The following is a 137,364-nucleotide window of genomic DNA, read 5'->3' as shown; positions in this document are numbered from 1 at the left end:
CTCGCCTGCAGTGACCTGAGACCAGCCTCGGCCTGGGATCTGATCTCAGGGATCTGATCTCAGAGAGACCAGGGTGCCTGGTCCCCTGTCTCTGCTCCATTTCTGGGTCCCCATCCATCCCACCCTGCCCAGAGACACCTTCACTGCCCAGGAAGGGGGCCGGGGCCCTCCGCCCTCCTCACCCAGCTCATCTGGGGACGTGGGCCACTGCTGAGGACTAAGGCCAAACGTGGCTCCCAGGGGAGGCAGCTCCCACCTCCCTCGTCGACTCACCCCGGACGTAACCAGGGCCCAGGGGGAACCAGAAGGGAAGCGGAGCCGGGCAGCAGAGCAGGTCAGCTCCAGCTGTGTCCTGGCTTCCAGGCCTTCGATCAGAGAGTAAGCGGAGCTGGCTGTGTGTTCGGCCCAGCACATGGGAGGGTGTGAGAGAGTGTGAGTGTGAGACAAGGGAGGGAGCGAGTGAACACACGTGGGTGTGACTGAGGCCCTGGCCGAGAAGCCTGGTCACTGGCTCCCAGGCATCTGGCGTCTCCAGGGACGGTGGCCCAGGCTCTCAGCGCAGCCGCACCGTGGGAGCCGGGCTGTTTGCTGTTCCCCTCGCGACACTCAGGGTCTCCCCCTGAGCCTAGTCCTAACTCCTGCCCTACAGGAGGGCCTTCTGACCTCAGTGCTTGGGGTCTTGGTCTCAGGACAGGTTGTCAGGGACAAGAAGGGCCGAGGCTGGGAGGCTGGCCGACCACTGCCTGCAGCAAGCCGGAGCTACTCTCTAGTTGCAGTGGGCAGGCTTCTTATTGTGGTGGCTTCTTTCATTGCAGAGCACGGGCTCTAGGGTACTCAGGTTCAGTAGTTGTACACTGACATTTTTGCCCCACTGCATGTGGAGTCTTCCAAGACTGGGGATCAAACCCATGTCCCTTGCATTGGCAGGCATTTTCTTATCCACTATATCACTAGGGGAGTCCCAATGGGGATTTTTAATTTGGGTGTTTTTTTTAAGGCCTTTGTATTTTTATTTACTTATTTATTTGGCCACGCCTCATGGCATGTGGGTTCTTAATTCCCTGACTGGGGATCAAACCTCTGCCCCCTATAATAGAAGGGCAGAGTCCTAACCACTGAGCTGTCAGGGAATTCTCTAATTTTGTTTTTAACAACTCAGGGTTTTGTTTTTATTTTTTCTTTCTGTTTTATTTCTGCAGCACAATTTTTAAGCTGGAGGGTGGCAGAGTGTAGGGCTGGTCAGATGGAAGGCTGAGGACTGGCCGGTGCTCAGCCACCCAGAGCTAGACCAGTCCTCCTGGAGGCCAGCCCCCCTCTGCCCACTGCCCGCCCCCACCCAGGAAACCAGGGGTTTTCAGAAAATCAGTGTTATGGAATAAAATCAAGTGTAAAGTGCTGTCTGGTGTGTGGGGCGGCTGGGTGCCCCTTAGACCCAGAACGTGGGGCCTGGCCTGGCTCCACCCCTCATGGCTCAGCAGGGGAGGCCACCCTCAGGAATCTCCCATCAGGTCCAGGATGATTCACGGAGCTGGCCGCATGACAGATGGAGTCTAGGGCCTCAGTCTAGCTGATTAGAAACAGAATTAGAATGCCAGACGGCAAGCTCACCCATCACCCTGTGCAGGTGGCTGTGTCCATCCCCATCCCCACTTCCTCTTGGCCTGCTGGCCCCTCATAGCCTCAGGAGGGGGGCCGGGGTCCTGTGACACCCCCACTGCCAAGGCCGGAGCTCTGGGTGACCCTATGCACCTCCTTTAGTGGGATCCAGCTGACTGCTTGGCACCTGCCCGAGCACCCAGTGATCCTTGGGGACCCAGGGACAAAGGTGGGAGGCACCCCAAGGGCTCTCTCTGCAGCTGGTTTGACCTAAACTTGTGCTTCTTGCTTCCTCACCAAACTCAAGAACCCCAGGTTGGCTTCCCCAGGAGTTTTCAGAAACTAGAGTGAAAACCATGGTGACCAAGGCCCCAGTACCACCAGGCTGTTTCCTGGGGTGTGGTGATTAGCGAGTCACTTGATCTGGTTTCAGTGAGTTTTCTTCAAAGAAAAACTCAACATAGCACCTGGCAGGAGGGCCTTGCTGTGACTGGAGCCATGACTGGGCCTGGCTGCCTCGGTCTCGGCCACTGGCTGCCACAGTTCAGGTTCACCCAGCACTGGGCCGGGTATCGGAGGGGACAAAAGACCCACCACTGTCCCTGCCCTCAGTTACCTTCTCTACTCCTCCAACGCCCGGCTGGCTTTCAGTCTGTCCATCCTACCACCCCCATGTCTCCCCAGAAGCCCCTGCTCCCTCTCTGCTCCTGCCCAAAAGCCTTCTAGGCTAAGTGTCTGGAAGGGAAATAGGTGAGGTCTGGTGGTTTGGTGATGGGTGAAAGGGTTTCTGCAGCCTGGGCATTCTGGGAGCCTGAGGGCAAGACATCTCCACCTGCCCCTCACACCCCCACACCATGCCCAGGGGTATCAGCCCCCTCTCCTCCAGCTGTCCCCGAAGGCCACCCACAGAGCCTGGGACCCGAGGGCAGAGGAGAGCCTCCTCACAGGGACACCCTCAGGGCAGAGCTGGGTCAGCATGCTGGGTGGACCCAGGGCAGCATGGCCCCAGGCCGGACACCCTTCCTCACGGGCCCAGAGCCCCAGACCCCAGTGAAGCGTAGCCAGCTTGGTCAGCAGGGAAGGTGTTTGCTGCCTGGACTTGCCGGGGAGGCAGAGGCTGGCCTCGCCCTGATGGGCCCAGAGCCGAGAGACCCATAGCAGCCCCAGCACCTCCTCCCATTTACAGAAGGGGAGCCGCACCCAGAAAGGGGGCAGGTCTCCAGCCAGGCCCAGTGTTTGGCACCTGCCCACCCCACACCCCCGGCCTGAGGGCCCAGAGCAAACGGCCCAGTGCTCTTCACACCTGACTGCAGCCACATCCTTCATCCACATCTGCTCAGATGGCAGGTGTTGTGGATACCATCCGAGTGCTGTACGCTGGGAACACACCCACAGGCTCAGTGAGAGAAACAGCCATTGTGACCTCTCGCATGGGATTAGGGGACTGTGGATAAAGGCGGTGACAAAACACAAAGCTTGTTAAAAAGGAAGCCTCGGTCATTCCTTCAACTGTCCTGGAGCACCTACATGCCTCCTCAAGGAGTCACCTGGAGTTGCCATGGGCAGGGATGCATAGATGCAAATGATGTCACCGCAGGACAAGGTTCTAGCAAAGTTCAGAGGTTAGGGTGTGTGTTCCCAGCCGAGAAGGGGTGGCACTCAGAAGTAGAAAGCGCTGACCCCTGGCCTGCGTGGGTGAAGGAACTGAGGCTCTGAGGTTCCTGACATGAGCCGTGAAGGACAGAGGTCACTAGGGTCAGAACTTGACTCTGTGCTAAAGGCCGTCAGGGCCAGGGGAAGGTCTCATCGGGGCCTTAACGTGATGTGACCTTTGTCCTTCACTCGTTTGTCAACAACCGTGAGAGCCTCCCTGTGCCCGGGTCCTTGGGGACCGTGGAGTCAGGAGGGGAAGTCGAGTTTCTAGAGTGGCAGGTGGAGAGTGCAGTGTGGACGGCGGGGGAGGAAACGCAGTGCTGAGGAGGGGGCACGTGTGGCTGAGATGTCCAGGGACCGCCCACATCCACCTGTAGGCACCCCTTAAGGCAATCTAGTCCCATCACTTCATGGGAAATAGATAGAGAAACAGTGGAAACAGTGTCAGACTTTATTTTGGGGGGCTCCAAAATCACTGCAGATGCTGATTGCAGCCATGAAATTAAAAGACGCTTGCTCCTTGGAAGGAAAGTTATGACCAAACTAGACAGCATATTAAAAAGCAGAGACATTACTTTGCCAACAAAGGTCCATCTTGTCAAAGCTATGGTTTTTCCAGTGGTCATGTATGGATGTGAGAGTTGGACTGTGAAGAAAGCTGATCGCCGAAGAATTGATGCTTTTGAACTGTGGTGTTGGAGAAGACTCTTGAGAGTCCCTTGGACTGCAAGGAGATCCAACCAGTCCATTCTAATGGAGATCAGTCCTGGGTGTTCATTGGAAAGACTGATATTGAAGCTGAAACTCCAATACTTTGGCCACCTCATGCGATGAGTTGAACTCACTGGAAAAGACTCTGATGCTGGGCGGGATTGGGGGCAGGAGGAGAAAGGGACGACAGAGAATGAGATGGCTGGATGGCATCACCGACTCAATGGAGGTGAGTTTGAGTGAACTCCAGGAGTTGGTGATGGACAGGGAGGCCTGGCATGCTGTGATTCATGGGGTTGCAAAGAGTCGGACACGACTGAGCAACTGAACTGAACTGAACTGAAGGCCAGAATGGGCTTGGTCAGTGAAGGGGGTTGAAGGGCAGAGTGCTGGGGTGGAAGGAGCTAGAAAGAGAGCCGGGGGCCAAGGGCAGGCTCACCTTGGAGATGGTGGGAGAGGGCTTTCTTTGCAGGGTTTGAGCAAAAGAGAGGCACAAGCCAGCATCCTGGATAGACCTATGGGCTCTGTGGAGAGGCAGGGTCAGGGGCCAGGCTGGGTGGAGAGGAGTCAGGGGAAGCAGTGGGGCTGATGAGAAGTGGGCAAGTTGGGGACCAGAGTGAAGGGAAAGTGACAGGATTGCTACGGGAGCAGGTGTGGAAATGACCAGAGGGGTCTGAGTGCAGGGAGAGGGGGAACTGAAAGCCTGCGACTGTGAGTTCAATAGGAGAGGGAAGTGGGGGTAGCCAGAGGACTGTCTGAGGTCAGGAATATAGAGCCCAGAAAGAGTAGGGTCCTTGAAAGCAAGTCCCCCTGAAACTGAGTCTCCCTGAAACCGAGTCCCCCTGAAACTGAGTCTCCCTGAAACCGAGTCCCCCTGAAACTGAGTCTCCCTGCCAAGTTTATGATGAGCTCTTCGTCCAGTCTGTCTCCCTTTCCCATCCTGTCCCTGTTCCCCTCAGGAACGAGGAGGATCAAAGGAAAGGGAAACTGAGGCTGAGCGGGACCCTGTGAGGCCTTTCCAGGTGCAAAAGCCCTGCCGTGTCCCCCATTTCTTGTTTCTAGAAAAAGGCTTTTGTCTCCTAGGCCTTCCCTGAGTTCTGAAGAACAGCCTCCTTCCTGAGCCTCTGTCCCACACCCCCCATCCTACCCTCTAGGTCCAACTTGTTTCAATATATACATATTAATGATTCACTCAGTGGTACAGCAGAAACACAACACTGTAAAGCAATTATACACCAATTTTTTAAAAAAACTTTAAAAAATATACAAATATTTTCTAAGACCAAAAAACCCAAGTTGTATACCTTAAATATATACAATGCCTATGCATCAATATTTTGGCTATCTGATGCAAAGAGCTGACTCTTTGGAAAAGACCCTGATGCTGGGAAAGATTGAAGGTGAAGGGGGTGGCAGAGGATGAGATGGTTAGATAGCATCACCAACTCAGTGGACATGAATTTGAGCAGACCCCGGGAGACAGTGAAGGACAGGGGAGCCTGGCGTGCTGCAGTCCATGGGGTTGCAAAGAGTCAGACACAGCTTAGCAATTGAATAACAGCAACAGCAAATGTGTCAATTATACTTCAATAAAAATGCTAAACAAATGAATTGATTACATAGATAAGGAAGGTCTGTCCCACCCTTTGAATCTGAATGGGCTAGTCAGAAATGTGGCACAAGGGACACTCTGGCAGCTACTTCCTGCCTCTTGGAGTCCATGCCATATTGTGAGGAAGCTCAGACAACTCTGTGGAGGAGCTCACATGGATGGAGAGGGATCAGTTTGTCAGCCTTACAATTGAGCCATCTTGAAAGTGGATCTCCTAACTCCTATCCAACCACCCTGGCTAAAGAGTCCCAGAATAAACACAAGGTATTTCCTTCAAACCCTGCCCAAATAGCAAATTTGTGATCAAATAAGCTATTGTTGCTTTTTTATTTTAAAAATTTTTTTTTAATTGGAGGCTAATTATTTTACAATATTGTATTGGTTGGTTTTGCCATACACTGACATGAATCTGCCCCGGGTGTACATGAGTTCCCCTTCCTGAACCCCGCTCCTACCTCCCTCCTCCCCTTATCCTCCCTCTGGGTCATCCCCATGCACCAGCCCCGAGCATCCTGTATTGTGCGTCGAACTTGGACTGGTGATTTGTTTCACATATGATAATATACATGTTTCAATGCCATTCTCCCAAATCATGCCACCCTTGCCCTCTCCCACAGAGTGCAAAAGACTGTTCTATACACCTGTGTCTCTTTTGCTGTCTCATATATGAATCGCAGCATGCCAGGCCTCCCTGTCCATCACCAACTCCCAGAGTTCACTCAAACTCATGTCCACAGAGTCGGTGATGCCATCCAGCCATCTCATTCTTTGTCGTCCCCTTCTCCTCCCACCCCCAACCTTTCCCAGCATCAGAGTCTTTTCCAGTGAGTCAACTCGTCGCATGAGGTGGCCAAAGTATTGCAGTTTCAGCTTTAGCATCAGTCCTTCCAATGAACACCCGGGGTTGATCTCCTTTACAATGGACTGGTTGGATCTCCTTGCAGTACAAGGGGTCGCGGTCGGACACGACTGAGCGACTGAACTGAACTGAACTGATACAGGGTTATCATTACCATCTTTCTAAATTCCATATATATGAGTTAGTATACTGTATTGGTGTTTTTCTTTCTGGCTTACTTCACTCTGTATAATAGGCTCCAGTTTCAAATTTGTGGGGGAGAAAGTGGTCTCGCCGTCCTATTCGTCCACCATCTTGCTCCCTCTCCTATTGTTGCTTCTTAAGACTGCTTTGGGTTGGTTCATTACACTACCATAACCCACAGAATACCAATCGAGTATATCCATAAATGTAGTTTTAAAATTCAAAAATGAAGAAGTATGTGATTTAGAAACAATGGTAAATATCCACATAAAATCCAAAAGAGGGGGAGATGGTTGCCTCAGAAAGCAGTGAGGGGGACAGGAAGCTGTTTTTGTTTTATTGCTTCAAACCTTACAGATCTAGCTGATACTTTAAATCACATTAATGTATAACTTGAATAAAAATTAAAGCTAAAACTAAAACAAAAAAAGTTCCTTTTTTTGTTTCTTTTTCCTTAGCAGGAATGAATATGCAAAGGGTTTAAAAGATTTCTTGTACATTCAGCAACGGATGTATTAAACAGTCCATTATTCCAGTAACCAAGATAAAATTCTTGCTGACAGGAGACCTGGTATTGCCACTTAGCTAAAATGCTGCCTAAGGTCTTTCATTTAAAGATTCAGGTAACAGTCTGGGTGGTGACGAGTCCCGGTTGCCTCAGTGGAGCCCCTAGGTGCCTTGCTTATTCTCTGTCTGAGCCCAGGCCTGGGTGTCCAGGGTGAGGGGCCGGCCAGGCAGGAAGCAGCCGCCTGGCCCGGGGAAGGGCGGTCCCTCAGGTGAGGCTGCTGGCCCAGGGGTGGCGGCTCCACAGAAGAGCTGTGCCTCAGGGGCCCTGGCTGGAGGAGTTGGTGGGTCAGAGTCATGGGCTTCAGGGTTAAATGGAGTGGGGGTCGGGTGGGTGTGGAAGCAGATTGAATGGAAGGAGGAAGGTGCCTTCCACAACAAAGACGGTTCTGGACATGGAGGAGGGTGCTTTCATCACTTGCCCATGACTGAGTGAGTGTGGCAGGATCGTCTCTTTGAACCTTGTCTTTCTATGGGTTTTTATGATTTGAGGGTCTTTGTTGTTTTATATGTAGAAACCCATCTTAAGGAGTGGGGGGAATACATTTAAATACTTTAAGAAGTTATTGTACTCTACCAGATTCATGAGTTGCATTGCTTCTTTAACATTCTTAAACTGTACTTCCTCCGTTCTGGAAAGCCGTCAGCCAAACACTGAAAAAGCAACAGAGACTGAAGTGCAAAATGAAACATGAAACAAAAACTCTCCTTTAGCATAAATTTACCTTAATAGATTTTCAAACTAACCAAGCTTCTATTGGAATAAAATTGTCCTCGTTCTTACGGTGCAAAATCAGAGTGAAATTGGTTTCGGTTCTGAGTTACAAGAGGCTCTTGACTTTCTTAGGCTTTCATTTCCACACGTTATATATATCCATGCCCAAACCACCTTGGAGCACCAGAGCTGACTTTCGTATGAAATAGCCCCCTGCTCACCCAGTGCCCTCCTACCTCCCAGGCGGACACCCAGGAAGCTCAGCGACATCCCACATGGCCCCCCAGGAAAAGAGGACAAAATTAAACTTGTGTTCACTTCCTGCATCACAGCTGCAGTGGGAACATTCATACCACTTCTACGGGGCTGGTGGGAGGTCAAAAGGAGAGGTGGGGAGGAGCGTCCAGGGAGCACTTGCCCTAGAAAGGGAGCCTCCATTTCTGGAAATTTCTGGAGTGTGGGGACTGGGTGTGGGGTATGAGTGATCAAAGCCTTCCTGTTCCCAGCTGTTGCCCTGCTCTCCCCTGAGTGACAGGACTGTCACTACGTCTCAGGGGACATCCTGAGATTGGGTGGGCAGGACACAGGCAGAAGACAGCCCCCCAGGGATCCCCTGGTGCAGCTGTGGGTTCCGCATTGCCCCCTGCTGGCAGTGTCTGCAGTGGGCCGCATGCCGGGGGCTGAGACACAGCCCAGAGAGCCCAGGGTGGTAAATGGGGACAGCGGTAGAAGGTGCTGGGCTCCAGATGAGACCCCACAGGACTAGGCCTTCTTCCCAGAGAACAGAGAGGCCAGGACAACTGTCCCCCACAGAGCAGGCTCCATGGCGCTGGCCATCCTCTGGTCCCAGGCATCTATAACCCTGGAGTGCAGGACTGGAGGTGTTATCTCTTACTGCAGAGCAGAAGCCATGCTGTCTGCTGCCTGGTCATCCCTGGGCCCCAGGGGAGCGAGTGTAACAGCCTCTCATCTTACTCAGGTGACTCGGGCCCAGAAGTGGGGAGTCAGGTGCCCCGGGGGGAATTTGGACAAATATTTTTATTTGCTGCAATGACATGTGGTTTGTGTCTGGTCTCAGGTCCTGCCCAGGCACAGGACAAAATTCACAAGAAATCAAGCAGGAGCATAGATGATGTTCACGTAATGTCATCATAAGAACGTTCAAAGAGACTGTGCACTCCACACCTGCCATTGTGACTAAAATTAAAAACATTGACAATACCTGATGGTGGTGTGGATGCAGAGAAATGGTATCCCTCATGTGCTGCTAATCCAAAGTTGTACGGCCACTCTGCTAACAGTTTGGCAGTTCCTCTGTTTTTTTTTTTTTGGGGGGGGGGTAGTGTGTGGAAATTTCTTAATAAAACAGACAAAAACAAAACAAAACAAAGACCAAACTACACGTGCACAACCATATGACCTAGCAATTCCACTCCTGGGCATGTATCCCCGAGAAATGGAAGGAAATGAAATGTTCACAGAAAAACCTGTCCTTGAAGATTTGTGGCAGCTTGAACTAAAACAGGCAAAACTGGATCAGCCTTGAGGTCCTTGCACACTAGAGTGGTTAAACATGCCCTAAAATCCACTCACTCCCAGACACTGCCCAGTGGCACAAAGGAGCCAATTGGGATCCTTGCTCTGGTGAATCTCCAGGGAATTAGGCTCGGTGCTGCACGATTCCATTCATGTAACTTATCTGAAGTGACAAAATTCTAGGACAAAAGGACAGGTGTTGGGGTCAGAGGTTATAAAGGGGCCCGGGGGCTTGGAGCTGCTCAGTATCTTAACTGTGGCATGTTTACATGAACCCACACGTGTGATAAGATGTACAGAATCTACACACACACAAGTGAGAAGGCATTAAATGGCAGACTCTGAATAGAAGTGTGAAAATCTGTGAATTGTACCATGAGAAAGAATAGGAGAAAGCATACAAGCATACTGTATTATTTCTTGCAACCACATGTGAATCCACAGTTAGATCAAACATCCAAACTAAAAAAAAAGAGGGCCTGGGAACTCAAGACTAATAGGGGAATAACAAACCTTTAACCTATATCGTGGTCAAAAGAATCAATCAATTAATTAAGGGCCTGCCCAGGAATTAGTCTCTCCTGACCTTTAGCCAAGAATTTTCTGAGCACAGGACTATGCAGGGGACAGAGGCAGCTGTGGGGTGGGGGGCAGAGGCAGGAGGGAGCCCCCAGTGGGCAGGTCCTCTGGGAGCTGGAGGGTAACCTGGGTCACTGTGGTGAGCGGGTGTAACAGCCGGTCAAGGAGGAGGAAACTGGAAGCTCTGCCTGAGGGGAGGGCACCTGGCGAAGGGGCTGGGCAGGAAGATGCTGGTGGCCAGTGCAGTGTGGCCCCAGGGTGAGGGGGCCCAAGTTGGGAGGGGGCTACCCAGGTCCACTGGGGTGGGTGAGAGAGGGAGGAACAGTTTTTTTCCTTTGAAAAGAATTTCTTAATTGTGATTTAAAAAAAAGCACAACATAGAAGTTGCCATCTTAACAATTCTTAAGACACAGGTCAGTGGTGCTAAGTCTATTCACACGGTTGGCATCAGACCTCCAGAACTTGGTCATTTTGCAAAACTGAAACTCTGTATCCATTAAACAACTCCTCAGTTCCCTCCTCCTCTCAGCTACTGGCAGCAACCATCCAACTTTTCGTTTCTAATCATTTGACTGCTTGAGATACCTTTATTGTTCAGTCGCTCAGTCCTGTCCAACTCTTTGTGACCCCATGGACTGCAGAACACCAGACTTCCCTGTCATTCACTTTCTTCTGGAGCTTGCTCAAACTAATGTCCACTGAGTTGGTGATGCCATCCAGCCATCTCATCCTCTGTTGTTCCCTTCTCCTCCCGCCTTCAATCTTTCCCAGCATCAGGGTCTAGAAAAGACCCTGAGTCAGCTCTTCAGACTAGGCAGCCAAAGTGTTGGAGTTTCAGCTTCAGCATCAGTCCTAATGAATATTCAGGGTTTATTTCCTTCAGGATTGACTGGTTTGATCTCCTTATAGTCCAAGGGACTCTCCAACACCACAGTTCAAAAGTATCAATTCTTCAGTGCCCAGCCTTCTTTATGGTCCAACTCTCACATCCGCATGTGACTATGGGAAAAACCATAGCTTTGACTATATGGACCTTTGTTAGCAAAGTCATGTCTCTGCCTTTTAATATGCTGCTTAGGTTTCTCTTGGTTTTTCTTTCAAAGAGCTTACTTGGGATGCCTAATGAAGTAAAATCACATGGTATTTGTCTTTTTGTGATTGGCATACTTCATTGAGACTGCCCTGATGATTCAGCAGTGAAGAATCCACCTGCCGATGCAGGAGACATGGGATTGATCCTTGAATCCGAAAGATCCCCTGGAATTTACTAGGGACAGAGGAACCTGGCAGGAAACAGTCCATGGGATGGCAAAAGAGTCAGACACAACTTAGCAACTAAACAACAACAACTGCAACTACATCACTGAGCATCATTTCCTCAAGGTTCATCCATGTAATAGGAGGTATCAAACTTTCCTTCCTTTGAAGGCAGCATAATATTCCATTGGGGCTTCCCTGGTGGCTCAGATGGTAAATAATCCACTTGCAATGTGGGAGTCCTGGGTTTGATCTCTGGGACAAGAAGGTCCCCTGGACGAAGGCAAGACAACCCACTCCAGTATTCTTGCCTGGAGAATCCCCATGGACAGAGGAGTCTGGCAGGCTACACCATTAAGGTAGAAGAGTCAGACACAACTGAGCAGCTAAGCACAATATTCCATTGTATATTTATATCTTGCTTTGCTTATCCATTTGTCTGCTGTGAATGTTGAGTTGCTTGCACCTCTTGGATACTGTGAATAATGCTCCTAAAATATGAGTGTGCAAATACGTCTTTCAGATCTTGCTTTCCATTGCTGGGGATACACACCCAGAAGTCAGATTGTTGGATGGGAGGAATGCTTTTGAACCCAACCTGGGGTTACCGAAACCTTTTAGCTCCTTATCAAAGCTGTTCCTGTGAGTGTGTGTGGCCTGTGGAGACAACAGACTCACCTCTGCCTTCCATTTACCTGTCCAATGAAGCAGAGGTCAACTTCAGTTATGGCGCACTGGGCCCACGCCTGTCGACCCATTTCAGGCACCTTACACACACACACACACACACACACACACAGCAGTGCAGACCCACCACTTCAGTACACACACACACACACACACACACACACACAGCAGTGCAGACCCAACACACACACACACACACACACACACAGCAGTGCAGACCCAACACACACACACACACACACACACACAGCAGCGCAGACCCACCACTTCAGTAACTGAAGACACAGACAAGGCCCCCGCTCTGCTGTCACCTCCAGCCCCACCCTTCTCCACAGCAGAAGCTGGGCCCAGGCTCCCCGGTGCCCCCCTAGCCCAGTGCCCACGCCTCCTGCCCAGGTCGAGTCTGGTGAGGAGCTGAGCAGGGGGCAGGGCAGACAGGCCACCCCATGGATCTCTGCCTCAGGGGACCAGGGAACTAACCCAGGCCCCTGGCCCAGGCTGTGTCCGTCAGCACTGGGAACCAAACCAGGCCAAGGCTGAGTCTCAGAAAACACTGAACACATGAGAAGGAAGGAGAGATGGATCTCCTACAGGACTTGCTGAGAAGAGAGCTGGGAGGGAGCTCACTCAGGACCTTGAAAATGTTCCTCAGGCCTAAGACATCTGCACCCCAATCCCCACCCCACCCTGAGGAGACAGGACAGCTAGGGACCATCCTGTGAGGGAGGGCCCTGCCTCCTCAGGACCCCTGCTGGCTCACCCCACCCACGACCTCCCCCTGGCAACAGGGCTCAAAGTCATAGGGCAGGAGAGGGGCAGGGTGTGGCCACCCGGGGCACTGGGAGGGACACGGAGACTTTAATAGCAGGGATTTAAGCCCGGGCAGCTAGTAATGACCTGGTACCTGGTGTCCCAGCCTTGCCCGAGACCCAGCCTCCCCAGGTCCCATCCTGACCCTCCACCATCACACAGCCATGCTGGGGACCTGCATGCTGCTGCTGCTGGGCCTGCAGCTACAGCTCTCCCTCGGCCTCATCCCAGGTAACCGGGCAGCTCCCGGCATCCTACTCACAGGGGCGGCCCCAGGCTGACCTGACTTCCACTCTCCCCTTGGGCAGTCGAAGAGGAAGATCCTGCCTTCTGGAACCGCCAGGCAGCCCAGGCCCTTGATGTGGCTAAGAAGCTGCAGCCCATCCAGACAGCTGCCAAGAATGTCATCCTCTTCTTGGGGGATGGTGAGTACATGAGGCCAGTCCACCCCCTGTCCCCCCACAACCCTGGAACCCTGGGCTGCCGGCTGACCTAGGCTGGCCCTGGGGACTCAGACCTGAGACACTGTGTACCTTCAGGGATGGGGGTGCCTACGGTGACAGCCACTCGGATCCTAAAGGGGCAGATGAATGGCAAGCTGGGACCTGAGACACCTCTGGCCATGGACCAGTTCCCATACCTGGCTCTGTCCAAGGTAAGGTCAAGTGTCCAAGGTAAGGTCTACACTAGAGGGGTGGGTGCAGGCCTAGGGAGCAGGGTAGGAGGGAAAGTCTCAGGAGGGTTGGGGGCTGAGATAGGGGCCAGGGGCTGTAAGGATGGGCCCAGAGCCTGGGTCAGGAGCTGGGTGTCTGCCCCAGCAGAGCTGAAAGCATCTCTACCCCCAGACATACAACGTGGACAGACAGGTGCCAGACAGTGCAGGCACGGCCACCGCCTACCTGTGTGGGGTCAAGGGCAACTACAGAACTATTGGTGTAAGTGCAGCCGCCCGCTACAACCAGTGCAACACGACACGTGGGAATGAGGTCACATCTGTGATGAACCGGGCCAAGAAAGCAGGTGGGCTTGGGCGTCAGCTTCCTGGGCAGGGACAGGTTCAGAGACCTCGGTGGCCCACCTTAACCTCTGCCACCCTCAGGGAAGTCAGTGGGAGTGGTGACCACCTCCAGGGTGCAACACGCCTCCCCAGCCGGGGCCTATGCGCACACTGTGAACCGTAACTGGTACTCAGACGCCGACCTGCCCGCTGATGCACAGACCAATGGCTGCCAGGACATCGCCACACAGATGGTCTACAACATGGATATTGACGTGCGACACGATGAGCATGGGGCAGGGCTGGGCAGAGAGGGTGGGACACTCTCAACAGAGTCCCAGGCAACCTCTAGCCCTACGGTCTTGCGGGGTCTCCATGGGTTTGTGGGGGCAAGGAGGGGCAACCTGTAGGAGTTACAGGTGGGGACAGACCATCCCATAGACCTGGTGGGGGAGGTAGGGGCTGTGTGAGAGGAGCAATGGGACAGCTAGGCTCCTAACCCACCTGCCCTAATCTCTGGCTCCAGGTGATCCTGGGTGGAGGCCGAATGTACATGTTTCCTGAGGGGACCCCAGACCCTGAATACCCAGATGATGTCAATCAGACCGGAGTCCGGAAGGACAACCGGAACCTGGTGCAGGAGTGGCAGGCCAAGTACCAGGTGATAGGGGCTCATGGGTGCCAGGGGTACAGCGGGGCCGGGCCTGGGGTGTCGGGCCAAAAACTGAAGCCTGGTTCTGCCCTCCCAGGGAGCCCAGTATGTGTGGAACCGCACGGAGCTCCTTCAGGCGTCCACCGACTCCAGTGTAACACACCTCATGGGTAACGACCCCACCCACAGCCACAGTCCTCCCTGGGGTGGGTGCCACGGGCCACCCCCGTCCTTAGCTTGAGGGTCACCACTGCTCCCTTTCCCACAGGCCTCTTTGAGCCGGCAGACATGAAGTATAATGTTCAGCAAGACCACACCAAAGACCCGACCCTGCAGGAGATGACGGAGGCAGCCCTGCGAGTGCTAAGCAGGAACCCCCGGGGCTTCTACCTCTTTGTGGAGGGTGAGTGGCAGCCCCTCGGTGAACAGAGGAGCGATGAGGGCCATCAGGGAAGGTTTGGTATCTTATATGTGACCTTCTTGCAGGAGGCCGCATTGACCACGGTCACCATGAAGGCAAAGCTTACATGGCGTTGACTGATACAGTCATGTTTGACAACGCCATCGCCAAGGCTAATGAGCTCACTAGCGAACTGGACACACTGATCCTTGTCACTGCAGACCACTCCCATGTCTTCTCTTTTGGTGGCTACACACTGCGTGGGACCTCCATTTTCGGTAAGCCCAGGGAGAGTGGCAGCTCCTTGCCCCTAAGTTTCGAGGCACAAAGTGCTCTGAGCCAGTTCCCTCATCTGTCGAGTAGGGTAATAACAGCAACTTCCCTGGATCACTCGGGTGAGGATTAAGTCACTGAACTGACAAGACCTGCCTGGGCTCCGCACACAGGAGGCACCGCAAAGGCTGGGGTCAGTGTGATCACGGGGTCCCCTCTTCCCTGCAGGTCTGGCCCCCAGCAAGGCCTTAGACAGCAAGTCTTACACCTCCATCCTCTATGGCAATGGCCCTGGCTACGCACTTGGCGGGGGTTCCAGGCCCGATGTTAATGACAGCACAAGCGGTAAGTGTAGTGGGTGGGGCGCTGGAAGGTGCCCCTACCCCGACACTGGCCTGGAAATCGAAGGAGGGGAAGGCTGCCTCCCTTGTTACATTAACTCCCCACCTTCTGGCCAGAGGACCCCTCCTACCGGCAGCAGGCAGCCGTGCCCCTGGCTAGTGAGTCCCATGGTGGCGAGGACGTGGCGGTGTTCGCGCGCGGCCCGCAGGCGCACCTGGTGCACGGCGTGCAGGAGGAGACCTTCGTGGCGCACGTCATGGCCTTTGCGGGCTGCTTGGAGCCCTACACCGACTGCAATCTGCCGGCCCCCGCCAGCCTCCCCGACGCCGCTCACCTGGCGGCCATGCCGCCTTCGCTGGCGCTGCTGGCCGGGGCGATGCTGCTGCTGCTGGCGCCCACCTTGTACTGACCCCCACCAGCTCCAGGTCTCGGGATTTCCCGCTCTCCTGTCCAAAATCTCCCAGTGCAGGCCCCACCTGAGCTACCACCTCGAAGTCCCCACCCCGAAGTCCTATCCTAGGGGCCACTCCCGGAGACCCGACCCGGCCCCACCACCAGAGCTTCACCTCCCAGCATTGAAGAAGCCTCAGCTCACAGCCCTTCATGGCCCAGCCCAGCCCGGACGCTGAGGCCCTGATTTCCCTGTGACACCCGTAGACCTACTGCCCGACCCCAACATCGGCGGCTTGGGATTTTGTGTTCTGCCACCCCGGACCCCAGTAAGGGGGCAGACTCTCCTCACTGCCCACAGCCCCACCTGAGGACCAGGCTGGCACGGTCCCAGGAGTCCCAGGCCCCGCTGGAACCCACACCTTGCCTTTCAGGAGACCCTGGGACTCCGGGGTTTCCGGGAGGCGTGGCTTCTTAGGAGGCGTGGTTTCCGAGGAGGCGTGGCTCCCGCGTGCTGTGGTTTCCATTCCTCCTGGAACCCACCCTTTGGGAATCTCGCCGGTCAATGAGGCGTCTGTGGCCAGGAAAGCCGGGGGACCCTGGACAGAGCCTTCAGCAGCCCCTCCTAGGAACCCAGGGTACCATTACGGAAGAAGATGGTGACACAGAGGAGAGGAGATTGTCCCAGGTCCCTCAGTTGCTGTGAGGGTGGCCCCGGTGCCCCTTCCAGGCTGGGGGATCCCAGGAGCAGCGAGGGAGCTGGGGGTGGAGACACAGGCCCCGCACGCCTGGGAGGGAGGAAGCAGCCCTCAAATAAATTGTTCTAAGTGTGATACAGTTGTGATACTTGTGGGAAGAAAAGCCCTTAGGTGGGGGCACAGAGGGTGTTTCTGTGTATGTGGGGGGGGGCGGAGGGGGTGATTCACATCAGGAAGTCAGGGAGGGGCTGATGAGAGGCTGACACTGAGCAAAGACCAAAGGTGGTGAGGGTGGGAATAACACAGGACAGTGGTGCAGGGCCCCGAGGGAGTCAGCAGGGCCAGGTGAGGCCAGCCGCAGGACCTAGTTGGGGCTTTCCCCTCCCCCAAAGCCAGGCTTTCACCTTCCCTGAAAACAGAGGAACATTCCCCAGCCCCAGTGCTCACCCTTCCTACCTCCTGGCCTGATGCCCAGCCGGTCATCTGATGGCTTGTCACCTCCCTGGTCCCGTGAGTTCCACTAGATGTGGCCCTCAAGAAAAAGGGCTTCCCTGGTATCAGTTGGTAAAGAATCCTCCTGCATTGTAGGAGACCTGGGTTCGATCCCTGGGTTGGGAGGATCCCCTGGAGAAGGGAATGGCTACCCACTCCAGTATTCTTGCCTGGATAATCCCCATGGACAGAGGAGCGTGGCAGGCTACAAACCATAAGGTGGAAAACAGTCAGACATGACTGAGCAACTAAGCACAATATTCCACTGTAGAGTTATATCATGCTTTGTTTATCCATTTGTCTGCTGTGGATGGTTGAGTGGCTTGCACCTCTTGGATACTGTGAGTAATGCTACTACAATGTGAGTGTGCAAATACCTCTTCCAGATCTTGATTTCAATTCTTGGGGATACACACCCAAAAGTGGGATTGTTGGATGGAAGAATGCTTTTGAACCCAACCTGGGGTTACCTTTTAGCTTCTTATCAGAAGCTGTTCCTGTGAGTGTGTGTGGCCTGTGGAGAGAACAGACTCACCTCTGCCTTCCATTTACCTGACCAATGGAGCAGAGGTCAACTTCAGTTATGGGGCATTGGGTCCACGCCTGTAGACCCGATTCAGGCACCTTACACACACACACACACAGCAGCGCAGACCCAGCACTTCAGTAATTGAAGACACAAACAAGGCCCCCGCTCTGCTGTCACCTCCAGCCCCACCCTTCTCCACAGCAGAAGCTGGGCCCAGGCTCCCCAGTGCCCCCCTAGCCCAGTGCCCACGCCTCCTGCCCAGGTCAAGTCTGGTGAGGAGCTGAGCAGGGGGCAGGGCAGACAGGCCACCCCATGGATCTCTGCCTCAGGGAACCAGGGAACTAACCCAGGCCCCTGGCCCAGGCTGTGTCCGTCAGCACTGGGAACCAAACCAGGCCAAGGCTGAGTCTCAGAAAACACTGAACACATGAGAAGGAAGGAGAGATGGATCTCCCACAGGACTTGCTGAGAAGAGAGCTGGGAGGAGCCTCAGTCAAGACCTTGAAAATATTCCTCAGGCCTAAGACATCTGCACCCTAATCCCCACCCTGAGGAGACAGCTGGGGACCACCAGTGAGGGAGGGAGCTGAATCCTCAGGACCCCTGCTGGCTCAGTCACACCCACCACATCCCCCTGGCAACAGGGCTCAAAGTCATAGGGCAGGTGAGGGCCAGGGTGTGGCCACCGGGGCACTGGGAGGGACACGGAGACTTTAATAGCAGGGACAAAGTCTATCTAGATTTAAGCCCTGGCAGCCAGTGCTGCAGCTGATACCTGGTGTCCCAGCCTTGCCTGAGACCCAGCCTCCCCAGGTCCCATCCTGACCCTTCACCATCACACAGCCATGCAGGGGGCCTGCGTGCTGCTGCTGCTGGGCCTGCGGCTACAGCTCTCCCTCGGCTTCATCCCAGGTAATCAGGCAGCTCCCAGCAGCCACCACTCACAGGGGACGGCCCATGGCTGACCTGACCTCCACTCTCCCCTTGGACAGTCGAGGAGGAAGACCCTGCCTTCTGGAACCGCCAGGCAGCCCAGGCCCTTGATGTGGCTAAGAAGCTGCAGCCCATCCAGACAGCTGCCAAGAATGTCATCCTCTTCTTGGGGGATGGTGAGTACGCTAGGCCAGTCCAGCCCATCTCCCCACAACCATGGAACCCTGAGCTGGTGGCTGAGCAGGCTGGCCCCAGGAACTCAGACCTGACACAGTGTGTACCTTCAGGGATGGGGGTGCCTACGGTGACAGCCACTCGGATCCTAAAGGGGCAGTTGAATGGCAAGCTGGGACCTGAGACACCCCTGGCCATGGACCAGTTCCCATACCTGGCTCTGTCCAAGGTAAGGGTCAAGTGACCTCAGGTGGTCTATACCAGAGGGGTGGGTGTGAGCCTAGGGAACAGGGTCGGAGGGAAAAATCCCAGGAGGGTTGGGGGCTGAAATAGGGGCTGGGGTCTGTGAGGATGGGCCCAGGGCCTGGGTCAGGAGCTGGGTGTCTGCCCCAGCAGAGCTGAAGGCATCTCTGCCCCCAGACATACAACGTGGACAGACAGGTGCCAGACAGTGCAGGCACGGCCACCGCCTACCTGTGTGGGGTCAAGGGCAACTACAGAACCATTGGTGTAAGTGCAGCCGCCCGCTACAACCAGTGCAGCACGACACGTGGGAATGAGGTCACATCTGTGATGAACCGGGCCAAGAAAGCAGGTGGGCTTGGGCGTCAGCTTCCTGGGCAGGGACAGGCTCAGAGACCTCGGTGGCCCACCTTAACCTCTGCCACCCTCAGGGAAGTCAGTGGGAGTGGTGACCACCACCAGGGTGCAACACGCCTCCCCGGCCGGGGCCTACGCACATGTTGTAAATCGAGACTGGTACTCAGACGCCGACCTGCCCGCCGATGCACAGACCAATGGCTGCCAAGACATCGCCACACAGCTGGTCTACAACATGGATATTGACGTGCGACATGTTGGGCACAGGGCGGGGCTGGGCACAGATGGTGGGGCACATTCTCAACAGAGTCCCAGGCAACCTCTAGCCCTATGGTCTTGCGGGGTCTCCATGGGTTTGTGTGTGTGTATGTGTGGTGGGGTGGCACCATGTGGGAGGTGGGGACAAACCATCCCACATACCTGCTGGGGAAGGTAGGGGCTGTGTGAGATGAGCAAAGGGCCAGCTAGGCCCCTAACCCACCTGCCCTAATCTCTGGCTCCAGGTGATCCTGGGTGGAGGCCGAAAATACATGTTTCCTGAGGGGACCCCAGACCCTGAATACCCAGATGATGCCAGTCAGACCGGAGTCCGGAAGGACAAGCGGAATCTGGTGCAGGAGTGGCAGGCCAAGTACCAGGTGATAGGGGCTCATGGGTGCAAGGGGTACAGCGGGGCCGGGCCTGGGGTGTCGGGCCAAAAACTGAAGCCTGGTTCTGCCCTCCCAGGGAGCCCAGTATGTGTGGAACCGCACGGAGCTCCTTCAGGCGTCCACCGACTCCAGTGTAACACACCTCATGGGTAACGACCCCACCCACAGCCACAGTCCTCCCTGGGGTGGGTGCCACGGGCCACCCCCATCCTTAGCTTGAGGGTCACCACTGCTCCCTTTCCCACAGGCCTCTTTGAGCCGGCAGACATGAAGTATAATGTTCAGCAAGACCACAACAAGGACCCGACCCTGCAGGAGATGACGGAGGTCGCCCTGCGAGTGCTGAGCAGGAACCCCCGGGGCTTCTACCTCTTTGTGGAGGGTGAGTGGCAGCCCCTTGGTGAACAGAGGAGCGATGAGGGCCATCAGGGAAGGTTTGGTATCTTATATGTGACCTTCTTGCAGGAGGCCGCATTGACCACGGTCACCATGACAGCAAAGCTTATATGGCGCTGACCGAGGCAGTCATGTTTGACAATGCCATCGCCAAGGCTAACGAGCTCACTAGCGAACTGGACACGCTGATCCTTGTCACTGCAGACCACTCCCATGTCTTCTCTTTTGGTGGCTACACACTGCGTGGGACCTCCATTTTCGGTAAGCCCAGGGAGAGTGGCAGCTCCTTGCCCCTAAGTTTCGAGGCACAAAGTGCTCTGAGCCAGTTCCCTCATCTATCAAGTGGGTTGGGGTGCCCTACATCGCTCTGGTGAGGATTAAATTAGTGAACAGACAAGACCTGCCTGGTCTCTGAACACAGGAGGCTGGGGTCAGTGAGATCACGGGGTCCCCTCTTCCCTGCAGGTCTGGCCCCCAGCAAGGCCTTAGACAGCAAGTCTTACACCTCCATCCTCTATGGCAATGGCCCTGGCTATGCGCTTGGCGGGGGTTCGAGGCCCGATGTTAATGACAGCACAAGCGGTAAGTGTAGTGGGTGGGGCGCTGGGAGGTGCTCCACCCCCACACTGGCCTGGAACTCTAGGGAGGGGAAGGCTGCCTCCCTTGTTACATTAACTCCCCACCTTCTGGCCAGAGGACCCCTCCTACCGGCAGCAGGCAGCCGTGCCCCTGGCTAGCGAGACCCACGGGGGCGAGGACGTGGCGGTGTTCGCGCGCGGCCCGCAGGCGCACCTGGTGCACGGCGTGCAGGAGGAGACCTTCGTGGCGCACGTCATGGCCTTTGCGGGCTGCTTGGAGCCCTACACCGACTGCAATCTGCCGGCCCCCGCCAGCCTCCCCGACGCCGCTCACCTGGCGGCCATGCCGCCTTCGCTGGCGCTGCTGGCCGGGGCGATGCTGCTGCTGCTGGCGCCCACCTTGTACTGACCCCCACCAGCTCCAGGTCTCGGGATTTCCCGCTCTCCTGTCCAAAATCTCCCAGTGCAGGCCCCACCTGAGCTACCACCTCGAAGTCCCCACCCCGAAGTCCTATCCTAGGGGCCACTCCCGGAGACCCGACCCGGCCCCACCACCAGAGCTTCACCTCCCAGCATTGAAGAAGCCTCAGCTCACAGCCCTTCATGGCCCAGCCCAGCCCGGACGCTGAGGCCCTGATTTCCCTGTGACACCCGTAGACCTACTGCCCGACCCCAACATCGGCGGCTTGGGATTTTGTGTTCTGCCACCCCGGACCCCAGTAAGGGGGCTCGGACCATCCAGATTCCCCCCACTGCCCACAGCCCCACCTGAGGACCAGGCTGGCACGGTCCCAGGGGTCCCAGGCCCCGCTGGAACCCACATCTTGCCTTTCAGGAGACCCTGGGACTCCAGGGTTTCTTGGAGGCGTGGCTCCCTGTCCTGAAACCCACCCTGTGGGCATCTGGGACCCAAGGAGACATCACAGGCCAGGAGCTCCGGGGGACCCTGGACAGAGTCCTCAGCTGCCCCTCCTAGGAGCCCAGCGGTACCATTACAGAGAGGAGACGGTGATACAGAGAAGAGATTGTCCCAGGTCCCTCAGCTGATGTGAGGGTGGCCCCGGTGCCCCTTCCAGGCTGGAGGATCCCAGGAGCAGTGGGGGAGCTGGGGGTGGAGACACAGGCCCCGCCTTCCTGGGAGGGAGGAAGCAGCCCTCAAATAAATTGTTCTAAGTGTGATACAGGAGTGATACGTGTGGGAAGAGACGCCCTTAGCAGGTGGGGGCACAGAGGGTGTGTCTGGGTGAGGGGGGTCCCATCAGGAGGTCAGGGAGGGGCTGATGAAGGGCTGACACTGAGCAAAGACCAAAGGCGACACAGAAGGACAGCGGTGCAGGGCCGGGTCTGGTCAGCAGAGGGACCTAGGTGGGGGAGCCGGGCGGGTAAAGAGGGTCAAACCTGAGGGAATGGGAGGATGAGGGAGGAGCTGGAATTTCATCCGGAGTTCGGAGGGGGGTGGAAGCCTGTGAGCAGGGACTTAACAGGACCGGAAGACTCTAGAAAATACCCTGCTGACTACTGAGGAGAGAAGACTATTTTGTTTCTTTTTCTGTTGTGGGGGTGTAGATGGGAGCTGGGAAACCAGAGAGGAGGGATAGACTCCTAACATTTCTGACCTCTGTCCGAAAACATTCAGGAGCATCCACTCCGATATAAAAACACTGAGTATGTGAAAGTGTTAGTCACTCACTTGTGTCCACCTCTTTTGCGACCCCATGGACTATAGCCGCCAGGCTCCTCTGTCCATGGGATTCACTAGTCAGGAAAACTGGAGTAGTTTTCCATTTCCTGCTCCTGAGTTCTTCCCTACCCAGGGTTTGTACCTGGGTCTCTTGCATTGCAGGCAGATTCTTAACTGAGTCATATAACCCACCCCACAGACACATTCCAAAGAATTTTATAGGATTGAAGACAGCCATATTTTCCAATACATTTTACAAAACTAAATTTCTTTGTACTTTTACAGAGTTGCCGGGAAAGCATTTTGCCCTCACTAGAAATGTTAATATGACTGAATGTGCTGCCTTACTTACTAAAATTTTGATTTCACACTGCAAAACATCAATCTAAAGGCCAGGCTCTTAGGATAGTTTGCTTCAACTCTGGTTTTTAGTGACTGTCACAAACTATGGAGCTGAATGGAAGGAGGGCCTTACTAAATTACTGGACTGGTTTTTACACTCCACCCACCAACTGTGCAAAGGCATTTTGTTACAATGTAGCTTGTGTGGTTCAACCTTCTCTGTTGTCAGTTCAGTTTAGTTCAGTTCAGTCGCTCAGTCGAGTCCGACTCTCCGCGACCCCATGAATCACAGCAAGCCAGGCCTCCCTGTCCATCACCAACTCCCGGAGTTCACTCAAACTCATGCCCACAGAGTCGGTGATGCCATCCAGCCATCTCATTCTCTGTCGTCCCCTTCTCCTCCTTCCCCCAATCCCTCCCAGCATCAGAGTATTTTCCAGTGAGTCAACTTGTCGCATGAGGTGGCCAGAGTATTGGAGATTCAGCTTTAGCATCAGTCCTTCCAATGAACACCCAGGATTGATCTCCTCCAGAATGGACTGGTTGGATCTCCTTGCAGTCCAAGGGACTCTCAAGAGTCTTCTCCAGCACCACAGTTCAAAAGCATCAATTCTTCGGTGCTCAGCTTTCTTCACAGTCCAACTCTCACATCCATACATGACCACGGGAAAAACCATAGCCTTGACTAGAGTTAGCTGGTCCAAAAAACCAAAGGGAAAGAGCTGCTTGTCTCTGTTTCATAAATGGGTTCAGCTCCCAAGGGAACTCTTCATTGTCAAACTGCAGGTTTGAAAAACATTATTCTGGAATTCCTGGTGATGGTCACACAACTTTGAATATTCTAAAAAAAAAAACTACAGAATAGTACACTTGAAAAAGGTGAGTTTTATGGTACATAAATGAAACAGTTTCTGTTTCCAAGCTTTTAAAAAGTGTGTAGGTCCAAGTGTTGGCACAAAATCATGTCCATGGACACATTTCAAACATCAGTTCTAAAATCTTTACCATGAAGGGGCAGATGCAGATTTTTTTTTCAAGCTTTTCTTTAAGTGCTTAAGACTGATAATTGCTGATAAAATAAATTTTTACATACCAGGTATGGGGAACTCATTCTGCCTTATATGAGTTAACTTGATTTTTGGCCTATCAAACATACTTTGTACATTTAATTTAATTCTGAATAAAAGGGCACATTGTATAGGCATAAAGAATGTCTAAGTTTAAAAAAAATTTTTTTTAATTTTTAATTAAAAATTCCTCCCTTTCTGGGACACCAATCCTGGTCCAATCCTGTGACTCCCTTCCCAGCTGCCAAGGCCATACTGACTCTCTTTATGTGTTGATCTGATTTTTTTTTTAAACCTTGAAGGAATGTATCCATGATTTGTTTTATTTCTTTTTTCTGACAATATGTAAAACCATGCTGAAATCCATGCCTCTCCGAAGCAGTTTCTTCCAGTTTCCTCCAGACAGCAGAAAGGATTATAACCTGTCTTCCTCAGTTTGGCTCAAATAAAACTCTTTACAATTCCTATTAACATTATGGATTGTTTACAGATTATTTTCGTCATCATGCTTGTCACCTAGAGAAATATCAGCACATTGACTTTTAAGAAGGAAAGGGAGTCAGAAAGAAAGAGGGCAGAAGGACTCATGCCAGCCCCCTTCAATACCTTGCCATAAAGATGGCTCATTCTGTGGGGTTAATCTGGAACATTCTCAAGGTCACACTCAATCCCATTACCAATAATCTATCATGAAGCTTCTCCCTTACTCGGACAATCTTGGTTTTAGAAAGTGAATACCACAGATGGTTCCTATTGTATTTTATGTGCTCTCAAGGCTTCTAGTTCTTTCCTGCAATGGTTTGACCAGAGATGGCTTTTGCAGGTTCTGCTGCCTCTGCAGCTTTCATCATCCAGAATCTTTTTTTTTTTCTTTAAATCCTTCCCAACTCTTTTCTCCACCATCCTATGTGTTGTTAAATTTGCACCTCACCACATCTTCTCACAGGACTTTCAGTCTCAAGCGATTCCTGGTGAAGACACAAAAGCAGAGTCATCCAATTCTCAATGGATTCAAATGAAAACTGGCAATAAAATCAAGTATACCTCCAAGAGAAGACATTGGAGGAGAACCAAGCTGGGTCTACAAGAAGCCTCACACAGGAGATGCACACATTTATACTGTGTTAAGGCCTGACTCATTTGAGAAGACCCTGATGCTGGGAAAGATTGAGAGCAGGAGAAGGGGACGACAGAGGATGAAGTGGTTGGGTGGCATTACTGACTCAATGGACATGGATTTGGGTGAACTGTGGGAGTTGGTGATGGACAGGGAGGCCTGGCGTGCTGGGGTTCATGGGGTTGCAAAAAGTCGGATACAACTGAGTGGCTGAACTGAACTGAACTGAAGGTCACCTACACATCAACCAACCAAATCACAATAGTGAGACCATCACTGCTGTCTGAACAGCTCATGGGAGAGATGGAATGCTTGGCTCCTGATGTTTGCTGTTTCCTCACTAGCTTTCTATGCGGCTCAGGAATAAATAAGTGAAAGCTTTGCTGGAAAAAATTCCTTCCCACTAGCTGTTCCATCAATGGATGCACTTGCACTGTTTTCCCCACATGACATTGTTTTTTATTAAACAAAGTATGAACTGTTGGAAATATATCTTCCCTGCCACATCTTTCCTTTAGTGGCTCACACACACACACAAAGTGGTTTGTGTATTTCATTATTGGAACAGAATCCAGCAAATACCTTAAGCTGAGATGTGTAGAAACATCTGTACTTTCAGCCAACTGACTGTATAGCAAACCTCCCACACTGGGTGATTTGCTCTAACACTTTTTCTTCAGTCTACAGCGATGTTTTCTCTACATCTTCCAAAGGTATTTGCTGACAAAGAAATGCCTTTCGGTTTTTCGACAGATCATTTTCTGTTCATTGTTTCTGCCATTTTTACTGCAGCAGAAAGAATAAATGTTTGCCTGGTGGTAGGTGTTTTTCGTCTTATGCTATTACGCAAGCAACTTTAAAAGAGCCTTCCAAATATTTATCATTGCTTAGGGAAATATCAAAAAGTACTAGATAGAACAGCACATCACTTTAAACATCACGGGGAAAAAAACTGTGGGGGGTTGTCTTCATGTCCTGAAAGCTAAGGTTTTAAATGCCTTGCAAACCAGAGAGGTTCATGCTATATTAAGACTATCTCAAGGTGCCCCCAGAGCAAACCAATGATGATGGAGGTGGGGGTGCTTCAAGCAGTTTGGTTTTGTTTAATGTTTTATGTTTGGGGCTGACCTCTAATCAGCTCTATACCATGGGTGATGAGCATGTGCCAGGGGGGAGGAAGTAACAACCACTTAACCTGGTATGGATTACAGGTATTATTTGCAGTCTCTTTACAAGAAATTTTTGTAAGTCCACTTGATTGCTTGGGAGGAATCATTTATTTAAAACTACAATAGGTCATATAATCTATAGATCTACTTAGCCAGACACACTCAACTTATTCAGTCTCAATCCACCAGAAGTGAGCAAATGAGAAGGAACACTGCGTCAGCCCCCTGCCTGCAGTGCCCACATTCTCTTCCCCAGGACACCTGACAGCCATGCTGGGGGGTGGGTGCCTGATCAAAACCATTGCAGATAGAGAAGAGATAGAGAACAGCATGTGGGATCTAAGTTCCCCAATCAGGAATCAAACCTGTGCCCCATGTAGTGGAAATGCAGAGTCCTAACCACTGGCCTGCCAGGGAAGTCCCCAAATAGAAAATTTTATTTGAGCCAAGTGGAGATTCTAACCAAGTAGAAAGTCTTTCAGGAAACTCCAAGGACTGCTCCCACACATTTTTGAAATAAAGGATAGTACATTAAGAGGAGACAGCCATATTCTACACAAAGTTCACCTAAAAATACAGAGTCCAGACAAGCACATACATAGTGAGCAACAGGTCCCAGGACCCCTCATGGGATTGGGAAAGAAATGTAATGTACTAAGGAGGTACGCTGTCTATGTCAGAAAAAATAAAAAACAACACTGATCTTCATGATAGAGCAGGCATTTGCAGCTTCAAGAAGGTCAGCTTCATGTATAATGCAGGTGCAGGCTGCACGCTAGGGACGGCCCACTACGGGCAGGCAGTGCGTTATGCTTAGATTGCCTTGTCCTGCCCCAAACATAAATTTTACTCCATCAGGATGAAGGTTCCAGGATGGAGTGAAAGTGAAAGTTGCTCAGTCGTGTCTGACTCTCTGCAACCCTATGGACTATACAGTCCATGGAATTCTCCAGGCCAGAATACTGGAGTGGGTAGCCTTTCCCTTCTCCAGAGTTTCTTCCAAACCCAGGGGATCGAACCTAGGTCTCCTGCATTGCAGGCAGATTCTTTACCAGCTGAACCACCAGGGAAACCAGGGCTGACGGCCCAGGTTTGTGGCAAGGCTGGAATGAGATAAAGCCTGGGAGAGCCGGACACACATTAGGCACTCTGGAAGGCCTGATGTCCCTTCAACCAACAAGTTGAGATCTGAGTGGGAGACCAGTCATCCCTGGACCCTAGAAAGAACTCTCTTAAAAAAAAAAAAATTATTTGGCTGTGTTGGGTTGGCTCTTACAGTATGGGCTCAGTAGTTGCAGGATGTGGGCTTAGTTACTCCTTGGCAGAAAATGGGATCTTAATTCCCCAACCACGGATCAAACCTACATCCCTTGCACTGCAAGGTGATATTTAACCACTGGACCACAAGAAAAGTGCCCCAGACAGGACTCTTAGGACAAACAACTCTCCATGACTACAGGTGCATCACTCCCTGCAGAGTTCAGACTGGCCTCTAGGGGGCGCCCCTGGTTCAGTCCCAGCCAGACCTGTAGCACAGCCCATCCGTGGCTCCTGGAGTCCCTCCTTTCTCCCACCCCTGGTCCCTGCACCAAGCCCAGCGGGGCTCTGGTGACCACGCAGGATGCTTCCTGATGGATAGTCACTGGTGCTGCCTGGAAACCTCGGGAGACCTCGGATGAGATGACCTTCATCCTGACCTTGCAGCTGATGCTCCCATCTGAGGCTGTGACCCCTCCTGCTTCCAGACACAGGTCTCCCCACCTGCTCAGCGTCCTCATGACCAGCCGTTGTCCCTTTCAGGATGCCTCCCCCATCCCTGTCTTCAGTAGGGGTGGGGTTGGGGGTCCAGAGACCTGCAGGAAGCTGAGTCATATTCTTAGTCTCACCCTCTGATCTAAAGTGACCCAGGGCCTGCTTCCTCCAGGTGAACAGAGCTTCAGGGTTGCTCCCGCACACATGCCAGGCCACAGCCCGGAATCGCCTTGACATCCCCTCACCACCAGGGATGCCCAACCTGTGCCAACATGCCTGGCACAGTGCCCGGGAGCCAGTTGTGTGTCTCTGGAGCCGGCCCTCAGGGACGAAACAGTTTCCCCACCATCCAGATGTTGAGGCCACTATCCACCTCAGTAGGGAGCATCCAGCTGTTTGCCGGTTCTAGCCCTTTCCCCCTTTTACGCCCCGAGTAAGAAATGTTTTTACTAGTCACAAACCCACAATGGAACTATTTGAATTAAAGACATGTCACTCTTTTTTTTTTTTTCTGCATGAAAACAGGTTATTTATTGGTGAGATAATTAGAAAAGCTCACCAGATATCCCAGTTCCTGGTCATCAGCAGCAGGACACCTCCTCCACCCCCACCCCAGCCAGGGCTCCTCGAGTGACAGGAAAGTCGTCGCCTTCAGAGCTCTGTCAGGGGTGACCGCCATGGTCTGGTCCCATGGGAAGCTAGGAAGTTTTTTTATTATTATTTACACAAAGTAGACAAGGAGAGATGCAGCTTTGCAGCACCATGGGACTGCGGTTTGGGGATCTGAGCTGCCTGCCGCCCAGTGAATCGGCCTGAGCAGCAGCCAGAGGCTCACAGATCCTGGCCCAGCTGAGGTCAGGGGGCCAGGAGCCATGACCTTTTTCCTCTGACCTGGTGAGCTCATGCTGGCCCGCAGCCCGGCTGCAGGGCTGCTCAGAGGGCTGGATTCGAGGGAGGGGTGGTGTGTGCCCGCAGCCCTTGCAGTGGGCGCCCCCCACCCTGTGCAGGAGGCAGGGAGCATGGGGAGGAGGGAGGCATCCACGGGCCTGGCTGGGCCGGGCCCTTGTTGAGGACAGCGGGCCACAGGGCAGAGAGGGACCGAAGGACACCCCCATACTAGTGTGGGGGGACACAGTCAGTGGAGCCTGAGGGTTGGTGCCTCAAAGGTGGGCTGTAACCAAGTGAGAGCTGAGAACCCCACCAGGGCCAACAAAGGCCCCAAATGAGCCACAGGCCATGTCCCGTGAACACAAAAGTTGGTGTCAGGTCTGCAGGGTTAGGAGCCTGGGGTCCCCTTGACCACACAGGGCTGAGACCCACCAGGGATGGAGGCCTGATCCCATGATAGCTCTGCAGGACAGGACAGGACAGGACAGAACAGCATGCAACTGCTGCTGCTGCTAAGTCACTTCAGTCGTGTCCGACTCTGTGTGACCCCATAGACGGAAGCCCACCAGGCTCACCCGTCCCTGGGATTCTCCAGGCAAAAACACTGGAGTGGGTTGCCATTTCCTTCGCCAATGTGTGAAAGTGAAAAGTGAAAGTGAAGTCGCTCAGTCGTGTCTGACCCTTAGCGACCTCACGGACCGCAGCCTACCAGGCTCCTCCATCCATGGGATTTTCCAGGCAAGAGTACTGGAGTGGCTTGCCATTGCCTTCTCTTTCCCCAAAGGCGAGGGGGCCTAGGGACGTGGTATCCCCGCCTGCAGTGGTTTTCGAGGTGAGGACATCTGCCCTGCCCAGCCTCAGAGTGAAGTCCACGCTGCCAGAGTCCTGCTCAGACACATGCCACGTGCTGTCCAAATTCGGGGTCTCCTTCAAGAAAATGGAGCCTGCAGAGCAAGGACTTCTCGGGGGAGGATGGGCTGAGGGTCATACTGTTCTGAAACCTTCAATAATCCCATGAAGGAATTATAAATAACGTGCTCGGAGGCCTGCATTTTTCTGTAAAATGTTCCCAAGAACTGCCTCACGTGGTCACCTGCTGTGCAGTGACAGGTACCCTGGAGGCTGCCTGGCTCCAAAGCGGAAAATGTCTCTGTTATCCAGGAGCCCTCTGGGACCCCCGCAGGCTGGGGCGGAGACTGAGGTGTCTTGTGACCCCTCGCAAGTCAGCAGGGGAAATGCCATTGACTCTTTGTGACTCCATGGACTGTTATCTGCCAGGTTCCTCCGTTCATGGGATTTTTCAGGCAAGAATACTGAAGTGGGTTGCCATTTCCTTTTCCAGGAGATCTTCCTGACCCAGGAATTGAACCCAGGTCTCCCGCATTGTAGGCAGACGCTTTACCGTCTGAGCCACGAGGGAAGTCCAAGGAGTGGGAGACGGCACAATTCACTCCCTTCTACAGTCTGTCCTCAGACGTGGGGTTGGGGCCTGGAGGATACGACTGCCAGGGTCTTGCTCAGCAATGACCCCTCTAGATTCAAGTCCAAGCTCCTACACAAGTGAACGGGGAGACAGAGGAGGAAGCTGGACTCTGGAGCTCTGTGCTCGGTCCTGTTCTGTCCTGTCCTGTGGCAGGGTGGCCCAGAGGTGGCCTTGGGAGTCCAGCACTCAGCCCCTGGACAGGCCTGGAGCTGGCAGGGGGACCGGGAAATTGCTCTTTTTATTGTACTGAGGGAAAGTGGGTTCCTCAAGCCAGTTTAGGGGAGGGGTGAGGTGCCCTGAGGGCTTCAGAGGTGGCACTAGTGGTAAAGAACCTACCTGCCAATGCAGGAGACATAAGAGACGCAAGTTCGATCCCTAGGTTGGAAAGAGCCCCTGGAGGAGGGCATGGCAACCCACTCCAGTATTCATGCTTGGAGAATCCCATGGACAGAGGAAACTGGTGAGCTATGGTCCATAGGGTTGCAGAGTCGGACACAAATGAAATGACTTAGCAAGCATGCACACAAGGTGCCCTGAAGGTGAGAGGAGGAGGCAGCAAAAGGGGCCCCCCAGCAACCAGCCCTTCCGTGAGGTCTCTGACTCCACCTGCTCCCTGGGGAGGGAAGCATTCAGGGTGCTGCCCAACATGGGATTACAGAGGTGGGGACGTGAGGAGGAACTCAACCTCCCTGAGAACCCTGCAGAGGTATTTGCTCATGGAGGACACTGGGATTCCTGCATATCTGGAACAGGGGCTCTAGCCATTTAAAAATATTGCTTCTAGGGCTCCTCACGGGCTGGGGAGCTTGGGGTCCCTGGGGTGCTGGACATCTGGGTCTGCATACAAGCAACCACACAGGTGGCAGAAACTTGAATATGGGCTCCACTGAACTTGTTGGAAAGGCCTGGGGGGCAGGGCTGCTAGGGGACACCTCGATGGTCCTGAGGACTCAGCTTGGGGCTCTCACTGCTGGGGCCGCAGCTGTGCAGTCTTGGGGTGGTGGAGGGGCCCACGTCCGGCCAGCACAGGTGGGCCCGCCCCTCACCCCCAGCCCTGCGTCCACCGTTGATGCCCCTGGGCCTGGAGAGGGTGAGGCACTGGCCAAGGTCAGGCAGGAGTGACCCCCGGGGCTCAAGTCTGGGCCTCAAAGCTGCGGAGAGCAGAACCACGAGCCTCGACACACGAGGGCACACAGGTGGACGCCTGGAAGCTTCAGCGCAGTTGTAAACTATCCCCTGGCTCCTTTATTTCCCTGCTGTTACATGCTTAGTCGCAGATTGCTTTCTGTCATCCCAATGAGCTCTGCTCAGAGGATCCCTGCTGTGGGCCAAGTCTTCCTCCTCCTCGGGGAGGGGTGGAGCCAGCCTTGCGACAAGCTGCCCTGCGGCTACTTCTAGAATCGTTGCACAACGGGAAGGACCTTCAGCACGGCGTTTGAGCCCCTCAGCCAACACAAGGGAAACAGGCCGAGTGGGCAGCTGTGCTGAGCTGGCTCAGCATCACGGCCAGTGGATCCTCAGCTGGACTGCAGGCACAGGGCCTAGTGGACAGTGAAGTGGCCAGCTCTATGCTGTGTACTTGGTTTCCTAACAGAACTCGTCGAGGGCAGATGCTGAGGGTGGGATGGACATCCGGAGCTCGAGAGGACCCAGCAACCAGACGCGTCCGTCAGCTGACACAAGCAGCATGACTCTGGGCAGGGCACGTGCCTCCTCTCGGTTTCCCTGTCTGTAAAACGGGCTGCCTCTGTCTTCCATCCACTTCACTGGGTTGCAATGAGGGTGCTCTCAAGATCTGTCTGGAAAAGCAGTCTGGGAACCAGTGGGTGACACCCACGTCACCACTGTACCCTGTAGTTCTGAGGTCCTTGGCTGTCTAAGTTTCATGGTCCCTAAGGGCTAGGGTAGGGGTGGGAGTGGGCTTCCCAATGCAGATGTAAGAGCCATGGGTTCAGTCCCTGGGTCAGGAAGATCCTCTGAAGGAAGGCATGGCAACCCACTCCAGTATTCTTGCCTGGAGAATTCCATGGACAGAGGAGCCTGGCGGGCTACAATCCATGGGGTCGCAGAGTTGGACATGACTGAAGCGACTTAGCACAAGGGCCGGGATGCTGTCCTTGGGATGCCCTTGGTTTGTGATCCCTCTGACCACCAGTCTCCCTCCGTCCTCCTGGAAAGGTGCAAGGAGCCTGCAGCCCCAGGTAGCAGTGATGTTGTCACTGTGAGCCCAGCAGGAATCCATCAGGTTGACAGGGTCTCTGGTGGCCTCATGGTCTGTTGTCCACAACCCTGCCAGGAGTATGGGTGGTCCTCCTCAGGTCACAACTGGGCATGAGGGCCCTGGCCAGCAGCTGAGACCCTCAGGCTTCCCAGCTTCCAGCTCAGGACCAGCCTGGAGGCCAGGAACCCCGTAACCTATCCCAGGGGCCCACCTTCCCCTACAAGCCCAACCCCACTGGCCCTCTCAGCTGGGTACAGACAGGAAGGGGAGGAACTTGGCCCCAGCAGTACCTGGGCTTCACGGCACTTCCTGTTGGAGTCTCACCCCACTGGCCCCCTAGCCCCAAAGACCTCCCCTGTGCCGGCTGGGAGACAGGAAGGATCTGTCTTGGGTGGAGCCGGGCCACTCCGGGAGCCAGAGGTGGGGCAAGAGGGGGTGCCTGAGGATCTAGCTTTGAACCAGGATTCCAGGCCAGAGAGAGGGGGTGAGGTATGGGACCAGGAGGTGGGGGGCAGGTCGAGACAGGGAGCTAGACAGTCTCTGCCTTCACTCCCCAAAGGACATGGTAGGTACGTGCCCAGCCCAGGGGGAAAGAGGCTTCCAGAGGAAACCAAGGAAGATCCATAAACACAGCACCTTTAAGGAGCTCTGAATATGAGGGCCCTCTCACCACCACCCCCACCCCCACAGGCAGCTCCCAGCAGGGCTCTGTGCCCTGGACTGATGCCTGCAGCCTCTGTGTGTGAAGAGCCCTGCCCCTCAGGAACTCGGCCACTCCCCCTTATATGGGGTCCCCTCTTCATTCCTGCCCCTCCTTTGCGGACACCCCTGTACCCTCCGCTGTGGCTCAGTCTGTATGGCGGGTGTGCCTTCTGTCTTCCCCTCCCCGAGGCTGGGGTGTCCAAGGCTCAGATAACAGAGACTTTTTGAGAGCCTCTCAAGGCTGAGAGGTGGATGGACATTCTCTGAGCATAAAGACAGGAGATGGACTGGCAAGAGGTTCACCTCTGTGGTGGGAGACAAGTTAGGCCACACACACCAGGCAGGGCCCCAGGAGTGGCTGCCCTCTCTAGGCCACCCCTGATGTAACAGAAACAGGCCCGAAGGAGGAAGGGCAGCCAGCCTCAACACTGCAGACTCCTGGGACCCCTTAGGGGGGCTCCTCCCTCCCCTTTTCCCTCCCCTCACGGCCACACCTGGGCCTCCCCCCGCCATCCCCGATCCCCCACCACTCCCTTCCTTCTGTCTTCCCAGGAGCTCCTGCCCCAGGCTGGAGGGGACGGCTTCAGGTCACGTGTCATGTCCTCTTTCTCCAAGAAGATGAGCCAAAGCCTGGCCTGGGCTCCATGACTGGCTGGGGACACTGCAGAAACTCTTGCAGGGGTGAGCAGGGAACCCCTCTGGACACCCAGGAGAAGTCAGGCCCCAGAGTCATGCTAGGGTGCAGGTCACTGGGCACGGCGTTCTGGCCCCCGAAGGCTAGTCCAGGGACCTCAGCAAGACTTTGAGGTGGGGGAGGGCAGACTGGGTGAAAGTGTAAAAGTGAAAGTGAAAGTTGCTCAGTTGTGCCCGACACTTTGTGACCCCATGGACTATGCAGTCCGTGGAATTCTGCAGGCCAGAATACTGGAGTGGGTAGCCCTTCCCTTCTCCAGGGGACCTTTCCAACCCAGGGATCAAACCCAGTAGCCTGCACTGCAGGCGGATTCTTTACCAGCTGAGCTATCAGGGAAGCCCCAGAGTGGATGGTTGGTGAGAAAGATAAGAGCCACGGAGGTGGGACAGAGTTGGCCCAGCTGAGGCCACCAGGAGGGGACAAGAAGGTCTTCTTTAGGTCCCATTCCGTTAAGGTAAGGAGGTCATCCAACCCCACCTGCTCCGGGGGCCCCTGAGGAGGCCGAGGTGACAGTAGAGCAGCTTTATTGACCAGACTCAGCAGCAAGAACACAGTGAAGGTGGGGGGCCTGGACAGTGCAAACTGGTGGAGGCTCTGGCTCCCAAGAGCCCAGTCTGGGGACCTTAGAGTCTCTGCCCCATGCCCTCCTGGAGCCCAGCCTCAGCCCTGCTCTGGGTCTCTCCTGGAGTGGGAGACAGTGGGGCGGGCGGAGTCCCAGAAGGGCTGGGGAGGGGCCGGGGGGGACGCCAGAGCGTGCCAGAGCCGGGTCCATGCCTGCCCCGGCAGCTGGCGGGAGGCGGTGCGTGCAGGGCGGGAGGGGGCGCAGGTGGGCGGCCAGGCTCACCACACGGAGCACTTGTGGGCAGGGTTCATGGGCGAGTCCTTGGGGCAATGGAAGGCCCGGCCGAACTCCTCGAACTGTGACACGCTGCCCAGCACCCTAAGGACAGACCCACAGAGGGTGGGTTCCAAGGGCCACCCCACCACGCCCCTCACCCCCCCACCCTCCCCACCCCACCCCCGCAACCAACACAAGGAGGTGAAGAGGCCCAGGCAGCCAGGGGGCGGACCTGTAGTGCTCGGGTGCGTGCTTGTCGGTCAGCACCTGCAGGTAGATGGACTGCGACCGCCGCTTGATGCACCAGTTCTGGGGCCAGATGAGGTGGGGTGGAGGGGAGCAGCGGGGACGTGAGGCCAGGAGTCCACGGACCAGCCTGCACAACCACTCTTTCTGCACACTAGGTCCTCATCCCCCATCACAGTCCGCAGGGGTGGGCCTTGCCTCTGAGGAGTGGCCCGTGGGAGACAGGCTGGAAGCTGACCCCAACCCCAACGGCCCCCACCCGACCCACCTGGGCAAAGGCGATGAAGAAGAGCTGGTTGTGCGTATACTTGAGCCGGTGCAGCGGGTGCTCAGGGCCGTGCTCACGCACCCACTTCTGATACGCCTGGGGTCGCAGAGCATGGAGCTGGGGTGCCATGCGGGGTCACCTGGCACCCTCCACCCAGCCAGCCGGTCACCCACCCCAGCTCCACACACTGCCCACCAGGCTGAGCCCTTGGGTCCCTAACTTCTTCCCTCTCCAGAAGGCTAAGCCCAGGCAGGGGCCACCTCCTCCAGGCAGCCCTCTTTGCTTTCCCAGAAGTTGAGGGACTTAGGAGGCCGTCTGCCCAGCCCAGCACCTTCCCCTCCAAGACCAACAGGATGGGGGTTGGGGGGAAGGGGTGACAAGGTCTCTAGCCCAGTCCTCAGGGTCCCCCAGCCCTCCCTGCAGTGGTGGAGGGCGTGGCAGGGGCAGCTCACATAGTAGGCGAGCTTGAGGCCGCCCATGTCCGCAATGTTCTCTCCAAGCGTGTGCTTCCCATTCACCTGGTGAGAAGTGAAGAGGCTGGAGGCTGCCCAGGCCTTCTGGCCTCCTTCAGGTCTGGCCTCCCTGGGCCCTGCCCTCACCCCACCTTCCCTTTCCCAGAAACTCTGGGTAGGGCTCCCCCACCTTGGGCCCCATGTGCGTGTGAGTCTGTGTGAACTCACACACACACCCAAGTCAATGTGCACCCAGACCCTGGAGGGTGTGTAGGGACCGGGGTCCCAGGTTTGTGCAGGGCCAGGAGTGTGCCAAGGGGTGTGCATGTGCCTAGTCTGTGCTGGCCAGGCCCACCTGAGGGGCCCCAGGGACATTGAGGTGGGGCCTCACCCGCTGGTTATAGACGGTGAAGTTGTCGTAGAGGTGGACAATGCACTCGGCCTTGCGCAGGAAGCGGCTGTAGGAGGCCTCGGTCCACCAGTGCAGCAGGTTGCCTGAGCGGTCATAGTGGCCTCCTGTGGGCAGCAGGCGGGGCGGGCTGAGGCTCCCTGTCCATCCACCCACCAGCCGGCAGGCACGGGGCAGCTGCGGGGCCTCCGTTAGCCCTCACCACCCTGCCTGCCCCACCCCCCACCACTGCCTGAACCCCACCCCCTCAGGCCGCCTGCAGGCCTCACCCCAGTCATCGTAGCCGTGGGTCAGCTCGTGCCCGATGATGGTGCCGATGCCCCCGTAGTTCAGAGACCTGGGCCGAGGCAGCAGCATCAGGCCCCAGCCTCTCCCGCCCTCTGAGAGCCCCACTGGGCTGCTGCCCCGGCAGCCTCGGGAGGCCCCGGCCAGGCCCCAAGGTAGCCCAGGAGGGCCAATGTCTCCACTGTCCCAGGACTCTCGTGCCTCAGCTTCCTTGTGGGGTATGTGAAAGGGAACAGTGATACCTGCAAGCTCTTTTAGGAAATAACATCTAACAGATTTTTGCAGTCAAGGGGGTGGGTGGAAACAGGTGGAGGGAAACTGAGGCACCCCATATGGGATCTAGCCTTTTTCCTAGATCTTTTTCTTTTAATCTTTTTCCTGGATTGCTTCACTTTTGAAAAATGCCCAAAGAAGCCTCAACCCAGGTAAAAAGGGATTCCGGACATTTAAAAGAATAATAATAATAATAATAAAATCCTACACCTTTTTCTAAATAACCAATGAAATGGGATTATGGGGACCCAGGGTTGCAACTGTCATGACTCCTGTGCCCAGCCTGAGCCTCGGGCAGTCTGAGCAGTTCCCTGCCCACCCTGCAGACAAGGCCATGGCCGGGACTCCGGCTCACACCAGGCCCCATACTCACTGCGGAAAGTCAGGGTCGTACAGTGTCGGCTGCAGGATTCCAGCGGGGAACACTGCCGAGAGGGCGTGGTCAGCAGGAGACCCGCCCCACCTCCAGGCCCTGCCCACCCCCACTCAGTCCCGACACGCCCCCTTACCCATCTGGTTCTTGTTGGGGAGATAGTAGGCATTGAGTGCCTGTGGGGGGAGCAGCCACCTGTGGAGGGAGACTGGGGCTAGCTGGGGGAACCCACACTTCGTCCCCTACCACCCCCTACTTCCTAGCCTCTTCCTCCTTAAAGGGTAGCCTGATGTCCCAGCCTACTGCCATGTCCTGGGCCTCTCTCAGGCGGACCCCACACCCTATGTAGGCCCCGTCCCCCCTCCCCATGCCAGCATGGCTGTGAGGCAGTGTGCCCTCCTCCAGGCATTGATAAGAGACACGTCCCCATGGCACCCCTGACCCCTGCTCCAGGTCAGGTACCCACGTGGACTTGTCCACCTCCTGCCGGATCTTCTTGACTGAGAGCTGGATGCTGAAGCGGATGCTATTCAAGATGTTCTTGAAGTAGGTCTTCTCGTGGACCTCAAACTGCACAGGGGATGGGCAGCCCTCAGCGGCAGGCCGGTGGGCAGGGCCAGACCAGCACCTGGCAGGTCCCATGCCTTCCCAGCGTCCATCAGCTGAGGGCTCTAGCTCCTTCCCTGCGGTGGTGGTTGGTCTCCATGGGGGTCTTGGCCATAGGCCTGGAGAAGCATGGCTGGTTAGGGCAGGGGCAGCAGGCAGGCCCACCTCATACTCCTTGTCCACGGCCTCGGGTTTCAGCAGGAAGTCCGGGTAGCCCACCATCACCATCATGTACTGAAGCTGCACGCGAGAGGGCCAGGGGTGGGCTGGGGCCTCAGGAGATAGCCCCCTAACCCCCCAAGGGAGAAAGCTCCAGGGCCAGTGTAGGAGTGGGGCTCAAGGAAGCGGGAGAGGAGGCTGGGTGATGCCAACTCCATAGAGGCATCTTTGTCTCTTTCGTTATCCCAGCACTTGGCATAGAGTAGGCACTCAATGCGTGTTTATGGAACCAACATATGGGACCAGGATCCCATTTCACCTTGGCTCGCGCGGCCGCCTTGGTTTCAGCATCCATCCAGTCTAGCTCCTCCAGGCGCTGGCCCAAGATATACTTGATGTCTTCTACTAGCTGCTGTACCTGCAGGGTCAGGGGTCAAGGATCAAGGGATCAATCCAGGAGGCCATAGCTCTGGGTCCCCAGCACCTGGAGCAAGGGGTACCCCCCTAATCATTCAGCACCACTTCTGAAGCCCAGGACTTGGTGTTCAGCACCAAGGGGAGACCTTGGAGGTAAGAGATTCAGGCCCTGGACTCTGAAAGGAAACTCAGTCTGGAAGGGGCTAACTGCCCCAGCAAAGATCACGTACATTCCTAGGGCCATCCCACTGAGCATGGCAGAGCAGGCCGGGCAGGAGCTTGGTGGGGAGAGCGTCCTGCGGCTGACAAACCAGGTAGGCTTCCTGGGGGAGGAGGCCCAGTGAGGAGCACCCTGGAGGCTCAGAGAGGGCTCAGCCCTCCCTGAGCCCGGTGCCCCTTGCTGCAGGGGGGATGTGCAGGGCTCCCCGTGCTCCTCATGCTTGGACCACAGTCATGCAAAAGCTTCATCCCCGGCTCAGCACCCACTCCCCCACTCCCCGAGGCCAGGCAGCCTGACCTTGGCCTTGCTGGCAGCTGAGAAGTGCTCGTGTACAAACAGGGCACCGAGTGCCATGCCAAAATGACGGTTGGCCTGGCCCAGGCAGACACGGGCCAGCTCCTGTGGCTTGTCGCTGCCTTCCATCTCCCGGGCCAGCTCATGCAGTGCCTCTCGGAACGGTGGGGACAGGTGCTCACTCAGGACCACCACCACGCGCCACACCAGGTAGTTGTGGAGGATCCTAAGGGCCAGGTGAATTAACGGGGTGTCCCGACAGGTGCCCCACTCCCACCCCCCCAGCTCGGGGCAGGACCAAGCACCTGCACAGGACTGAGGGTCATTCCAGGACCTCCCAGCCCCAGTCAGGGAGCAGGGCTGGGCCCACACACAGCAGATACGACTCGGGCCAGCGAGAAAGCGCTGGGTGCTCCTGGAGCACGGGCCAGCACCGTTTTCCACTTGCCATGTGGTGGGATAGTGGGCGCTTGGGGTGACTGCCTATCTCAGAGCTGGCCTCGAGGGGCCTCGGCTCCTTCCTGAGATGGGGCAGAGGCCAGGAAGGTTTTCCTCCCAGTGGCCCTGGGGGAGCAGAGTAACTGCCCTTTTAATTTCAGGCTCACTCAAGTCTTGCCATCCCCACAGGAGAAAACTGCAGCCCGGGAAGCTCCTGGCCCTGCCCAGGGTCCCACACAATCGGGGAGAACCAGGTCTGAACCTAGGCATCGGGACTCCTTTCCCAGTGCTCCTCACCTGCCTCCCCAATGCAGATACTGGACAGAAGTGGAGGCAGGGATTCGAAGCTCTCCAAGCAGATAGCTCTGGGATGCAGGGGAGGGACCCGGGGGAGGGGGCAGGTGGGCGACTGGCGGCCCTACCTGTGGGGGGTGGAGCGGATCAGCTGCGACACCTGCTGCATGTAGTCCGTGGCCAGCAGCACCACCTCCTCATCCTCTGCGAAGTCCTCCTGGAAGATCTGGTCCAGCAGCCACTTCCACCGCAGCTGGGGGGAGCCACGGATGGGGACAGTGGGACCAGGAGCGGCAGTGACCACAGAAGACAGGAAGGGGCCAGGGAGAGGCAACCAGAGGTCACAGGAGTCCATGGCCATGGAAGGCCTCGGGGAGGGGACAGCCCAGGAGTCCCGAGATTAGCACCTCCCCGTCACCCTGCAGGGCTGGGTGGCACTCACATGGGGGGTGATCTTCTGCAGTTGCCCTAGGGTCACCTTGTTGTACACAGAGCTAACGTCTCGCCGGAGGTCATCATACTCGGACACTGTGATCTGGGAATGAAGGGCAGGGTTGACCCAGCCCCACCTGAGGCTTCCTGCCCCCATCACAAAGCCGGCGCCTGCTCACGTTGGCCAGCCGCTGCTCCAGCTGTAGGATCTCCAGGGCCTTTTGCTCCACTGCCTCAGCACCCAGGAGGCTGAGAAGACGCTCCATGAACACCCGGTACGCTGCTAGGATCTGCACCAGGAAGGGGCAGGGCAAGGATGCAGGCGGTGCTAGGTCCCGGTCCATGCCTCCCGGAGCCCCAGGGCTTCCCCAAAACCCCATCCCATGCTCCCACACCTTTTCACTCTCCTCGTCCTGAGCTAAGTACAAGGTCCTTTCTGGCAAGGTGAGCCCGTCCTGGTCAATCTGGGGAGAGAGATGGGGGTCATACATCAACACTCCGGGTTCCTGCAAACAGACTGAATCCCCTTCCAAAAGGCAAACGGAGGACTTGCCAGGCATCCACTGTCACAAGCCCCCGGAGCATAAGGACGACAGCCCTGGCCTCAATCCAGAGCAGCCGGTCTAAGCCCCCAGGACTGACTGGCCTAGAGTGGGGCACTGAATGGGTATGGCTCCCCGGCCCCCACCCTCCCTACTCCCCCCACCCGTTCCTGTCGTTCCTCTTGAAATCCTTTCCTTTTCCCGCCCTTGAGGGGCACTCGCGCGCGCACTGACAGCTGACCCCCGCCCGTCCGACCCCACCCCCCAGGCATTCCAGCCAGCCCCAGCTCGACAGGCCTGTCACCACAGCCCATCAGCAAGCCCCACCCCGAGCTCTCACCGCCTGCCAGAGGGCTGGGAAATTGCGGCTCCCGCGGCTCCGCTAAACACCGCAATTACTCGAGGGAAATTACTTGCGCCCTCCTCCCGCGCTCTGCCTGTGTGCGCTCCCCATCCATTCCCCTAACCTCCCCCTTCCGCACCGGTCTCCCGGGCGCACAGGGCGCGCGGGGCAGGCGCGCCAGGCCGAGGCACTCCTAGTTCCTAGCCGCCTGTGGGGGTGCCCGTGGCGGGGGGTTGGGGGTGGCTCACTCACGCGGATGACGTAGCGCGAGGAGTTCCTGTCATCCAGGCTGACGGTGAGCGAGAAGAGCGCGGCGGCGCTGTACACGCCCTGCGCCTTGTACAGCAGCCGGTTGAGGTCCCAGCGAGCTGCCGCCCCCGGGCGCTCCGCCGCGCCGCCCAGGTCCCAGCCCCCGCAGTCCTCGATGACCTCGAGCATGGGCCGCGGGCCGAGCCGTTCGATTTCCCGCATGTCCAGGCAAGAGCGGAAGAAAGCGCGCACCTTGCGCTGGGCAGCGCCCCCCGGCCCGCCCCCGGGCCTCGCCAGCAAGCGCCGCAGGCGCTCCTCGTTCTGCTCGCCGATGGCCGCGATGGTGCCGTAGGTGATCTTGTCGTCCGGGATGGCGTGGCGCCGCAGCCAGCCGCCGCAGGCGAAGGAGTAGAAGTCCTGGCACGGGTCTATGCTGGCGTCCAGGTTGGCGGCCAAGAAACGGGCGGCGCGCGCGAAGGCCTTTCGCTCCGGGCAGCCCTCGGAGCAGGCGGCGCCCCCCGCCGCCCCCGGACCCAGGTACTTGAGAGCCAGCATGGCGGCCAGGATGGCACAAAGGCCCGCGGCGAACACCAGCCCCGACAGCAGGCACACCTCGCGCCGGTTCCAGCGCGGCAGCCCGGCTCGGGCCCCGGTGGCGCTGCGCCCCGCACCCAGCGGAAAGCCGGGGGGCAGTGACGTTCCCCGCGAGCCTCCCCCACCACACCGGCTCACGTACTTCACCTCCTGGAACTCGTCGTAGTGTGCTGTCATCGAATACGGGGCCTCCATGGCTCCGCTGCCGCCGCCGCGCAGCCCTGGGAGGTCTCTGCTACAGCAGGCTGCTCCGGGCCGCCAGGCTCCCAGCCGGCCTCTGCATGGCCCCCCGGGCCGCAGCTGCAGGAAAGGTAGACACAGGTTCAGAAAGGCACTGGGGCCCGACGGGACCCACGAGCCCGAAGAGGAAGAGCACAGGCCTAGGTCCAAAGGCTGGAGGCCACCCGGAGTCCCCAACAGCGAGTGGGCCTGGGGCCTGGCCTCCCTGCGCCACTCGGGGATGGAGAGAGGGAGAAGGCTCCGAGCGGCCACCAGTCACTGTCGGCACTGGCCGTCCATTACCGTCCCCTGTCCCCGCACACTCGTGCCCGCCGCAGGCTGGGGAGACCCCTGTAATAAAGCGCCGGGCACATAGCAGGCCGTCAATGAAAGGCCGTTTCTCTTCTCTTCATTGCTTGCCCCGGACCTGCTACAGCCAAGGCCAGATGGGGGGAGGGGGGAAGCGGAGGCCGGGAAAAGGAGGTGTGGTCAGTGCGGCGTCTATGCGGGCCCTGAAGCCGCCTTCAGCTTTCCGCACCGGAACCAGACTCTCAAGAAGGAGACTCGAGAACCAAACTTTGTCTTCGCGACTGTCCGCAGAGCCATCCCCGGGTCCGTCCTTTCTATTCAAAGGCCAGAACCCTCACCAGTCCCTTTGCCAAGCCCCCGCGCCGGCGCGCCGTCCCGCCCAGGATCAGGGAGAAAGCCCCGACGGCCCTGAAGGACCCGGAGCCGGTTCCGTCCCGCGTCCTGGCCCCCCGGCCCCTCCCGGCTTCAACAGGTTCTCTCCGGAACCCAAACTTGGACGAAGTTTCATCCCCGGCACAGAGCGAGCTGGCCTGGTGCGCCCCGAGCCCTCGGCGCGCAGCCTCCCGCGTCGCGCCGGGCAGTCCGCGGAGCCGGAGCAGCTAGCCCGCGAGTCGCCGCCGCCGCCGGAGCCGGAGCCGCGAGGACGCAGACAAAGCCTGGAGGCTCGGCGCGGCGGCGGAGGTGGCTGACGGTGGCCGCGGCGGCGGCGGGCTCGGGTGCCACTTACCCGGCAGGTGCGCGCTCGGGCGGCGCGGAAACAGCGCGGATGGAGCCCGAGCCGAGCCGGAGCCCGGGCGGAGCGGGGCGGGCGGCCGCTCTCTCCGTGCGCCCGCCGCCTCCTCTGCTGCCGCGCCGCGCTGCGCAGCCCGCCGGCCCCGAGGGAGGGGGCGCGCCGGCGGCTCCACCCTCCTCCGCGCGCCCCCCGCAACCCCTCCTTCTTTCTGCCTGCATCCCGGCTACCTGTCAGCTCGGTGGCAGCTCGGGGGCGGGGAAGGAGGCTGCGGGAACAAGCTCCCGAGAGTCTGGCACCGATTCTGGGCTCGGGAATTCTAGTCCCGAGAGGAATGAGGGTCCCAGGTCCCCTCCGATTCGATGCCCGACCCCTCAGGGATGCCTGCCAGCCCGTCTGAAAGAGTCTCAAGCTAAAGCTGATGAGACGATGAGCCAGCCCAGCCCAGCCCACAGGACTGGAGCACCGTCCAGGGAGGACTCACGAATAGGCTGTGGGGCGCGCTGAAATAGTGCAGGTACCGCCTGGACCAGAACGCTTTCAATCAGGGGGTTTCCCAGTCCTCTCCTTTAGCTCCTGTCCATGCCCAGGCCCACCCCCCTAGCTCTCTCCAACACCCCCTCACCTCCCCTCGCTGGCGCCCGGTGTTGGTTGGCAGTGATGGGGGAAGGGCTCTGGAGACTGCTACAAGAAGGGGCCACAGGGAAAGACTCAGCACCTCCCCCAAACCTTGGCTGGCTGTGGTACCTGCTGGAAGCCCCTGGCGCAGTGGGGAGAAAACGACTGGAAAGCAACGAATGAACCCATCCTGCAGGAGCCAGCGCGGGGAGCCTGAGGGCTCTGCCTCAAACAGGCACTTGGACCTCAGAACCCTGGTATTTGGATAGGTGGGAGACAGGTCAGCATGGGAGACTATGAATTTATCCACCCATGTCCTTCTTTTGGGTCAATTTGCCTTTGTTGTTTGTAGGTTTTTGACTGTGCTCCATGGCATATTGGATCTTAGTTCCTGGAGACTGTACCTGTCTCCTGCACAGAGGGAGCATGGAATCTTAACCACTGGGCCAGGAGGGAAGTCCCTCAACTTGCTTTTTTAATGTGGGACCTCCCTGCCACGACTCCCAGCCCCTGAACACAGCCTGCTACTGCCAGACCTCACTCCACACCACACCGGCAGGGCCTGGTCCATGCAGGACACTCGGAACTCAGGGCTTGCTTCTTGCATGAATGATACCATTTCTGGAGTCTCTGCTTTCTCTGTCCTGAGCTGTCCACCCACTCTGCTTCCACAGTCCCTAGCAGGGCACCCCACAAAGCACCAGTGCTCCCAGGCCTGAGGGTTCCAGCTTGCAGTACTCACCTAAACTGAGTTAGAGACTGCCTGAGACTGCCATGGGGTCCCATCTAATAAAAACCACAGTGAGGCGGGGACTAAAGGACCCACTGTCCAGTCCCTTCCCCGGGGCTGCTCATCAGCCAGGCCCTAAGGGGCCCTCTCTGCCCGCATCCTGCCTGTCCCTTGTCGGTCCTTGTGTCCACCTCTGAGCCACCACTCTGGCTACTCTCTGCTTCCATCTCTGGCCATCTCACATTCCTCCTTTGACCCATGAGTTAGTTCTTCTTGGGTTCAATAATTCCACCTAGGGAACATGGAGTTATGTAAAATGTGGTGATTCCTTACAGGGGGAGGGGAGGGCAGGACTGTGGTAAAGTGTCTCTTTGTGCTTTTAATCTGCATTTTTCCCTCAACATTTTGTCTCCAGGAGGATAATTTTCCAGCCTTTTCAGGCCCTGATTGGTATCATTTCTCCAGCAATGACAGCTTTTATTTTCCCTGAAATGAATGCCGTGAAATTTCCAAGAAATATAAAAATGGATATTGTCTCAGGGAGCCGACTCTTCTGACAGAAAGGCACAAAGGCAAGCATGCTTCCCCAGGGACTCTGCCGCTCCAGCCACTGGGGGGTGGGGGACCCAGGCCCTCAGCTCCTCCTCCATCCCCCTCCTTCCCAGGTCAGCCATAGGACCTCCCTCACGGCCAGCCCTCGACCACACGCTCAGCTGCCATTGATCCGCTCATCTGCCTCCCAACTGCCCTGGCCCGGCCGCCCTGTCTTCCTGGCTCCATCTCCTCTCTCTGTACAGCATCCCACCCCCATCCCCAGCCCAGAGGCTCCCCAGGCCTGAGCGCAGCCTCCAGGGCCCACGGGGGTAAGGGTGGTGAGTGGGGGCTGGGCCCGGGACCCTTCAGTCCTAGACCCCCTTGCACCGCCCACCAATAAAGAGTGACCAGCCCTGCCTCCCAGGCACTTCTGTCCTCAGAAAGCAGAGCTGAGTGGAGGCGAGTGGAGGGCGGTAGGTATCTGGCCTCCAGCTCCCTCACTCTCCTTTTGAGGCTCCCAGTGTCCAGTGTCCCCTCTCGTTGTCAAAATGACTCCCTGACTGAGGAGCAGGAGGATGACAGGACACAGCCAAGCCCGGAGGAGGCAGCTGGATGCCCGGTTTGGGGGGTGGGTGGGCAGCAGGGGAGCTGGTTAGGGAGGGAAAGGGGGGCAGTGCTGGGGCAGAGGTAGGGGGACCCTCTACCTCTCTCCCTGCCCTGCTGGGCAGGGCATCCCTGGGTCTGGATGCCTGGGGAAGGGTGCAACCCCTTGTGTGCCCACACTGAGGACTCAGTCTGTTCAGCTTCCACCAAGTCAGGTGCTAAGTGCTTGACTTCACAGGAGGGCTGCTGACCTGAAGCCAGCCTGGCCCCACCTGGAGCCTATGGTGATCAGACCCATTTCTGTACCCATCTGGCTTGTACCCACAGGACAGCCTGTGCCTCTATTTTTGTCCGCTGCTCAAACCTGAACCCCGCAGCCCTGCCTCTGCTCTGGGAGATGCCCCCTAACTCTGCCCCACCCCACCAGTCCACTTGCCCCACCGAGAATGCTGCAGGATCTGTCTCGCCCTGGAAAATGTCTCCCCCAACCAGCTTCCTGTCCTCCCAGCCTCCCAGGGCTCATCCCATCTATTATTCACAGCACAGAATGGATTTTTAATTTGAGAAATGAAATGACTCTCCCAAGTGGCCCTGGTGGCAGGGAGGGGGCAGGGAAAGGATGGAGCTGCTGGGCGGCCATCACTGTGTTGACTCAGACTCCTATTGGAAAGCTGGGTGCCCACAGCAGCCCTTGGGGGACCACAAGGGCCCCTGTACCCCACCACCCAGCCTGTGCCTTCATCCTTCCTTCTCTGTTGCTAGCACCTGTCAGTCCTGCCTGAGCTCCCTGTGAGTTCTGCCCCCAATCATGCAAGGGCCTAGGGTACTTGTTCTCCATTTGCTTTCAGATTCCTGGGCCTGGAGGGATGGCCCTGGGGCTACCTGCCCTGGTACCTCTCCTCCTCAAACTTCCTGGCCCTCACTGAGCTGGGCTCCAGAGTCTCCCCAGTGCTGACCTCCAGCTGAGCTCCTCCACTAGGTTCCAACACGCTGCTATGCCCACCCCAACCTGGAGAGTTGTCCCAGTTTCCCCACTGGCCTCTGGCTCCCAGTACCTCTCCTCACCCCCAGGATAGAACTCACACCTAAGTGGCCCCAGGGCAGTGACCTTTCTTCATCCTTCTCTCCTCTTCTCCTCTCTCGGTCTCCCTACCCCCTACCTCTCTTCCCCCAGTGAATAGGGGAAAGTAGGTCATTCTGATCTATTGTCATTTCCCACACCTCTGTTGGGAGACTCTCACTCACCTCAGGGCCTTAGCACTTGCTGTTCTGGCTGCTGGAACAGCCCTCTCCCAGAACCTCTTCCATTGGCCAGTTGCCACTCATCCTTCGTGAGATGCCGGCTTCTCTTCTCTGGTCCTGTGCCACCTCCATGGCTGAGGGCTTGCCCTTCCTAGGCACCCACCACACCACCTGCATCTTAGCCAGCTGTGCAGCCCAGAGTCCGGAACAGATGACAGGTTTGATAGTCATGGAAAGTTCTCGCACAGATGTGGTCAGCATATAGAACAGCCTGTGTGAAGTGTCTCCCAGGGCCAGCCTCACACCGGGGGCAGCGCCCTCACCTACAAACCTGCCCAGACTTTCAGTCCTCAACCACATCTCTTCTTGACTCTGGGGCCCATCAGATGACAGAGGGGGCATTCCTCCCCGCTCCTGTCCTCCCTGTAGTAAGCTTTCATCCACATTGGGCAGATTCTTCTCTGACATCACCTGCCAACCTCTAGAGCAGCTTTTTATCTCATATAAGAAAAACAGACAAATGCATTCTTGTTTTTATTTTTTTTCAGCTGTGCCATGCGGCATGTGGGATCTTAGCTCCCCAACCAGGGATCGAACTTGTGCCCCTCTGCAGTGAAAGCACCCAGTCTTGACTACTGGATCACCAGGAATGTCCCCAATACATTCTTGCTTTCAAAGACTTAAACTATGAAGCATATTGGAATCTTCCCTGGTAGCTCAGCTGGTAAAGAATCCACCTGTAGTGCAGGAGACCCCAGTTCGATTCCTGGGTCAAGAAGATCCGCTGGAGAAGGGATAGGTTACCCACTCCAGTATTCTTGGGCTTCCCTGGTGGCTCAGATGGTAAAGAATTCACCTACGATGCAGGAGACCTGGGTTTGGTCCCTGGCTTGCGAAGATCCCCTGGAGAAGGGAATGGCAACCCACTCCAGTATTCTTGCCTGGAGAATCCCTTGGACAGAGGAGCCTGGCAGGCTAAAGTCCACAGGGTTGCAAAGAGTCCAACATAACTTAGCTACTAAACAACAACAACTTGGGACTCATTAAGAGAAAAATCTCCTGTAGTCCTCACTCGCTGTCAAACAGCATTGCCACCCGCTGCCCGAGTGCCTCGTCCCCAGCCCTCCTGTCCTCCTTTAGGTCCATTTCAAGCTTCCCAGACCCCGTTCATCCCCAGGGTCAAGCAGGTCTCCATCCGAGAGAGGTTGCCCGAGTGCCTGTCTTGCGAGACAGAGGTGACCCTCGTGGCCACCACGGAGCCTGGTGCAAGGCTGAGCTGAGTGGACCAGGCAGCTGCTCAGATCTGGACCAGCCCCCCCCCCATAGCCGTGGTGGAGCCCCCACAGCAACATGTGTAGGGCAGCTCCTGTGCTCATGCTCTGTCCAAGCTCTGACAGTCAGGCCCCTTGTTTGACGGACAGGCCACAACAGGTGGCTCAGATAAAAGGCCCCAGAGGCAGGGGCTGAGGAACAGGGAGGTGGACCCTGGAGCCTGGGACATGTCTTCCTGGCAAGGTCACCACAACCCGTTGCCTGTGTCGGCCAGGAGGGGGGCTCCAGCTAGGCTAAGCCCAGAGAAGCCAGCATGGCCTGAAGGGCCTGTTCCTTGTCTCATGGGGTCACCGGGCTCAGGTCCCCTCCCCCAGCACTCTCTCATCTTTTCAAGTGATTGGAGCTGAAGGGGATCGTTAGCTAATTAAAGCCAAGGCCACTAACTGTCCTTTGTAGGAGAGAAAGCAGGGCTGCAGAGGGAAGGGGACAGCAGGACTCAGGGACTCCAGGGGGCTGGGCCCAAGGCCTGGTCCTGGGTAGGGCCCCCCCTCTAAGCTGTGTCTTTTGGAAGGAGTTGTCCTTGATGAGGAGCTTTGGGACAGAGAGTAAGACTCCAGAAGCAGAGCTCCTATCCAACTCCTATGCTCACCATGAATATCCATGCCCACCTCTGCCTAAGGCCTTCCCAGCCTGGGGTGTGGGGTGATGCATGGCCAGGGGCTCCCTGAGACATCCTCTGGATGCAGTGATAGGTCAGATTTGAGGACGGGCAGCAGGATGCCAGCACCCCACTCCAATACTCTTGCCTGGAAAATCCCATGGACGGAGGAGCCTGGTTGGCTGCAGTCCATGGGGTTGCTGAGGGTCGGACACGACTGAGCGACTTCACTTTCACTTTCCACTTTCATGCATTGGAGAAGGAAATGGCAACCCACTCCAGTGTTCTTGCCTGGAGAATCCCAGGGACGGGGGAGCCTGGTGGGCTGCCGTCTATCGGGTCGCACAGAGTCGGACACGACTGAAGTGACTTAGCAGCAGCAGCAGGATGCCAGGGGCCCCAGCCCCAGGCAGGCCCACAAGCAGAAACCCTGGCTGCCAAGGGTCTGCCTCCCCTCCACCCCTTACAGCCTGAGGCAGGTGCTCTGTCCCCACAGAGGTGCCAGCAGTGGGCACACACCCACAGGTCCCAAGTAACAGCCACACCTGGAGCCTCCCTCAGCCTGGTACCAAGCTCCCTCCTAGCGGGATGTCTCAGGGCCTTCTGCCCAAACTGCCAGTGTGAGTTCTTGGTTTTCTATTACCAGATAACAAATCACCACAAACATAGCAACTTAAAACAGCACAAGTTTATTGTCTCCGTTTCTGCAGGTCAGAAGTCCAGGCACAGCATGGCTGGATTCTCTGCTCAGGGCCTCAGAGGGCCGAAGTCCGGGTCTGCTAGGGCCGGGGTCTCCTCTGGGGCCTGGGCTCCTCTCCCAGCTCATGGGATGTGGCTGAATTCTGTTCCTTCAGCTGGAGAATCAAAGTGCCCCTCCTTTGCTGGTTATCAACCAGGGGCTGCTCTCAGTGGCGTCCCATGCCTTGTGGCCCCTCCAACTTCAAAGTCATCAGTGGAAAAGTCTCCCCAACACTGAGTTCTTCTCCTGCTTTGAATCTGTCTTCCTCTCAGACACCAGCCCGAGAAACTGCTGTAATTAGGTCTGATGATCTCCGTATCTTAAGGTCAACTGATTTGGAATCTTAATTACATCTGCAACATCCCTTCATAATAGTACCTGGATTTATGTTTGGTTGAAAAGCGGGGAGAAGTACGTGTGTTCGCCAGGGTTCAGGGATCTTGAGGGGCCTCTTGGAATTGTGCCTATTATAGGAGATATGAGCGAAAGAGCCAAGTTCGTGTAAGAATACGAGAGGCTGACTCCCAGGCCAGGTCCTGGGCTTAAGTGCCAAGTTATCTCCTTTAATCTTCAGAATTCTAGGGGTAGATGCTATGTGTATCACCAAAGAAATGGCAACCCAATCTTGCCTGGGAAATCCCACAGACAGAGGAGCCTGCTGGGCTATATTCCATCAGGTCACAAAGAGTTGGACACGACTCAGTGACTGCATACACATTCTGTAGAGGCAGCAGCTGAGGCCCTGAGAGATGAAGTGGTTGTCACAAAGTCATGTGGCTGGTGAGTGGCCGGGTTGGAATACTAGGTTAATACAAAGCCCTTACTGTGTGTTCTGGGGGAAGTTGTATAACCTCTCTGGGCCTCTGTGAAAGAAGAGAAATGAAGTCCATTTTCCGTGGAGAAGTAGGCCAGACCTCAGGGCCCACATAGCCAGGGGCGAGTGGGCTTGGGCCTGCTCTATCCTCATCCCAGTGGGCGTGAACGTGTGAGTCACTCAGTGGTGTCTGACTCTTTGCGACCCCATGGACTGTAGCCAGCCAGGCTCCTCTGCCCATGTGATTCTCTAGGCAAGAATACTGGAGTGGGTTGCCAGTCCCTTCTCCAGGGGATCTTCTCAACCCAGGGATCGAACCTGGGTCTCCCACATTGCAGGCAGATTCTTTCCCATTTGAGCCAGGGGTCTCTGAATAGCACCTGTGGCTTCCAGTGAGGTGGGGTGGGACTGCGGTCCCTGATGTCAGCAGTTCAACTGCAGCCATTCTGGCTTCTGCCATCCAGTGACATGTGTTCCTCGGCACTGAGAATGGGGGGCTGAACCAGGAACCAGCCGCAGGAACCCCAGGATTAAAGGCCACTGTGCACAAGCAGGCAGGGCCCCTCAGAGAACCGAATAGGGGCTTACAGACCTTTGCCCAGGAATGAGCACCGTGTTTGGGAAGCTGGTCCTTTCCCACCTCTAGGCTCTGGCTTTCCCGTCTCAACTGGGCAGGCTGCAGCTCTGGAGGAGGAGGGCACCACGGAGGCGACAGTGGCCTCCTGCTCCCCCTCCCCATGAGAAAGACTGTCAGTCAGCCCATCACAGGCCCCCACACCATCAGCCTCCTCCCACCTCCCACCCCCCATGCTTGAGCGGCCTCCCTCCGTAATGGGGCTTAATCATAACATGCATTAGCTAGGGCCTGCTGCCTGCAATTACCGCTTCAATCAGCCACCCACCTCCAGCCGCCCCCAGACTCAGGCCACCTGTGGGGACACCCCACCGTGCCCTCCCTGGCCCCCTCCCCAAATGCAGCAAGGGTCCCCAGGCTCTGCTGATGGACAATGGATGGAGAAGTGACCCCTGGCAGCGGGGGCCGGGGGGTGGGGGCAGCCAGCGGACAGAGGACAGAGAGCTACGGCTTAGGGTCACAGGCAATTATTTTAAAAGCCTGTTGGAAACAGCGCTGCTTTCCCAGTGCGGCAGGCTCATCCTGAGGGTTGCACTGCCCCAGGTTGCTGACAGCTTGCATGCACACACGGGTGTCCACACGTGCTAGACACACATGCACACGGGTGTGTACCAGGGCACTCGCAGTGGATGCATGTCCCTGGGGGGAACCACAAGGACCCCAGAGAGGTGGGTGGGTGCTGGCTGCCTCCAAGGTATGGAGACGTCCCTGGCCTGTCCTCAGCACAGACCACCTCCTGCCCTTTGCCATGCGCCCCCCAGCCCTGGGATTCGGGGGTCTGGGCTGAAATGAAGGGCATCCTGTTTCATCCAGCCCCAGAGCTTGGGTGGGGGCTGGAGAAAAAGGGGGGAAAGCGGACCTGGCAGGGGGAGGGAGTGGGGGAGGGGACTGCTGTTGTGCTGTGATTCTCTCTAATTGCTGTTTTGCTGAGAGGTAATTAAAATCCCTTTTTATTTCACACGTCAGAGCCCTCACCAGCCTGTGGAGAGGGCACAGGGGGAGGCTGGGAGGTGGGGGCAAACGAGGGCTGGCCGCCTGGCACAGGAAGGCAATGGGAGGGAGGTAGGGCAGCCAGGAAGGGAACAGGGAGGTAGGGCATCTGAGCCCAGATTGCCAACCCAGCCCGCCTGCCAGGAGGCCCAGCGGCTAGAGACTCCCCCACCCCCGCCGCCCGGCCCCAGGCCCAGCCCATGAGTACCCAGGGTCCAGTCCTGGCCAGGATCTGTGCAGCCCAGCAGAGCCAACAAAAACCACATCTCCCGAGTGCCTCCTAGATGCCAGGCACTTTGCTGAGCTCCTAACTCATAGGATTATTACAAAAATAACTCTTATCAAGTAGATACCATATTAGCCCGTGTGTCGGGACAGTGACAAAGCTGAGACTCAGAGATTAAGAATCTGCAAAGACCCCTGGCTCATCAGTGGTGGAAACGGATTGGAAGTGGTCTGATACCAAACTCAGAAGCACTATGAGCCTCCAAGCCAAGTAACTGTCCGCTCCTACAGAGCCTGCCGGAGCTCCACTGCCCTACCCCGACCCTCCTCAGAGCTCAGAGGGAAGGGCCACAACCTTGGGCCCTGTCCAAGGCCCATGCACAATGCCATGCCTGCCACTCTGGACACCATGGTCACCTGCTGACAAGTCCCTTGGAGCAGGAGAACCAGGGCTTGCCTGCCCATCGGAACTGGCGGACACTCCCCAGAGGCCTAGGCCAAGAGGCTGTGGTCAGATCAGAGCCCAAACTGATGCCCAGTCAGTGCCAGGCTAGAAAGAAGCAAAGCCCCTCCCTTCTCCTAGGCTGGCTGGGGGAGGTGGGCTCATAGCAGCTGGGCCACGCTGGGTGGGGCAGGTGGAAGTTCACTGATCAGCACTTGTTTCTTACTCCCTTTCTCTCTGCCTGTTCTCTCCTTCTTGTGAGCCAGAAATTGCATCACCCTGTCCTTTTCGTCAGCCCCCTCTCTGCCACCGTCAGCACCTCTGTCACCAACCATTATCAGCAGCAGCAGCATCACCTTTACCTTCTCTATCATCATCACCCTTTCCTCCAAATTCACCATCATCTTCATTTTCACTAAAATCATCCTCACTGAGGTCATCACCATCACAACTCTGAGCATCATCACCATCTTCTCTATTGCCACCATAATTTTTGCCAAATTCACCATCAGTATCTCCGTCCACCCTCACTGCCGTCACCACCATCATCATGACAATTATGACCATCATCACCATCACTTTCTCAATTATCGTCATCAATTCCATCAAAATCACCACCACCACCATTGCCATCACTGTACCAGGAACTGTTCTAATAATGGTTCTTGTTGTTGTTGAGTTGCTAAGTCATGTCAGACTCTTTGCAACCCCATGGACTGCAGCACATCAGACTTCCCTGTCCTTCACTATCTCCCAGAATTTGCTCAAACTCATGTCCATTAAGTCACTGATGCCATCCAACCATCTCATCTTCTGCTGTCCCTTTCTCCTCTTGCTCTCAACCTTTCCCAGCATCAGGGTCTTTTCCAATGAGTCGGCTCCTTGCATCAGGTGGCCAAAGTATTAGAGCTTCAGCTTCAACACCAATCCTTCCACTGAATGTTCAGTGTTCATTTCCTTTAGGATTGACTGGTTTGATCTCCTCACAGTCCAATAATATGGACACTTTATCATACTGAATCCTCATAATACCCAAGAAGTAGGTACCGGTATCATTCCTCCACTTCACATTAGAGAAGCCAAGGCTTATAAGGAAGGAGCTTCCCAAAGTCACAAAGCTAGCAAGTAGCAGAGGAAGAGCTTGAACTAAAAATGGCCTGATAGTAAAGCCAAAGTCATAACCAATATACATCACCACCTTTTAGTCGAGGAACCTATGGAATCAAACCAGAGGATAAGGGGAAAAGGCAGTGGGGAGAGAGCCACCTGGTCTACCCAGAGTTAGCAATCAGAGGCCTCCCCTCCTCCTGGCCCAGCTTCCCGAGGACCCAGTAGCCACCAGCCATTCCCTCACCCTGCTGGGCCTTGGCAGTCTGGCCCAAGCCTCCCTGTGGCTGACCTTTGCCAGGTTTGGAGGGAGGAAAATGGTCTAAAGGAATCGTACGACTTGAGAAGCCAGATTCTAATCTTGTCTCCAGCCAGACAGAGGCCAGAGTGCTCCATCTCCCTCAGCATCCCCTCATGTTCTAGACCACAACTCTGGGAGCTCATTTATCTCTCACACATGGTGGCCACGTCAGGGATGAACAGTCGGACCTGGAGCGCACAAGGCAGTGACTGCACAGCGGGGCAGGGCACACAGCAGCTCATCAGCACCCTTGGTGATATCTCAGGACATGGGACTAGATGGTAGCCAGGAGAGAAGGCTTCTCCCAAGCCTCCCAGCCTTTCTCTCTTTGGCCCGGAGAATGGACCTCACTGTATTGGGCATTCAGGAGGCCAAGAGGACAGTCAGATCCTCAGGGGACAGCTGGGACCTGCTGCCTTGCCTGAGGTCTGATGGCAGTGGGAAAGCTGGGGGCTGCGGAAGAAGGAACCATCTGCAGTCGATTCAGCCTCTCAAGGGCAGGCATGGTGACGCCTGTGCCCACAGAGCTTGGGGACACTAGCATCTGTGTGTCAGCAGATCAAGAGAGGATGGGAATAGCAGAGATGGCCGAGTAGCACAGAGGTTGCCAGGGTCTCCCTGGAGCCCGCAGGTCTGAGGGAGCTGCAGGCAGCAGCCAGACGGGGCACAGGGAAGGGTCTTACCCATCATGTGTCCCTGGACCACAGTGCTGGCACTCAGAGGTATTTAATATTTATAGAATGAAAAAGTGAATGAAAACAATTTCAGGATTAAAGCTGTCCTTGAATAGGATACGACACCCGGTGAGGTAGCTTTCCATTGCTGGAGCAAAAGGATTAAACATCTCAGGTTCTGGAGTCAGATGAATATGGATTAATCACCATTTCCTAGCTGTGGACACATCCCTCGGCCTCTCTAAGCCTCCGTTTCCTTATCCAAACACAGGGACAATGATATCTGAGATCATGCCCAGGTGGCAGTCCTCCCTGGAGCACCTCCAGCAGGGAAGGCTGGAGCCCAGTCTCCCTCCAGCATCCTCCTCTGGGCACCCAGGACTCCTCCTGTCTCCACTGAGGAGCAGCTGGGTGTGGCTGATCCCAACAAGGTGGGCTCTCTGTCTGTCACCTGCCCCAGTGAGTGAGAAACCCCACCATGGGTGGGGCCAGGAGGCAGAACAGAGACTTCAGGAGCCAGGCTCCTGGGGAATTCAGGGGTCACCGGGACACCTGGGAGGCTGGCAATCTCAGACCAGGGTGTAAGTCCTCTCCCTGACACACACAGAGCTACCTTACTCGAGAACTTCTTGTCTCCGAGCCTCAGTTTCCTCATCTGCAAAACATGGGAATAATTACAGGGTCAAAGTCTCAAGGCTGTTGCTGGGATTATATGAAGTGATGCTATGAAAGCCCCCAGCAGATGGTCTGGCATAGAGTGGGGTCCCAACCACACACACACACACACTCACACTGGCAGTTGCCCATTCCCTGGGTCTTGCTGGATCGCTGGGGAGACCTGGAGCCCCACCCTATCCCCCGCTCCCCACTCACCCCACCCCTCCCCGCACATCTGTGGCAGGGATGCACACCGCTCTCCCCTTCTGTTCGTGTTCTCCGCCGGCTAATGGGCCAATTTTTTAGCATTACAGAGATTTGGCCAATTTGGCTGCCCTGACAGAAAGGCGCAGAGAAGAGTTGCCTGGGGGGGGGGGCAGGGTGGGGTGTGGAAGCAAGGGTGAGAGAGGAGGCAGAGGAGGAGAAGGGTGGAGGGCTGCACCACTTCTGAGGCTGCTTCAGGCCCCTCTAAGTCCACGCATGGGGGGAGTGGAGTCAGTGGGGAGATTACAGAGATAATTAGCCCCACTTATGCACCCCCTCCCTGTGCATGGGCCCTATGCTGAGCACTTTGCATATATTTTCTCTTCTAATCCTCCAATAACCCTCTGAAGCCAGTTCTATTATTTGCTCCATCCTCCCCGGTGTGGGACTCCGGCACAGAAGGTTCAGAGCTGGCCCAAGGTCACAGAGCCAGGAAGTGATGGAGCTGAGGCTGAAAGCCAGGTCTTTAAAACATTCCTGAGCTCAGTTTCTAACTAAAGGCTGAGAATCAGGCCAGGGCTCCCTCCACCCATCCACACACCCCCGCCTAGCCAACCCCCTTCCTCTGCGCATGCACACACACGCACACACACACAGGCACACACACAATCTCCAGGAGCCTCAGCCCTCCAGGGTGCTGGGGATCCCTGTCAGGACACAGGTCTCCACATCCCTCTCTTCCTGGCTGCGGGTGCCTCGGCTTGAAGTCCCCAAACCCAGAGAGAGAGCCCTGGGCACAACTGCCAGGCACGAGCTGGGGTCCCAGCCCAGAGCTGGCTCGCCCCTCCTGCCCAGGCTCTGGGCTGGGGCCCCCATGCCAGCTGTGGCTTCCTGAGCACGTCCTGGGGTCAGTGCCAGGCTGGGAGTGGGCATCAGCTGTGCCCTCCACCACACTTTCTGCGCCCTTCTGGGAGCCAGGAGGCAGATCTGCCTGGGAAGATGGGAGAGGAGAGAAGGAGGAGGGAGGGAGGAGAAGGAAGGGGACTGCCTCTGGGTTGGGGGAGGGGGGCTGCGGGGCTCCCTGCATTAAGCGATCAGAGAGCACAATATTTCATTGCCGGCAATCGCAGCCAAGACATCAACTACTTGGGGAGAGCAGACTTAAAAGCCTTTTGATTTTATTTCTTTCACTTCATTTTTTTTCCCTCTTTCCTTGCTGGTGTCCTTGACAGGGCCTCCCTTCCCGCTCTTCCACCCCTTCCTCAATGCTCCCCTCCCACAAGAGGCCAGGGGCTGCAGGTCTGGGGGGGCCTGCAGGACCCCGCAGTCTGACCTGGAGCGGTGCATGTGTGCACAGGTGTGGCTGTGTATCTGGGAGACTGCTGTGGTCCCCTGGGTCCCTTTCTGTGCACCGGGGCGCCACTGTATACATGTCTGGAAGCCTGCGCCTGTGGGCATACACCTGTGTCCTAGTGGGCCAAGTGTGCACCGCATGTGCATGCCTGGGTGTGTAGGCACACGCGGGCCTCACTCTGCACGCGCTCACCAGAAAACTCCACCAAGGTAAGAGACTCCGGAGCAAGGCTGGGAGGGAGGCAAATTCAGAGGGCAAAGAAGGGGAGGGAGGGGAGGAGAGGAGGGGCAGGTCGCACCCTGAGGGGTCAGCCTAGTTGGGCCAAATCGTAGACCCGGCGGAGACCTCCGAGGGCGTCCCTGGGGGGGGGGCGGGTCGCAGCGCCCGGAGACACAGGTGTGCACTCGCACACACAGGCGGACACACGCAAGCACGCACTCTCTGCAGAGACCCAGGCGGGCCGGCTCGCTGTGGGACTCCAGGCGGGCGCCCATGACGTCACCGCCGAGCCGTGACGTCACCGCCGCCCGCGAGGAGCTCCATCTCCTCTCATGGCAGGCGACGCGGAATTGCACATCTGTCTTGTCGGGAATTAGTTAATTGAATCAAGCGGCCCGAGCTGCAGCAGCGACCTCGGCCTTGGCCTGAGAAGGGGGCTGGGCGGGCGCATGGCGGGTGCTCAGCTGCGTGGGTTGGGAGATGCGCACCCAAACAGGGGCCGGGAGTCCGAGCTCTCTCGCGAATACTGATCCTTGTCCCGCTCGGCCTCCCCGTCCCCTCCCAATCCATCGAGGGCAGAGACCCAGGGTCCAGCGCCCGCCGGGGGAGCTGACAGGCTGGCCGGAGGCCAGACCTCTGCGGACTCCATCCAGGGGCTCTCGGGGCAGCCGGCTCCAGCCTGCCCCTTGAGCTTGCCCGCCTCCCTTCCACCCTCGCCTCCGCCCATCGCCCATCGGTGCCGAGAAACGCGGCTAATTCCCGGTCCCCAGGGCGGGGCCTCCCGCCCCTCCCCCCGTGTCCCCCCATCCCGTCCCCCTCTCTTCCCCCCAGCTTCCCCCGGGCACCTCGGGATGAGGAGCCGGCCTCCAGACAATTTGTCCTAACTCCTGGAGTGCCCAAGAGCTTTCCTTGTCCCATCCCCTGACCCTGTCCCTTACCTCGGGCACTCCCGGCCCTGTCCTGGAACCCCCTCCCTCCCTCTTCCCGCACCTCCATCCTTAGGTGACTCCTCCCTCGCCCACTCTTTCCTTCCTAACTAATAGGAGACAGCCCCGGAAATGCGGAAAGACTTTAGGAAGTGAGGTTCCAGTCTCAGCTGTGTCTCCCCTCAGTTTCCAGAGCTTGCCATGTAATTTAATCTCTCTGAGTCCCAGTTTCAACATTTGACACTGGGATGAATATTTGAAAAGTCTGTCTTATTGGGTAAAATTAAATAACATATGTACAGGGCTTAGAACTTAATTCTTGTAGCCTATACCTTGTAGTTTTAAGAAGGAGGCAGATCTGTTGTTGAGATGTGGTTCCTTTAGAAGGGTCCCTGGGCAACTGATGAGAGAAAGCATTGGATTTTGGACTGTGGTGGTCTGAAGGGTCAGGGAGTCTGAGGGGGGCTGCCAGGTGGGGTCGTTCATTCATGTGGGGAGACCCACCCATTCCAGATTCCGACCTGGAGCCCAGGCCCAACCTTCCTCTGCTCCTACCAGACCCAGCAGTACCCCCCTGGCCCCCTCTCATTCATTCCACACCTTTGCCTAGCTTCACAGTTTCCCAGATGATCAACTTAATCGTAAATGCTTCATCCTTGAACAATATCCCATTTCACAAATGAGAAAGTAGAGGTTCAGAGAGGTTAAGTGACTTGCTGAAGACTTCACAGCTATGACCTGGCATAGCTGGGATTTGAACTCAACTTCTTTGGCCTCAAATGACAGCCACTCTCCACTGCTCTGCCTCCCACTCTGAGGACCACTCAGTTGCTAGGAGACAGCAAGCCAATGGTTACTATGGGAACCAGGCTGATGTGGAAAGTGGAAAGAGTTTGTGTCCAGGCAGCAGCGAGAAGGCTCCAGGTGGGCTCTGCAGCCCCTCCTCTGCCCCTCCCATGGAGGCACCTCTCGGCTTTCAGCTTTGGGACTTGGGTTCCAGGCAGCAGATGCCCAGTGACAAGGCCAGAGAGAGGGACAAGGAAGATGGGTTACTCTGAACTCTGCCCCTGCAAACCGAGAGCTCTGGTGGAGGATGTGGCTCCAGAGATGGGGCTGAGGGGCAGACAGCCCCAGCCAGGAAGCCTCACACTACTGCTTTCCCCAAATTGGCTGAGTGTAGACAAGCCTGGTCCTAGGACGCAAGAGAAAGAGAGGGCAGGACCAGGGTGGGGTACAGAGCCGTACCAGAGGGCTCCAGATCTCGGCAAACACCTCAGTTTTTTCATCTGTAAGAGGGGAATGACACTAATCCATCTCCACAGATACTGTTTTGCCTTTATTTCAGCTGAAATTATTATTATTATAACCATGATTTTCACATAATACTTATTCTATTCATAACAATGTCAGATTAGATATCCCCTCTTGAATCATTATAGTATTAAGAGATTTTTAAAATATATGTAAGTATCTATTCGTTGGGCTTCCCTGGTGGCTCAGAGGTTAAAGCGTCTGCCTCCAATGAGGGAGACCCGGGTTCGATCCCTGGGTCGGGAAGATCCCCTGGAGAAGGAAATGGTAACCCACTCCAGTATTCTTGCCTGGAGAATCCCATGGACGGAGAAACCTGGTAGGCTACAGTCCACGGGGTCACAAAGAGTCGGACACGACTGAGCGACAGAACGGAACGGATCTATTCTTTTGCAGATTCTTTTCCCACTTAGGTTATTCCAGAATACTGAGCAGCACTCCCTGTGCTATATAGCAGGTCCTTGTTGGTTTCCACAGATACTGTGCTGAGAAAATTAACAAAAATGTAAAGCACCCTAACTAACACATAGACTTCCCTAGCTGTGTGACCTGGAGCAAGTCACTGGGCCTCTCTGAGCCTTTGCCAATGAAGATACTAATGGTACCTGCCTCATAGGGTTGTTACAGGCCTGAACGAGTGAATACAGACAAGTAAAAGGCTTCGAACAGGCCTGGCGGGCTTTAAGGATGACATATATAGCGTTGGCTGTTCTATTTTCATAGTAAATATTCAATAGCTCCCAGGGGTCCTGGTCACTCTGGATCTAGCTCGCTCTCTCAGGAGAAAATCTCCCACCACCCCTCAACCCCCTGCCAGGTGAGGAGGAACAGAATCAAGAAACAGGACTGCCTGAGGCTTCAGACCTCCCCCTACTCAAAGTTCAAGGGCCCTGGAGCCTGAGAGGCTGGGGCGGGAGTGAGCGAGGAGGAGGCGGCGGCACTGGCAGCTAAATTTGTTCATCCGGCCTGTCAGTGCCTTAATCTGATCCCCGAGGAACAACGCAGAGGCTTCACTCTGGATGACAAACGAGGAGGGGAGAGGCCTGCCCTGCCTGGACTCCGGGTGAGTAATGGCTTTGCATTAAGATATTAAGCCTGGACGACAAGAAATGTGCTCCTGCTCCCACTCCGCCCCCAGCAAGGCCAGGAAGAGAGCTGGGGAGAGAAGGAGGCTTCCTGAAGACCAAGCTCTGGGAAGGTGGGGGAGCCTGGGGGTGGAGGGGTTGAGAGAGGGCTTGGGACGCCTTGGGTGGGGGTGCGGGATGGCAGAGAGAGAGACAGAAAGGCCACAGAGATACCCAGAAATACAGATACAGCCGGGAGAGAAGAAATGGGGCTGGGGGTGGGCGGGATGGAGACTTGTGGGGGTGGGATGTGCAAAGAGGCAAGATGCCTGTACTCTGTACAGGGCAAGGATGCCTTAGCCAGGGCCGCAGCCCAGCGGGGCAGGCCAGCCACAGAGGGGGACTCGGCCTCCAGGCTGGAGGCCTGGCTTCAAGGCTGGCCTTGGTCTTCGATGTCCCTCTACTTGATCCAGAGCCTCCTGGGCTGGGAGGGCACTGGGTAGGGTGGTGGCCCTGTTGGAACTAGCTTAGGCCAACGGTCAAGGCCTCCAACCACATGGACCGCCTGTTTTAAGGAGAAAGGGGACCAATACAAAAGGGTAAGTTACAGCTCCAAGTTCCCACACCATTCAAGGAGCACCCCCACCCACTGAACCCCTGGGACACATTAGCCTGGGCCCCATGAGGCAGCATTTGCTGCGTTGAGGGGACTCTGGAGGAGGAAAAGATGGGGCAAGCCCAGAATAGGACTGAGAGACAAGGTGATTCAGAGAGAGCAAAAAGGACAGAAACAGACCTCGGGATGGCCTACCCCTCTGCTGTGACCTCGGAGGTACTGACCCAGACAGCAGATCTGGCCTGCCTGGGCCCAAGTCCTAGCTTCATCCTTTCTATGGCATGACCCCAGGAGGTTGTGTGACCTCGCCGTGCTTCTGTCAGACCCCATCTGTAAAGTGGGGTGCTTATAGCCCCTTCAGCATGAAGCTTCTGTGAGGGCTCCCCGTGTCAGTTCCTGCAGGAGCCTAGAACAGGATCTGGCGCATCCTAATGGTTCAACGAACTTCACAAATTGTCATTAATTGTCATATTTCCCCCAGACCCCAGCCATGACCGTGTCAGCTAGACGACACCTGGACAAGTCCCCACACCCCCTTTTACTCCTCAGCGGGCTTCAAGCCTAGACCTGGGAATCCTAACTCCCTTTGGTAAAGCCGTTGACCTCTCCATGCCTCAGTTTCCTCATCTGCAGTATGGGCAGATCTTTAGGCTCAGTGGAGCCAGAACATGTAAGCACTTGATAAAGCCCGGAATGGCCTGGTTCAGATGCTCTGCTCAGAGGAGCAGCGCAACCTGGTATGCGTGGGAAGCAGGGAAGGCCTGGGAACCTCCCAGAGGGAGATGCTTAGGCATGATGATGGGGTGAGGGGGGGCCCCAAATCGCAGGCTCAGGGCCCCATGTCCCAGGGAGTGGGGATCGCGAGCCCAGCTACCTCCACTTTCTGCGCCCTCCTCCTTCCGGCAACCACCTTCTCCTGCAGCACTGCCCTCTGGTCCCACTCAGCTGGTCCTACACTTTGCTCACTCAGGATTTGACAGGTGGGCAAGTCTGCCCAGGCCCAGGGCTTAAGCAGATAAAGGAGGATGCAGAGAACAGAGAGTGGCTGTCTTGGGGAAAAGGGGGAGAGGAGAAGTAGGGTGGAAATACATGGCGAGGGCAGAAAACGCTGAAGGCTCACTCCCTGAACCCCAGAAGAACACTAGGCAGGCAGCTGTGCCCTTCTGCTGGGGAGGCCAGAGGGAGGGGATATGGGGAGCATGGGGGTCGTTGTAGGGGGCGATGCTTCTGAAACTGACTTCTGCACAGGCGGGGGTCCCTGGGGTAGGCCCTGTCATTGAGGTCTTCCTTCAACCATCCAAGATCTCCCCGAGTCTCCCCAGTTCGAATACCTTGTCCTCCAGCTTTGAGACCCGTGGGTTTAGTTAACCCCCAACCCCTCCCTGGGGTGTGGGGGAGCTGGGACTTGGTCCGGGGCTTGCTGGTTCTTCAAGGCCTGCGTCTCTCACGGAGGGCCACCAGGAGGAGCCCCACGCCTGCTCGACCTCCCAGTGGGTCCCCCATCCGCCCGGCTGGTCGGTCTGGAGGCGGGGCTTCCTCCGGGCATCCGAGGTCCAGGCTCCGGTCACTCCCCAGGCCCACCCGCGAAGGCGTCGGTCATCCTGCGAGCACAGGACCCAGAGTCCTATGCTGTGGTCCTCTTTCCCCCAGCTCCTATCCTTCTCTGAAGGTTGGATGGATTAACTGCTCGCAAAGCTGGTTTGTTTGGCCAGAGTTTATTATTCTCTGGCCACTCCAGCTTGAAGGCGGGCCTAGAGTCAGTAAGTTTATCCAGGGACCAACATTGGCCCCAGGCGCTTCTGGTTCCTTCAGTGCTGCCCCACAGATTCCACCAGAGAGCCCTCCATCCTCCAGGAAGAAACAAAGTCTCTTAAACATTATTTTTAACAATTGCTTTTTAGTAGATAGTATCTACACGGAATTGATTCAAAAATTAAAGCAATGCAAAGTAAAAAGCCTTCTGGCAACCCTGTCTCCAAGCCCCTGGTTCAAACCCACACATACCTGCCAGGTAGCACTTTTATTAATTTCTTATGAAGTCTTCAGCACAAAGTTAAAATCTATGCTCTTATTCCCCCACCCACCCATTCTTATACAAAAGGAAGCATATTATGTACACTTTGCCTTCACTAAATCTATCTTGACATTCTTTCCTAACAATAGATCCCTTACTCATTTTTCCAGCTGTGTAGTATTTCATTGTGTGGCTTCATGCATGCTCAGTCATGTCCAGCTCTTTGAGACCCCATGGTCTGTAGCCCACCAGGCTCTTCTATCCGTGGGATTTTCCTGGCAAGGATACTAGAGTGGGTTACCATGCCCTCCTCCAGGGGATCTTCCCAACCCAAATATCAAACCTGAGTCTTTTGCACTGTAGACAGACTCTTTACTGTCTGAGCCACCAGGGAAGTCCTGTGTGGCTATACACAGACTATGTAATCCAGTCCTTTCTTGATGAGTACCTAGGTGGTTGCTTCTTTTCTTCTCTTACTAACAACATTGCAGTGAACATCCTTGTCCCTCCGTCATTTCATAAGTGTGTTTTTGTATGGATAGGTAGGATTAAAATGCCCTGAGAGAGACTGCTAGTCACACAGTGAGAGCATGTGTCATTTGGGTAGGTGCTTGAGCAGGTATTGCTAGTTGCCCAGCATGGGGCTTGGACTGTTTGCCCTCCCCAGGCAATGACAGACCTTCTCCACAGTCTGACCAACAGAATGCACCGCTGAACTTTTGCATTTTTGCCGCACATTCACTTGTGTTCAGTGTCCCAGGGAAGCCTGTCTTTACCTGCAGACTGTCATTCCCCTACCCATGTCCCCCAGCACACAGGTCTTTTCCTTCACAGCACCTTGTGTATTTGAAATTATACATACTATACCATTATTATTTCATCAACATTTGCCTGCCACCAGCCTAAAAGCCCCATGTGCGCAGGGACTGTACCCCAGCCCCTGAAACAACACAGGCACATCAGAGATGCTGACTTCATTGGCTGGTACAGTTCCCTGTGTGCCCCACATCCATGCATAGGTGGGCCCAGCTGCAACTCTCAACCCCCTTACGTGGGAGGCATGGGTACTAGCTCCATTGAGCAGATGAGGAGACTGAGGCTTAGAGAGGAGGTCAAGGACTAATCAAGGACTCACCAAGGACTCACCACTGGCCTTGTCTCTGTTCCTGAGACCTTGGTTTTACTTCCCTACTCTGGCCCGTGGGAGCCTGCCCCCCCCACCAGCCGCCGTCACCAGGAACAGTCAGGACCAGGTCTGGGGGGCTCCAAACTCAGGATCAGCCCCCTCTGCCCTGCCTGCAATGGTGGAGAGTCAAGCCAGGGGTTTGTCAGAGCCCCTGGTGTCTTGTTGGCTTGCAGCCTCAGACACCCTGTTTGGTAGCAGTGCCAGGGCCACGGTGACCTGGTGGCTTGTGCAGTCACCAGAGCCCATTCCCGAAGGCCCCACGGCTGTGCTGGCTTTGTGCCCGACTGTCACTCTGCTCCCCAGCGGCTCTTTGTGGCGGCTGCCTGCCTCCCTGCCTCCCATTAATCATGTGTGCAGGATTTATTTTCTCCAGCAATTTATTTCAGCAAATGCAATCTGGGTGTGCCCACAGGTGGGCAGGATGCTCTGCTGCTGCCAGAGTCATGGAGCCTGGCTTCATTGTCAGACTGACAGGCATGACTCACCAGCACCCCCGCGGCAGATGCACCAGAGCCCTAGGGTGGGACGCTAGGTACTCCAGGGATCAGCCCCACCCCCATGTCACTGCACTGTTAGCATCCCAAGCAGCCTAGAAGGTTCCAGCTTGCTCCCCTATTTTCTTTTTTAAACTGGGGCTTTGCAGTCCCTGCCGAGGCCCACTGGCTAAGGGGGTATGGGAAAGGATTAGGCCCCAGCGTCCTCACCCTGAAACAGCCTTTCAGAGGCTTTTGCTGAAGACCCAGGTGGTGGCTCATTTCAGTTTCCTGATCTGAGGAAAGAAGGGATCCTTCTTCCCCGACCGCCCTGCCCCCCGGCCCCCGGCATTGCTGGATAACCTGTCCTTGCTTCCCAGGTTCTGATGGTCACAGAGGGAAATAGCTCATGCCAGCCTTGCCACCCCTTACCACACACACACGTGTCTTCCTTCCTGAGGGCTGAGGGGTGCTTTCATCACCCTTGCCCCCCCCCACCTCAATCTGTCAGAGGATGCAGCAGCCCAGGACTGAGTAGCAGACGTGGCCCTGAGGCAAGGAAGGACAGGACGCAGGGGCTGCTTGACTGTGATTTCAGGTCCTGAGTTAGTGCCCCTGGCTATTTGTCCACTTATAGGCCTTGGACACAGGAAGGAAAGGACTGGACAGCAGTGGGCAGGAGCCAACCACCTGGCCCTGGCCCTCACCAAGCCCTTTGCATCCCACTCATGCCCCCGCCTCTGCAGTGTCTCCAGGCCCCCAGGTTCCACCCCTGGGGGCCTGCTTCCTCCTTTGGTATCCCCCAGTCTCAGCCTGGGGCCCCTGCCCTCAGCCTGCCCTCAGCCTGCCCTCCACTCCCCACCCCAACCTGGCTGCTGCTAATGCTGCAGATAATTCCTGCTGTCGCAGAGCCATTACCGTGCAAATGGGCTGCATTTCAGTGTGTGTGTGTGTGCTCGCGCGCTCACACACACGCGCGTGTACAGGGGAGGGGGCTTGGCAGGCAAGGCGCTTTGCTTATGCCTTGCTCACTGCCTTGGGGAGTTTATGCCGTTCCCCACCAACCTCTGGTCCCCTGCCCTGGAGCTGCCAGCCTCCACTGGACCTTGAGTGATGGGGCCTGGCGCTCTGGCCAGGGGGCTGACATGCCCAACTGGAGGGTCCTGGTCCCTGGCCTCCCCCTTCTCCTCCATGGGTGGCAGCTGGACTCAGAGAGTAGCTGAACCACCCCCCACTCAGCCTTTGAGACCTCCAGGGCCCTGGGGGACAGAACCAACCTAGGGGTACCAGATGGATGCTGGGAGGACTTCAGTGGCATTTGAGGCTCTGGCTTCCAGTCTCCCATCTCGCCCCAGCCCTTCCAGGCCCTTGGTCTCCCACCCTCTGCTTCATCTGCCTCCCATAGACCCCCACCCTTACCCCCAAGTGCCATCACAGTGGTTCCACCTTGCCTCCTCCTGCCTCAGCACAGCCAGGTCTCCCCCAGTGGGAGGTAAACTCTCTATCCTTTCAAGAAGAACCTTTGATCTTTGTGTCAGGAGCCTTCAGTGAACCTTGACAGCAGCCGGGAGTTCCTCATGGGCTCAGGAGGGAGGGCAAGGCAGTGGTCAAGGGAGTGGCCTTCAGCAGCAGGTGGGATTGCTTTTCCTCTCTGCTCCTCCAGTTTCTGGTGATCTGATCTTGGCCACGTCACTCAATATCTCTGCGTCTCAGTGGCCTTGTCTGCAAATTGGGTCTGATAACACCTGGCTTAAATAATTATTATTAAAGGTCTAATAGATTGTATTACATAGAACCACGAGAAATTGCTTATGCTCCAACTGTTTCCATGTTAATATTTACTGGGCGAGATCCTGCACCGAGTCAACCTTGTGTCATTGATAAGGTATCTACTCGATGCCCTGCACTTTGCTTTCATACTCTTAACACTTTGCATTTGCTTAAAGAGTTCACGCTAACTGAGAAAGCACAAAGAGGTAAGAAGGAAAACAAAATGAAAGTAAATCTCCCTGTCAGAAATAGCCATAATCAGTGCATAATAACCATTTCCAGAAATCTCTTTTTGCACTGATACAGGTAGAAATTTAGAGCGCTAAATGCATAGAAATACTGCTATGAGAAGGGATCTGTCTATTTTAAATATAATTTTTTAAATTTTAGTTTATTTTCATGAAAGAAAATAAATGAATAAATGGAAGGAAATTGAAAGAAACCACAAAACTTTAGTAAATGTCTCTTTATCAGAGAGACAATGCATTCTACAAAGATCATCTCATATTAACAAAAAGATAGGAAAGCCATAAGAATAAAAAGTATTGATTAGGGAGAATCTTTCATATAGGAGTGGGGAGAAATGTGAATATTATAGTAGAAATTGAAGGCATTAAATTGTCAAATTTGAAAGTAACAGCTGACGGCAAGACTGAGAAAAGAAGAAGAAAACTTACGGAGAGAGATCACAAGCAAGGAAGACAAAAGACAAGGAAGAAAACGAGAAGAAGCAGGCACCATTGTGGACTGGTTTGCACAGGGTTGAACGATGGTATTCGAAATTGCACACATATTTAACTTAAAAGAGTTTTGCCTACGTGTGTTCTCCTTCCCTAAAGGCTTCTATCATGTTTAAATGATGAGAAAGATGCAGTTTCTGGCATGTAGTGAATATTGACATTTTAAAATAAAGCTGCTGTACTTTCCTGCAATAGCCAGGACATGGGGGCAACACAAATGTTCATCAACAGAGGGATGGATAAAGATGTGGCACATATACACAATGGAATATACACTCGTTCATTAAAAAGAATGAATAATGCGGTTGGCAGCAACATGGATGGACCTCAAGATCGCCCTACCGGGTGAAGCGCGTCAGACAGAGAAGGAGAAATGTCCTATGACTTCCCTTATACGTGGAATCCAAAAAGAATTGATACGAATGAACTTATAAAACAGAAACAGACTCACAAACCTAGAGAATGAATTTACGGTGGCCAGGGGAAGGGTGGGGGCAAGGGATAATTAGGGAGTTTGGAACGGACATGTGCTCTCTGCTGTATTTAAGATGGATAACCAACAAGGACAAGCTGTTCAGCACATGGAACTCTGCTCAATGTTATGAGGCACCCTGGACAAGAGGGGAGTTTAGGGAAGAAAGGATACATGTATGTACGGCTGAGTCCCTTTGCTGTCCACCTGAAACGATCACAGCGTTGTTAATCAGCAATGTGCTTGTGCCAAGTCGCCTTAGTTGTGTCTGACTCTTTGCAACCCTACGGACTGTAGCCCACCAGGCTCCTCTGTCCATGGGATTCTCCAGGCAAGAATACTGGAGTCGGTTGCCATGCCCTCATCCAGGGGATTTTCCTAACCCAGGGATAGAACCTGTGTCTCTTCTGTCTCCTGCATTGGCAGGTGGGTTCTTTACCACTAGCACCACCTGGGAAACTATAAAATAAAATTTTTTTAAAAATAAAATAAAAAATCTGCTGTGGCTCTTTTGCATTTATCAGACCACTTTAAGGGACTTCATATGGTTCAACCTAAGGGGTGAACTGCCCAGCCCACCGTGGTACCCACCCAGGCAGACACTGTTAGTAGGACATGACCTCACGTTCTACGAACTCATCTGGACTGGAGGTTTTGTATTTTGCTTATGTTTTCCTGGTATTTTTAGCAAAATTCCCCTGAACTCTCCAACATTTCTCACTAAATGAAGACAAAAAAGTTGGAGTCTGTGGTTACAGTGGAAAAGCATTGTGACCCTCCTCCCGTTTCCGCAGGATGCCAGTGACTAGGGTAGGGGGGTTGACCCTGCTGGAGAAGGCTAGAATGAGCCTTGGGGAGGGACGAGGGTGGGGATGACCCCCTTCTCCTCCCAACTGTTTTAGAAGGAAAGGGTTGAGGGGAAGAGGATGATGACTGAATGGTTTATGGGATGTACACAGAAGGTTGGGTTCTGAATCAGCGTGAAGGGCATGGTCTGCGTGCTTCCATGCCTGTGACCCCTGCTGAATATACCCAGTCAGAAGCCAGGGGTCTTGCCAACCACAGAGAGTCCTTCGTGCAGGTCCAGGACCTGTCCATTCTTAAACACCCATGGAGCCTGAAGGAGGACAGGGTGTCGAGTCGGGAGCCCCCGACTCCAAGCAGCACTCCTGCCTCTCCCTTTGGAGTCAGGTTCAGCCTAGGAGTTCCTTGGTGGCTTTGCTGCTGTTGTTATTGTTCAGTCACTCAGTCGTGTCCGACTCTTTGGGACCCATGGACCGCAGCACCGCCAGGCTTCCCTGTCCTTTATCATTTGGAGCTTGCTCAAACCCATGTCCATTGAGTCGGTGATGCCAGCCAGCCATCTCATCCTCTGTCATCCCCTTCTCCTCCTACCTTCAATCTTTCCCAGCATTAGGGTCTTTTCCAATGAGTCAGTTCTTCCTATCAAGTGGCTAAAGTATTGGAGCTTCAGCTTCAGCATGTCCTTCCAGTGACTATTCAGGGTTGATTTCCTTTAGGATTGAGCAGTTTAATCTCCTTGTAGTCTGAGGGATTCTCAAGAGTGGCCTAGTGGCTAGGATACTGGGCTTTCATTGCCATGGACCACGTTCAATCCCTGGTCTGGAAACTGAGATATTGCAAGCCTCGCAGTGTGGCCAGAGGAAAAAAAACAGTAGTCAAGCACAGCCCAAAGGGTGGGAAAAATCAGAGCAACAACTAAAGCTGAGAAACTGAAGGAGACAGGCCATGCCTGGGGAAGGGCCCTCAGGGCAAGGGGAACCCGCAAGACTCGGACACCGTCTGTGCATCAGGCCACACAGGACCTGGGGAGCCCCTCCCCCACCCACACTACCGCCCCAGGTCCCTTTCTCTTCTATTCTCGAGGCCCCAGCATCTCCCTTGGTGCCTTCCAGGATTGGGCCCTCGCTATTCTCATCATGTTCATGCCAGGAGACAACATCTTATGGATTCCCAGCGTGTACAGAGTGCCGATCTAGAGCAATGATGACAATCCCTGCCAGCCCTTCGCTGGAAGCCCAGTGGGTGTCCTTCACACTTCCCAGCAAGATGGGTGATATTATCCCATTTCCCAGACTGGCTGAGAAACAGGAAGTGTATGGTTCCCCGGGCTGCCATCACAAATGATCACAAACTGGGCAGAAATTTATTCTCTCACAGTTCTGGAGGCTAGCAGCCAAGAGAATCACGGTGCTGGCAGGGTCATGCTCTTTCAAAGGCTATTTGGGAAGCTTTGTCCCATGACTCTCTCTTATTTCCCATGTGGCCAGAAGTCCTCGGCTTGTTGCTACTCCAGTGTCTGCCTTCATTGTCACACTAGCTTCTCCCTGCGTATCTGTTCTCTTTTGCAAGGACACAGGGGCATCCCCAGTGGCTCAGCAGTAAAGAATCTGCCTGCAGTGCAGGAGACGCAGGAGATCCAGGTTGGATCCCTGGGTTGGGGAGATCCCCTGGAGGAGGGCATGACAACCCACCCCAGTAGTCTTGCCTGGAGAATCCCACGGATGGATAGGATCCTGGCAGGCTACAGTCCTTGGAGTCGCAAAGAGTGAAGCAACTGAGCGCAGGGGATGAAGGGCCCACCCTTCTCCAGTACAACCTTCTCAAGTATCTTTACATCTACAAAAACTGTTTCTAAATCAGGTCACATTCTGAGGTTCTGGGGGTTAAGACATCAACACATCTTCTCGGGAAAACAATCCAACCCTCAACAGGAAGTGACTCACCCCAAATCACCCAGAGGTACAGTCCAAACCCCCAGGCCTGAGCTCTGAATCACGGCCAGAGCAGCCTGTCATCCGAACAGCCTGAGTCCCCCTCTCATATTTCAATATGTCAGCAGCTGGCTCATGGATGCTTCTGTGTCCAGCTGGCCATGTTTGGCCTGAGAAACCGGCATAACTGTGGGTCCCACCCTCATGTCCTGGGACACTGCCTTCAAAGGTGGCCTGGTCAGCTGTGGGTTAATCACCCCCTCCCCAAATCCAGCTGCCCTTTTGTCCACCCCTGGCAAGGCCAGAAGGTCAGGGTGGTTTGGGGTGAGGGGAGGGGCAAGCACATCCATGGCCTGGAGGGGCCTGATGGGGGAGGTGGGAAAGGTCCTCCCCCAGAGGACAAGTGTAGTGACCTGGAGAGGCAGTTCCATCCAGGGTGGGAAATGCCTAGGTCTCTCCTCACCATTTCCAGAGGCCCACGGTCCCCCTCCAGTCCTCCTCCAAATATAAGAGAAGGCCCGGTGCCAGCAGGGAGGCTGCAGGGCTGGCCCAGGTCACCAGAGCCCACAGGGGCCTCCAGACCCGAGCCTGCTGGGGCTTTCCTGAGGTATCGACCAAAAGGTCCAAGGTTCTCTCCTTCCCTCTTCTGCAGGTGGGAGGCTGGGGCTGAGACTTTGCTCCTACCTGCAGGAGGGGTGAGGTGGAGCCACTGTGGCCTCAGAGGGCACCCAGGGCAGGAGGGTCAGCAGACAAGGCCAGCTCACCTTGCAGGCAGGAGCCTGGGGCCTGGAGGGAAGCTGGGAAAGCAGGGGCCGCAGGTGTCACTAACAGCCCCTCCTCGTCTCGTACCCTGGACAGAGATCCTGCCCCCAGCCCCAGAAAAACCAGGAGGAAAAAAGGAAGGACAGGGGAGCAGGAGGTGAGGGGGAGACCCCAGCTCTGCCACCTGCTGGTTCAGAGATAACCATGGGAAGTGCTGGTTCCCACCAACCCCCAACCCTGCCTTGCTCCACTGACCCGCACTCCAAGGGAGACCCGCACTCCAGAGGAGAGGACAGACCAGGTAGACGGAATGTGGGCCCGAGCGAGAAGGGGCAGTAGACCAGGCCCCACCCCGCTGCAGTGAAAGGCAGCTGATGGGGAAGAGCCCACAGGGGTCGGGGAACCTAGAGATCCTGGACGGCTTCAGACAGATTGAAGCTGATGTGCCAGTCCCTGGAGCCAGAAGATGGGCCAGCCCTCATGTCTTCATCTGTTTAGCAGATACAGAGTGTCAGGCTCTGATCTAGGTGCTGGGGACACCATGGGGATGAGGCAGAAAGCCCTACTCCTGGTAGCAGACAGACATCAAAGAACCGAGCTCACAACCGCAGGTGGCTCCCACCAGCTTACAGGGGAACTGTGACACAGCAGGATGTAGATTTAAATCAATTTAAGTTTTTCAGGCCTGCCCGAGACTGTGCCGGACAGAGGCCCCTTTGTCACTGCAGGACGCACCTCTCGTCCCAACATCCGGCCAGATTCTGAGCCGTCTCCACCTTCCATGTGGGAGCCTTCTCCTTCTGGGCACCGTTCATCCATGGAGACCACAGGCTCTCACTTGATTAAAGCGCCTCCTCTTCTCCTTTGGGCTTCCCTGTGGCTCAGCTGGCAAAGAGTCTGCCTGCAATGCGGGAGACTGTGTTCGATCCCTGGGTTGGGAAGATCCCCTGGAGAAGGGAAAGGCTACCCACGCCAGTATTCTGGCCTGGAGAATTCCATGGACTGTATAGTCCTTGGGGTTGCGAAGAGTCAGACATGACTGAGCAACTTACACTTTTCCCTTTCCCAAGTGACGGTGGAGCTTCAGGGGTCTCCCTCCCCTCCTGCTTTATTCTTCAGTGTTGGGATGTGTGTGTGTGTCTTCAGTAGCTCAATTGAGTCCGACTCTTTGTGACCCCATGGACTGTAACCCACCAGCTTCCTCTGTCCTTGGGATTCTCCAGGCAAAAATACTGGAGTGGGTAGCCATTCCCTCCTCCAGAGGCTCCTGACCCAGGGATCAAACCCACATCTCCCCCATTCCCTGTATTGCAAGAAGATTCGTTACCAATGAGCCATCTGGGAAGCCCAGATTCAGTGTCGACGTTGGCAGAAAGACAACTGATTGCTTCTGATTCACCTGGGCCAGCGAGCCCTAGAACCAGAGTCAAGGCCCTAAGGCTGCTGTAGCTCCTTTTCACTGAAAACGAGAAGCGCCAGGGGCCCAACCTGCTAGCAGACGGAGGTTTCTCTTAGGGTGACTCCCCTGGGCACAGGGCCCTTGCTCTGCAAGGCCCCATACTTGGTTTAATATTCCGCATATCATGATCTTGAAACTCTTAACAACTGTTGAAAAGGGGCCCTGCGTTTTCATTTTGCGTGGGGACCCAGGCACCTTATGGAGCTTGTCCTGCCTGCCAGACATGCGTTATGGCAACATAGGGCTGGCAGTGTCTTAACTGCTGCCTTTTTTTCTTCAAAAGCCACCAGTCTCATTCGCACTGGGTGCCAACCCTCAGGCCTGTGGACACACGTGGAAGGCCCTCTGTAAATGTTTAGGGACCAGACATCACGGAGGTGGGGGGATGTGGGCCCCTCCCCGCTCAGCACTTCCAGAGGCCCCAGCCGGTCAGCGAGTCCACTGGGCAGTGAAATGCCAGTCTCTCCCTCTCCCAGCTCCCTGATTCCGGAGCAAGGGTTTCCTTGATTCTTCCAGGAATTCCACCCCTCCTTCCTACCTGGCTGGAGCAGTGACGGAAGACACTCTGGTCACCAACACTGCCATCCCAAAGGCCCTTCTCCCTTGTCCTGTTATCCAGTCCACTCAGGGGAGGGGCCTGGGGGCACTGTGAATTCTGACACGAGTGCAGCAGTGAGCCCTGCAGTGGGGTGGGGAGAGGGGGGAGCTGTCCACTCTAGAAGATGGACCCTTAAACAAGTAGAATCCCACTGGACAGCCTGCAACAGAGCAGTCACTGCTCTGAAGAAGCTATAAAAGGGTGAGGTGACAGAGATGAGAGGACCTGCTGGGACAGTGGCCGGAAGTCCTCTCCATCATGGTCCAACAGGATAAGCAGGTAAGGAACGCGTGCACCCATCACCGATAATAGAATCATTTCATGAGATGTGGATGTAGACACAAGTTCTCAAGAGGTGACCTGTGGAAGTGAATGAAGTTGACCTGAACTTGGGGTGGTGTCAAGACAGAGGAGAGGGGAGGGCTCATGATCCAGCCATGGGAACAGGAGTGGCAGAGGAGCCAGAGAAGGGTGAGCTGGGGTCTGAGCAGAATTGCAGTTCATGCTGTGAGCTCCTTAATTTTTCTTCAGCAGTGGTGGGGCTCTTACCCTGAGGGGAGGTGGGGACAGTAAATAGACTCAATATTTTCATGGCATTCCTGAATCAGAGGTATTATTTTTATGAGGTGTGATGGTTTTAGAAAAGGCAGAGGAACCAGAGATCAAATTGGCAACATCTGCTGGATCATGGAAAAAGCAAGAGAGTTCCAGATAAACATCTATTTCTGCTTTATTGATGATGCCAGAGCCTTTGACTGTGTGGATCACAACAAACTGTGGAAATTCTGAAAGAGATGGGAATACCAGACCACCTGACATGCCTCTTGAGAAACTTATATGCAGGTCAAGAAGCAACAGTTAGAACTGGACGTGGAACAACAGACTGGTTCCAAATAGGAAAAGGAGTACATCAAGGTTATATATTGTCACCCTGCTTATTTAACTTATATGCAGAGTACATCACGAGGAACGCTGGGTTGGAAGAAGCACAAGCTGGAATCAAGATTGCTGGGAGAAATATCAATAACCTCAGATATGCAGATGACGCCACCCTATGGCAGAAAGTGAAGAGGAACTCAAAAGCCTCTTGATGAAAGTGAAAGAGGAGTGAAAAAGTTGGCTTAAAGCTCAACATTCAGAAAACTAAGATCATGGCATCACTTCATGGGAAATGGATGGGGAAACAGTGGAAACAGTGTCAGACTTTATTTTTTTGGGCTCCAAAATCACTGCGGATGCTGATTGCAGCCATGAAATTAAAAGACGCTTACTCCTTGGAAGGAAAGTTATGACCAATCTAGACAGCATATTAAAAAGCAGAGACATTACTTTGCCAACAAAGGTCCATCTAGTTAAGGCTATGTTTTTCCAGTGATCATGTATGGATGTGAGAGAATTGGACTGTGAAGAAAGCTGAGTGCCGAAGAATTGATGCTTTTGAACTGTGGTGTTGGAGAAGACTCTTGAGAGTCCCTTGGACTGCAAGGACATATAACCAGTCCATTCTAAAGATCAGTCCTGAGTGTTCATTGGAAGGACTGATGCTAAAGCTGAAACTCCAATACTTTGGTCACCTCATGTGAAGAGTTGACTCACTGGAAAAGACTCTGATGCTGGGAGGGATTGGGGGCGGGAGGAGAAGGGGACGACAGAGAATGAAATGGCTGGATGGCATCACCGACTCTATGGACAGGAGTTTGAGTGAATTCTGGGATTTGGTGATGGACAGGGAGGCCTGGCGTGCTGTGATTCATGGGGTCACAAAGAGTCGGACATGACTGAGCAACTGAACTGAACTGAACTGAACTGATGGTAATCAGTGAGGGGGGGAAAGGTGTGCAGTGTCCAATAGTCAGGTGCAGATGTGAGAGCTGGCCCATGAAGAAGGCTGAGTGCCAAAGAATTGATGCTTTCAAAATGTGGTGCTAGAGAAGACTCTTGAGAGCTCCTTGGACTGCAAGGAGATCAAACCAGTCAATCCTAAAGGAAATCAGCCCTGAATATTCACAGGAAGGTCTGATGCTGAAGCTCCAATACTTCAGCCAGCTGATGGGAAGAGCTGACTCCTTGGAAAAGACCCTGATGCTGGGAAAGACGGAAGGCAAAAGGAGAAGGGGGTGGCAGAGGATGTGATGGTTAGATAGCATAACCAATTGAATGGGCAAGAATTTGAACAAATTCCCAGAGATAGTAGTGGACAGAGGAGCCTGGCGTGCTGTAGTCCATGGGGTCAAAAAGAGCTGGACACGACTTAGTGACTGAACAATGCAGTGGTGTGATGGTAAATGCCAAATCACTGGCTCTCCTGGGAGAAAAGAGCTCTGATTGTTAGCATTTGCTGATTCCCACCAGGGCTGGCTTCAAGATACAGAAGTGATGTCACCGAATGCAGACTTCGGAAGAGATGCTGGTAACTGGCCCTCGGGGGCAGGGCTGAGCCGACTCAGACTGGAGTTCCAGGGGTCGGGAGCCTCACTGTGATCAGTGCCCCAAAGAGGCTGGGGAGAACCAAACTCATGGGGCACTACAACGTTCCGGGGAAGAGAATTTCAGGGAGAAACAAAGAAAGCAAGCTTCTTGTCTGCTGCCCACAGTGGCACAGAAGGAGAAGCTGCTGGATCCGGCTGCCCCCTCTCCAACTCTCACCCATCAACCCCATGGGACCCCTGACTCAGGCTATCTCTGCAGGTCTGGGGTTCTGTCTTGTCAAAGGTGGGACAGGTTCCCATCAGGCTGCGTTCACCTATGCAGAAGGAACAAAAGCTGGAGAAGAAAGGACAATGTTAATGAGCAGATGTCATGACAGATCTACTCTGAAAAAAGCACCAGGCAGGGCCAAAGGTGCCCTGGGGTCACCAGAGTGAATGGGGGCACCAGGATGGTTTTTCAGGACCCAGGACATTTCTGTGGGGTAGAAGGGCAGCTCCTCTATGCCTAGGTGGGAGACGTGGGCCCCTGAGAGCTTCCCATTTGTGGCCCTTCCCATGAGACACCAGAAGACTCTCCTGCCAGATCAGGGTCACAGCAACTGAGAACAATGCCGCCCGGGCAGGCCGAGCGGGCCCGGCCCAGGGCAGGGGGTCTGGGAGAGCGGCAGAGGCTGCTGGGGCCTGTCCTTCCCGAACTGGGCCACTGTGGGGGGGACTTTCATCTCCCGCCTTCCCCTTGGGGCCACTGCAGCGTCCGCCTGCCTCCATCTCTTCCCACCCCGCTCCTCCCAGGGCGGCAATTACGGCGCTAATTAGGGCGCTTTGATCATCTTTAGAAATGGCCACACTGGGGAGGGACGCTGCCAAGCAATTAGGGGCAAAGAGGCTGGGAGCTTGGGCACTTCCTCAGGGGGTAGGGCTGAAGAAGACCCTCAGACACCCCCTGCCTCCTCCCCTCCAGGAGTGTCTGCACACACCCCTCCCCAACATAGCCGTAAACTCCTCAGGGAATAGAGGCAGATGGGAATCCCCCCTTCTGTGCCCTGGAGACAGGACCTGCCCACCAGGCCCCTCCGCCTGGCTCCCAGCCCAACGGTCAGCTCTTCTGGCCGGTTCAGGCCCCTTTGATGGAGCCGCAGAAACAAGGGCTCCTTTGACAGACAGAGGGGGTGCCTCAGAGCCCAGATGATGAGACTTCAAAGGTGAGCCCACTACCCCGTCCCCTCCCCCAACCCTGGCCCCCCTCCCGCAGTCTGTCCTCTCTATAGACCCCCGCTGCCCCAGGCCCCATTTCCCCTTGTGGGTTCCTGGGAGTAAAGGGCCAGGTGAGGGACGGGCCAAGGGAAGCGGGTCATTTTGAAGTGAGAGAACGGAGTCAGATGGTCCAAGGGCCGACAACTCAGTGCCCAGGAGGCAGGCACTGAGGATAAGCGCCTGGAGGGCGGACCCCGAGGGGGACGGAGCGCGGGGACAGGGTCACCATGCTGCTGGCCGCACTGCTGCTGCTGCTGCCGCCCCTCCCAGACCCACGGTCTGCCCACGGGCACCCGCTGTACATGCGCGTGCCCCCCAGCACCCTGCAAGGTGAGCTGGTCCGAGGAAGTGGGGGTCTCAGGCAGGGGGCCCCTGAGCTTGCTATCTCCACTCACAGGGCCCTTTGGCCCCTTCTGCGTCCCTGTCGCCCCTCTGCTGGCAGAAGGGGCCAGAAATGAAACACAGGTGGGAGAAGAATGGGGAGACCAAGGCGGGGCAGGGGGAGGGCAGCTGGCAAGCACTGCCAAAAGGTGTGCTTTCCGGAAGGTTCTGGGTCCAGCAGGGAGGAAGGGGCCCAGGGCAGCGACCCCTTGGCCATCTGGGCCCCAAGGTGGGCAACTTGACCCACCTTGGTCATTTTGCATCTGTAAGCCCGCATCCTGTAACATCAGCACCTTTGGGGTGCTATTTTTCCTTCAAGGTTTTTTAAGGAAAGGCCCTCCTTTTTCAAGGACTCCAGCCCAGCCTTGTTGAAATCGCAGAGCTATCTCAGGCGGAGCACCTGAGCCTATATGCTCTGAGTGCTGGGGCCCGGTGGCTGAGTGCCATTCCCTCCCGGGACTCCAGCAGCCCAGCCTGCCTCCCTCCTGGGTCTCCCAAGGCAGGGCTCAGGGCTGGGGCAAGGCGGACGAGCCTGGGGCTCTTCCCCAACCCTGCATGAGGGACTTGTTTCCCTCGCAGCTCTGTCCACCCAGGGGACGAAGGTGTTGCAGGCTGCCCAGAGAAGCGCCCAGTGGGCGGTGAATCGGGTGGCGATGGAGATTCAGCACAGACTGCACGAGTGCCGGAGCTGTGCCAACCACACCACCCCATGCCCCAGTGAGCTCGCCCCGACAAACCCGGGAACTCTTCTCCTGTCCACCCCATCCCTCCCTTCAGAACTCACCCCCTCTTGGGGACACACACGGACTGGGTGGGGCTGCAACCAAGAATAGGTGGGGGAGGGTCTCCCCAAGTGGAAAGGGCACACTCACCAGGCTTGGGCACAGCACATGCAAAGGCAGGAGGGCTGGCACAGTCTGGGCTCATCTGGTGAACAGTGAGCCGTTTAAGGCTGCTGAAATAAACCCTTCCCTAGTAGCTCACAGGGCAAAGAACCTGCAGGCAATGCGGGAGACCTGGGTTCGATCCCTGGGTAGGGAAGATCCCCTGGAGAAGGGCATGGCAACCCACTCCAGTATTCTTGCCTGGAGTATCCCATGGACAGAGGAGCCTAGTGGGCTACAGTCCATGAGGTCACAAGGAGTCGGAAACGGAGCGATTACCACACACACACACTACAGGGCAGGGTAAAGCGGGGGTGGTTTGGGGTGCTCCGTGAGGTGGGGAGAGGGCTCAGGCCGAGCCTGGAGTGGAGAAAAGGGGAAGGGTGGCCGTGAGGCTCAGAGGTGTGTTTCTCAGCAGCACTTGGGCGTCCCAGGTCTCAAGCCCACCTCCTGCAGAATTCACCTGAGCCAGGTGAGGTTGCAAAGGCTTGGGGGGTAGGGGCGAGGGGAGCAGGGCTGAGCGCAGGGTAGACCCTGGAGGGGTCTCCATGGTTAGGACGACCAGGACTTGTGCGTCCTGACTTGTGCCCCTTCGGCCTTTCCAGGGCCTTGTGGCGAGAGGCGTCCGGGCACCGTTAACGTGACGCGGGCGCACGGCCGCATTGTGGGGGGCAGCGCGGCACCGCCGGGGGCCTGGCCCTGGCTGGTGAGGCTGCAGCTCGGCGGGCAGCCTCTGTGCGGCGGCGTCCTGGTGGCCGCGTCCTGGGTGCTCACGGCGGCGCACTGCTTCGCGGGGTACGTCGGGCCACTGGCCCTGGGATCCCCAGCGCGGGGCTCCAACTCTTCCCCGGTCGTCGGGGGTGGGGCGCCGCGCGCGAGGCCCGGTCTCTGCTGCCCCCTGGCGGCGGCCGTCCCCTTCCCCGCCTCGGAGTCCCCGTCCGCCGAACGCACTGTCGGCGGCCTCCGGCTAGCTGAGTGTTGGGGGGTACCCGTGGACAGAGGCAGGATCTCCAGGGGGAAGCTTCTCGCATTCCTGTCCTGCGTGTCTCGCGCCGCAGCGCCCCGAACGAGCTTCTGTGGACGGTGACGCTGGCCGAGGGGCCCCCGGGGGAACCGGCGGAGGAGGTGCAGGTGAACCGCATCGTGCCCCACCCGAAGGTGAGAGGGCAGCCCCCAGGCCCTCAGACTTGGGAACAGCACCCCCAGCCCACTCCTCGTTGACACGGCGCCGCCACCCCCTCCCCAGTTTGACCCTCGGACCTTCCACAACGACCTGGCCCTGGTGCAGCTGTGGACGCCGGTGAGCCCGACAGGGGCCGCACGCCCCGTGTGCCTGCCCCGGGAGCCCCAGGAGCCCCCCGCAGGCACTCCTTGCGCCATCGCGGGCTGGGGTGCCCTCTTCGAAGGTACTAGGCTGGCCAGAGCCTGGGTGAGCCGCGCGGGGGCGTGGGGGAAATGGGGGTCTGGAGTGATGGAGCTTGGGAAGGCTGGAGTGGAAGGATTCTGACCTACGCCCAGCTGTCTTTGCAAAACGATGCCCATCTCACTAAGTGGGGAGGAATCAAGGAGGGCGGTGGGAAGGGGGAACCCTGAAACAGGACCCCTGCCGTCCAGGCCTGAGCCCCTTCCATGGCTTCCCTGTAGATGGGCCAGAGGCCGAGGCGGTGAGGGAGGCCCGTGTGCCCCTGCTCAGCGCCGACACCTGCCGAAGGGCCCTGGGACCAGGGCTACGCCCCAGCAGCATGCTCTGTGCGGGTTACCTGGCTGGGGGCATCGATTCGTGCCAGGTATGAGACCCGCCGGATCGGAGGGTGGTAGTGGGCCACTCCCTGGCGGCGGGACCGCCTCCTTTCCTTCTATCAGGCTGTCACTCAACTTCTCTGCACCTCTATGTCCTCATCGCTAAAATGGGTACAAGAGTGCTAACCCCAATAGAGCTCAGAGCTGCCTGATCCTGCCAGGCATAAGGGTGTCATTGGGGGTGGGGTGGGGAGGTGATAAGGTGGGTCCATACAGTGCCCTCTCTCTTGCCTCTCTCTCTCTTGGTCCTTGCAGGGTGATTCTGGAGGCCCCCTGACCTGTTCTGAGCCTGGCCCCCGCCCCAGGGAGGTCCTGTACGGGGTCACCTCCTGGGGGGACGGATGCGGGGAGCCGGGGAAACCTGGGGTCTACACCCGTGTGGCTGTGTTCAAGGACTGGCTCCAGGAGCAGATGAGCGGTGAGCACCTTTCCCCCCACCCCCACCCCTTGCCCAGAGTGCCCCATAACTGCCCTGGGATGAGCCCGTTTCCATCCCACCGGCCCCCAGGCTCCTGCGTAGGGAAAGCCTATTTTCCTCCCGGGAGGGATTTGGGGGGCTAAGACTTAAAGCGGGGGGGAGGTGGTAAGCTAACCCCTGATGGCCTCCGCAGCCGCCCCCTTCAGCCGCGAGCCCAGCTGCAGGGAGCTTCTGACTTGGGACCCGTCGGAGGAACCGCAGACAGAGGCCGTCCTACCCTGCGCTTTCTACGCCCACCTATGCCTGGGGCCCGCGGACGCCTGTGCGCGTCTGGCGCAACAGCAGTGTCTGCAGCGCCGGCGGCGATGTGGTCAGTCTGCTTCCCAGGGCTGGGCCGGGGGTCCCCAGGGTCTGGCCCACGTCTGACCGCTGCTCGGACCCCCGTCCCGCCCGCAGAGCTGCGCTCGCTGGCGCACACTCTCCTGGAGCTGCTGCGGGGAGCCCAAGAGTTGTTCGGCCCGCGCCAGGGGGTGCGGCGCCTGGCCCCAGTCCGGGCTCGCCCCGCTCCGTCGCTCCGGGATCCTCCCAGGCACCCCTCCCGCAAGCAGCGGCTGCACTCAGGTACCCCAAGCCCTCCGCAGCCCTGCCCCGGCCCACCCCAGCGCGGCCGCGCCGTTCCCCTAACCCTGCGTCTCCCCAGGATCGCCTCCCCCGGCTGCGGGCGCTCGGTTCCCTAAGCGGAGGTCGGAGTGGCGCGGGGAAGTGAATGGTAATGACGCCACCTACCGGCGGCCGCCAGGGGAGCCGGCCAAGGGAGGCCGTGCCCAGGAGGGAACTCTCGGGGGTCTGTGCTGGGATGCAGTTTCACCCCATCTGGCAGCGGTCAGACCCGCTCTCGCCCTCCCTCGCAGCAGCGCGCATGATTCTTTGGGGGGGGGGGTGACTTGTGACTTTGGGCGTGCTCCAGTGTCCACAGAGGCTGGGTTTTGTGTTACCGTTTTACCCCTCTGAACTTCCGCTGCCCTATAACAGCATGTGGAGGTATGCCCACTGGGAGGTGTCCCGAGGTTCTGGTGGGAATGCCACCCCGACTCCATACTAGCGTCAGTTCTCTCTTATTCGCGAGGTTTCTCCTCTTCCTGCAGGCTGCCCTGGGCTGGAGCCCCTGCGGCAGAAGCTGGCCACCCTCCAGGGCACCCACGCCTGGATCTTGCAGGTGCCCCCGGAGCGCCTGGCCATGGACTTTAACGAGGTGGGTCCCCAGGCTTCCCAGACTCCTTCACAGTGGCCTGGGAAGACTAACCCGGGTCAGCCCTGTTGGGGAGGAGGAACAGAAGGGACCCTCCCCCAGCAGCCTGGGGGGAAGGTGGGGAGGGTGTCCATGCGTGGGGAGACAGCTATGGGGAGGGCAGCTGAATGTGAGCTGGGTGCTGGGTGGGTGTGAAGGAGTGGAGAGGAGCTGTGAGTGGAGTGTGGGCATGTCCAAGTAAGCAGGAAGTGTGCTGGATTAGCGGGAGGGGCTGGGGACAGGGTAGCTCCGCCTGTCAGTTTCTGGGGCAAGGATGGGAACCAGGAGTGAGGCTGCGGGCCCCTGAGCTGTCTGCCTCCCACCTCTGCAGGTCCTGGCAGATCTGGGCTCCAAGACGCTGACCGGGCTCTTCCGAGCCTGGGTTTGGGCAGGCCTGGGGGGCCGGCACGTGGTCTTCGGCGGCCTGGTGGGTCTGGAGCCAGCCACGCTGGCCCAAAGCCTTCCCCGGCTGCTGCTGCAGGCCCTGCAGGCCTTCCGCCTGGCAGCCCTGGCGGAGGCAGAGCCCGAGGGAGCCCGCAAGGTTTCAAGGCAGGGCCGAGGTCTGGGGAGGAAGGGGCGCCACCCACTCGGCCCTCACGTGCCCCCAGCCAGGTGGCCCTGAGCCAGGTCTCCACTCCAGCCCGTTTCCCTCCGCCCCCATCAGGACCACTGCTCCAGGGCCTGGGAGGGGATCAAGGAGCACAATGACAAACCATCACTGCCAGAGTGGGGTGGGGGCAGGGGGTTAGGGCCCATGTGTCTTCTCAGATGCACCGCCAGAAAATCACAGCTGCTTTAATAAACATTATTTATGATCCACAAAGACCACTCTAGAGCTTCTTTAGGGTGGGACTGGGGTGGGTGGACACTGGGGCTCAAGGGGTAGGGCCCAGCCTCCGGATGCAGCTGATAGAGGTCACAAAGACACTGGAGGAAGGCTGCAAAGCCCCCCATCTCAGGATATCGGTCTGCCTCCCAAGAAACGGCAGCAGCCGACATGCCTGTCCCCACTGCCCTGTCCGTGGTTGCCCAGCGCTGCCCCCAGCCTTTAACCTCTCCGCCCAGCCCCGACCCTCACCGGTAGCTGTGGGGAGTCCCTTTGCCTTAGGTCCCTTGGCTCCTGCCCCGGCCAGCCAGTCCCTGTTCCCAACCCCTCATCACCTGCTGCAGTTTCTCTGCCCTGCCGCAGAGCCTAGAGGTGTCAGATTGCATTTCCGGCTGCCTCTTTCTTTGCCTCTCCCCACGCCCCCACCCTGCACCTGTCCCCTTGGCACTCACCCACCCTCCCCAGCCCTGCCGACCGGAGGGGCAGACCCAAGACCCAGTCAGAGGAACAGGATGGAAGGGTCTGTGTTAACACTGGGGCTGCTGGCCGCCCTGGTCGTGTGTGGTAAGAATGGCCATCACCCTCCCCAAAGGGTCCCTATTGCACGGTCTCCTCTCTCCTCCTCTGACCCGGGATACCCTCTCCCAGCATCAGGCCCACCTCCCCACTCCCATGGCCATGTTTTCCCTGGAGGGGCTGACCCCCGGGGTCCCACTGCATGCTCAGCAGGACCTCAGGGCAGCGTCCTCCCTGGGCCCCTGTCCCCCACCCTCCCTAGGCAGCTGGGGCTTGAACGAGGAGGAGCGGCTGATCCGGCATCTGTTTGAGGAGAAGGCCTACAACAAGGAACTGCGGCCCGCAGCGCACAAAGAGGAGAGCGTGGAGATCTCCCTGGCTCTCACCCTCTCCAACCTCATCTCCCTGGTGAGGGGCCCCTCCTAGCTGGTGGGGGAAGGGTGGCAGCCACAGCTTCCTAGAGGTCCGGCTGGGATGGCCATGGGGAAGAAGGTCAAGGCCCCGGCCGCAGCTCCAATAGGTCTTCTCCTCTGGAAATGCACTCGGGCCCTCCCCATGCTGCCTGCAGACCTCAGGTGATGCCCCTTCCCCTCCAGCTTCAGTTCTGGGTTCTCCCCCCCCCACCCCATTTTGCACCCATGACACATTCAAGAGGTCGTGTGGGTCTGCTTCTTGGTCTGTCCATCCACTCCTAACTGTTGGGGACAGGTCGTCGTGGTCTTCCCCCGGGTGGGAGCTGGGAGAAGGCACGTGGGGAATGTGTACCGGCCTCTGGAGCACTGGCTTCCTGTTTGATTATAGAAAGAAGTTGAAGAGACCCTCACCACGAATGTGTGGATCGAGCAGGTAAGGAGAACACCCCACGCAGAGCCAGGGGGTGGTAGGGAGGATGCAGGGCCCAGATTCCCCTGTGCTTGCTTCTGCTGGGGGATCCCCAGCTTTCTTCAGACACTGTCCTCCAGGACAGACTGGCACCTGCCTCCCAAGAAACCCCAGACCCAACTGCCCTTCCCACCAGTCACTGCCACCACAGCCCAGATAGAGCCTTGGGTGAATTAGGATCTTCATCTCAGGGAACACTGTCATAGCGGCTTGATTTTATTAGAAGACACTGTCTGCTCCCTGTCAGTCGGTCTTCTATGTCCACTATGGAAATAGACCTCCCTTAGTTGTGCAGTGCACATCCTACACAGCTGTACATGACAGACCTGAGTCCCACTCTGTACCCACCTCCCCCAACCTCTTTTGTCCCAGCCCCAGATCCTGTCGAGTCTTTCCCCCCCAGGGAAGTGGTCAGCACAGGGTGCAGGGGGGAAGTGGGGTACCCCAGACAACAGCAGAGCCCACTGCTGACATTCCTTTCGGGCTTCCAGGGCTGGACAGACAGCCGGCTGCAGTGGGATGCTGAAGACTTTGGGAACATCAGCGTCCTGCGTCTGCCTGCTGACATGGTGTGGCTCCCAGAGATTGTGCTGGAGAACAAGTTGAGCTGCAGCCCTCCCTGCCTCCCGCCGCCCCCCACCCCCGCCCTCCCACCTCTGCCTCCCCCAACCCTGGCCAGCACTCACTGTGGCCCTTGTCCATGTCCCCCAGCAATGACGGCTCCTTCCAGATCTCCTACTTCTGCAACGTGCTCATCTACCCCTCGGGCTCTGTCTACTGGCTGCCGCCCGCCATCTTCCGGTCCTCCTGCCCCATCTCAGTCACCTACTTCCCCTTCGACTGGCAGAACTGCTCCCTCAAGTTCAGGTGCCCCCACTTCTCCAACTGCCCCTCCCCTCCAGGGCACCCTGCCAGGGGCCAAGGGAGGCAAACACTCCCCCACCCCCAGGCAGAGGCCCCATCCCCACCGTGGCCCCAGCCAGCGGCTGAGACCCACCCTCTGCCCTCTCCAGTTCACTCAAGTACACGACCAAGGAGATCACCCTGAGCCTGAAGCAGGATGAAGAAGACGGCCGCTCCTACCCCGTAGAGTGGATCATCATCGATCCTGAGGGCTTCACAGGTGCCAGGAGCAGCAGCTCCTGGGTGGCCAGGCTCCCCCGGACACCCGCCCACAGATACAGTCACAGAGCTGCACGTTGTGTACACACATGGGGACATGGTCACACTGGTACACAGACGTGCAGGTGGACGCAGACCCTTCCCAGTCTGGACAGGGTCCCTGAGTTCGATCTGGCCAACAGATGAGGGGGGTGGTTTAGTTTTCCCATCCCCAGAGGGCCCAGGGGGCGGTTGGGGCTTTGGCTGTCATCTTATGTATGTGCTGTGTGTCTTCCACACGGCGTGTATGCTGCCCCCTCCCAACGCCCCCCTCCCCCATCTGTGACCAAGCTCAGACCTTTTATGGGACTAACCACTTGCCCCTGTCTGTCAGAAGAGACCCACACCCGGCTCGTCCCAAGGCTGGTACATCATGGCGGAGGTAGTGATTCCTCTGACTGCTTTGTTATTCCCCAAGGCTCTCATTTGAACCACATATGGCCTCAGCTTTTATTTTTCCCAAGGAGAAAAAAAAAAATCCATCCCAGAGGAAAACTTTGCCCTTGTAGAGTGAAATGTTCAACCCAAGCCCCAGGGAAAGACAACCACAAACAGAACGTGAACCCTCCTCTGTGTCCCCACCCTCCAGCCCTCTTAGGACACTGCAGACAGGCCTGACTGAGTCCCTGGGCCGGCTCACTCCCCGCTAGCCCCCCATCCTGCACCAAGCCTCTCCCTGGCCACCATGCCCAGCCTGACCGCAAGGCGTTCACGTGTCTCCCTCAGAGAACGGGGAATGGGAGATAGTGCACCGGCCAGCCAGGGTCAACGTGGACCCCAGTGCGCCGCTGGACAGTCCTAACCGCCAGGACGTCACCTTCTACCTCATTATCCGCCGCAAGCCGCTCTTCTACGTCATCAACATCCTGGTGCCCTGCGTGCTCATCTCTTTCATGATCAACCTGGTCTTCTACCTGCCGGCCGATTGTGAGCCCAGCGCCTGGAAACCCCCTCCCCGAGGGCCCCTGAGCTCGGCCGCCCCAGCCCTGCCCCTCACTTTCCCCCCAGAGCCACTTGGCAGGGGGGTCACCACTCCTGGGGTTCCCTGCCCAGGGTCCATGCATGAGGAGCACGTGGCCTGTCAGCCGAAGGGCTCTGTGACCCTATGGGACATCCCTTAAGCAGACAGGGCCCCAGGGAGTCCCATCCCTCTTGGACCTCACTTCTGCCTCTCATGCTGAGCTTCCCAAGGACCCTAGGGAGAACACTAGAGTCTCCCTCTGCCGGGGAGAGATTGGCTGCGGAACCAATGGGTGGATCACAGGGTCTCTAGGAAGCCAAGGCAGGGGGCATGTGATCTATACTCACCTGATTCTAGAAGGTGTCATGTCACATGTCATCTGTGGTCACTTGGCTCCAGGACATTTACCATGATCAGAGCACGGTGAGTTCCAGAGACAAATATGATCCAGCCCTGACCCTGGCAGACAGGGTGGAAAATACAGGATTGGGAATACAGCCTGGAGGTGGTGGGGTGGGAACCAGAGCCAGGCTGAGGTGCATTGCAGACTGAGAAGGGTCACTGGGGTGGGGGCCCAGGGGTCTATGACCACGGGGCCCACCCCACAGCGCTTCTCAGGGGCTCAGGTGGGTAGGGCAGGGCGGTGCTAGGCTGGGGTTTCTGAGCACAGGGGTGACAAGAGGAGTGTTAGCCTGCTGTGAGGACACCCTGGGGCTTCTACATGGGGAAGCACACAGCAGATCTGTGGTCTACGAGGGCTGAGTGGCAGGGGATTGGCTGACAAGGATGGCAGGTGTTCCCTGAGCTCCCACCCAGTGCCAGGCAGAGTCAGCGCGTTTAAGACACACTCTCTCACTCTGGCCTCCCAGCGTTTAACAGTTGAGGAATCTGAGGCACAGAGAGGTTAGGCCGCTTGTCCAAGGTCACCTGGCAATAAGGGGCAAGACGAATGGAAACCCAAGCGCTCTAGCTTCTGAGCCCTGGGCACCAAGGCATTGGGAACAGCAGTACAGGGGCCACCATGCGACCGTCACAGCTAAGGACGGGCTCCCCCAGGTGGCGAGAAGACATCCATGGCCATCTCGGTGCTCCTGGCCCAGTCTGTCTTCCTGCTGCTCATCTCCAAACGGCTGCCAGCCACGTCCATGGCCATCCCCCTCATCGGCAAGTGAGCAGCCCTCCCCGGCCGCCCTCCCCCACCCCGCCCCACCCCGGCCCACCCCGGGCAGGGGCTCCAGGCTGCTCCTGCGCCCACAGGTTCCTGCTCTTCGGTATGGTGCTGGTGACCATGGTGGTGGTGATCTGTGTCATCGTGCTCAACATTCACTTCCGCACACCCAGCACCCACGTGCTGTCTGAGCGGGTGAAGAAGGTGAGGGCTCAGGAGCCAAAAGTTGGAGATCGTCCAGTGCCTCTCTGCGGCGGAGTGGGCGAGGCGCATGCGCACACACGCACGGGCACGCTGGGTGGTACCAGGCGGCGGTGGAGCGCATGCGCACATGCACACGGTTGGGGAGGTTGCTACCCCTGTTTCTCGACTCGCCCCAGGCTGAATGTTACCCAGAAGAAGTCAGACTTTAAAGAGACTGCAAGATTTCCTTTCTGTGAAGTTCCCGGACAGGCAAAACCAGTATTTAGAGCTAGCAGTCAGGGTGTGGTAATTCGTAGGGATTGATGGGGGCCAGGCAGGAAAGAGGGGAGCTTCCCTGGTGGCTCAGATAAATAATCTGTGCCCGCTGTTCAAGAGACCTAGGTTCGATCCCCGGGTCGGGAAGATTCCCCTGGAGGAGAGCATGGCAACCCACTCCAGTATTCTTGCCTGGAGAATGCCATGGACTGAGGAGCCTGGTGGGTTACAGCCCATAGGGTCTCAAAGAGTTGGACAGGACTGAGCAACTCACACACACACACAGGCAGAAGGGAACATCTTAGATAAAGTTCTTATCTGAGAGGTGTTTACACAGCAAAATGCTTCTGAAGAATTTCACCTGGCTACACGAGGATGGTTTGCTGATTCTGTGTGTACTGGTTATACCTCGATTCAAAACAAAGTGAGAACTGTGGGGGCAGGGTCCCCAGGAGGGGTGCTGTCCTTGCCTCTTGGCCTCTGCAGGGTCACCTGGTTGTTTGGGGACAGCTGAGGGGGGGTCGTTTAGCAACTTTTCTGGCCTTAGCTCAGCACTCGGGGCATTTTTCTTTGTTTTTCACCTGGAATTAATTTTCAACCAATGAGTTCTTCTCTATGCTGAGTAATGAGGGAGAACTGGAAGCAACCTAAGTGTCCATCAGTTAGGGGTCGGGGGGATAAATGTTGGATTGGGGAACACCTTGTGGCAGCCAGGGGTGGAGCCCCAATATTTGGATGAGTGAAGGTGACCCACTTTGTATGATGGCCCCTCTGACCTGCCTAGCTCTTCCTGGAGACCCTTCCTGAGATTCTGCACATGTCCCGCCCGGCGGAGGACGGGCCCAGCCCCGGGACCCTGATCCGGAGAAGCAGCTCCCTGGGCTACATCTCCAAGGCAGAGGAGTACTTTTCACTCAAGTCCCGAAGTGACCTCATGTTTGAGAAGCAGTCAGAGCGGCATGGGTTGGCCCGGCGCCTCACCACAGCACGTGAGTCTCCAGTGGCTTGGAGTTTGGCCCATCCGTGGGAGGTGGAGTAAGGGCAGGCCTCATGCCCACCCCATGCCTGGTGTCCACAGGCCGGCCTCCAGCAGGCTCTGAGCAGGCCCAGCAGGAGCTCTTCAGTGAGCTGAAGCCAGCTGTGGATGGGGCCAACTTCATCGTCAACCACATGAAGGACCAGAACAGTTACAATGAGGTGAGTAGCCACGGTGTTGCCATGTACAGGTGTTCAAGTAGTGCACTAATCAAGCATATCCTGTCTTAAGGGGGCACAGCTCCCCTCCGAGATACTTGCCAACTTAGATGAAGGAGTGAACAGTGAATGCAGATTCCAGGCCTGTAAGGGAGGGGGAGCCCCTGCTTATAACCTCATACCAGTATGTGTGGCCAGACACACACTCAGGTATACACGCAAACACACAGCTTTGCCCTGTTGGGGCCATACTCTGGACCTCCCTTAGAGTCCCTTCTTTCTCCCAGCTGCCAATCATTTTCTGTCCCTGCTCAACTCCAAACCCAAAACTTCAGACAAAGCCAGACACTTAAAAGGCTGCCTTATATGGTTGTGCTAAGTTGCTTCAATCATGTCCGACTCTGTGATCCTATGGACTGTAGCCCGCCACAGCCTCCTCTGTCCATAGGATTCTCCAGGCAAGAATACTGGAATGGACTGCCATGCCCTCCTCCAGGGGATCTTCCTGACCCAAGGCTCGAACCCAGGTCTCTTAGATCTCCTGCACTGGTAGGCAGGTTCTTTACCCCTAGTGTATAAAACTTGTAAAAATTCTCTCTTGAGATAGGGGCACTTTTTTCAGTTCACATACAGGCTCGCGGCAGCACTGCGTGGCTGGGGAGAGGCCATGGCCCTGCTCTCTTGTCTCCTGGACAGACAGGATAACCAGCCCTGCCAGTCGCTGGGGAGCAGGGCTGGGTGGGGCTGGGTATTTGCTGGGGACACACCAGCACCTCCCATCTGCTGCAAGCTGGAGGTGGCCCCCACAGCTATGCCGAGGCTGTATGTCTCACTGGACCCCAGCTTGGGGTGGGAGTCTGTGGTCTGGGGGCCCTTTTCACCCCACTGTCTCTGTCACCTTTGGCCCCAGGAGAAGGACTGCTGGAACCGGGTTGCTCGCACCGTGGACCGACTCTGCCTGTTCGTGGTGACACCCATCATGGTGGTGGGCACAGCCTGGATCTTCCTTCAGGGCGCCTACAACCAGCCTCCGCCCCAGCCTTTCCCTGGGGACCCCTTCTCCTACCTCGAGAAGGACAAGCGCTTCATCTAGAGCCCTTGGCCCAGCCCAGCAACCAAGGCTGTTTCTGGGCGTGGGGGGAGGGGGTTTGGCCTGAAAGATATGGGCCTGCAGGGGGTCCGCAGGGGGTGGGGGTGGGGCGGGTAGCTGTGTGGACAGGGGTGTCTGAGAGACCACCAACTCTTCCTGGGGTGGCCATATCTCAGCCCTGAGACCTGAGCCCAGTTGGTCCTTGCAAGGCTGGGGCAGAGACAGCTGAGGTCCAGGAGTGGAAGGGGGAGCCCACGTCTCAAAGGTGGTTCTTTCAAATAAAACCAGGACCCCCTCGAGAAGGTCTGAGCGTGGACATTGGCTGGGGATGGGGCAAGGCGATTTGTGGGGAGGCAGGGGGCTGGCTTGGCCTTCCCAGGTGGCGCTAGTGATTAAGAACCTGCCTGCCAGTGCAGGAGATGCAAGAGGCATGGGTTAATCCCTGAGCTGGGAAGATCCCCTGGAAAAGGGCATGGCAGCCCACTCCAGGATTCTTGCCTAGAAAATCCCCGTGGACAGGGGAGCCTGGCAGGCTACAGTCCATAGGGTTGCAAATAGTCAGACAGGACTGAGCAACTTAGCACACACGCCTGCTGGGGGCTGGCTTAGGGACCGGGGAGTTTGCACTGGAACCAGCATATTGGGCCATTCTGTGAGGGGTCAGAGAGACAGAGGCATCTTCTAGCCTCCCCCTCCCCCAGGTGGGGGGTGGAGCAGGTGGGATCCTGGACCTTTCTTCCCCTGCTCCTCCAGCACACCCCTTGCCAACCCCTAAGCCTTGTCTGAGGCCCCACCTGGAGCTGAGTTTGAGGCTGCCTCTCTCTCCAAGTCTACTAGGGAAGGAGTTTCTTGGCAGGCATGGGAGCCTCAAGACTGCAGAATGGCCTTTCCCCAGGTTTTTAAGCCTCAGCCACTCACTCTGGGTCCCTCTGGGAAGCTGAGGACAGGGGTGAAAAGGTCAGGTTCAGCATCCACGGAAGCCAGAGGTCAGCCTGTCCAGCTCAGGTCGGACGCACCATCAGAAAGCCTCGGGACTCAGCCATCCCCCCAGGGACGGGTACTTATTCCTCCTCCCAAAGTAAGGGTGCCAAGGCAAGACTTGGGACGTACATATACAAAAAAAAAAAAGATGATTCATTGTCTCTCTGAAATTCAAATTTAACTAGGAACGCTGTATTTTATTTTGCTACATGTGACTAAATCTGACAACTCTACCCCAAAGGGATCCCCCACCAATCCTATCCCAAGGGCCAAATTCTTTGAGGATATGGTTCTGTGTGGTCGCCTACCTCCAGGACAGCCCAGGGACCCCCATCTCCTGGTACTCACACCCTGTGTGGTGCCTCCCACACGGTACTGAGATTGGTCTCTGTGACCCATAGACTGAGGCAGAAGTGATGGTGTGCCCCTTCTGAGGGGAGATGGTGAAAGGCATCACAGCACATTCTTGCTCACTTGCTCTTACACTCTCACTCATGGTCAGCTGGCTGTCTGACTTTGGGGAAGCCAGCTGGTGTGAGGAGCAGCCCAGTGGAGAGGTCCACGTGGCAAGGAACTGAGTCTTCCGGCCAACAGCCTTGTGAGTGACCTCAGAAGTGGATCCTCCAGCCAAGGGGGCCCCTTTGGTCACAGTGGAGCCTTCAGATGAACCTGAAAGTCTCTGAGCCAGGACCACCCACTCAACTGCTCCTGGATTCCTGACCCTCAGAAACTGTGTGAGACAGTAAATGTCTATTGTGTCGACAGACAACGTTTGGGGGTGGTTCGTTACACTAGCAGTGTGACCTTGGGCCAACCACCCCTCACCTTTCAGCTGCAGTTTTCTCATTTGCAAAGTGTGTCTTAAGTCCGGCTCATGAGGTGTTCTGAAGATCAAATTTGCTAGTAGGAGTCACAGTAGTTACATGTATCCTGCAAATTTAAGTGGTGGCTATTTATCTCATTCCTCATGTGTGGGCCTCAGTCACCGAGAACCGGCCCCTGGGAGCTCACAGGGGCCTTCTACATCCAGGCCTGGCGTGGTAACTGAGAGGGGACTGAGGCAGGTTGGAAAACCCGATTCTTCGCCTCCTTGATGTGCAGGCTTGAGACTCACAGCTGAGCCCACGTCCCTCAGAGGGAATCAGTGACCTCATGAGCTCAGGCATATAGAAGGAAAGATGTTTAGTCTTTCCATGAAACTGAAGAGAAGAGAAATCATTTAAAATAAAAACTGACCCTACTTACTTCTGCTGTCCAATATGAACCTTCCAAAAATTCAAGGTACAAATCTTTAGTTTTTTCCCCCTCTCAATAGGAAAACTAGCTTAGACTTACTCCTTTCAGATGAGCAAAGAGTCTGGGTCTTCTCTGGAATTGGCCACCAACTCAGGAACAGTTTCCGTCTCACTCACAGAGATGTCTAAATAGTGTGTGTGTGCTCAGTCGTGTCTGACTCTGGAATGCAGCCCTCCAGGCTCCTCTATCCATGGTAATTCTCCAGGCAAGAATACTGGAGTGAGTTGCCACTCCAGGGGTTCTTCCCAACCTAGGAACCGAACCCGTGTCTCTGGCGTCTCCTGCAATGCTTTACCACCGAGCCACCTGGGAAGCCCACTCAGATGTGTGAAGGCAGAAAGGCTGAAATCAGATCCCTCAACCACTGTTGTTGCTTCTCTCTGCCACATGGTGGCTCTGTTTGCAGCAAGTCTTACACAGTCCAGTAGCAAGGCCTGCTCAGGTGGCTGACTATAAACCTTCTAGAGGATAAGTGAAGTGAAAGTTGCTCAGTCGTGTCCGACTCTTTGCGACCCCATGGACTATACAGCCCATGGAATTCTCCAGGCCAGAGTACTGGAGTGGGTTGCCTTTCCCTTCTCCAGGGCATCTTCCCAACCCAGGGATTGAACACAGGTCTCCCACATTGCAGGTGGATTCTTTACCAACTGAGCCGCAACCCCCAAATGCCCCGCCCGACTAAGGATGCCTCTTGAGCAGGTTCTCAGGGTCACAGTGGGTCCCCCAACAGCACCCACTCGCCCAACACTCCAGCCCCAGGGTGCTGTCAGGACTGGTCCACCCTCCAGGTGACATGGAACTCCATCTCTTTCCCTCTCCAGGAAGTCACACCCACAGGGGGCCAGCTCCCCATGAAGCTAGAGGGAGTCCCTACGCACTTTCCCCAGGCCAGCACAGCTACCCACCCTCTCTCAAAGGGCGATAAATCCATCAGGAAAATGTGCTGGCCTGTAAGGAACAGAAAATCCCTAAGACTCATTGCTTAAACATCAAGGATTCCTCTTTCTCATATGGGAAGAATCTCGAGACGTCAGCTGCTCCCCCGGCTCAGCTGCCCCACAGAGCTGTGAGGGACCTGGCTCTGTGCTCTCTGCCCAGCCCTCCCTCCTTCACGTGCTGACTTTGTCCTCCAGCCTGAAGTCTCGGGTAGCACCTTGACTGCCACAGCTCCGTACTTCACATCATCTTCAGCAGGAAAGGGGTCAGCCTTTTCTGACCCTTTTAGCGAGAAGAAAAAGCTGAAACCTCTTAGCTAACTTCAACAGAAACCCCATTGGTCAAGAGGTCATCACATGGCCGCCCCACCTGCAAGGGAGCCTGGGAGATGAGCATTTTGCTTTTCCGGCCTCTGGAGGAGAAGGTGGCAGAGTTGTTAGACAGTGAGTGAGGACTACAGGAGGCTTTCTCTTAACGGATTCCAAGCTGTTGTTCCCTGATGCTGGGAAAGGTTGAAGGCAGGAGGAGAAGGGGACGACAGAGGATGAGATGGCTAGATGGCATCACCGACTCAATGGACATGAGTTTGAGTAAACTCCGGGAGTTGATGATGGACAGGGAGGCCTGGCATGCCGCAGTCCATGGGGTCGCAGAGAGTCAGACACGACTGAGTGACTGAACTGAAACTGTTGTTGTTTAATCTCTAAGTTGTGTCTGCCTATTTGCAACCCTGTGGACTGTGGCCCGCCAAGCTCCTCTGTCCATGAGATTTCCAAGGCATGAATACTCGAGTGGGTTGCCATTTCCTTCTCCAAGGGATCTTCCTGACCCAGGGATCAAACCCAAGTCTCCTTCATTGGCAGGTGGATTCTTTACCACTGAGCCACCAGGGAAGTCCAATGGTTCGCATACCCCTACCTTAACACCTCCAGGGCAGAAACTGCCACTCCTCAGAGATGCCCCAAGATCACCAAGCAGACCTCCCAGAGCAGAGAAAAGGGAGTTAAAATCTGCATCCAGAAGAAGGAGGTACAGTTCCTACTACAATGAAGTCACTCTCCAGAGTGTTCCTTTTCCTTCCCAGACACTTGTAGGGAAGAAAGAAATGTTGAGAATCAGCTGACCATCTATGCCTGGGGGTGGTGGAGGAGGGTGGTCCATGATTATGGGGAAGAAGCCATTAATGATCTTTGGCAAAGCATCGTCTTGGAGGTGGGCAGAGAGAAGGAGATGGGCTTCCCAGGTACCGCTAGTGGTAAAGAACCCGCCTGCCAATGCAGGAGATCTAAGAGACATTGGTTCGATCCCTGGGTCAGGAAGATCCCCTGGAGAAAAGGCACGACAACCCACTCCAGTATTCTTGCCTGGAGAATCCCATGGACAGAGGAGCTTGAGGGGCTACAGTCCATAGGATCACAGAGTCAGACATGACGGTAGCAACTTAGCACTGCACAGAGAAGAGGAGATACTGCTTTGCAAAACAGGTGACAGAATTGAGTTTAGGGGGGACTGGGGGTGAAGTGGGGAAAAGGAGTCGTTGGCTTTGTAAACTCCAGGGAAAGTGGGCTACACACCTAGATGCGTGGTGAGAGGGAAGCTTTTCGGGTTGGGGACAGGGTCATCCAGGAAAACCGAGCGCAGGGTCCAGAGCAGGACCAAATGCGAGATCGAGATAGTTCAGGGAAGGCAGGGGCAACTACTGTTTTCCCCTGACTCCAAAGTCCTGGCAAGGTCGGGAGGGCCTTGTTGGCCCTCACCTGAGCCAACCTCACCTGGATCTCCAAGGATGGGGCACATGGGCTGACTTCTGTTTCACTGTCACACATTGAAACAGCCAAAGACGCCATTCGCTTGGGGAGAGGGGAACACATCCTCTGATGGTGCCTTCTCTCCAGCCCTCAGAGACCTCCCCCGCCCTTCCCTCAGCGTGCGGGTGGGCGGGCGGCGTCTGGGAACCTGCCTGCCTACTGGGTCTCGCTGAGCTGTCTGCTGGGAATAGCCGGTCAGAGGACAGGTGGCTCACTGGCAGCGAGGCCCTCGGCGCCTCGATCAGCCTCAGCCCACCCTCCCGCTGACCACAATCCGCAGCATGGTTTTCTGGCACCTCTTGGTTGGTTGGTTAAGTCGCTAAGTTGTGTCTGACTCTTACAGACCCTGTGGATTGTAGCCTGCCAGGCTCCTCTGTCCATGGGGATCTCCAGGCAAGAATACTGGAGTGGGTTGCCATTTCCTCCTCCAGGGGATCTTCCCCACCCAGGGATCGAACCCAGGTTTCCTGCATTGCAGGCAGATTCTTTACCAACTGAGCTATAAGGGAAGCCCTTATGGGCCCTCTGGGTCCCCTCATCAGACTCTACAGGGGCCACCACCTTCATCTTGCCTGTCTGCCCCCACCTTGGACCATGAGTTCCCATGAGCAGTTCAGGCTTATCCCTGGGTCCCCCTGGCCTCGCTATGTGCCCCCACAAGCTGGGGACTCCATGAGTGGATGATTTCACAGATGCTGAGGCCCCACTAAGGAGCCCCTACTCAGGGACTGTCCTATTTCCTAGGGCCTGTGTCCCAAATCTTCCTTGGTCCTAATTCCTTTAAAGCTCACCAGATCCGAGTTCCCTGCCTCAGAGACCAGGGGACCCCGACACCTGGTGCTCTCATTTACGTTCAGGTTTGGGGACCTCAACCATGTGACACAGAAAGTCAAGCACCAAATGTGTTTACCCATCAGCCTTCCCACCTCCCCAAATCCTGACCAGGCTGGAGGGTGCAGGAGGAGGGAGCCCCAATCGGGACCCTTCCTCAATGCTCCGCCTTTCTGTCCCATGCTCATCTATCCCCAGCTGTGTCCTCAGCCCCCGGCCGGAACACGGACAGAGGACTGGGTCAACTGAGCCTGAGAGTGGGGATGGAGGCCGGACGGTCTGGGCAGATGGAGCCCCTCTGTCCTCCCCACCCTGGGTAATCTGAGCCCAGCATTGTGTCCACACGGGGACAGCTGACAGAGCTGTGGTCAGACAGCTGACGGGGTTGGGCTGGTCTGGCCGGGGTGGCTTGGGGTGGGAGAATGTGGGCTGTTACATGAGCCCTGGAGGCTGCACCCCCAACCCTGGGGGGAACTGCAGTCCTATCCCGTCCCTGCGGAGAACCGTGGCACCATGCACTGGGGCCAGAGGCCACTGTTCCTTCTGTCGCTGCTGGCTGTCTGCCTGGGTGTGGACACAGGGGGTCTGGGGCCTGAGGAGGCTGGGAGCAGAAGCCCAAGGCCTCAGGGGACAGAGGATCTGGGGAGGGGTGCTACTGAGGCCTGTCCCGCACCCCTCAGCTCCCCACTTCTCCATATAACCCCCTCCCGTGGCCCGCCCCCTGCCCTGATCTGCCCCAGAGGCCATGTCCCAGGCTCACCGCTGTCTGCTTCAGGGGCCGAGAGCCGGAACCAGGAGGAGCGTCTGCTCGGGGACCTGATGCAAGGCTACAACCCCCACCTGAGGCCCGCCGAGCACGATTCGGACGTGGTCAACGTCAGCTTGAAGCTCACCCTCACCAACCTCATCTCCCTGGTGAGCACAGGCCTGTGTGTGTGTGTGTGTTGGGGGCTGGGGGAAGGGATGACAGCCCACTGCTCCCGTGGGACCCCCTGGGGAGTGAAGGGGTGGATCCAGCAGGCAGGAGCAGGCAGGGCCCACAAGGGAGAGAAAGAGGGCTTGGGCAGCCCACCAGGGAGCTGGCTGACTCCCATGGGGGCTGCCCAAGAAGCTGGGGTCTTGTAGGGACATATGAGGAGTCAGTCCATGATAGGGGCTTTGCCCTCTGTTCTGCACCCCCAGAATGAGCGAGAGGAGGCCCTCACCACCAACGTCTGGATAGAAATGGTAAGAAGCTGCTAGACTGCCCTCCTCCTTCCATCAGCCCCACTCTGGGCCCCCGAGGCCCCTTAGAGATGCCTGTTTCCCTCCCACCCCATCCTGCCTCTTCTGCACTCCCCGCCCTGGGAGGGGGTCCGGTTCCCGGGGTTGGGATGGGGTCTGGCAGCCCCTCCCCCTGCAGCAGTGGTGTGACTACCGGCTTCGCTGGGACCCTCAAGACTACGGCGGCCTGTGGGTGCTGCGGGTGCCATCCACCATGGTGTGGCGGCCAGACATCGTGCTGGAGAACAAGTGAGGAGGGGGGACCCAGGCAGGGCAGGGACAAGGAAGCCTCTGGGAAGAGACCCGTGAACAGAGGGTGCAGCTGGGGCCCCTGAGGGCGCCGGGTGTGGGGACTAAGGGTGGGGCCCGGGAACCAGCAGCACTGATCCAGCCCCAGCTCCACCGCCTCAGGGCTGGGCCGCCTGGGTGGCTGCTCTCCCCGCTACTGTGGGTACAAGGACAGCTCCCTCGGGAGGCACAGGACAAGTGGGGAGCTTAACCACCACTGGTAGCGGTCATGACCCGTACGGAGGAGAGCTGGGGTTAGGGAGCCTTGCAGGGTGGGTGTTGCAGGAGGTTGTTGGGGGAGACAGTGTTCCCCGAGGCTGGGGTAGCGGGGGACCAGGCAGGGGTATGGTGGCCGGGAAGGGTTGGTGTCCCCGCGCCCCATCCACTCGGGCAGAGGACTGGTCAGACAGGGTTGGGGTGGTGTCTCAGTCTAGCAGGGACTGTTGGGGCGCGGGCCCCCAGCCCCACAACTTGACCTCTGTGCAGCGTGGACGGCGTGTTCGAGGTGGCCCTCTACTGCAACGTGCTCGTGTCTCCTGACGGCTGTGTGTACTGGCTGCCGCCGGCCATCTTCCGCTCCTCCTGCCCTGTTTCTGTCACCTACTTCCCCTTCGACTGGCAGAATTGCTCCCTCATCTTCCAGTGAGGAGGCCCACGCACGGGGGTGGGGGGTTCTCTGAGCGGATCAAAGAGGGGCCCTGGCCAGGTGGGGACCCGAGGCTTCTGGCCGGGGGTGGGGGCCGGGCTCCACCTCCCTGGGGCCCAGACATCTGGAGATGCCCACGATCCTCCCTGCTAAGCCCTAGACCCCTCACTCATCCTCCTTCACTGCCTCAGTTTCCCCGCCCGTGTGCTAAAGACAACGATCAGGGACTGCGGTGGGTGGGCGAGAAGGCACACACACACCCATGACACACGTGCACACACGCGTGCACACACGCGTTAGACCGCTGTACCCTCAGACCCACGGAGAGGCCAGGGCTATTTCAGTGTCCTCCTCCATCAATGAGGAACAGCGGTCTGTGGGAGGGGTTCCCCGTATTTTAGAGAAGCAGTCTTTTTTTTTTTTTTTTAATAAGGGAACCTGTCGGGAGACTCTCTTCAGTAAAAACAGATCAGAGAGGTACAGGCTGTATTTCCTGTTCTCACCATTGGCCCCCTCTGCCCTGGAGGCAGTGGAAGGAAGGGACCCCGGGTGACCCTCGGCTCTGGTGGCAACTTCCTGGTCCTTAAAATCTATAATTTCCCCAGACCGCCAGAGCCAGACTCCCTGCCCCGCCCCGCCCCGCCCCACCCCATCTCACGCCGTTTTGTGGAGAACTCAGAAATTCTTGACTGTGCTTTTTGAGGCAAAACTGCCCACAGTTGCCCTCAGGCAATGGTCTGTGTGACCTCCTGGGTGAGTCTACACACACTCCAATTTATCCTGTTTCCCACTCCCATCTCCCAGGTCCCAGACCTACAGCACCAATGAGATCAATTTGCAGCTGAGCCAGGAAGACGGTCAGACCATCGAATGGATTTTCATCGACCCCGAGGCCTTCACAGGTAATCTCCATCCAAGGTCCCTGCAGGACCTGGCTGTGGGGGCGGGGCCATGCAGAGACCACGCCCCCTCCCGTGTCACTCAAGGTGAAAGCTCCTGTAAACCGTAAAATGCATGTCGTTTAAAGGCCCGGCAAAGCTGATCTTCCTCATTGATAGTGACTCCGGTTTTGGCGGGAGGGGCGTCAAGCATCCATCCCCACACAGTGGTGCTTCCCGTGGGCACTGGGCTCCGTGGGCTGCCGGGATCGGCCCGCCCCCAGTCCCTGTGCCCACCCCTGCCCGCTGCCCGCAGAAAACGGGGAGTGGGCCATCCGGCACCGGCCAGCCAAGATGCTGCTGGACGAGGCAGCCCCCGCCGAGGAGGCAGGCCACCAGAAGGTCGTCTTCTACCTGCTCATCCAGCGCAAGCCCCTCTTCTACGTCATCAACATCATCGCGCCCTGTGTCCTCATCTCCTCCGTGGCCATTCTCATCTACTTCCTTCCTGCCAAGGGTACCTAATGCTGGTGGGAGGGGGCCTATGGCCCAGCCAGCGGCACAGGGAGCAGGGAGGGCAGAATGGCACCATGACCTGGCACCAGGGGCATGTGACTCCTTGTGGGGAGGGGACTGCCCCGTGGTGGGGAGGTTGAGATCCGCTCTGAAGGCCTCTTGGTCATGGGCAGCGGGGGGCCAGAAATGTACCGTCGCCATCAACGTGCTCCTGGCCCAGACCGTCTTCCTCTTCCTCGTGGCCAAGAAGGTGCCCGAGACCTCCCAGGCGGTGCCACTCATCAGCAAGTAAGGCTGGCTCTCATGCTTGAGCCCACATCCTTCCTGCCTTCTAGGATACTGCCCTTCTGCCACTCCCCACCATCCTCAATCAGCCACTAGGGGTAGGACTTGTATCTGGGGATGAAGCAACCAGCCCCACCACCTGCCTATCCCGCCCTGCAGGTACCTGACCTTCCTCCTGGTGGTGACTATCCTCATTGTCGTGAATGCTGTGGTCGTACTCAACGTGTCTTTGCGGTCCCCCCACACACACTCCATGGCCCGAGGGGTCCGCAAGGCAAGCTCCCTACCCTCGCCTACTTCAGCCTCTTCCTGCCCTGTCTGTTCACATGCCCTCCTGGCCCTGGGCACATTCCTCACCCACCACGTTCAGCAACAAACGGCCCCAGGTGTATCTTGAAGCACATGCCCAGATGGATCAAGAATAATATACAGTGCTTACTCTGTGGTAGGCATATTACATATACTAAGTTATTTAACCTTCCTAAGACTTCTGTGAAATGGGTATTGGTCTCATCTCCGGTTTATACATGAGGAAACTGAGGCACAGAGAGGTTAAGTAGCCCAGCCGAGGTCACACAGCAAGAAAGTGGAGGAGGCAGGATTCTGCGCAGGCCAAGTGGCTCCAGTGCCTCTGTGAGCTGCGGCCCACCTGCAGCAGTCAGCTAGGACCCTTGTTACAAAGGCAGATTCCCAGGCCTGCCCCAGACATCCTGGGTCAGAGGTGGGGTGCAGGAACCTATGTTTATGACACGTGTCCCAGTGATTCTGACGTGCACAAAAGTTTGGGGGCTCTGTGTCAGTGTCTGGCACAAAACAGGTAAGCCGTAGCAGGGCCAAGCCACTGCCCCTGCCAGGCTGCCTTGGGGCCCCCATCATGTGAACTCTTTGTGCCAATTGTCACCTTCTGCTCCCAAGCCTGGTCACACAGGAAGGTCTACTGACCACTAGGCTAAGCCACGCACAACATCTCTCCAGGTGTTCCTGCAGCTCTTGCCCCAGCTGTTACGGATGCACATTCGCCCACTGGCCCCAGTGGCAGTGCAGGATGCCTGGCCCCGGCTACAGAATGGATCCTCCTCGGGGTGGCCAATCACAGCTGGGGAGGAGGTGGCCCTCTGCCTGCCCCGCAGTGAACTTCTCTTCCGGCAGCGCCAGCGCAATGGGCTGGTGAGGGCAGCGCTGGATAAGCTCGGTGAGGCAGGCGGTGTGATGGTCGTCCGTTGACCAAGGTGCCAGGCACAGCGGATGAGGGGTGGGCAAACGTCCAGGTTGGGGAGAGAGGGGCCTGGGTCTCTAAGAAAGCGGGGGCCATTTTTTTAGACAGTTCCTCCCCCATTCTACTCCCCAACCTTACCCCTTCTCATCAACAGAGAAAGGCCCAGAGTCAGGGCAGAGCCTGGAGTGGTGTGGCAGCCTGAAGCAGGCCGCCCCAGCCATCCAGGCCTGTGTGGAGGCCTGCAACCTCATTGTCCGTGCCCGGCACCAGCAGACTCACTTTGACAGTGTAAGTCAGCAGGGAGTGGGGTGGGGTTTGCACACTTGGTGTGCAAACTTGGACCTGAGATGGCAGGTTGAGAGGGGTGGCCATGGTATGGCTGCTGCTGCTGCTGCTGAGTCACTTCAGTCGTGTCTGACTCTGTGTGACCCCATAGATGGAAGCCCACCAGGCTCCCCGTCCCTGGGATTCTCCAGGCAAGAACACTGGAGTGGGTTGCCATTTCCTTCTCCAATGTGTGAAAGTGAAAAGTGAAAGTGAAGTCGCTCAGTCGTGTCCGACCCCTAGCGACCCCACGGACTGCAGCCTACTAGGCTCCTCCATCCATGGGATTTTCTAGGCAAGAGTACTGGAGTGGCTTGCCATTATGGCAATGGCATGGAAAAAGTAGAATTGGGAGTGGCACCATGGAACCATGGGAAAGGCCAGGGTCAGAACTGAAGTAGGTGAGAAGGGCTCGCGGAAATGAAGAGCAGAAGCCTGCTGGGTGGCTAAGGATGCTCCAGAGATCCAGCCTTGGTATCACCTCTGCCATCTCTTATCCTGCCTTCCACCCTCAGGGGAACGAGGAGTGGTTCCTGGTGGGCCGAGTGCTGGATCGAGTCTGCTTCCTGGCCATGCTCTCACTCTTTGTCTGTGGCACTGCTGGCATCTTCCTCATGGCCCACTACAACCGAGTGCCTGCCCTGCCTTTTCCCGGGGACCCCCGCTCCTATCTGCCCTCCTCTGAATGAGCTGACCGATCGCTGCTGGCCGCGTGGAGTCTTATCAGCTGTGTTCTGCTCCTGAGGTCATGAGTATGCTCTTTGGGAAACACTCCTGGGGGATATGTGAGAAAAGATGGGGAAATAAAGATACGGAGCTGGAACCCCAGAGTGGTTGGGGCTGGGATGTGGGCAGAGTGCTAGTGGAATCAGCATGCATGTGGCACTGGCTTGCTTGTCCTGGCACTTACCTCACTTCAGCAAAGTGTTGTCAACTCCTGTCACTTCTGAAACCCTAAGGACTCTGTTTATCCTATCCCCAGCTAGACAAGGTCCTAGCCCTCCAGGCCTGGGCCTCTTTTTCCTTTTGCAAGTTCTCTGCAGCCTCTTGAAGCGGGGAGTCAAGATAGAAGTGAAGAGTGGCGGCCAATGCTCTCTTGAAAGGGAGGCAGCCCACTCCAGATGGTATCTGCCTGCTTTATGGGGGCTGTAGGCACCAAACATTTTATGTTTTATTCTCTTTTCATTCTCAAAAGCTCCTCATAGCATTAGATAAGCAAGAGTCACTATTCCCCTATGTTTAGGTTGGGCAAATTGGGGCCTAGAGTAAGAGGGGCTTGCCAGAACAATGGTGGATAAATAAGGTTTGGAGTTCAGAATTCCCAACTCTGACCCATTCTTAGACATTCTATGAAAGTTCTATGGCTTGGAAAATGGACGCCTCTTCCTTCTCTTCTCAAAGGCCAGGGAATTTGCACTGGTCTGAAGGGATGGTTAAGACAAGAAAGAGCTAGGGAGGGAAGTAGGGAGCCTGAGAGGAGACCCTGACCAGACTCCCTTGGCCCTAGTTAGAAAACAAGGAGGCTGGCTGGTCTTTGGGGCAGGTGGGGTGGGGGAGGTGTCGGTAAGGCCACGCTTTTAGAGTATGGCTGGAGCCTGAGCCCTGAGTTCTACTGGTGACAAGACACAAGCACGTTTGTGCTTCCTGAATCTGTGTCTTCATCTGTAAATATGGGCACAGATATCAGTTCCTATCTACCTTCATCACAGCATCAAAGGTGCCGGTGAAGATTAAAAAAATGTTACAGTGTCCTGACGACGGGACATTGTTGGGGCGGGGGAGCGAGACCCCGGAAATAGCCAGGGTTGCTGGCTTTCGGAATCACTCATCAGCAGGTTCATTGCGTTTACTCCAGAGCGTGTGTGTCTGTGTGCGCTGCACGCACTGCTGTGTATTTGGAGCAGCAGGTAATTCGATGATGGAGGGACCACTGCTGGTTCCTGTAAGCCTCTTACAAGCTCAGCCACCTGGGGTGGCTCACCCTCTCTGCCTCCGAAGGTGGAGAGGAGCTTTGTAGCTCCTGGCACAAGTAAGCAACGATGAACAATCGCTACCGTTTATTGAGGGCTACTTTGTGTAGAGCCTGACACTAATTATCTCGATCAATCCACAAGGCAACGTGAAGTAGTATATCAAAGGTTTGTCAGTAGCAAAGAAACAGCGTCAGGGAAGTTAGGAGAGAGTCCAGGATCGCGCAGCCCCACTGCAGGTGGAGTCGGGATTTGTAGCAAGAGCCGGCTCCCTCAGTGACTCGGGGCTGCCCTTCTCGGAGCCCACCTTGGGAGGCAGTCAGGACGCCCTCGGCTAAGCCGGGAGGGCGTGCGGGCGGCAGGCAGGAACAAGGACCGGGACAGGAACCGAGACCAGATTCCACGCCTCCCAGCCGCCAAACCTGGGTGCCTGTGCGCAGGAGGAAGGCGTCCCGGGATATCCGCCCCCTACCCGGCCAACGCGCCAACGTTCCGCTGTGCCGTGAGCAACCGGAAGTGGCCGGACCCCAGGCGGAGGGACCTGGGGGAGCGGAAGTCACTTCGTGAGGCAGTGGCGACGGTGGCGGCGAGAGGATGAACAACAAGTTCGACGCGTGAGTGGCGCGTGGCCGCCCCCCGGGGCTCCTTCCCCCAAACTGTTCCCTGCGCCCAGCCCCGCCCGGATGCAGGCGGCGCAAACTGCGGCACAGGCCACAATCTCTGACTCGGGCTGCGGTCTGGCCGGCCCTGGGCGGCCAGCGGGGATGAGGGGGTTAGGGACGAGGGATGCAGGGGTCTCGGGGACCCCAGGGTTGTACGGGCCCAGGGCGAAGTGCGGTGTCCAGGGGCAGGAGGTGGCCGTGCGGCCCGGAAGGAGATTTTGGGACGCCCCGCCCGAGTGCGGGTTACCCGTGGCGTGGAGGGGCGGAGACCTCGGCGGTTTGGGTGTTTCCGCAGCCTGACCGCCCTGCCACTGAATTCATCTTTTCTCGCACACCTCTCTGGCCTATGCAGGTCACCTCTCCTCTGAGTCTCAGTTTTTTCATTTGCAAAGTAGGGACCGTAACAGAGCCCATGTCATACATAGAATTGCGAGGATGCAGTGAGGTAATGTGGCTGCCGCGTTTAGCGCAGCGGCTGCTCTGTTACGGAATTTTCATCATCTTCCTGAGACTCCTTCCTACTTCCTTTCTTCTTCCTCCTCCTTTCCCCCTCTTCCAACACACTCTCCCAGAACTCAGTTTCTTGCCCAACGGGTGAACCTTATCTATTGTTTGAGTCCTAGTTCCAGCATCAAACAGTTTGGAGGTGCAGAAATGAAATGCATAATATTTTTGCATATTTCCCTCCAGCGATTGTATCTGGAGATAGATTTTTGTGCTTGGCTTTCTTCTAATAGCCTAGCAGTAAGTCTATCTCCTTTTCCGAAGACCTAGATTTCCAGCCTCAGACCCACCAGTTAACAGCTATTTGACAGCAGGAAAGTTACCCAGTCTCTGAGCCTCTGTTAATCCAAACTGCATTAGTGATTAGTGTCTTGCTACTGCACTGGGTGTGATAAGGATCAAATCACATTCAGCAATGCTTAAAGGTACTTTGTAAAGTTAAATAGAGAGATATACACATAAAGTGGAATTACTGTTAGTTTAGTTTGTGACCCTCTGTTGCTGAGGGGAAACTGGAGTTTTTCCAGGACAATATGTGCTGGTGTGCAAATTCATAGGTCCTGGATTCCAGTACTCTTGGCAGCTCCTCAGGAATGTTTGCTGTTTGCTGAGAGGGCTCTACTACTTGAAAAAAGCCTTTGGGAGTTTGCTTCTGCAGCCCACTGTGTAGCTGAGCTCATCCCTATACTGATTACCACTGCCCCACCCCCATTTTCAGGGACTTCCCTGGTGGCTCTCTGGAAAAGAATCTACCTGCCAATGCAGGAGATGCAGGTTTGATCCCTGGGTCAGGAAAATCTGCTGGAGAAGGAAATGGCAACCCACTCCAGTATTCTTGCCTGGTAAATCCCATGGACAGAGGACCCTGTCAGGTTATAGTCCATGGGGTTGCAAAAGAGTCTGACCCAGCTTAGTGACTGAGCAACAAAAACCCCATCTGAAGCCCTGCAAGTCTTAGCTCTAGATTGAAGTCCTGCCTCAGTGGAGCTTTCTGCCAACCTTTCTCCACCAAACTGAAGAAATCAAAATTTCATCTTAAGACACTTTACGGGTCATCTGGCCCATTCCTACCCAAATCATTTCTTGGTCTGCTGTGGCTGCTGCTGCTCAGTCGCTTCAGTTGTGTCTGACTCTGTGCGACCCCATAGACGGCAGCCCACCGGGCTCCTCTGTCCCTGGGATTCTCCAGGCAAGAATACTGGAGTGGGTTGCCGTTGCCTTCTCCATTTCTTGGTCTGCAGTAAGCTAATTTGAGAATGGCAATGATGGCTTCCATAGGCACTTTGCTGCTTTTCGCATATTAACTGATTCAAACAACCCTATAAGGGGGATCTTGTTACTTTGTTTTACAAGTAGGGAAAATGAGACTCTGAGATGAAATAAGTTGCCCTGGTGAGATTCGTACCCAGGTTTTTTTAACATTGGTTCAGGCACATCTTGACAAAAATTAACCCGGATTCTTTTCTTCTGGCTGTGCCCTGTGGTTCGTGGGATCTTAGTTCCCTGACCAGAGTTTGAACTTGAGCCCCCTACATTGAACGTGTGAGATCTTAACCACTAGACCATCTGGGAAGTCCCTAACCTGCGTCATTTTTAATTAGTTCCAATTATTGACTATTCATTATACTGAGCCAGATTTTTTTAAACATCTGTCTTCTAGCTATTCACCAGAAAAAAAGTAAACTTTCATTTGAAATTAGCATTTGAAGAAAGCACTCCAGCCCTTAGGTTTTTTGTTTTTTTTAAATGCAAAAAAGTGCAGTTTGTAGGCCACTGGTTGCCTGTTTGGTCTCTATACTCTTCACCACTTGTCTCCTAAGGACATGTGGACATGTTTCGGTTTGCCAGAGTCCTACAAGTCCAGTGCCTGGACTTGAGTATTCTAGTCTAATCTGATGGGCTCAGATTGCAGAGGAGTTCTAGTCTCCTTTTCTGTGTGGCCTTCATATGTAACCTAATCCACTCTCATACCCCACTCCTTCCCCCCTCCTCCCGCCCGTCAAGTCAGTAGGTGCCATTGCTATCGATTGTATTCAAATGTAAAACCATTAAGATGCTTTCTAAGTACTTCGGTCCCTACTGGGTTGAGCTTGGTTTTCAAATCCAGGTGCCAGATTTTATTTTGTCCCTGTTCTCTCTTTGTTAGCTTTGGCCCATTCTTACCTACTATCTGAACCACTTATTTGGCACTTGTTATTCTGCCTTGTATTGCCTTGACTTTAGAAATCCATGTGTTAAACATGTTTGTTTTCTGCCCGCATTTTCTTGACACTGGACATGTGGAGGTGGATTAGCCCACTTTCCTACCTGCAGTGAATTGTCTATAGTCAGTATGAGGACATACCTGGGCAGAAGCTTGGTGAGCTAATTAGGCGCCACTCAGCATGGATAGCTTCAGATGCTAATTGCCTGCTTGAGTCTTAGGAGCACTGATATTTCCACCTGGATAGTATCTGCTCAAGTCCAGCGTCCAGCTGGGAAGAGTAGCCTCTGAAGATAGGATGCGAATGACTTGCCTTAAGTGTTGTCCCAGAGATCAGAGTTCCACCCTCAAGAAATAACAGCATTAGATGAAGGTCCATTAGGGTTTCCAGTTACTGCTTTAGAAGGCAGTCGGGAGCTGGGGACCAGGGTCACAGTAGCATTGTTTCTTCTCTGACATAATTATTCCTGTTATTATTTTTCTGTTTCCCAGTAGTGGTTAGCAGCAAAAGCACTAAAAAGAAAGGAACTTACATGCTTTGCTTGAAGCTAGCAAAATGTGAGGTGCTAGAGCAATATACACAGTTGCTTTTCAACCAAGATTGAAGGGAAAGGACTCCAGATGGGAAGTTGGGGGCTGAGACGAGAGAAATTGTTTGAGTCCCTGGGATATGCCCTAAAGAAGAGAATTAGGAGCTATCTTGGACTTAAGCAATAAGAAAAAGGAAACAAAGACTCATGAAATATTTGTTATCAGGAGACAAAAAAACTGACAATATAGCTAGGACAAGTAAAACATTTATATGGGGATGTTTAGGAGAGTGGGTCCCAACTCAGCCTAGAGAGAGATCGGGGAATATTTTCAGGAGAAAGTGGCCCTTAGTCTGGGTACTAAAGGACAAGTTAAGTAGGGGAAGAGGAGCTCCTTGAAAGACCAGGTGATGAGCACAACAGAGGGTTGAGGCTGGGGTCTGCAGGTGAGTTGGTACTATTGGACGGAAAGGAGGGAAAAGACTGTGTCAGATATTCATAGTATCTGATACACACAGTGTGCTGGTAAATGTTGTGGGTCTTGGATGCTAGGACAGGCCCTGCTTCAAAAGGAAACCCTGCAGACTCAAATTTCATAATGGGAAGGAGTTATTGTAAACACCGTTAGGTCTCCCAGGCGTCCAGGGAAGCCAAAGAAATGGCAGCATCACGAAAAACCCCATTCTTCTCTCCACTCTGTGCTCATCTGCTCTATCCCCTTTGCCCCTCCTGGCCTTTTCTGCTTTTACTTATTGTCTGTATTCCCTCATGGCTTTTCTTACATGCAACTCATATGACTGACTGCCCCAGCTCCTGAATCTGTAAGATCTTTCACTTCCTGGATGAAGACCTGAGGGAGGAATCTGAGGAAGGCATTGAGGCATAGGTTATTGGCCAGGCTGGGCTACCAGTGCCCTTCTTCGTCCTGCCTTGGCCAGGGAGGGGCTGGGACTGGGTGTGGCACAGTGCGCGATCTCCAGAGTATATCCTATAGCCAGGGCTGTGAAATGGGCAGAGCGGGCACCCCAGCACATAGGTAGTTTGTCCACTCTACGGTTTGAGTTAAGATACATACGTTTTTTCAGACGTATTGCTAATGGTCTCTTAACAGACTACAGTGTAGTGTCAACATAACTTTTAAATGCACTGAGAAACCAAACAATCTATGTGACTCCATTTCTTGTGGTACTTGCTTTATTGCTGTGATGTAGAATCAAACCCTCAATAGCTCTGAGGTATTCCTGTGTCTTGAGTTAAAGTTTGACCACTTCTAATGGAGAAGGAAATGGTAACCCACTCCAGAATTCTTGCCTGGAGAATCCCAGGGACGGGGGAGCCTGGTGGGCTGCCATCTGTGGGGTCGCACAGAGTCGGACATGACTAAAGCAACTTAGCAGCAGCAGCAGCAGTACCTGTCCTGAGAATTGCCAAATTCTGTGTAACTGGGTAGGGCCAGAAAAGTGATTTCAGAGAAGATCCGAGTTGATGGTCCAGCTCTAGACTAAACAGCATTCTAACTGTCTTTGTGAATTCACCTTCCATTTATCTTTTTGTCTAGATGCAGTGAATTTTAGGTTCACTGAAAGCCTTAGTATTTTGTTTTGGAGGGTGACAGAATATGCTCAGAGATAGATTTTCTTTGCCAGTAGTTTATTTAACACAGGTCCACTGTGGGAGTTACAGTATTTTCATAAGCCAGTACCCTTTTTAGCTAGTAAAGAAATAACATAACATATCCCAAACCAGTGGTAGATTACTCACAGTATTGTTCCAGACACAGGGAGATGAAAGGAGTACAGTCCAAATTTAGTTCCAGGTGTACCTTTATATGAATTGGCACTGGGTGAGAAGGCTTTGCCAATCAGGAACTGAAGTCCAGCTACCAGCTCAAAAATCAAAGTCAGTTGTTGCTAGAAAACTCCAGCACTGGTGGTGATGGGCAGGCTGATCTTTGCAGAGCCGCTAAACATTTTGTCACACTGCTAAAGGAGTCAGCTTTACCACAACAGAGCTAATGTCCCTTCTCTTCAGAGACTGGACACTACTGTCCACCAAAGAGTCGCCTTCGTCACTGTAGGAGCGAGTGGCTCAAGATCTTCAGAGAGCAGGATCAGCAAAGGACAGCTTTGCTCAGATGGAAACTCGGATATTCCTCACACAACACTCAGTATTTATAGTCTAAATGTCCCTTCACCATGCTTCCTTCTTTATCTGTTTTTGCTGAAAAGCCCCCAGCAGGGGTACTCTCCTACTGACCTGCTAGTGTGTATGAATTACTACACATATTATCCTGATAGACTTCATTCGTTCAAGCTGGATATAAAAAAAGGCAGAGATCAAATCGCCAACATCCGTTGGATCATAGAAAAAGCAAGCAAGTTCCAGAAAAACATCTACTTCTGCTTTATTGATTATGCCAAAGCCTTTGACTGTGTGGATCACAACAAACTGGAAAATTCTTCAAGAGATGGGAATACTAGACCACCTTACCTGCCTCTTGACAAATCTGTATGCAGGTCAAGAAGCAACAGTTAGAACTGGACATGGAACAACAGGCTGGTTCCAAATAGGAAAAGGAGTATGTCAAGGCTGTATATTGTCACCCTGCCTATTTAACTTGTATGCAGAGTACATCATGTGACATGCCAGGCTGGATGAAGCACAAGCTGGAATCAAGATTGCTGAGAAAAATATCAATAACCTCAGATATGCAGATGACACCACCCTTATGGAAGAAAGCAAAGAACTAAAGAGCCTGTTGGTGAAAGTGAAAGAGGAGAGTGAAAAGGCTGGCTTAAAGCTCATCATTCAAAAAACGAAGATCATGGCATCTGGTCTCATCACTTCATGGCAAATAGATGGGAAACAATGGAAACAGTGACAGACTTTGTTTTCCTGGGCTCCAAAATCACTGCAGATGGTGACTGTCGCCATGAAATTAAAAGACGCTTGCTGCTTGGAAGAAAAGCTATGACCAACTTAGACAACATATTATAAAGCAGAGATATTACTTTGCAATGAAGGTCCGTCTAGTCAAAGCTTTGGTTTTTCCAGTAGTCATCTATGGATGTGAGAGAGTTGGACCATAAGGAGTGCTGAGCGCCGAAGAATTGATACTTTTGAACTGTGGTTTTGGAGAAGACTCTTGAGAGTCCCTTGGACTGCAAAGAGATCCAGTCACTCCTAGAGGAAATCAGTCCTGAATATTCCTTGGAAGGACTGATGCTGAAGTTGAAGCTCCAATACTTTGGCCACCTGATGTGAAGAACTGACTCATTGGAAAATATCCTGATGCTGGGAAAGTTTGAAGGCAGGAGGAGAAGGGGACAACAGAGGATGAGGTGGTTGGATGGCATCACTGACTTGATGGACATGAGTTAGAGCAAGCTCTAGGAGTTGGTGATGGACAGGGAAGCCTGGCGTGCTGCAGTCCTTGGGGTTGCAAAGAGTCAGACATGACTGAGTGACTGAACTGAACTGACACTTCATTCTTATCTCAAAACAGCATCTTCATTTAAGTCATAAATAAGTGAGTTTGAAGTCATAGCAAACCGATACACAGCACTGAGGGTAATTTCACTGCTCCTAAAAGGGTGGCACCTGATGTACTTTTGACTGAACTTATAAGGCAAGAAGACATTTCTTCTTTCCTTTCATTTCTTTTTCATTTAGCTCAATCCAGCATCTTCTTGTCATTGTTGCTGAAGACACAAGGGTTAATAAGACCCCAATCTAGGGTCCCCTCTATCTAGTAAGAAAAACAGATGAGGGAGGAATGGTACCTTAGGCTGAGGGTTGGTGTTTGCACATAGCACAGATATGAGAATATGCGTTGCTTTGGGAGGCGGGGAGAGGAAAAGAGGGTGCCAGTTGACAGGAGTCGAGTTGTAGAGGATCTTAAACATTTCAAAGGGCACAGGACAGTGGAGAGAGTTCTAAGCTTGGAAGTTAAATGATTAGCAGTAGCAGTGGGGAACGGTAGGAAAGATAGAAGTGGCAGGATAGAAAAGTTTCTCAAGTTCATTTGAAATACCAAAACAGTATATAATCCAGAAATTCTCCTTGTTATTGACTATTTTTGGCATAGAAAACAATCCCTTACACTGTTTACCTCTCACTTCTTTGTGCAGACTTTTAGAAAACTAGAATATGGTGCTTTCTGGAATTCACCAGTTAGCTGATGGGCGTTTTCATTTTTGCTTAATCCTCCCAGTTGCCTTTCTGCTTCCTTTTCCCTCTTTCATGGGCACCTCATTGCCTGTGACTTGAGTGACCTCTGGTTGGTTACATGGTGGTTCATCTGACCTGATGGCCTTGTTGATAAGCAAGAATTAGCTCAGTCATGGGGTACTGTTGTTTTGCCTTCCCATTCAGATTGAAAGATGATGACAGTGGGGACCATGATCAGAATGAAGAAAACAGCACACAGAAAGATGGTGAGAAGGAAAAAACGGAACGAGACAAGAGTCAGAGCGGCAGCAAGAGGAAGGTGAGTTCTGTGCTGCGCAGATGTCGTTGCCTTTGGACTTGGGACTTGGTGATCTTGTGAAATCTGAAGGATGCTGGATGAACTTGATGAACCCTGTTTTGTAATATCTGATTTTGTTCTCAAAAAAGATTGTTGCATCTCTGGAGTTCATCTTGGGACTTTGAAGGTTCCCCTTGCCATAGGATCTTGAGTTCTTGCCTCTCTTTTCAACATTCTCCTAGCCAGAGGTGGGGGAGATTAATCCTGGAATTTAGCAAGGGTGTTAGTTGCTTCAGAAGCTGCTGTTCAGTATTTCAAATCCTGCCCATCACTTAGAATGTTCAACTCTTTACTCGGTAATAATTCAGGCTAAAAGTGACTTGGAAGAGAGGAATTTTAGAGAACGAGAGCTAGATCTCTCAGTTTCTTTCTTGAAGTATTAAAGCAATCATTAATTCATTTATCGCACAATATTTAGTACATTCCAAATGTAGGCATTTTACATGATAAGAGGACACAGGTGAGTATGAATCAGGGCGCTTACATTTAACAGTAGCAGTAATCCTAGGAAATGTCATTTATTGAGTACTTCCTGTGTGTCAGGCATGGTGCCAAGCGCTTCACATCTGTTAAAATTTGATCCTCTCATTAGCCCCAGGAGGGTGGTCATTATTGTTTTCCCCATTTTGCAGAAAAGGAACTGAGGCACAAACTGGTTAAGCAACTTGCCCAGTGTCATGAGCCAGTAAGTAATAGGGTGTCATAGAGGAGGCAGTGTTTGGCCTGGGAATATGTTGAGATGAGATACAAGCATAAATACTCATGGTAGGAGGTAGAAAGTTATGAAAGCATTAGGAACAGAGAAAGTGTTACAGGAACTTAGAGACAGTTAACCACTAATTCACCATGTAAGCGGAATCTTGAGCCCATTGCAGGTAATTGAGGATGTATCCTTTTTAATGGAGGTGGTAAGGGGTGACCCTGGGAAATGTTTTCTCAGTCTCAGAGCATGTGGGAAATGCCCAGGTTAACGCGCCTCCTTTGATTGACAGGCTGTCGTCCCTGGGCCGGCCGAGCACCCCCTGCAGTATAACTACACTTTCTGGTACTCCAGGAGGACCCCCGGCCGTCCCACCAGCTCACAGAGCTATGAACAGAACATCAAACAGATCGGCACCTTTGCCTCTGTGAGTACTTGGTGGTTTAATGTCGTAAGCTTTGGTAGTACATTCTTGTCTGTATTTACATTGTGTTTATCTACCCTCCTGGTAACCTACATAGGATTTTGGTTTCCTTAGTTGACTGACCTGAGTCTGTAAAGCTAAATTGGCTCATTCGTCTATTTCTCATTATATATCTGTAGGCACCATATGTCAGAATCAATAAGCGCATAAATTATGGAATTGATCAGATGGGGACAATACAAAAATACTCGTTTGTGTAAGTAGGTATTTATGGAGTCCTTTCTGTGTATCATGGGAGATACAAAATTTTATAGTATGTGGTGTCTTCATGAAGCTTGTCAATAAAATTGAGAATAAAATTTAAAAGTTTTCATTTTAATAACTTCACATTGGGTTTCAGATACGTCAGTGATTACACATAGACTAGCATCTTTGTTCTGTGTTCAGAAGGAAAAGGAAGTCTCTGTTTTTTTGTGGGCACTGTCAGTACAGTGAGCCCACGCACTGTCTCATCTTCCTCACAGAAAACTAGAGTTGTAAACCCTAAGAGGCTTGTCTGCGACTCAAGCCAATCTTGTTTGGTGAAGGTTGTTAATGTATTTCGTACAGTTGATCTGTGGGCAGAATAAAAGCAGGTTTTGTTATTTTCTTGAAGTTATTAAGGTAGTCGTTCTGTTTAAAATGCAGACACTGGAAAAGGAAACTATGATAGACAGTAAACTTTAAATTAGTAAAGAGGAAGGACACACAATAATAGTCACTGTGTATAGTTTCCTTTGATCGTTACGATAGCCCCATGAGGTCAGTGATGTTATCCATAGTTTACAAATGAGAAAAAGGAGACTTGGGTTAAATACCTGATCTGAAGTCTCAAGTCAGTTAAAATTAACTTGATTAAGTGGAGGAACCAGTATTGAGACTCAGGTTGGGTAGGCTGTAAAAACCACCTTCCAAAGCCTACATTCTTTCAGTCTTGCATATACCAAAATACAAGGCAGGATCCTCCAGTTTTTCAGTGTTTGTTTATAAGACAAGCTATATTTATTTATCTGTTTATTAATCAGATATGCATATATAATGATAATCATACCATCTGATTACTATGTTGAGTTGATATTTCAGCCACAAGCAAAGATCTTGTGTTAGTTGGCCTGTGCTCTCTTATTACTGTTAAATTTAGACTTTTTTGAATTATTAAAAGTAGCTGTGCACTGGTACATATTTGCTTCAAGAAAAGTTTGTTGAATGAATTTGGGGCATAATAGGGTTCTAAAATGACTAGAAAACCTTGCCCTTAAGGAAATAAGACATGCCTAGGAATTTCTAATACAAGGAGGCAGTAGGAGGTGCATACATAGCTGGAGTGCTCTTGCTGTTCAGAGTAAAGGGTTTCATTTCAGCCTGGAGAAGCCTCTTTGGGAGGGAGATCGGTTTAAGATTGAATTCAGAAAATTTGAACAAGTGATAAGAGGAAGGAATTCTTGGAAGAGAGAACAATAGAATTTAAAAAACTACCCATGTCATCCTAACATTCCTGAATCCACAAAAATTTTGATAGCTTGCTAGACATTTCAGGTAAAATGGCAGCCATTACGTTATGAACAACTGGTTAAGCACTTAGGACTAGAGAAGAAACTGAACTCTGGGGAATCAGTTTTCATTCAGGATTTTGTTCAATTATTTTAGCATAATTATAACTACTTCTAGCATTTTTCTTTCCCGCTTAAAAAAAGCATGTGTGAATTTTCCCAGCTTGTGCAAGGAGAGTTTTTGTTTTCTTTAGGCATATATGCTACGGTTTTATCATCAGCATCATCTTGGGTTAATGCTGCTTTATACTCACCAGTGTCATGTAAGTTGAGGCATTGGGAAATGTCCCACAATATTCCTCACAGAAAAGTAATTACATTGTGAAACTAGTGATGCTAAAGTAGTATTTCCCACTGCTTCTTGATCCTAGTATTTGACAACATTTAAAAGTTCTTGAAGTGACTAAGAAAACTGTATCTTGAAATGGAAAAAGTATTGGACTCGGGGATCACAAGTGTTATCCATTCTGCTGCTTGACAGTGAGCCGGGGCTAGTTCTGAAACCGTTTCCTCAATTATAAAGCAAAGAAAGTAGTTGAAATGATTTCTAAAGTCTTCTGCACTTCATGTTCTGAGTCTAAACATTTATTTTTTGGTTCCAGTTGAAAGTTTCAAAAGTGCAAGTTGCCTTAAGAGAATGAAAAAAAGTTTAATACTATTTCTCGAACTGCTTATTATTTCACCTCTTGTGATTTGGGTATCGAATTCTGGCTATAAGATTGTAGAGAATGGCTCTCAGATTGGTGGAGACCAAACTGTTAATAAAGCAGTGCTCCACTGGAGGATTGGGGGTGATTGGTATACTCTGTCCCCACCACTTCCATCAAGTCCTTATTCACAGTAAGCCACAGTTTCTAGAAGGCGAGCTTCATTTCTTTGCACTGTGTTGGGGTGGGGAAAAGATTATTGCTTGTTGTATGCATAGGACCATTCACTGACCCAGATCCCTGGGTATCATTAAGCATGGCACTCGCTGAGGTGAAATACTGTGTTGAAGTCCTGCAGATGGCTTCGTTCCTAATTTCCTTGTAACATGAGATGTTTCCCATGTTTCTGTGCTCTAGAGGATTGAGAGGCACAGCCATTTCACACAGTATAGGGTTTCTCCTCAGTTGCTATCCAGATCTGGGAGTGTGACCTGAATCTCTGTCTGCATGGTACCTGTTTTTACCTGCACATTATGGAATCTTGCTTCATGTTTATTTAGAGCCTCTTCAGCAGTTTCTTGGCAAATTCCAACTGTTTTCTTCAGACTGTTTCATATTTTTTCTTTCTTTGTAAAGTATGCCCTTGACTGCCCAGTACTTTGTAGGTGTTCTCTGTGAATTGCAGAGGAATAGGAAAGTAATCAAGGGCTTCCCAAATGGCGCTAGTAGTAAAGAACTCGCCTGCCAATGCAGGAGATGCTAGAGATGTGAATTCGATCCCTGGGGTGGAATTCCTGAGAGGAGGGCATGGCAACTCACTCTAGTATTCTTGTCCTGGACAATCCCATGGACAGAAGAACGTGGTGGGCTACAGCCCGTAAGGTCCCAGAGAGTTGACCACAACTGGAGCTACTTAGCATGAACGCATGCACGCATACAGAGAAGTAATTCTTATCAAATCACTAGTGAGAAAAGCAGAAATAGTGTGATAAACATAAATAAGCATATATTTTACAGAGAAATATGTATGATTTTCTAACAGGACTATGAAGGAGGAGCAAAGAGAAATTTTATAGCTAAGAAGAGAGACTTAAACCCTGAGTGAGGAAGCTAAGGCCTGCTTGGTTTTTGGACCGTCTGGGCCTTGGCAAGTCCACCATGGTATGGAGTAGTGCCTGCGGTTGATTCTGTCACTTAATGCTCAGTAACTACGTAGAAATAAAGTGTACTTCAGTGTAGCTAATGCTGTATTTTGACAGTAAATCTCTGATCAAGAAGTGCCCAAACTTGCAGTTATAAATAAGTCATGGGCGTGTACTGTAGAGCACAATGACTAGTTAACTCACTCTGTTAATAATACTGTATTTTTTTTTAAAGTGATTTGGTTCAGGCTGAGGTTATGTGGCCCTGAATATATCTCAAACCTAAATGGTTTTTATTGTGTAAAACAAAGTCCTCCTGCAGTGTGTGGTGATTCTCCTGCGGCTTCCACAGGAGGATGTGTATTGACATTTTACCAACTAAGGCTCCTGGCCGAGGCTGGCATTTCTCACCTAAAGAGTTTATTCTTGTGTTGACAGTATGACATTATTCTAGACAGTCTGCTTCCCTTCAACTTGCTCTCCTTCCCCCACAATCCCCGGAATGAACATCTGTCCTCCAAAAAGTAGAGCCTCTAGCAGAGTGTCTTCTGTGGTTATGCTCTTCTCTTAAATCTCACATTCGCTCAAAGGAAAAGAAGCTGCCTCTCGACTCTACTGTCCTCTCTCTGCAGGTGGAGCAGTTCTGGAGGTTTTACAGCCACATGGTGCGTCCCGGGGACCTGACAGGCCACAGCGACTTCCATCTCTTCAAAGAAGGAATTAAACCCATGTGGGAGGTGAGAACTGAGAGCCTCAGACTCTTTTTCTGAGGAAGTTTTCTGTTTTTCAGGGGTTTTTTGTTTGTTTGGTTTGGGGGTTAGTGCCAGGTGTTGGTTAAAGTCTTCTTTGAAAACTGTCACAGTTTGGTACATCCTTGGAAATGGGAACTCTAGGAAAAAGCCCCGATTCCATTGTTTGTGTGGATAGTTTTCAAAGATTGTTTTCTCACTAACATGGTGTTATAACAACATTGAAGGATTTTTTTTTTTTATTACTCTTTCCATAGACTGGTTTTGTGTGTGTGTAATATATTACCATAGTATACGTATGGTTAAAATGAGTAAAAATTAGCTTAGGGGCAGTCACCGGAGACCCAGAGCAAAGCTCTATTATCACTTTGCTGTAGTCCATCTTCTCTATTCTGATGCCAGAGCATTCTTCCAGAAGACAGACATGATCACACACACATGTGCTGTGCTGTGCTTAATCATTAGTCACTCCTTCCTGTCTGACTCTTTGCGACCCCATGAACTGTAGCCCACCAGGCTCCTCTGTTCACAGGGATTCTCCAGGCAAGAATACTGAAGTGGGTAGCCATTCCTTCCTTCAGGGGATATTCCTGACCCAGGGATCGAACCCAGGTCTCCTGTGTTGCAGGCTGATTCTTTACCATCTGAGCCATCAGGGAACACCCGTCCCCACCACACACACACACACCTTAATTAAAAATCTTATGCAGTTTTCTGTTGCAGACATGATCTTACACCTGATTGCCTTTCAGCACTTGTCACCTGTCCTCTCCAGATCCTCCTAAGGTGTAGCTAGATCTTCCTATTTGCGTCTCCCCCTCACACTTAGTGTTTACACACAGCCGTGTCCTTCCCGGTGCCCGCAGAGCCCTTCACCTGGCTAACTCCTGTGTCCCTTACAACCCAGCTGAAGTGTTTTCCTTTACCTGGGTGTTTCTGACTGTCTTGTTTTTCATAAACTTCCTGTGTGTATCTCTGATACAGCGGTACTTGTCAGACTATACTACTGTAGTTAGTTTTCTTGTCTGCTTCGCTAGACTGGATCTGGGTAGAGGCTGTGACTTCATGTCTGTGTTTGGGAACATGGTGACACTTGATAAACTTTTAGCAAATGAAGTAAGGAATGATCTGACATTATTTCATTTTAATGTCGTTTTCAAAAAAGAGGGTTGGTTGCTTTGTTTGTTTTGGCCACACTGTATGGCTTGTGGGATCTTAGTTCCCCGACCAGAGATTGAACCCGGACCCTGGCACTGAAAGTGCTGAGCCTTAACCACTGGACTGCCAGGGAGTTCCCGAAAGAGGATTATTTTAAAGGGTCTGTTTGGCTGTTTTTCTTTAATGGCTGGTTGCAAGGATCCCCGCCTTGTGTTTCTTTTTTCTTGTTTCTTCTGCCTATAGTCCTACCATATTTTCCTATAGAGTTGAATAGTTGGAAAACAGCAAGATCATGGATCCTTGGCCCTAATGCTGTGAGACCATATTTTAACATTTAATACTTTGTTTTTACAGGATGATGCAAATAAAAATGGCGGAAAGTGGATAATTCGACTGCGGAAGGGCTTGGCATCCCGCTGCTGGGAGAATCTCATCTTGGCTATGCTGGGGGAACAGTTCATGGTTGGGGAGGAGATCTGCGGGGCTGTGGTCTCTGTCCGCTTTCAGGTAAGCCGCCTCGCGGGCAGGTCTGCTTTCACGTGTGTTACCTTTGCTCTTCTCACTGCCTCCAGTTTCCTTTGATGAATCGTTCTGTCGTCCCTCCTGTAGGAGGACATTATTTCCATATGGAATAAGACTGCCAGCGATCAAGCCACCACAGCCCGCATACGGGATACGCTTCGGCGAGTGCTTAACCTACCTCCCAACACCATTATGGAATACAAAACCCACACCGACAGCATCAAGTATGTGTTGTGGGGGATTGGGGGGGGATGTGGGGTGTGTCCCTGAGTTCAGCAAAAGTAGGTCCTTAGTCGGGTCCAGAGGAATATGGTCTTCCAGGAGACTGACTTAAGGAGAAGGGACAGACCAGTCTTCCCCCAGTGCTTCTGTCCACTCATAGCAGTTCTCTGCTGGTGCGGTTCTCTGCCTGCCTGCACCCCGGGTGCTCTGGATGAGAGAGATCCCTTCTGCAGAATCCCAGCTGAACCGCCTGGGCTTGCTGTATTCACACAGGCTGTCTTGTCTTTCGTTTACTAACCACTGTCTTAAGATGAAAGACAAAGTGCTCTTTTTCTTGCGGTTTCTAAAATAATTTCACTGAACAGTGAGGCCCTCCTCCCTGTCTGTCCCTCACTCTACTTTTGCATGTCTTTTTAACTTGTTCAGTCTGCTCTCTTTGTCCTGGGAAATTGACTTCTTTATCAGGAATGATGACTCCATTTCCTTGTGTGCAGAGCTGAAGCTGAAGTGGAAGCAGAATAGTGTGTGTGAGAGTAGACTCTAACGGGAGCAGGAATGCCAGAGGGGAAGTTAGCTTGGCAGTCTACCTGAGACTCGGGAGTGGAGCTGGACATCCACAAGTGAGAATCACTGGCCGGGGTTGCTCCTTCAGTGACAGAAGATCATAAATAAACTCCGGGTGTTATAGACACGTTGTGGGGAGTGGCTGTTAAGAGTTTTCTCACATGCGAAGGGAGAGCAAGCCAGCTAAGAGTCAGGACCTATAGGTGTAGTTCTGTCCTCTGACTCAGATACCAGTGCGTGCCTTTGAAAAGTCTCTGCCACTCCACTTCACCTGTCCCATCGGAAAAGTGAGGGGTAAGAGTGCTTTACTGAGCAGGGTTGTTTGTGAGGCTGATTCAGTCTTTGTAATTGAAGGTCCTCAGATGGAGAATGCTCTCACAGGGTCAAGGATTATTGTTCTCATCATCGTTAGTAATAACATCGTCACGCTGTTATTACAAGCATTATGGTAATGAGCCCAAACGATGGCGCTCAGCAGGCAGATTGTTTGGGATCTTTTCCCTGCATTTACAGATCATGTTGTGGGTGGAACTGGCTCATACTAGCTAAGCCCCAGTTTTTAACTGGGAATGCTGCCATAGGAGGTGGTCTGTCTGAAATGGCTGGGTGTGGCTCATCGCAGCCACCAGCAGTTATTAGCCATTATGACCCTAAGGGCTTACCTTGGCAGCCCTGGGTCAGCACTGTTTTTCTCTTGGCAGATTTTTGTTATTCTTAGTTCTGGAATACAAGTAGTTTCTGCCCTCCAGCCGGACTCAGTCTAAGCTGGAGAGATCCACACCTACTTTTCCTAGGACTCTTGCGTTTAGTGTTCCCAAATGCCCCCCCCATTCCTCCACCCCACCCCCAAGCAACCTTTTCACCCGGATAGGAAAGGGAAAGAGATATTTTTCAACTCTCCCCTCTCCACTGTTCTCCCTTTCAAATACCCTGAAGCAGCTCTTCCTGACTTCTGTAGCAATGTGTACAGGTCCACAGAGCCTAGGCTAGCCTTGGGGCTTGGTGCCTTAGTCTGCTGCTTGCTGCTTTATCAGAGGTCTGCCTAGTCCTTCAGCCCTGCAGCCACAGGGGCCAGAAACCCCTCCTTGACACCTAGATGCCACTTTCCCCTCGCGGCTCCCTCTCTTTCTCTCCCAACATGCCAACCTTTTGCACTTCCACTAGAATGCCAGGCAGGCTGGGCTCCCAAAGGCTCCTTTTTCAAAACCTCTGGAAGCCGCGGTTGAATGTGCCGTGACCCTCTCCCTCTCTGGATGGCACCGTCATTGAAGCCGGCGTCATCGGAGTCTCTTGTTCTGTTGGTGTGCTACCTGGAAGATCTTCCGTCCCGGACAAGAGGAATTGGAAGAGCATTTTATGTTTTAAGAACAGGCTGACACGCAGCAGCTACAACAACAGCTGAGATCACTTAATAAATGGTGCTAAACCGGCTTGTCTCATGCTCTTGCTCTTTGTGGTGCATCAAAGAAGTGGCCTTTCGGACTGACTGTCACCGTATTAAGGAATGGCGCAGACTTCTCTGTGGAGGGCCATCCGGGGAACGCAGCCTCGTTTCCATAAGCCCATGGTATCACATCACACGGTATTTTGTTCCATCTCCGCTCAGGTCTGACCCTGAGGTGACATCTGGCTCTCAGAAAGAGACCCCGTTTTTTTTGGTATTTAAGTTTCCACCAGTCACGCTGAGGACAGGAACAGAGTGATTTCTGATTTAGAATTCAGTTCAAAAGTCCATCAGGTTGGAAAGGGGGATCCTTGACCTTCGCTTGGCTGACTTCATTTGTCTTACTTCAAAGACATCTCTTGCTTGGAGGTAAAGCCCTGCTTCCATCTGTGTGCCACTGTGTGTGTAGAGCTTCCTTGCTTTGTGTAAGTGGGCTTTCCTCACCGGCCAAAGCCGCACAACTGCAAGCTCTCTGCCAGCCTTTCCCCTTCTGTTCTCCCCTTGGAGCCAGCTCATCTTCCTCTCTGAGCTCACCCTGCTTACACTTCGCAAAGTTCTAGCCCTTCCCTTTCCCCAGTCCCTAGGGTTGTCATGCATCAGGACCTGGGGGTGGGAACGTGTCTTTGTCCTGTGTGACTTTGCTCCTTAGGACATCTGACCACAGCATGGCCCAGCCCCTCACGTGTTTTTGAGGCTCGGTGTGTATGTGCTGCAACTTGGCCTTCAGGCCCCTAACCTGCATGACTCCTTAATGTGACTTTAGGTTTTCTTTAGAGCTTCCACCCAAACCTTAAATAAACCACTTTTGTCCACACTAGGCCAGGTGGCCTGATAGCATCTGCGAAGGTGGCTATGGGCGTAGCGTGGAGTTTTCCAAAGTGGCTGTGCTACTCCATTCTGGCAGTGACGCCCTGAGCTGTGCCATCCTGACTGCCCATCCATCTCCATGAGGCCTGGGATCCCACAGACCACACATCAGGACTAGCACGTGGGCTGAGCATCCTGGAGGTGGCCCTGTCATTGCTTCTTTTTGTGATCACTTACCCCAAATTACTTGAAGTTCCTGAAAGATGCAGATGGTTGATGTGTGGAAATACATATTTTCTATGTTTTCAGCGTTTGTCAGAGAATGACGTTCTATGGCCCTTTTCCTCTTGCCTTCTGCTGTGATGTCCACATGTATTGATCTTAATTGCAGCTAATATAGCTGGTCCAGATGTTGAGCCTGATGCCACCTACCAGTGTAAGAGTTGATCGGAAAGCACCGAACTGACCTTGACCTCTCTGAGCCTTGCCACATCTGAACGGAAGCCAGGACTATTCTGCTTTGTCCTTCCCCTGTGGCTCTCCCACAGGCATGGCTATGTTTGAGCCAAAGAACAGCAACTGTTTGGACTTGAGAATTGAAGGGACATGAGGAAGAAAGAGGCAACACTTATTCTCTCCCACGTACTCTGGAGATGAGAGGTCCTGGAAATGGTGAGGGGAGTGTTTTAGGGGTGGCTTAGCTTTCTCAGTCAGGTGTCCCTCCCCTTGCTGTGTTTCCGTCCAGTCTCCAGTGTCCTATTTCAAGCGTCTCGTTCCCCAGCCTGCCTTCATCGTACGCTTGTGGCCTTTTCCTGCTGCACTCCTTGCTAGCACCCCTTGCTGAGCTAAGAGATGACTGCTGCCGCTGCACGAGGGGCATGGTGAGCCACTTTGCTGCAGAGGGAACGCTGCTTGCTGCCTTGCACCCTTGTTTACTGCTAACAGTCAGTCCCTTAAGGGTGCACGGGCCCACTGAGAAGTGGGAAAATGGTAAAATCAAGTGTTAGGTGTACGGCTGAAGTTTCAGAGATTTGGGTCCCTGCAGGTGGACAGCCTCATAACACAGCCAGACTTGCACCCCAGAATCATGGGACTCACCAGGAGAAGACTTGGGTCACAGGGCCATATAAAACAGCAGTGTCTTTTGTGAGGAAATTCCTCTTTGGAATAGTCTGTTGAGTCCTTTTGTGCCTCTGGCCTGGGATGGGATGGGGAAGACAGGGCACTCGGTGGGCCACAGTGTTGGGAAGACTGACCAGGCCTCTCTGTACAGAGAGCTGAGGGTAGGTGACTTGTCTTTATTCATTTGTTTTAGAGGAGAAATGGGTCAAATCATGGGGACTCCACCACATCTAGATTTCATTGTATTTAAATATTGAACTTGGTAGACAGAGACCAACCATCCCTTCTCTTGCCACAGCTAAATCATAGCTGGGGGCACTGCGTCACCCAGCATCATTGCTGGCCAGGCTTTGCTTTTGGGAAATGTCCCTCTACGCTGATGTGCAAGGTAAAGCCCAGACCAGCAGGAGGCCCAGCTCATCTGTGAGTGTGAGGGCCAGCGGAGGGTAAGGCTGTGAAGTGGGGCTGGGCCAGAGTTGGGGCAAATGCAGAGTTAAGAGATGAGATCTCTGCCCTTAGAATTTCTCTCTGGTAAGCCAGCTGGTAAAAAGTGGTCTTGAAAGGATTCATTGTTACCCTGTCATTTGAATCTGTTTAGAATTCCCTGTAGGTTGTATTAGGATAATAGGGGAAAAAATGTTTTTAGGAAACTCAGTTTGCATGACAGATACAACATTTAACTTGTTCTATATGCCTGGGATACCAGGTGGAAAATAGCTAGAACATTCGCACCTAGTTTTAGGTTTACTTAGTCAAGTTTAGGTTTACTTACATTCTCACCTAGTTTTAAGTTTACTTAGTCAAGTTTAGGTTTACTTAGTCAAGTTTTAGGTTTACTTAGTCAAGCATTGAGAACCAGTGCTTGTACCAATGACTGTGAACAGTGATTTTATCTCCACTGAATCCACCTGAGGAAATTTCTTAGCCCAGATTCTTCATGTTTAAGTTTTCCATGTAAAGAATATACTACTGAAGAAAATAGGAGGGCAGTTTAATGCTAAACTGGATTAGAGGAGAACTCTGAAATCCATATTTCTGTAAGTTCTTGACATAGAGAACTTCCTTTTGGACTAGTGTAGGCCTTTCTGGAAACTAAAGGATAAATGAGGTGAACCTTCAACACAGCCATGTAGTTTCTGTTGACACCTAACTTGCTTAAATATAACTTAAACCTCACTCTTAGAATGAGAAGGGGGTTTCCTGGGTCATTGCCTGGGTGTCAGATTTTGTTTTCTCTTTATCTTCATTTGGAGTAAAGAGTGAAATGACCTCCTGCCATCACTGATGGACTCTCAGAGTTCATGTATACCATCTCTCCAGAAAGAGCTGGGAAACATGTCTTTCTGTGGAAACCGAGTTTGTGAACTGACAAGACGCGTGCTTACTGGGTGCTCTTAACGTTTTCCTTCCATTCAGTGAACACACATGTGTCCGGATTTTGGCGATATTCTGAAGAAACCATTAACTGTGGATCAGTCTCTTGTTCCAAGAGCTACATCAGTAACTTATAAGTGTTGCTCTTCAAAAGGGAAATAACTAATGAAGCTGATTTGATGATTGCGTGGAAGAATGAATTTATTGGGCTAGGTCTTTGTTTCATCCCTTCCTATTTGAAAAAAGAAGGAAAGCTATCTGTAGGAGACCTAGTGATGAGGTGTAGTTTAGTGGCCATAATATTAAACCTGTAGTGAGCAAATAATGTAACATATTAAACGCTGTATATTGTTACCGTGAGTATTTCACCCCTTTAAGCCACGAATGGAATAATTGATGGTAAGGGATTTTTTAGATTCTAAGGCACCAAATTACCCATTTTATGTATAATTCCCAGGGAAGTTACCTGATACTTTGTCCCTAAGTGGCTGAAAAATGGCTCAGGCCAAAAGGAAGGACGTCAGCTCCTCTTGGAGAACTTGAGGTGGGTCAGAGCTTCGGAGGCACGAGGGAGCCTCTTTCTCCTGGTGTTTGGCCTGCAGCCAGCAAGGCTTGTTCTCTGTGGAACGTCATCCGAGAGACTCTGCCCCTCAGCCACATTCCTCATCCCTTTCTAACTCCAGGTTCTAAATTTAGGGAATAAGCATTAAAGTTGCGATGAGCATCGGTCCTCGGGAATTTCAAAGGAGTTTGGTCCTTGGAAATGCTGTGGCACATACAACTTTTTAAGATAATCGTTACTTGGGTAGTATCAAAAACGCATGGAACCTGACATGAATTTGGGGTCTGAATTGAAACGGATTAGAAGGTTTGAAGTATGGAAGCAGATAAAGCAGTCTTATTTCCTCACCGCGTCTTTGCATCAGCATCTTAATGCTGTTGGGTACCTGCCTTTACCCTCAGGGTGAGGCCTGATGGAGAAAAATCATTTCTGCCTCCTCTCCTCACATCCCCAAGACAGAAAGCACTGCTGCCCCTCGCCTCTGTGAATTGGAAGTGTCTCCCATGGGGGGTGAACTTAATCTGACCTCCATGGCCTCCCCAGTAGACTTGTGGAAGGAGTGGCTGGAAGGACGTGGAAGTCCTCTCGGGGACAGTGAAGGCCAGAGGGGCAGTAGCATGAGCCAGAAGTGCCAGGTGCCCCTGAAAGGTGTCAGCCACCCTGCTTAACAGGAAAGTCTAGGCGGGGACCCTCACTGCTGTGCTTCCAGGTATCTGTGGGCCCCAGGGTATCTGAATTGGGGTGTGGGATTATCTTGTCTGCTTTCTTTGTTAAAAAGCCTCTGATCTGAATGTGCTGTTGTGTTTTTTGTCTCTGGTTTGCCAGGGCCTGGGAGGAGTTTCATGGCCTGGTGAACAGCAGCGGCCGCTGATCGGACGCTCCCCCTCTGTCTCTCACACTCAGGGTAGGGCCTTGTCTATCTTACTCCGTAACCCTGTGATGTCCCTCCCGGCCGTAGGACCCAACTCCCAAGGGTTTGCCCCTCCCCATCTGCCCCCAGGCCTATCTCTGCCAACACTGAGCCTGTGCCAGGCACCCACTGTCATGGAGGGAAACACTGAGTCCAGAGCTGCTGACTTATCCTCCTCCCTGGGTCACATGTCTCCCAGTGAACCCCTGGGCAGGTCGATGAGCCTCACTGCACCTCTGCTTTGTGATCTGGAAAATGAGGTTCCACGGACTAACGTCTCTGGTCTCTTTGGATGCTGACATTTCATGACTATAAATGGGCCAGAGATCTTTTTTTTTTTAATTCCCAGGCATGGCCATGTTTAAGCTATCTGGCAGCATCCTGTAACTAATAGGGCAGTTCCTCTGGCTCCTATATGACTTAGGCGAGAAGTATGTCTCGTTTGCTGGTGGTATTTGTCAGTTGTGAGGAAACAGTGATGGAACCTCTAAGTTTCAAAGGCTAAAGTGAATGGTGGGCGATGGGGGAGATTTCAGGGCTGTGTAGGAAGCATGGTTCCAGGTTGTATCATGGCAAGACCAACACGTGTTTGCTGGCAGAGAGGGGCCCTGGGATAGCAAAGGCTGGGTCAGCAAAGCATTCAAGAATATTTATATTTCAGTTAAGGGAGTTCCAAGTCCATGTCTGTCTCTTTAGCAGAAGGGATTGGATGAATTTATTCTGGATGAGAGGAATGGTTTCAGGGACAGTGTCTGCATGTGCCTGGTCCAAAAGCACACCCCTGGACGTTAACTATCCCCGCCCCCAACCCCCCGACCCCATCCCTAAGATATGGAGAATATCTAAAATTGAAAAATAACATGCCAACTGTAGTAGTTGCTTCAGAACTCCGCTTCAGAACAGGAAGTAAGGGAGACTTTTTCAAGGAAAGGAGACCTGGCTTCTTCCCTGGATGAGCCAAAGAGAGTATGACCCTGTGAGGGACAGAGCGAGTGGCTGGGGTGTGAGTAACAAACATTCCTGGAATTCCTGTACACTCAGGCCACTCATATCTGTTTTTCAAATAGTTTAATTCCTTCATCACAAATTCAGTTTTTAGATGATAATGCTAGGTTTTCAGAATTGAAATTCAAAGGGATTCTTCTCTGTAAAGTATACTCAATATAGAGTTCTAAGGTGATGGCTAGTATATCAAAGAGGGATGAAAACATGTATTAGTTCTAATACCGAAACATTGACTTGTAGGCTGGAAAATACCAGACATTCAAATACATCCATAAGTTAAATTTCCAGAGTCCTGATGCGATACAGGACTTGCTTTAACAGCATTACTATGTATAAAATTCCTTTTTTTTCCTGCTTTGAAGATCCTTAAAATTGGGATTCTTATTACTGAATGTGATAAGAAAGGTTTTTGTCATAGTTTAATGGCAGTGTTTACCTCTCAGAGTCATAGAATGGATGGTACCTTTAAAATTCAGTAGCATCTTAGGTTCCATGGGGGCATGGGAGGGGGCTTTAAAATGAAGTTGGAAGAGACAGAATAGAAGAAAACTTAAAATTATTCCCTCTCCCTTCAGCTGGCACTAGATTCCCCAGGAAAAATACCTTTGAATTTTTTTGACCAGTCATATTTGCCATTTTGTAGGCTCTCTGTTCTTTTTGTTGTCCCACCCCACCCCCATATCATTTTTATGGGGCAGGTTGAAGGGTGGGTTAAGTATTCTCCTTGAAGCACAGACTTCGGAGAATGAGAGGAGTATTCGAGTCTAAACAAAAAACCCAGCTCACTTCCCTGTCACAACAGACTTGAGAAGGATTTTTTTATTTTACCTTGAAAGTGTTTAACTGGTCGTTCCAAGAAGATGCACATACCAGGTGCCATTTCAGAGGCCCCCTAGGACTTTAGCCTTCTTGTCTGCCCTCCCTTTTCTCCCACCAAGTAGATTATGATCTGTGAAGGAATACACGGCTAGTTAAATAATTCTTGAACCACAAATACTTCTCAATTTATCTGCTGTTTTGTGCCATTCCATGTGGCTGCTGCTATTTTAGGACTGTGTCATGTGACCTCTATTACCGTTACAAATAAGCATGGCACTGTTAACCATAGCTTCAGCAGAAGTCCCAGTTAGCTGCTGGGGGATAGGGGCAGAGATTCTGGTCCCTGTATGTCTAGACTGGCATGCGCAGAGCAATGGTCTCTACTGATGGGGAGTGAAGTTGATGTGGTCACTTGGCAGAGATGAGAGATTGACGTTTACCCGAGTGAACCTAGGTGGTTTGCCATTTTATTTACTATGCAGAGAGGGAGCGAGGAGAAAGCCAGAGCTGGCCTGGGCTGGGCAGCTGATTAGCCAGAGAATGTTTCCCTGAAGACCATGATGTAAACAGTGTTATCATTTCCTTCTGAACGTTCTTTTATATTATTGAAAACCATTGAAAAAACCAATAAACCTTCCCCTTAGTCTGCTCATCACAAGGTGCCTATAGGGTCTAACTTTCCAGTGCTCAGTCTTAATTGTCTAATTTTTAATTTGCTTTTTAAAGAACAGAAACCCATCTTTAGGGGGAAAAAAGTTGCTTGTGGCCTCTGCCACTTCCTGTCTGCGTTCTCCCGTCCCGTCTTCTCGTCTCTCTGTGCACTGCAGCCTGGGGCGAGGGACAGCTGAGGGTTAGTTCCCAGCTGCTTTGAGGTGAACACATTCCTCAGACTAAGTTTGGCACCAGGCTGTTCTCAACCGACTTTTTTTTTTTAAAGGCTGGACCTGAGGGGCCCACTGCCACCAGCCCGCTTCAGCCTGTCATCAGGAGCCTGTTGCCTACCCTCGTTCCTCTCCGTTTTTCTATTATATCAGATTCTGGAGGAAAAGTAGCTGGATTCTCCTAGCTCCGTTGCTCTGTTCCTCCCCATTTCTGATTTGCAAATAAACTTTAAAATGCTTCTGACTTCTTAGGATTTCTGTGAAGAGATCTATGACAGTAGAATTAAATATTACCTCTTTCTGAATGGGAACGTGTTGTGGAGCTCTTAGTTTACCTGCCACCTGAGAGAATTTGTTTATGGCCCAGCTCCAGCACAGCACAGGAGTTCTCCCAGAAGATAAGATGCCCTGTTCACAGGGATGATTAATCCTGAGAATGCTCTTCTATATGTCACTAAACAGCTGTGAAAGGACTGAGTCCAGATATTTGCCTGCCATCTCTCCGACTCCAAGACAGATCCTTCTCCCACAGTCAGAAGATTCTCTGATTCTGCCTTCCCGAAGCCCTGCCTTTCTGGTCTCCCTGCTGATTGACTTTTGTGATCCAGTTGATCTGTGGGGCTCTTCTCCAGCCAGGGATCAAACCTGGGTCTTCTGCATTGCAGGAGGATTCTTTACCATCTGAGCCACCAGGTGGCCCATGGGGATCGAGATGGCATCAAAGGGGAAGAAGGAAGCCGAACAAATCCTTCTTCCCAACCACTTCTTTGTTTTTAGAGGTGTTCTCCATCATACAGCCCTCAGTATTGCAGCTCGGTGTTCCTGGGGGCACTCAACTAGCACACCTCCGTGACTCCTGCTTTTCTGTCTTACTATCAGACGCCTCCTCCTTTGCTAGCTACTTGTGGCACCTCAGGGGAGTCTGTCCTTTTGGATGTCCCTTTAAAAAGATGATCACTCCACTAAGTTCTCTTTGTGTTCAGTCAGCTCCTTAGATGGAAATCATTCAAATTCTAGGAGCATTGATCATGGAGCTGCATGGTCATGCGTGTCAGTTTCAAAATGGCCAGTGGACTTTTGAGATTAATGTCAGCCTCTCCCCAGCCATAGCTCACCCGTGCCAGCTCCGGTTTCCCTCTTGGCATTCTTGTCTGCAGTTCCTTGTCTGGGGAGTGAGGGCTGTAAGTTACTGTCAGCCTGCCGCCATCATGGGGAGACTTGGTTAGCCATCGGCAGGAGGACACTGCTGTTTGGCTGGGCTGAGCGTACGTACTCGTCAGTATTAACTGTCTCCAGTCCAGTTGCCAGATACCCAGTCAATTGTAGCAGTTCTCCAACAGGTCAGTGAAAACCAAAGCTTCTAGAATGTGCCATTAAAATTAAATAGAGGAAATGATTCCAAAATCAGATTAATGAGAATTTATGTCTCAAAATTTCACACAAACTTAAGTCTGAAGCCTGGGGCCAGAGCAGTAGGTGCAGTGATTTTTAAAGCCCCTTCCCTTTGGGATTAAAATGGCTAAGGTGCTGGATTTCTAGGCTGAAACAGGAGAGGTTACTAGTGGGCAGCCAAACTTGTCTGCATCCCCTAGAAGGCAACTAAGAATATATCTTGTGATCTGTTACACACAAACATGCACACACACACACACATGGATGTACATGCCAAGTTTTTAAAGTGAAGCGTGCCCAGATTTCACCTCCTGGAATATCCTTTTGTAAGCAGCTGTAAGTTTTGAACCAAGGGATTTTTGGTTGGTTGGTTTTTTTTTTTCTTTTTTGAGTATATTATACAAATTGATGATTCAGTTTTTTAAAACATTTTCGGTGTGCATATGTGTGTATAAGAAAACAGAAAAAGAGGTTTCCCTTCCACTCTTTCTCCATCGGCCCAGTTTCCAGAGTCCCCTTCCTCTGCCAGCACATGCCCCAGATAGCCACTGTTACTGGTTCCCAGTGGAGCCTTACAGCGTTTTAGTATGTATGGCTTAACTTGAGGCAAGTAAAAACCTTATTTCCTCCAGCCCTACTTACACAGACAGGCGCGCGTCACGTGCACATGCTGCTCTGCACCTTACCCTATTGCTCTCTCCGGGAGAGACTTCTTTTCAGAAGTCTCAGTAGAGAGCTGGTTTTCCCCCTTTTAAAAGCTGCACAGTATCCCATTAATATTTAGTCCCCTGTTCACATGCATTTGGGTTGTTTCCGACCTCTTGCTATTACAGCCAGTTGAGCTCAAGCATTTGAAGGGACTTGTGGGCAGATGGCCATGCTGGCATTAGATAAGCAAGGAAGAAAGGTCCCAGGGTGTCAGGTGGGCCCCAGAGCTGCCGAGCTCAGGTTTCCCCCGGTGTGTGTGTGTTGCCTGGAGATGACACTGTGTATTGAATGCTCTCTTTTCTCCCATTTTTTCTTTCAGGGACAATTCAAGCTTTCGAAATACAAAAATCACCTTGTGAGAGTACACAAGCTGGCAATAATCCTTTTCTGTATGTGTGTGTTTGTCCGAAGCGGATGGGAGGTCTCCGGCTGGCCCCTCCATCTGCTCACCGAAGGGACGTCCCCGAGCCGCGTGCTCCCCTTTTGCACTCATTCCTGGAGGACGGATTCCGCTAGACACCCTCCAGCGTCGCTGACTTTATAAAGCGGAAAAAACGGAACACGTGACTTTGTAATAGACAGACTTTTTTTTAACGGGGTTCTGTGGGGGGGAGTTCAGCCTTTCGTCTCGCTGTGTGCTGTCCAGGTGCCTCCCGGGCACTCTGTCGTGCTCGCCTCTGCTGTACGAAGGGCGTCGTGACCATGTGTACAAGCCAGAGCTGTTGACTGAGAGTGAGCAGTATTATGAATGTCTGTGCATCCAGGAAAAGCGTTTTGTTGGAGAGTCCCAGAATAGCTATAAACGCTCTCTTCTAGATCTGCCATTAAATTATTGGGACATTTTGTTTATTTCATACCCCTTATCCCCCAAGGCCACCCTTTCGGAACATGTGTTACTGATTCTGTAGTCTCCTGCCTTATGCCCTCCAGTCTTCCCTCCTGTGGGACTCTTTCCTTTTAGGCACTGCTGCACTTAGAATTGTAACCAGTGGGCCACACAGGTCTCACTGAGGCGGCTTAGAAGGTATGATTGTAAATTAAACTTTAAACTGCACCAAACTGCAGTTTGATGAGGAGCAAGGTTGTACTAGAGGTTCCAAGGGCAGGATTTGGAGCTAAGGGCGGTTTCTGACCCAGGTTCCCAGATGGGCAGGACCTGTTCTGTCCAGCCTGTTGCTGTGGGTTCTTGCATTCCCCTCGTGGAGGAAAGGAAGCAGAAGTTGGCTGCTGCCAGGTATTAACATGGTCAGTTCTGTGATCTCAAAACTGGGACATCTGGAGAAAAGGTGACCGTGATGGACGACTTTCTTTGCATGGCTCTGCCTGTCTGCAGTGGTGGAGAAATCTACTGTCAGTCCTCATCACCTGGTAAATGTGTTAGCTGGTGCGTGCTGATCCAGGAAGCCCACACAAACCTTGTAGGCTGTTGCAGGCAGGCTCTAAAAATGACCAGGCACATGCCAGAGAAGCCGGGTGATCTGACTCCAGAAGGACTGAAGTCAGAGAGGGTTGGAATAAGTACCGAGGACCAGTCCTCAGCAGCCTCCGAGGAGTGCCATCTTACTTGGCTCTTGTGAGCACAGATTGCAGTACCTTAAATTAAGGCCTCCCCTAAAACCTATCCTTGCAGACCGGGGTCCTTGGCCGCCTGGTCTCAGAAATCATAGGAGAGTAACAGGCATTTCCTTCTGGTATTTATATTACTCTTCCCACTTTCCAACTGCTGAACACTCTCTCATTACCACTGTCTTGGGGTGCTTATTCCTAAAAGAACAGAGGCGTACAGGGGCCAAAAGGGAGATGCTTCCATTGCAGGCGAAGTTAGATCAGAGAAGGTCTAGCAGCGATTTAAACTCGACGAATATGAAGAATAAACTCTGGTGCCCAGACAATTGTGAAGGGCTCAGACAAATTCAGGAGCAGCGTTGGCCCAAGCAGGGGACAAACGCTGCCTCCTGAGTTTAGACCCCAGGGAGGTCTTCACTTTTGCCTAAACTCAGATTTGCCGTGAAAATCCCAAAGAGAGCGGACGTTTGGATTTGCCCTCTGGGCATCTACCTGACTGACCGTTAGCATGTGTGTGTGGGTGCATATGTTACATGTTCACGAGTGAAGGTTTTGTCAGGCCGAGTGCTTAGTTGTCCATATTTGTGTTATTTTTTTTGGGGGGGGGGGCTCGTTTTAATTTCTTAGTCTCTTGTGTTTTCTAGAGCTGCTGATGTCACTCCCCGCCCCTTGCCTTCCTCTTTGTCTTTGCAGTATTTGAAGTTATTTTTTCCCCATCAAAAATATGCTTGCTAGAACAAGAGTTATTTCTGCTACGCAGTGTCTTACCCTAGAACTCTCCAGATCTTCTGCCTAACAGCTTTAAATCAGAGATCGAAGAGTCAGTTCTCCAAACCACCTGTTTTCCACACTAGCTTGCGAGGTCTTTTCAATTCCTAATGACTCCATGGACCTCCGTGACACTGAGATAGGACACAGTTGCGGCTATGGTATCACCATTTCCAGAGAAAAAGGAAGAAAGGTGCACCAGACATCTGCCAACCTAGCAGACATGTTGGGTGGCTGCTGGAGGTGGGGCATCCAGTATACCCAGGTGGGCTGTTCCCAGGACCCCCAGAAACTGGCCCCACGCCTCGCCAGTGCTCTTCTCCTCTTACCCTCCCGTTCATGTGTGTGTGTGTTTGCCCTGTGACATTGGCAGTGACAGTTTTCCACCCAGGAGATGCTTGTGGTCCACGATGCTCCAAGAATGAATTTCCAAGTATTTGCCAGTGGAGGAGCAGAGGCTGTGACAAGAGTGATTTAGTGTTGCACTTTCAGAGCAATTGTCTACTGCAGTAATAAATGGAAAATATCAGCAAGAACCTGGTTGTGGACTCTTTAATACAATGGAAAATGGGGATACTAGTAGTGCTTTGCTTCCTGTTTCTGCCCTTCAGCACATGAGTCTTTGTTTTAAGTGCATTCCAGAACAAAATATGTGGACGAGTCCAGACACTGCCGGTATCATTTACATGAATGTAATATCAGAAAACTGTTTTCTAATTGATATTAATCATTGCCAAAACTTAATTTACATTTTTAATACCAAAATATAGTTGTTAATTCTGAATTTGGAATGAGGAATGTTGGAATTCAAAGATTTAGAATCGGAAGTAAGAAACCACGCTGGGTCTTAGTCTGGAATGTTTAATTTAGCCCAAAGGTGGGCATGTAGCGCGTTCCAGTGACCATTGCCCATGTGAAATGCCAGGGGAGAATGAAACAATGCAGAGCCTTACAAAAGATTTAAAACAGTGTAGTTTTGAGACTGCGTTTCATTAGAAATTTCTTTTCTATTAGTCATGGTCCAAGTAGAAACACAAACCAGGCAAGTTATTTTAACAATATGATCGAGTTGTTGACTCAGCCCCTAAAAGGCCTGAAGGAGACAAAACCAAGGAGGCGCCTCGGGTGGCTGCCGCTCGCCTGATGCTGGTGTCGGGGTGGAACGAAGCTGGCCTGAACTTGTTCAGCTTTGGGAATACTGCTAAGGCTGAGATGAGGCCGGAGCTCGTCCCTTCTCCTCCATCTCTCAAGCGCCCCCTGCTGGAGAAATCCAGTGGTCCTCCAGCTGCCAAAGTAGAAGTCTCTGCTCAGGGAACTAAGATCCCGCAAGCTGCGAGGTGGTGCCAAAAGAATAAGGAGAGGAGAAGAAAACACTCCCTTCTAACGAGGGAATGTGTGGAAAATAAAAAATGGTAACTGTTAGTGGAAAAACCTGATAGAGACCCTCTTCGCCAAGTGATCCAGGTTCACGGCACCACTGGGTTGTGTTGACGCCATGTGTGCTGATAACGCGCTGAGGACTCTTCATCTCTGATGTTTTTCCCCCCAAATGCATAACCTGTCTACTCATGAGAAAACATCAGGCAAATCCACACTGAAAGACAGTCTGCTGCTGCTGCTGCTAGGTCACTTCAGTCGTGTCCGACTCTGTGCGACCCCATAGACAGCAGCCCACCAGGCTCCGCTGACCCTGGGATTCTCCAGGCAAGAATACTGGAGTGGGTTGCCATTTCCTTCTCCAATGCATGAAAGTGAAAAGTGAAAGTGAAGTCCCTCAGTCGTGTCCGACTCTTAGCGACCCCATGGACTGCAGCCTACCAGGCTCCTCCATCCATTGAATTTTCCAGGCAAGAGTACTGGAGTGGGGTGCCATTGCCTTCTCCAGAGAGACAGTCTACAAAATACTAAAACACTTGACCAGCGCTATTCCCAAGGGTCAGCATCATGAAAGAAAAGGAAAGATCCAGAAACTGTCAGATTGAGAGAAGGGAAGGAGACGTGACTGATTAATGTGGAATCTTGGGCAAGAAAAAAGAAGACACCAACGGAAAATGTGGGGAAATCGGAAAAAAGCCTGAAGTCTTGTAAAGAATTATGTATCAGGGAGGGCTTCCCAGGTAGCATTAGTGGTAAAGAACCCACCTGCCAATGCAGGTGATGTAAGAGAGATGCAGGAGATGTTCGATCCCTGGGTCAGGAAGATCCCCTAGAAGAGAGCATGGCAATGCACTCCAGCATTCTTGCCTGGATAATCCCATGGACAGAGGAGCCTGGCAGGCTCCAGTCCATAGGGTTGCAAAGAATTAGACACGACTGAAGCAACTTAGCACACTCACAGTGTATCAGGGAATTCTGTGGGGATCCAGTGGTTAGAACTCTCTGTGCTTCCACGGCAGGAGGCACGGGTTCGATCCCTGGTAGGGGAACCAAAATACCACATGCCACATGCATGCCTCGTCCCCCAAGAAAAAGCAGTGTACTGATGTCACTTCTTAGTTCTGATCAGTGTACCATGGTTATATAAGATGCTAATACTAGGGAAAGCCAGGTGAAGTGTATATGGGAACTTTCAGTACTATTTCTGCAACTCTTGCATAAATCTAAAATTATTTCAATATAAGAAACCCAAGAAGTTTCTTGAGGGGTGACACTTGATTTGAACGCCCAGATCTTGCTCTATGGTGGCACCCGGGTTCCTCCTTTCTGGAGAAGGTTCCAGACGCTCCATCAGTGCCAGCACCAGGGGAACGCCTGCAGGCCTGCTACTCAGGGAAACTGCCTGTTTTCCACCCACCAGCCTCCGCCTTCCCCAATGCCTGTCCTAAGTCAGCACCCAGCCTGCAATTGCTGTAGCTTTCCAGCCTGACGGTAAATCAACATGAGCCCCACTTGACACATGGGAAATATTTCCATGAGCTCAGATTTTAAAAAATGCTTATAAAGCTGAACGGGACCACCCCCCACCCTAACCACAGTGGGAGGGGAGGAACAGTAAGACCCAAAGGAGCAGAGGATAAAGAAAGGGGCCCAAGAGAGCAGGTGTGGCTCCTAAAGGACCAGCAGAAAGGGGACAAGGTGGGAGCCCCAGGAGTGGAAGGCAGAGCCCTTCCCATCAAGGAGCCTCACAGATTCCCCCCACCAGCCCTGCATGGGCTCTGGGTGAGCCACACAAGGCAGAGGGCTAGAGGCCAGAAGGAAAGGGGCACCCCACCAGCTGATGGGCCAATGGTAAGACTGTCTTCTCCCAAGTTAAGGCTTGGTAAGGTGGTCACAGGTAAACCATACCAGGGGGAAAGGCAGGAAAGGGGCACCATACCAAAACTGGACCTCTAGAATAACCATTGGTAAGATATAAGTCCCAAATGAGCACAGGCCCACCAAAATGATCACAGGCAACAGAAAGGATCATTTAATTGATGATCAGAGCATAAAAGGAATAACGGCCAATTGGTGCGAGATCATATTGTCAGAGGAAAATGGAACTGTCTTCCCAGCATGGACAGGGTGGGTCCAGCAGCATGGGAGCAGACAAGAGCCCAGAAATATGGATACTCAGCACTAAGCCAGGCAGGAGATAGGAGGTGTGCTGATAACTGGAGAAACAGAAACCTTATTCAGTTCTCTGGAAGAAGAGAGACTCTAGCTAACTACACACAGGGTTAATGCAGATGGTGGGTCTGGTGGGGGAAGGTGGGTGGCCACAGAAGTCCTCTAGTCTGGAGAAAGGAACAGTGACAGGTGAATGGCTTCAAATGGCTCACTGACTATGGAAAAATGGCCTTGTGCCATGGAACCAGGACCTCTGGGTAGATAGAGACAGGCTTTCAGTTTCAGAAAAGCTTCCTGATAATTTGAGCTGTCTACAGATGGAGTGACTGGTGCAGGCAGGGCAGGTGAATGAGCAGAGGCCGGAAGGTCACGTATTTGGGGGATTTACCAGGAAGATTCCAATGGCCCATTCCAGGGTAGACCAGATGGCCTTTAAGGCCACAGTCATCCCTAGGATCTATTTGACAGTCTTAGAATTCAGGGAGTAACTTCTCTGCCAACTCCCATAGCCACCCTGCTTCTGGAGATTCAATGGCATCAGGCTCTCAGCCTGTTGTTAGCTGGTGAATTACACCCCAGCACCAGTGACAACCAGCAGCCTGCCAGTTTGGCCATGAAGGTGCTAAATGTCCAGGCTCTGAGCCTTTGGCCTCCTGGGAAATTCTTACAGCATATTTATAAAATGACAGCTCAGTGGTGAGCTTTTCCAGGCTGCAGCTGCTAGGAAGGGGTAGGATGAGTGGTTTGAAACCCACCATAAGCTGGGCAGGAAATTCCTCAAGACACAGGTCAATATGAAGCAACATAAGATCTAACTGCTCCAGCACCTGTCATGCCTCCGCCCTCTCTCCCAGGACCCAGAGGCCCAGGGCTCCAGCGAAGCACCTCCTCCAGTGCCCTTCCTTCCGCAGTCCCCTCTCCAGCCCAGGCAAGCTGACGCCTGCCCCCTGGAATGCCCAGCTGTACCCAGCCCACAACACCATCGTATGGTGCCTCCGCCACACAGTCTCGAATATGCTTTATACCCCTTTCTAAGAAAGCGTGTTTTTTTTTTTTACTTATTTTAATAAGTGCTCAATAGATAAACAAACTGCTCCATCTATGCAGAGGGATGTTATTAAGTAACATAAAAGGAAATGAACTATCAAGCTATGAAAAGACATGAAGGAAACTTAAATGCATAGTACTAAATGAAAGAAGCTAGTCTGAAGAGGCTACATTCCATGTGTTTCCATGGCATGCTGGAAAA

General features: G+C 53.9%; 7 protein-coding genes across 15 annotated transcripts; 6 read left to right on the top strand and 1 right to left on the bottom strand.

Annotated features, from left to right (window-relative positions):
• Window positions 1-12,926: 12,926 nt before the first annotated feature.
• Window positions 12,927-15,835, top strand: LOC148778490 (intestinal-type alkaline phosphatase-like). Its single transcript, XM_088841803.1, has 11 exons — window positions 12,927-12,993; window positions 13,071-13,187; window positions 13,302-13,417; window positions 13,608-13,782; window positions 13,862-14,034; window positions 14,286-14,420; window positions 14,509-14,581; window positions 14,680-14,814; window positions 14,898-15,089; window positions 15,313-15,429; window positions 15,543-15,835. Exons 1-11 carry the CDS (start codon window positions 12,927-12,929, stop codon window positions 15,833-15,835), a joined length of 1,593 nt encoding a protein of 530 aa, XP_088697929.1.
• A 2,545-nt stretch (window positions 15,836-18,380) lies between these two features.
• LOC129537922 (intestinal-type alkaline phosphatase) lies at window positions 18,381-21,275 on the top strand. Its single transcript, XM_055397800.2, has 11 exons — window positions 18,381-18,447; window positions 18,528-18,644; window positions 18,756-18,871; window positions 19,063-19,237; window positions 19,317-19,489; window positions 19,746-19,880; window positions 19,969-20,041; window positions 20,140-20,274; window positions 20,358-20,549; window positions 20,754-20,870; window positions 20,983-21,275. The coding sequence occupies exons 1-11, from the start codon at window positions 18,381-18,383 to the stop codon at window positions 21,273-21,275; spliced, it is 1,593 nt and encodes a 530-aa protein (XP_055253775.2).
• A 13,233-nt stretch (window positions 21,276-34,508) lies between these two features.
• ECEL1 (endothelin converting enzyme like 1) lies at window positions 34,509-41,909 on the bottom strand. 3 transcript variants are annotated; one of them, XM_055398023.2, is made up of 18 exons: window positions 41,124-41,909; window positions 40,382-40,450; window positions 40,166-40,276; window positions 39,997-40,089; window positions 39,683-39,807; window positions 38,826-39,048; window positions 38,539-38,631; window positions 38,211-38,309; window positions 37,898-37,972; window positions 37,593-37,696; window positions 37,263-37,321; window positions 37,127-37,178; window positions 36,465-36,532; window positions 36,178-36,302; window positions 35,787-35,852; window positions 35,335-35,430; window positions 35,053-35,129; window positions 34,509-34,922 (listed from the first exon to the last, which is right to left on the bottom strand). In XM_055398023.2, exons 1-18 carry the CDS (start codon window positions 41,907-41,909, stop codon window positions 34,823-34,825), a joined length of 2,421 nt encoding a protein of 806 aa, XP_055253998.1. In that variant the 3' UTR covers window positions 34,509-34,822. The 3 variants fall into 3 exon arrangements, with proteins under 3 accessions (XP_055253998.1, XP_088697927.1, XP_088697928.1); XM_088841801.1 differs by lacking the exon at window positions 38,539-38,631; XM_088841802.1 differs by lacking the exon at window positions 38,539-38,631 and having other exon boundaries at window positions 37,599-37,696.
• A 35,116-nt stretch (window positions 41,910-77,025) lies between these two features.
• Window positions 77,026-82,383, top strand: PRSS56 (serine protease 56). Of its 2 annotated transcripts, none has more exons than XM_055398051.2 (13): window positions 77,026-77,128; window positions 77,759-77,869; window positions 78,482-78,535; window positions 78,669-78,858; window positions 79,122-79,221; window positions 79,310-79,469; window positions 79,708-79,850; window positions 80,119-80,281; window positions 80,475-80,651; window positions 80,738-80,902; window positions 80,982-81,050; window positions 81,427-81,533; window positions 81,901-82,383. In XM_055398051.2, exons 1-13 carry the CDS (start codon window positions 77,026-77,028, stop codon window positions 82,189-82,191), a joined length of 1,833 nt encoding a protein of 610 aa, XP_055254026.2. In that variant the 3' UTR covers window positions 82,192-82,383. The 2 variants fall into 2 exon arrangements, with proteins under 2 accessions (XP_055254026.2, XP_088697924.1); XM_088841798.1 differs by having other exon boundaries at window positions 77,759-77,896.
• Window positions 82,384-82,889: 506 nt separating this feature from the next.
• On the top strand, window positions 82,890-90,105 carry CHRND (cholinergic receptor nicotinic delta subunit). 3 transcript variants are annotated; one of them, XM_055397821.2, is made up of 12 exons: window positions 82,890-82,959; window positions 83,174-83,319; window positions 83,713-83,757; window positions 84,285-84,394; window positions 84,505-84,660; window positions 84,807-84,916; window positions 85,681-85,881; window positions 86,972-87,083; window positions 87,173-87,287; window positions 88,327-88,531; window positions 88,621-88,739; window positions 89,647-90,105. In XM_055397821.2, exons 1-12 carry the CDS (start codon window positions 82,908-82,910, stop codon window positions 89,827-89,829), a joined length of 1,554 nt encoding a protein of 517 aa, XP_055253796.2. In that variant the 5' UTR covers window positions 82,890-82,907; the 3' UTR covers window positions 89,830-90,105. The 3 variants fall into 3 exon arrangements, with proteins under 3 accessions (XP_055253796.2, XP_088697919.1, XP_055253797.2); XM_088841793.1 differs by having other exon boundaries at window positions 82,912-82,959; window positions 83,178-83,319; XM_055397822.2 differs by lacking the exon at window positions 82,890-82,959 and having other exon boundaries at window positions 83,217-83,319; window positions 84,285-84,362.
• A 6,086-nt stretch (window positions 90,106-96,191) lies between these two features.
• Window positions 96,192-101,888, top strand: LOC129538082 (acetylcholine receptor subunit gamma). 2 transcript variants are annotated; one of them, XM_055398052.2, is made up of 12 exons: window positions 96,192-96,246; window positions 96,454-96,593; window positions 96,861-96,905; window positions 97,081-97,190; window positions 97,716-97,871; window positions 98,680-98,777; window positions 99,070-99,270; window positions 99,443-99,557; window positions 99,714-99,828; window positions 100,530-100,746; window positions 100,925-101,058; window positions 101,610-101,888. In XM_055398052.2, exons 1-12 carry the CDS (start codon window positions 96,192-96,194, stop codon window positions 101,781-101,783), a joined length of 1,560 nt encoding a protein of 519 aa, XP_055254027.1. In that variant the 3' UTR covers window positions 101,784-101,888. The 2 variants fall into 2 exon arrangements, with proteins under 2 accessions (XP_055254027.1, XP_088697912.1); XM_088841786.1 differs by having other exon boundaries at window positions 96,192-96,327.
• A 1,686-nt stretch (window positions 101,889-103,574) lies between these two features.
• EIF4E2 (eukaryotic translation initiation factor 4E family member 2) lies at window positions 103,575-130,799 on the top strand. Of its 3 annotated transcripts, XM_055397736.2 has the most exons (8): window positions 103,575-103,678; window positions 111,338-111,452; window positions 112,484-112,618; window positions 116,626-116,730; window positions 118,255-118,407; window positions 118,510-118,646; window positions 125,343-125,421; window positions 130,552-130,690. In XM_055397736.2, exons 1-7 carry the CDS (start codon window positions 103,659-103,661, stop codon window positions 125,386-125,388), a joined length of 711 nt encoding a protein of 236 aa, XP_055253711.1. In that variant the 5' UTR covers window positions 103,575-103,658; the 3' UTR covers window positions 125,389-125,421; window positions 130,552-130,690. The 3 variants fall into 3 exon arrangements, with proteins under 3 accessions (XP_055253711.1, XP_055253712.1, XP_055253710.1); XM_055397737.2 differs by lacking the exon at window positions 125,343-125,421 and having other exon boundaries at window positions 130,552-130,799; XM_055397735.2 differs by lacking the exons at window positions 125,343-125,421; window positions 130,552-130,690 and adding an exon at window positions 120,373-120,637.
• The last annotated feature ends 6,565 nt before the right edge of the window (window positions 130,800-137,364 follow it).

The sequence above is a fragment of the Moschus berezovskii genome, chromosome 2 (genome assembly GCF_049115385.1).
Source record: "Moschus berezovskii isolate FMDL1 chromosome 2, NW_MosBer_1.0, whole genome shotgun sequence".
NCBI lineage: Eukaryota > Metazoa > Chordata > Mammalia > Artiodactyla > Moschidae > Moschus > Moschus berezovskii.
Note: the sequence above shows the minus strand (reverse complement) of the source record. Positions and strands in the feature narration are given on the sequence as shown.

Bases quoted from the DNA above. Each gene is read 5' to 3' on its own strand.
- LOC148778490 (XM_088841803.1), top strand. From the start codon at position 12,927: ATGCTGGGGACCTGCATGCTGCTGCTGCTGGGCCTGCAGCTACAGCTC. The intron at 13,188-13,301 runs GTGAGTACATGA...GTGTACCTTCAG, and splicing joins CATCCTCTTCTTGGGGGATG to GGATGGGGGTGCCTACGGTG. The intron at 15,090-15,312 runs GTAAGCCCAGGG...TCTTCCCTGCAG, and splicing joins GCGTGGGACCTCCATTTTCG to GTCTGGCCCCCAGCAAGGCC.
- LOC129537922 (XM_055397800.2), top strand. From the start codon at position 18,381: ATGCAGGGGGCCTGCGTGCTGCTGCTGCTGGGCCTGCGGCTACAGCTC. The intron at 19,490-19,745 runs GTGCGACATGTT...CTCTGGCTCCAG, and splicing joins TCTACAACATGGATATTGAC to GTGATCCTGGGTGGAGGCCG. The intron at 20,275-20,357 runs GTGAGTGGCAGC...ACCTTCTTGCAG, and splicing joins CTTCTACCTCTTTGTGGAGG to GAGGCCGCATTGACCACGGT.
- ECEL1 (XM_055398023.2), bottom strand. From the start codon at position 41,909: ATGGAGGCCCCGTATTCGATGACAGCACACTACGACGAGTTCCAGGAG. The intron at 38,632-38,825 runs GTCAGGCTGCCT...CTCCTCCCCCAG, and splicing joins CAGCTGCCAGCAAGGCCAAG to GAAGCCTACCTGGTTTGTCA. The intron at 35,130-35,334 runs GTGGGTCGGGTG...ATCTGGCCCCAG, and splicing joins TCTTCATCGCCTTTGCCCAG to AACTGGTGCATCAAGCGGCG.
- PRSS56 (XM_088841798.1), top strand. From the start codon at position 77,026: ATGCTGCTGGCCGCACTGCTGCTGCTGCTGCCGCCCCTCCCAGACCCA. The intron at 78,859-79,121 runs GTACGTCGGGCC...CTCGCGCCGCAG, and splicing joins GCGGCGCACTGCTTCGCGGG to CGCCCCGAACGAGCTTCTGT. The intron at 81,534-81,900 runs GTGGGTCCCCAG...CCACCTCTGCAG, and splicing joins TGGCCATGGACTTTAACGAG to GTCCTGGCAGATCTGGGCTC.
- CHRND (XM_055397821.2), top strand. From the start codon at position 82,908: ATGGAAGGGTCTGTGTTAACACTGGGGCTGCTGGCCGCCCTGGTCGTG. The intron at 83,758-84,284 runs GTAAGGAGAACA...TCGGGCTTCCAG, and splicing joins CGAATGTGTGGATCGAGCAG to GGCTGGACAGACAGCCGGCT. The intron at 84,661-84,806 runs GTGCCCCCACTT...TGCCCTCTCCAG, and splicing joins AACTGCTCCCTCAAGTTCAG to TTCACTCAAGTACACGACCA.
- LOC129538082 (XM_088841786.1), top strand. From the start codon at position 96,192: ATGCACTGGGGCCAGAGGCCACTGTTCCTTCTGTCGCTGCTGGCTGTC. The intron at 99,558-99,713 runs GTAAGGCTGGCT...CCCGCCCTGCAG, and splicing joins GCGGTGCCACTCATCAGCAA to GTACCTGACCTTCCTCCTGG. The intron at 100,747-100,924 runs GTGAGGCAGGCG...TCTCATCAACAG, and splicing joins GGCAGCGCTGGATAAGCTCG to AGAAAGGCCCAGAGTCAGGG.
- EIF4E2 (XM_055397735.2), top strand. From the start codon at position 103,659: ATGAACAACAAGTTCGACGC. The intron at 103,679-111,337 runs GTGAGTGGCGCG...CTTCCCATTCAG, and splicing joins ATGAACAACAAGTTCGACGC to ATTGAAAGATGATGACAGTG. The intron at 116,731-118,254 runs GTGAGAACTGAG...TTGTTTTTACAG, and splicing joins GAATTAAACCCATGTGGGAG to GATGATGCAAATAAAAATGG.